Genomic DNA, 108,685 nt, shown 5'->3' on the forward strand with positions numbered 1-108,685 from the left:
TTTTATTTTTTTCTCCCCTGCCCCTAAGACATCCTGAGTCCACCACTGTGGTATTAGTGCTTTTGCTTAGTAAAGGATCTGAAAAGAGTACTTCCTCCACCTCTGGATTGTGATCAGGTCTTAGTTCTCTGGACTGCTGCTGACTTCTCTCAGATTTTACTTACTTTTAGCACTGAAGTGTTTTATAAATTACTTTTAGAACAAAAGGTTTGGGATGTTTTTTGAATACGTTCCCTGTAGTCCATGAATGTATACTGGGACCTTTGACCTTCATTCTGACCTGTCTAGTCTCCTCTTCATGCTGTGGTGAGTTTACGTTACTAGGTCAGTCGGTGCTGTGCTGGGACAGCTGTGCTGCCACTTCGCCCATCGTCCATTTTAGATGACATCACCTGAGTGGACGCAGCTGGAGAGGCTGTCTTCATGCATCACGGAGAGGGTGGAGCAAAGGGCTCATCATCTGTTTTCTATATATAACCCTGACCTACACCCTCCTCCTCCTCCTCCTCCCCCTCCTCGCCATCAAGCCGCCTCGTTCCCTCGCAGCGTCCTGAGCGTCCGAGGCAGCAGCATCCATCACGGGCCGGAGAGGAGCTTCCTGTCGGATTCATCCATCTCTGCTCTCCACCTCTCGGGGGAGGAGAGGACGACTGCTGGCTGTGTGACCTGAAACTGAGAGGTCACAGGGTCAAACTTCAAAATAAAAGTCTTTAACACATGAAAGCACAGTGGTGAACTTTGTATTTCTGTCGCAGTGATGATTTTATTTTATCTTTATTCATTTATTCATTACATTAAACTTGTTAAATTATTTAGTGAACTTTTACTTGTAGAGGCGTATTTTCACTGTGTAGTGTTGATACTTTTACATACAGGATCACGTCTTCCTGATCAGCTTCAGCGTCCATCAGAGATTCAACGGATTCATTAGGACAGTGACAGACAGACTGAATGTCAAGAGTTTTATTTTTTCTCATCGAAGACAGAAAATTACATTTCTAACAATGCAGGGACACAGAGAGTCTAAATTAAAGGGGTTAAAGAGGTTAAATTAATCTCATTCAGAGAAAATCTTAATAATCTGCTGCTGATGCCAAAATAATAATCAACAGCAGATTTAAAATAAAAATATCCAGCTGCTTTTGTGCTGCATTCAATGTTTCTCTGCCTCCTGGACTTGAACGTACGGTGGCTTAAATCACAACAAATATTAATTAAATGTAACATGAGTGAAAACTAAGATGCAGCCTGAGTGCACTTTGTAATATCACTACAACAAGGTTTTCAACAGGTGTGCAGGTAAATCAGGAATTTAAAATCAATATGATTTTATTGAGTTGTTCAGTTCCGATTCAGCTGAAAGTTTAAACAGTTTGAGTTGAGATTAACGACAGCTTGAAATCTTATTGGTTCAAATTAAACTCATCATATTAAAGAAAAATGACTGAAATCTGAAACAGAACAGCTTCTCAGAGAAACTCCACACACAGAGAGAGAGAGAGAGCAGTGAGTGCAGCAGCAGCGCCCCCTGCTGTCTCTGAATAACACAACACATCCTGGAAAACCTGGAACTATCTTTCCAATCATGGAAAAATCCTGGAAAAATGTCCAAATAACCGGAAATGTCTTTGAGATTGTCTTGTGTGGTCCGTGCATCTGAGAGGTTTCTCGTGATCATCACAAAAATGTCACATCAATTATTTTGTTTCCATCAAAACCTTAAACCTCTCCGATCGTTTCATTTAAATAAAACTTTGAGGCCTAAACCTGTAAAATCATCCAATATTTCACAAAAAAAAAAAGGTTACAGAAACATTTCAAAATGTTCTGCTCTCTCCCTTTAATTATCTCACGACCCCTCAGATTTATCTGGTGACCCTTCGGAGGGGCCCTACCCCTAGGTTGGGAACCTCTGGACTAAACTAGCTAACTGTATATAAAGTAGTTAAAAGTAGCTCCACATGGAGCAGCTACAACAGCGACATGCTGCTCTAACACTGATGCGTCAGAATTAATAATCTAATAATAAAATATTTGATAACATATCAGTCATTTTACTGCAGAACAAGTACTTTTACTTTTGATGCTCACAAGTACATTTTGCAGGTAATACTTCTGTACTTTTACTGTGACAGGAATTTGAATGCAGGACTTGTAAAAGAGTATTTTCAGATTGCTGAACAGCTGCTGCCTTCAACACTTTAACATCCTGACAGGAAACACAAACACTTCCATAAACAGTGAAGAAGAGAGTCAGCTGATCCTGAACAGGTGACTAAACAATCTCCCACTCAAGGTCCACTTACTCGCTTGCTCTGGATCTTTTGACTGTATACATATCTGAGTTTGTTCAGTTGTCATGGACCTGTAGATGTTTCCATTATTATTATCAGTGGTGGAGGAAGTATTCAGAATCTTTAAGTGCAATAGTAATTATAGGTAAAAGTATGTAGTAATAATCAGGAAAATGTACTTAGTATTCAGAGTAAAAGTACTTAATGAAGAAAAAAATGTCCCCTGTGACTGTTATACTATTACAGATTAAATAATTAGTTAGTATTACTCATGCATTAATGTAAAATCATGATTTTACTCTTCTATTTGGTTGAGGTGGAGCTCATTTTGAACTTTTTTTTAAAAACTCCAGCAGAGAGGAGCTTTGTTCCTCCTCCAGAATCAATCAGAGGACGTGATGACGTACGTGACGACAGACGCAACAGATTTCTGGTGCTTTCAAGTGCTGGATGAAATGTTGGAATTATGAAAGTTTTTACATTTACACAAACAACCAATCAGTGAGCAGGTTGGAGAATAATTTGATGACTTTATAGGAATCTAAATCAGTTTGATTATGTTATGTTTAGGAATGAATAAATGGTAAACCCTTCCTTAATTTTTGCCTGCACTTGACCAACACCTTGGTTTTATTCGCATGTACTTTGCTTTGTTTGACAGCTTTATAGAAGTTGTGTAAAGTTTCCAAGAAAGTTTAGGGTCCATTATGACACCAAAACGTTTGATCTCAAACACTCAGGTGACTTGATCAGCCTTTTTTTCCCCCCAATTCCCAGTAATCATAAATTTGGTTTTGTACAAATGTATTGATAATTTATTCACATCAAACCACCTTTTGAGTAAACCAATTTTATTTTCAACATCATCGATAAATATGTCACGTAAGAGACTTTGAATTTTTTGGGATGTTTTATTTACAAAATAGAACTGACAACAGGTTTTACATGTTTGTACACTTGGGGTGGTAATAAAAATAAAAAAGTAAAAATTCATGATGAACAGTTTTTCTGCAAAAATCTCATCAGTATAGTGGCCAAAATATATCCAAATATTACACAATTTTTAATTTAAGTTTAGTATCAACTTTTCTGTTAATAACGTCACACAAACAGACTTGAATAACAGTTTAATCCCAAAATAGACACGCATTTTTGTAGGTCAACCAGGAAGTTAGCATCGCCCTGGTTCCCTCTACAAAAAGCCAATGGGATTTTTCCATTGGGTCTTGGATTATTGCGGAAAATAAGCTCTGTGGCAAACAACTGTTTATGAGACTTACACGTTTTGTTCAGCAATTTTCTCCACAAATGAACACCACTTTAATGATTTTTTAAGCGTTAATGCAATCGACAGAAGTAAAAAAAAAAGCTAACTTTAGGCTATGAACGAACTACACCACAGTCGCATGAACGCGAGTATACACAACGAGGCTGTAAAGGAGGACGAGACTGCCACTTGTTAGCAACCGCCTTTTCAAGACACGTAAAAGTGGGATATTTACTGACGCATTTTATATCATAGAACAAAATGTTAAAATCTCTTAAAGGGACTGTTTGTAACTTCTTACACGTAGAAATCACCCGGGTCAATGTCCCATGCGCGCTCGCATATGCGCGCTCGCTTGTGGCTACGCTGTTCAGCCTCAGGCTCCAACACAAACTACACGGAAGCACCAAAACCGCAAAGTTATATCTAGTGAAGCCCGTCTTGCAAAACACTGTTGGCCGCAGTCGGAGGACGCGGGGGAGACCGTAGCTTTGGTCTCCAGGGCCGGAGTCTCTGCTGTACTCTGCTCCTCTGCCTGCCTGCCTTCACTCAGCTCGCTCCACTCTCACGTGTATGCGCGTACACTACACACTGCAGAAGATTTCGTAGCTCTGAGAATGAGAATATCTAGTGAATGTACAGTGGACGTTTGTGCAGAAATAAATGCTGCAGCTCCTCCAGACCAACAGAGGTTTACCGTGTCTTGTGAAGTGACGGAGCTCCGCAGCGAGAAATGTTATCGTCTCCGACCGGGTGCCGATGTCTCCTTCTGACCGCGGTCGGGAGGCTGAAGCAGGAAAAGCCAACACTAAGATCAGCAGTGATTCATGGAGAGATCTTCGTCTGGTCAGCTAACATTACTGCCAAGCAGCTGAAATATAGAGTGATATTGTGGTTCAGCCTCACTGTGTTGAGCGATGCTCGTTCATGTCTATTTAGAGCGAGCAAGCGTGAGCCAGACACTGACTTTCGTTGACTTAACGGCCACAGGTGTCGCTGTTAACAAGCATTTCTGAAAGTTACAAATAGTCCCTTTAATTAAAAATAAAGTGAAACTTAATGGTTGTCACTGTCTACTCATATTAAACATGAATCCCAATTAGTGTATGAAAATAATATGCAAGATAAGCATATTGTTTGTTATCATGAACAGCCGAATGATGCGTTGCTTTAAATGCTGAGGCCGCAAGGAATTGTGGGATGCTATTCTCTCGTTTCCTTTGGTAAAGGATGCTCCAGTGTATCCTCTGCTAAAGGAGATAACAAAGGAAGCATTGAAGCTCCTTTCCTTAACATTTGGTGAATTCGAAAAGCTGTTGTCATGGCTGCTACTGAGGTACTTCCGGATCATTTCACTCCATTAGGAACCTTCCTGAGCAAAAAGGACTATTCGAACGCAACAAAGGACTATTCGAACGTATCCTATATTTCAGAGTTTTCTGGCAGCACCTGAACGCACCAGCACCATGCCCCTCCTACCTCCGGTAAGAAACCGTTAATCCTTCAGAGAGAAACATCCCGAGCAGAGATCCGCTACTCGGACACGCAGCTACCGACACCGACACCGACACCGCCGCTGTTTGACTACTTATATATACCTCCGAACACACAGAGAGATTATGCCCGGACAGAGGTAACCGTCCCCGGGCTGCTGCCGCCTCCTCAGCCGGCTGAAGGACACCAGGAGCAGGACGGAGAGCAGATGGAGAGGCCGGGCAGGCTGCTGCTGCTGTCCGAGCTCCGCGTCAGGAACGCGGCGTGCGATGTGAGCCTGAGCCGGTCCCTGCTCACCTGGAAGAGGAGGATCTCCAGCCCGGTGTACCACCCGTTCAGACCCAGTAAGACCCGGATCATATGTCTGTCTAATGTCCCTGAATCTTTACCTCTGTGTGTCTGTCGGCCTTTAACACACTCCTCATCCTGTGTGATAAACAAAAGGACATTAAAGGACAAACACTGTGTTTGTTACCTGGAGATAAACACTCAGGTTAATGTAGTGAACACAACATGATGTAGTTCAGCCTGTAACAATGAGTGAGATGTGATAATATCCGGTTACATAACACACAACATCCAGGGTGACACACACACAATACGTGGAGGAGGTCACAGTGAGGCTGCAGGCTGCAGGGGGGGAACAATACACACCAAACCTCAGGCTTTTTATACTGTTTTACATTCAGGGAAATATGGAAGAAATAGAGGAGTAACAATGTTGTTTGAAGGACTAAACAACATTGTTTATGTTTATGTATTTTTGCACAATTTAAGACTATATACAACATAACAAAAACAATAAATTAATAATATACACTGGGCTTATGTGAAGCCTCCACCTAAAGACAAGATTAATATAAAGCAATAATATGACTACATAATAGTGATAACAAACAATTAGGACAAGATATATATATATAATAACAACAATAACAATAATTTAAATTAAATATCTACAAAGACTTCAGGGCAATCGTAACCAAACAACATTGTGAGACACCAAACCTCAGGCATTTTGTACAATATTATAAATACAATAATTTAAATTCAGGGAAATATGGAGCATAGAGGAGTTAAAATGTGGTTTTTGAAGGACTAAACTACATTGTTTATGTTTAATTATTTTGCACAATTTAAGACTATACAACATAACAAGATATATATATATATATATATATATAACAACAATAACAATACAGTAAATATATCAAAAAAGACAAGTATGTGTGTGCGTGTTGCATGGAAGTTTATGGTTAGTGTTTGTGAGGAGGATATTGATTTAAATATCTACAAAGACTTCTGGGCAATCGTAACTAAACAACATTGTGAGTGGGAAAAAAAATAATAAAAAAGAGAAAACATAAAAACAGATAAATGGACAACATGGGAAAAACAATTAAAAGACAGCAATGAAATGACCATTTGAGTGACTTTTGAAACATTTGACAGATGAACAGTTTTTTGATAGATGTGAAAAGCTACTCCATAATTTGGTTCCCTTAAATCTTATCGAAAATTGACCTCTACTAGTGAGGAATTTAGGAGGATGAAGATCTAGAGATTGACGGGTGGAGTGAGAATGGACCTGAGAATTTGTTTTAAAGTAGGTCTTGAACTGCTCAGGAATATTCCCACCAGAAAGTATCGTATAAATAAAAACATAATTTCATAGTTCTCACAGTAGGGGTGGAAGCAGTACTGTAGTTAAGTACAATTTTGAGGTATTTTTACTTGAATATTTCCATTTTATAGTATTTTACTTTATACTTCTAGTGGCCGACAAAAAGGCAGATCTTGTACTTTTTACTCCTCTACATTCATTAGACATTCATGTGAGACGATGAGAGAAATATCAGTATCTCTGGTGAATACTATGTTTCCTCGTGGCTCGTAAACCAGTAAGTTGAGAAGAAATGGTGATCTTCACCTTGTTTTTCTTTATCTCGAGGGTCACCTATGTGAGTGACCCCATAGATATAATAATAATAATATATGTTTTTATGTCTATACGGGTGGTTCAACCTGTCATCCATGTGCTCACCTGCTAACTTCTGTTTCCACAGAAACTAGACTTGTTTGGCTTGGTATTTGTTCAGTGTCTCGGTCAGGACTCAGAAGTGTGGGACAGTCGCATTTAGATGGAAAAAAAATCAAATAAATGATCTGTAAAAACATACATTTAATATGGTGTAAAGTAATATGTATACAATGAAACAATTTCATTTGAAATAATGTCATATTATAATTGAATTAGCTAATTTTATGTATCTCAACCTTGAGACCTCAGTTGTGGGACATGAAGAAAAGTGATGTTTGGACCCATAAAATGCTTCATAAATTTGATTAAATCATATTATTTAAATTTTATTTTTTAAGTCAAGATGGATGATAACACTGTGTATATATTAATCAAATATTGCACTGCAAATTTTAACAAAAATGCTGGGACTTTAAGATGCCCGTAGTTGCTGAAACACCCATCAACAGAAGAGGTTAAATAGACACAGATAGTGTATGATACATAAAGGCAACAAGACATGACAAAATTTGTTATGCATTGTTGCAAGAACAGTTTGTGATTAAAACCTCCTGCTGTGTGACACGTGAATGTACGACGCAGATGTGATCGACAGGTAACTGAAGGCCTCAGGTTGTTCGTTAGATTTGAACGGCAGATAGGATGTGTGTTTTCTGAGTCAGTGAGAGAAAATGTAAATGTTTACTTGTAAACCAGTTCACAGTGTAGTTTTATATATTTTATCGCTACTAGTCTGAAGTAGATTGTGTGGAGACACTTTAGTTTTTATTAGGCTAGTATTTTAAAGTATGTGATGTTAATTTGTATTAAATATATTAACATAACACTGTTTTTTGAGAATTAAAAGCCTGTAAATATTTGTGTAGTCTATTTTTGAGTAAATTATGTTCTTTAGCAGATGGTAAAGTAACCTGGTGAATTAATTTTTAAAAACAAAATTATACCATTTGCTGACTTACAAAATGTTTTATAAAAGGCATAAAGCGAAGCGAGATCAGTGTGAAATAAAATCTGAATTAAAAAGAAAAAATACAATAAAATTAAAAGAAACAAAATTTTAAAAACACAAAGATAAAGTCTGTTAGTACCAGGGCTGTCAATCGATTAAAATATTGAATCGCGATAAATCACATGATTGTCTGTAGTTAATCGCAATTAATTAAGATTAATCACACATTTTTTATCTGTTCAAAATGCACCTTAAAAGGAGATTTGTCAAGTATTTAATACTCCTATCAACATGGGAGTGGAAAAATATGCTGCTTTATGCAAGTGTATGTATATAGTTATCACTGGAAATCAATTAACAACACAAAACAATTACAAATATTGTCCAGAAACCCTCACAGGTACTGCATTTAGCATAAAAAATATGCTCAAATCATAACATGGCAAACTGCAGCCCAACAGGCAACAACAGCCGTCAGTGTGCTGACTTGACTATGACTTGCCCCAAAACTGCATGTGATTATCATAAAGTGGGCATGTCTGTAAAGGGGAGACTCGTGGGAACCCATAGAACCCATTTTCATTCACATATCTTGAGGTCAGAGGTCAAGGGACCCCTTTGAAAATGGCCACACCAGTTTTTCCTTGCCAAAATTTAGCGTAAGTTTGGAGCGTTATTTAGCCTCTTTACCGACAAGCTAGTATGACATGGATTTCTAGTTTCATATGATGCCAGTATCGTCACTCTTTTCTCTGAAATTGAGCCTGGTACAACCTCCGAAATATCGATTTTGTTAATGTCTTAAAGAAATTAGTAGAGTTAAAACAAATTTGTATTAACACGTTATTATCGCGGTAACTCTGACAGCCCTAGTTATTACAAATGTCAGTGTGATTTCGGGGGGTCATTACTTCTGAAACAGAACCTGGAAGTTCTGGTTTCACTTCACCTCTCTGTAACACCCAAGGTTACAGTTTAGACATTCAAAACCAAAAACAAGTTTGAGTCAATCTACCCTGTTCTAGTTCAGGTTTCAGTTCATTTCTTTAAATAATCATGTGGAACTTGAAACTTGTTCATGTCCTGCAGAGAGGCTCCGAAATATCCGATGTACAAATGACTAACAAACTGTGTGTCTGTGTGTGTCTGTGTCTGTGTCTGTGTCTGTGTCTGTGTCTGTGTCTTTGTGTGTGTGTGTGTGTGTGTGTGTGTGTGTGTGTGTGTGTGTGTGTGTGTGCAGGTGTGTGCCACAGCGTGTCAGTGTCAGAGATCATCTCTGTCAGAGAGGAAGAGGAGGAGAACAGCAGCAGACGAACAGACGATGGCAGCTGGAAAAAGATCAAAGAGAGAGAAGGAAAGGACTGCAGGCAGGCCTTCACAGGTAAACACACCTGGAAACACTGTAACAAAACATCTGGAAACATGCCTGTACATGCACCTGGAAACATGTTAAACACAGCTGGAAATACAGGAAACACACCTTGAAACACAGTAAAAAACAAAACATCTGGAAACACACCTGGAAACACGGAAGCACAATAAACATATGTTGAAACAGATGTTGAAACAGATGTTGAAACAGTTAAAACACCAGGAAACAGCTGGAAATACAGTAAAAAACTAAAACATCTGGAAACACCTGTAAATACAGTAAACACCTTGAAACACAGTAAAAAAAAAAAAAGAATCTGGACACGCAGCTGGAAACAGGTGAAAACACACTTTGAAACACAGTAAAAAAAACATCTGCATACCCTCCTACACATGCACCTGAAAACACCTTAAACACATCTGGAAATACAGTAAACAAACCATCTGGAAACACACCTGGAAATACAGTAAACACCTTTAAACCAAAAAACATCAGACATGCACCTGGATACGTGAAAACACATGTTGAAACACAGTAAAAAACATCTGGAAACATACCTGGAAACCTGGAAGCACAATAAACAGATGTTGAAGCACAGTTTAAAACACCAGGAAACATCTGAAAACACATAAAATACATCTGAAAGAACAACAAATAAAGGAAACACACCTGGAAAATACCCGAATACATAACTAGCAACACATCTAGAAAAACACTGAGAAACTCAGTAAACATCCCTGTTCAATTGTGAAATGAGGAGTTTTGACTTGTGTCTGTTGTGTGTCAGTGTTGTATGTGGAGAGGTGTCAGCAGCACCACTGGCGGTGTGCTGAGGTCACCTTCACCTGTCCAGAGGGCACGCTGTGTCAACACTGGGTCAGCAGCATCAGAGAGCAGCTCGCAGCTATCAGTACGACTTCACACCAACACACACTGAATAACTCACATATGATTGTTGCCAGAAACTGTCGGTAACATCGTTGTTGTTGTTGTTGTTGTCTACAGCCAGCAGACCCAAACACCTGCTGGTCTACATCAACCCATACAGCGGGAAGCGACAGGGAAAACGCATCTACGAGCAGAAGGTCGCCCCGCTGTTCGCCCAGGCAGGCGTCTCCACGCACGTCATCGGTGCGTCCATTATCAATCACTTCCTGTTCTCGGGCTTCCCGTGTCAGGGATTATACATCTAACGCATATTGTGTATGTTTGTTGTCACAGTGACGGAGTACGCCAATTATGCAAGAGACCACCTGAGGACGGGGGCGGAGCTGAAGAAGTTTGACGGGTGAGAGCTTAGTTCTTTCACATAACAAAGTTTAGATCACAAAAGACCTGCGAGACAGCTAAAATATCTGAACCGCCAAAATAAATCACTCCAGAGAACACATCTGTCAGGCTGCTGTTTTTATTTGCGTTTTACTGCAGACTTTTTTACACTTTGAGTGATAGTAAACATACTGTTTACGCAGAGAAATTATGAAATAAAAAGCCATTGTACCCTGTAACATCTCACTTTGACCCCGGCTCAGGGTGGTGTGTGTCGGAGGGGACGGCATGTTCAGTGAGGTCATCCATGGGCTGATCTGGAGGACGCAGATCGACGGCGGCGTAGATCAAAATTGTCCGGATGAAGCACTGCTTCCCTGCTCGCTTCGCATTGGAATCATTCCTGCAGGTCAGAAACACTGATGTGACAATGTTGTTTTTTGGTTGATTAAAATGATTGCAACGATGAAGAGGTCCTTGAGGAAGTTGTAGGGATCCTTGAGTGAATTAATAAAGCATGCAGCATCAGTCAAGTTACTATGGTTACCTGCAGTTTAAATGTCTGGGGTCCAGGTTCACTTTGGTCCATTTTTACAGATTTTCTATGCATTCAAATTGTCCCCACATGCATGGTATTCTTTTTTTGAGACTCAGCTACTCTAGAAGGCTGACTTTCCCATTTTTTGATTAACCAAAGTGTTAAAGCTGCCAGGAACCCAAAATACAAGAAAAACGACAACACAGGCACCTATGAAAATATACAAATCTTTAATGATAATCACTCAAAATATTGTTATAGAACAGTTCAAGGTTGTAAATAATATAGTTTGACTATTTATACACACAAACAGCGGGAAAAAATGTAAGAAATAGAACTATGATACAGTATATTTGCATCTAAAGTGTAAATGGGCTTGTTTTTTTTTGGCCTTTTTATTGAGGCTATGGATGCCTGTAAATTTAATAGATACAATTTTAATAATTCACAATTTTTAAAAGTTCTATGAACATGTTTTTTATGGTTTGCAGACATAAATGAGATACTGTGTGAAAGCCCCACATCAGCACTTTCAACTGGTTTTCTCATGTTGTCTGTACAAAAAAAAAAATTCAGTTGCGGGGACAAATGTGTTAATAAAACATGCTCACTGTATTAGCTGATGAATAGACTCCAGAGGGTTGATATAGCTTGAGCTCTGATTTAGAACGGAGGTTAAACTGTTTGAGGTGAGCACTGATGTGATTTTAATAGACAGCTGACAGCCAATCAGAGAGCAGGAGTCTCTGTTACCGGGTATAAACTTACTGACTTTGGCCTCGTTTCTCAGTTTGTTCTGTTTCTGTTTGTGTCCTTTAGTGTTTTCTGTTGTTCTGCTTAAGTGCTCTATAAATACACTCACACACTCGGAGTCATGAGGGAGACATTAATTCTCTCTGCAGCAGTAGAGAAGAAGCAAGCTCACCTGCTTAATTAATGGCTGCTGGTGCTCGGTGCAGCAGTGTTGTTGTTGTTGTAAAGTTTTTATTCAAACAGGCAACATTTATGAAAATAATCAGAATATTTGATGCTGTCAGAACCATCAGTCCTGCTCTTCACCTCACTGGAACATTAAACAATCTGTTTGTTTGTTTCAGGCTCAACAGACTGTATCTGCTTCGCCACTGTGGGCACCAACGACCCCGTGACCTCTGCACTGCACATCATCGTGGGTCAGTCACATGGTGTCACTACACATCAACTATAACACGAATCATTTCAGCACCACACAGGTTGTTTAACATGTTATACACATAGACTGTATGGACCATAGATATATATACATAGACACCGCATTGGCAGCTTTAGCCCGTTGCTGCGATACGTCATATTATCTCAAGATTATATTGTATGTTATACAAATATCACCATTTTTTTTTATCCATATCCAGTTTATCCGCCAACATAGTCACACCAAATGTAATAAAAATCCATTGAGGTACATTACTTCCATGGGCTCATGCTGCCATCTAGTATTCTTTCAGAAAATAGGCTCTGCCATATTGTACAGGACATATAGAGGATTCTGTCAGACCACGGTTTTGGTATATGCAAGTATTAAAAAACAAACAAAGAGGGTTTAAAGATACAAGGATAAAAACACATAAAAGCACGAGAACAAATATAGTGCAAACAGATGAAAAAGATATGGAAGTAATATGACATCCACAGGATTAAATAACATTAATAATAAACTTTATTTATAAAGAACTTTTCAAAACCAAGTTAAAAAATGCTTTACATGGTAGAACCAGCATTAAAACATTTCAGGACTCAGTGAGGCAAATAAAATCAGTTGGGAGAATTAAAAATAATACCAAAATAAAAATGAATAATATACCCAACAATAATATAAGATAATAATACTAAAACAGATAAGACACGTTAGAAATAAAACAGTGTGCTAGAATTAATAAAAGGCTTTTTTTTTTTTAAGATGCATTTTAAAGTGTTACACACATGTTTCCCTGTTACCTGGTTTACCTGGTTGCAGGTCTAGCTTTTTAATTGAGTTTCTTAAAAACAGAGATTTGAGTGTAACGTGATAGGCGTAATTGATTGGGTGTTTTTATATTATGTGTGTTCAGGAGACTCTCAGCCGATGGACGTGTGCTCGGTTCACCACAACAACACCTTCCTGCGATACTCCGTGTCCCTGCTGGGATACGGTTTCTACGGCGATGTGCTAACTGACAGTGAGATGAAGAGATGGATGGGACCGGCCAGATACGACCTCTCAGGTAGAAATACAACATGTTTTTAGATTAGGGCTGTCAAAGTTAATGTGAAATAACTACATCACAAAGGAGGCTAAATAACGCTCCAAACTTAAAAGCCAGAAAAACTGTCATGGCCAGTTTTCAAAGGGGTCCCTTGACCTCTGACCTCAAGATATGTGAATGAAAATGGGTTCTATGGGTACCCACGAGTCTCCCCTTTACAGACATGCCCACTTTATGATGATCACATGCAGTTTGGGGCAAGTCATAGTCAAGTCAACACACTGACACACTGACAGCTGTTGTTGCCTGTTGGGCTATAGTTTGCCATGTTATGATTTGAGCATATTTCTTTATGTTAAATGCAGTACCTGTGAGGGTTTCTGGACAATATTTGTCATTGTTTTGTGTTATTAATTGATTTCCAGTAATAAATATATACATACATTTGCATAAAGCAGCATATTTGCCCACTCCCATGTTGATAAGAGTATTACATACTTGACAAATCTCCCTTTATGGTACATTTTGAACAGATAAAAAATGTGTGATCAATTTTAAATATTTGAATCGATTGACAGTCCTAGTTTAGATGTTTGACTTTACTTGAGTATTTCCATTTTATGCTACTTTATACTTCTACTCCACTACAATTCAGAGAGAAATATTGTACTTTTTACTTCGCTAAATTAACTTTTACGTTATTTATTTATTATTTATTTAATTTTACTTTTCAAATACTGATTTTACAAACAAAACACCAGTTTATATAATCTGATCCATTGTTACAGATTAAACTATCAAAAGTATACGATGTAGTTCAAATTAGCTCCTCTGTGATCGACCAACAACATTGAAGTATTGCTTACATAATACATCAATAATAATGATCCAATAATATAATAGTTTAATAAGGTCATAAGTTAAGAATATATATATATATATATATATGAACAGACTGTGTACTGATAATGAAGACGAGAGTAATCCTTGGTCGTCCCATTTATTTACCTTGATGACGCTCTGACTCCTGCAGGTGTGAAGATGTTCCTGACTCATCATTACTATGAAGGAACAGTGTCCTACCTGCCGGCCAAAGGCATCGTGGGAACGCCACGGGACGCCGCCAGGTGTCGATCTGGGTGAGAGAGATGCTATGTAACAAGCTAGCTAATTCCACCATGCTTTAATGCTACACTGGTTGCAGAAAATGAGCCGAACAAAGTCGTCACTCATCTGGCGATAGCACTGTGCTTTCCTCTGCCGTGACTAGAGTGTGTGGATGAAGCATTAAGCTGTTAAAAACTGCCCGCTACAATAGTCGCAATGGTACACATAAAAATGTCCACCACTCTGACAATCCGGCTACGTTGATTTGAATGGGAATGTCCATTCTACTCCTATTGTGTTTCTATGGTTACAACACGTCCAAACGAGGTGCGGGGATGCTGGGAAGACAGGAAGTAATCTTAAGTAATCATTATCTTTTGTTAGAGAGCATCTTTGGTTCAAGTTAGCTAATGTTTAATAGCTGAAATAGTTTGTTTCAGGTAAGCTAACAGTTTAATTTAACAACCATCACTATTTGGTTCACTTCGGGTAAGTTGATGGTTCAGTTTAGTTGCCAGACAGTTCAAGAGGGTTAGCTAATGACTCGGTTCATCTGAGTTAACGGACAAGTTTAGTAGCTAAAACAGTTGTGTTCTGCTTACATGTTGTTTTATGCCTTATTTTTTAAATAACATCATTGTGTCTGTAAATTTCCAGCTGTGTGGTTTGTCAGCACAACGGGCAGCTACTTTCAGAGAAAGCTGACAGGTACGAAGCGGATGAAGGATCAGACAGCGGTGAGTCCAACAAATCCTCATTCTGAGCTTCTAAAACACAGTTAGTAAGAAAATTACTGTCTTTGGATTAAGATATCCTGGTTTCATCAAAAGAGATAAAAAAATACACCTTCCAACACGTCCAAAGTTGTTTGATATACTTGTGTCTTAGAATATATTAATACTGTGTTTGGAAATAAAAGTGGTCCATGAATGGAGCCCTGGGGCACGCCACGGAATAGTCCTGAAACTACAATTACCAGCGTTAACATGAAAAGCTCTATAATACCTTCTTAATGCGGACAAAACAATCAACCATCCATCCATTTAGTAGCTGTTCTGGAGCTGTCAATCATATCCCATGATCTTCATCAGCAGACAGAGTTGTCTTGGAATTGCAGATGTTCAAATATCTCTTTTTTTCTCTTACGTCTTTTCCATGTTGGCTTTAAATTGAGATACTAAGTTCACTCTTGACCTTGGAACCCACAATTGACAGAATAATCTCACCTCAAGGTACATTTAATTTAGTTGTTCTGGAGGTTGCAGCGTATGGCTTCGTCCGAAATCACATACTATGCACTACATACTCAATATTTGTACTATCGTTCAACATAGTATTGTGTGAATAAAATTGTAGTGTGCATTTTTTTTATATTCAGGCAGACAGTACGAGAAAAATTAAGTGTTTGTTCGACCATTACAGCATGTAAACATGTTCTAGTATAAACACAAAATACAAGTTTGAACCTGAAAATTAGCATGATCTGGGAGCTTTAAGGTTTAAGGTTTCTTGTCTCTCATTTTTTCCTCTCCATACTAGTATCTGATCGGCCTTGTAGCCATTTTAAATGACACTGAATGTCTTCATTGTTAACTGTGGTTGAACTCCTGAAAGTCTGCAGTCAATATTGTTTAAATATCAAAATTTTATATAATAATAAAAGCCAAACTACCTGAAGTGATGATGGTTTGGCAGCAGCAGCAGCAGCAGCAAGAAAGATCAAATCTGTCTTTTCGGGGGGTTTTGTTTTAGAAAGTGACACCGAGTGGAGGACAATCCGAGGGAAGTTCCTGGCTATAAACGCTGCCAGTATGAGCTGTGCTTGTCCTCGCAGCCCCAAAGGCCTCTCACCTGCCGCTCACCTGGCCGACGGCACCACCGACCTCATCCTGGTCCGAAAATGTTCCCGCTTCAACTTCCTCAGACACCTCTTACGACACACCAGCAAAGATGACCAGGTAATAAATCAGCATTCTGGTTTATGGTCTCTCTACATAATAATCACCTGTTGCACCTGCTGTCTCTCACTGTCTCGTTCTGTCTCGGCCAGTTTGACCTGACCTTTGTTGAGGTCCACCGGGTCCGACGTTTCCGCTTCACACCGCGTCACTGCCAGAGCGACTCCGACCTGGACCTGCGGGAGAACGGCAAACACCAGATCTTCAGTCAGATCTGCCGAGATCACCCGGCTTGCGGCTGTGCCCCCGCCTACAGCAGCTGGAACTGCGACGGCGAGATCCTGACCCACACAGCCATCGACGTCAGGTAACTCAACCCTCTGGGAGTCTCTTACTTTGCTACTGTCAAATATTGTAACTATGGCTGTCAAAGTTAATGTGATAATAACGCTTTAACGTAAATTTGTTTTAACGCGACTAATTTCTTTAACGCATTAATGCAACTTGTGATTTTTAGGTTGTAGTGGGCTCAGTTTTAAAGCTAGAATGAATACTACTTTCATATGAAACTATAAAAACCTAAGGCATCCATCGGTACCAACCATGTCATACTAGCTTGTCGGGAAGGAGACTAAATAACGCTCAAAACTTACGCTAAATTTTGGCAAGGAAAAACTGGCATGGCAATTTTCAAAGGGGTCCCTTGACCTCTGACCTCAAGTTATGTGAATGAAAATGGGTTCAATGGGTACCAACGAGTCTCCTCTTTACAGACATGCCCACTTTATGATAATCACATGCAGTTTTGGGGCAAGTCATAGTCAAGTCAGCACACTGACAACTTGGGCTTGAGTTTGCCATGTTATGATTTGATCATATTCTTTATGCTAAATGCAGTACCTGTGAGGGTTTCTGGACAATATCTGTCATTGTTTTGTGTTGTTAATTGATTTCCAATAATAAATATATACATACATTTGCATAAAGCAGCATATTTGCCCACTCCCATGTTGATAAGAGTATTGAATACTTGACAAATCTCCCTTTTAAGGTATATTTTGAACAGATAAAAAATGTGCGATAAATAAGCGATTAATCGCGATTAACTATTTTAATCAATTGACAGCCCTAATTTTAACCCTGGTTGAATTTCTCTTTCAAAAACACCTTCTCCTTTGTTGTTGTTCCCAGAGTGCAATGCCAGTTGATCAAGCTGTTTGCACGAGGTATCGAAGAACCGACGGTGTTTGAGGATCTCACCAACCCCTGTGCAATATAGGCCCACAACCCCCATTATTCCCTGTCAGACACTGGAGTCGTCGCTCTGTTTCCAGCCTCAGCCTACGTCACTGTCGCTGCGGCCATCATGTGACACTCGCCACATCCTTCACCAGGAGACTCGACAGGATTTACCGTTTGTGCTGTCACTCAACAAAGAGCAGGAGACAACACTTTACTTTCTTGGTCAGTCCAAAATGATGTGTGATTTAGTTTCCTTAAAACACCACCAGCTTTAATTTATTCTCTGGAAACTAGCCGCTGACTTAAAGAAATAATCGGGAAATTATTGACCTGGAGAGTAAAGCTTCACCCTCAGATTGTGCATGTGTTCTGGGTCACACTGTTGGTGTTGGATGGTTGCCGGGTGTCTGGCACCTGATTTCTTTTTAATATTGAACTCCAGTCTTCAAACTGAGCCCTGCTCTGTTTGATCATATTTGTTCCTATAATCGTCAGATCGTGACTTGATGATCTCGTTACCTTGAGGTTACAAATGTTGCCTGTAACGGTGACATAATGTGCAAACAAACAACATACTTGTTTTTGCGTTGCCCAAAACGTTGCTCTGTGTGTTACTGCCTGTAGAGCGGGCTGAAGCACTCAAATCTGGTTTTGATCTCAAGTCTGGCGTCTTTTTCTGTTAACTCAGACGTGTTGGGTCACATAGATGTTTTGCCTTGGACTCATCTCCGTCTCATGGCTGTTTTGACTTGTCTGTCTTGTGGGTGTTATGACATGGACTTGTCTTGACCCGCCTTGTGTCTGCCTCATGGGTGTTTTGATGTGGACTCGTCTTGACTCTGATTTGTCTGTTTTATGGGTGTTTTGACGTGGACTTGTGTCTGCCTCGTGGGTGTCTTGTGGATGTTTTGACTTGGACATGTTTTGACATGGACTTGTCTTGACTCTGATTTGTCTGTCTTGTGGTTGTTTTGACTTAGACTTCTCTTGACTCGGACTTGTGTCTGCCTCGTGGGTGTTTTGACATGGACTTGACTTGAACTTGTGGCTGTTTTGTCTCCGTCTTATGGGGGTTCTGTCTCTGACTTGTCAAGGGTGATCTGACTCGGATTTGTCTCGGTGTCGGCCACCACCTGTGACAGACTCGACGAGTCCAGATGTTTGTTTAGCAGACTGGAGTCAGCTGTTGCGGGACTTGACTCGGACTTGACCCCAATGGACTCGGCTTTGACTTGATCACAAAACTGCTCAGACTTGTCAAGGACTAGACAAGTGGCTTGTTGATTAATGTCTGTATTGCTGTTTGTGATTTTATTTTGCTGAAGTTCTCGAGTCCCATCTCAGTTTAGTTTTTTTCTTTTATCTCGGACTCGTCACGGTCTCTGTGATTGTTTCATTTTGGCCTTTTCTCGGTCTTGTAGGTGTTTTGATTCAGACATGAGTTGATCCTGTCCGCCTGTTATTCTCATCTGTTACTGCGATCCTGACGTGAGCTCGACCCCTGTTAGGACTTGAAACTGAAACTGCTTTGACTTGGACTTGTCTTGGACTTGACTCAAATAGTCTGTTGACTAACGTCTAGATTTTCATTTGTTATGTTTGTTATTGTATTTTTCCTTATTAGTGCTGTAGTGCTCAATCTGGTCTCAAGACGTTACTTCTGTTATCTCCAGACTTGTCTCTGTCTTGTGGATGATTTGACTCAGACTTGTCTCGAGTGCCGCCCTGCTGCCGATAAGAACAGACTGAGAGTATTTGTATTTATTCAGCTTATAAATAGATTAGAAATTGTTACAGAAATGTTAGCTTATTTGCACTTTTAAATAGTTTGAAATGATCCTGGATTTGGAATTATCTGTTACATGTTTTAAAGATGCCAGACACCTGCCAGTCATTCCTAGGGTAATGTAATCATTCGGGGTCGAGGGATGATTCACATTCACGAAAAGTAGAAAGTAAATCTCCTGCACTTGTAGGGAAAAATAATGCCGACAGGAGATTTATTTTCCACAACTTTCCTCTCACAGTCACCGTCTATGTTCTTCAGACGTGTGATGGTTTCTTTTACTTTCTGCTTCTCAAACTGGTCCATTAGAATTATATCCGGTCCTCCATGTTTCTGTCTTTTCTCAGGAAAACCTGAGCTCAATCGAAACTATGAAATTGTATTTTTCCCAGCATTTTAGAAGAAAAATGTCAAATTTTAATTTTAGTCAAGAAGATTTTGTGTCAGTAAAGCTGGTCGTGGCTGAGTAAGCTGAACCGCGCTAGCATGAATGTTTTTAATCTTCCATTTCTGCTCGATATGCAAATGAACTGAGCAAAACACAACACTCAAAAGTACATCATCATCTGATAAAGTACTGCTTTAACACCAATGTTTCACTCAAACTGCGCAGATATTCTGTCTTCAAAATCAGCTGAAGTTGTAGCTGTAACTCCAGTTTACTCTCAGTGTGACGTGATGTTTTAAACTCGTCTGTCGGGTTTATTTTGTTTTGTAAAACCTCAAGTTAATAATCCGAACCTTCCACAAATCAAACAAGATTCACACACATCAAAAGACCCGTGTTCCCCTCGGGATGAATTGTAATAACTTTGGTTTTGTCTAGGTCAAAATTTTGAATTTCAATCCGCCAATAATATCTGCAAAACTAATTAAATACCCATCAGCCTCAGCTGTAGCATGCTAACACACTCTTGGGGGTTCAACATTAGCGCGTTAGCTTTGCCGTTGTTAGCACTGAGCTCAAAGCACCACTGTGTGTAAATACAGCCTCACAGATTGGGAGTTGTTGGATACGTTTATGTCATAAGTAGACATAGACTTGAGTATGGGGTTTGTTTATTGTTTGTTTATTTATTTTGCACAAATTTAAGACGACACAAACTAAACAAAAATAAATAATAAAGTGCAGGAAGAGGCAAAAAAGTCTCCACATAAATAGTGTTAAAATTTTACAATGTTAAAGAGAACACAAGATTAATATACAGAAATAATATGACTACAGAATAGTCATGACAAAGAATTAGAACAATATTTTTATATGTATATATATATGTATATATATATATATATTTAATAACAATAAAATTAAGCCAAAAAGGTGTGACTCACTGCAACAAAGGGCATTGACAGGGCTCTCCAAGTACATTTGGCCATAGTTTTTAAATGTTTATTCACAAAAAACTACAAATTTTCTCCATCAAATTCAAAAAGAAAACTGTTTTTGTGTATAAATGAATCCATCTCAATGTGGAAAATGTAGATTATTTCACACAAAACCTGATTAGAATGAATTTTATTGTATTAGTGGAAGGTTCATATTATTGATTTTATTCTTTATGAATTCTTTTATGAGTTTTGTTGAAGGAAGCTGCACTGTAAAGTCCAGTGTTGATATTCAACCAACTGCTCACGCAAAACAACATGTTCACAGTGTCACAGGGTCTTGTTAATCTTTGGATCATTGTAGGTTTTGAATTTTAAAAAACGTTTACAGCTCTGAGCATGTCGTAGCCTGATGTAGCTGCTGCTCACTGTGTCCACAGAGTTATATACAATACAATCTACATGTAGCAGCACCATCTGTAATGTTATTTTTCCATACCCTTTAGTAATGTTATTCATAGTGAAGTTGCATTTCTTCACTAAGCCTCAGGATGGCGATGTCACCCACAGATCACAAATTGTCAGTTCTTGGCTCCACTAGAAGCTGTAAATCATCAGGATATTGTTTGCAAAACATTGCAGCTTCTAGGGGACATAAATTAAATAGAAATAATATGATTATTTTCCAAAACACTGACAGAGCTCCATTTGGATTAAATGGAAATAATTTGAACTTCGACCGGACAGGAAGTCGAGTATCAGCACTGGACTGTCAGACTGTAGATGCTTTTTCATTGCGTGTGGTTTGTTTGTTGACAAGCAATCCTGTTTCCTCTCTGCTGACGTCGAGCTGGACTCAAACTGACGGAGGAGGGAACCAGTAGCAGCTCACGGTGCTCCAAAAACACCAACCAATCAGCTTTGATTCAATCCTCTGACCAAATACCAGCCAGGGTTTTAATGATGTAGCTGTCTGTATGTCTTTGACAGTTGTAACTCAGCCTAGAGGTCCTCACAGGTTCAAAATCTTGGACACAATCAAAAAAGTACCCATGGAAAACCTACCAGAACCCTACGTGCATGCATTCATTTTCAAGGATGTGGTGGACACCAACACTGGCAGCAGCATCATGCTCCACTAACATGAATAGGCTACAACAGGAGCCTTAGAGATCTGATTATCTATAATGTTAGTAGGAACCAAGTGGACCTGTGAAGACCTTTATCTCAGCCGTCTGTTGATTTATCTCTTAACGTTGTATTGATACAATCATAGTCTGAATGTTTTTCTGTGAAACCTCCAAACAACAACAAACCAAAAGTGTTAATCATGTGCACACAGAGGTCGACTGATGACTGAGGTGGATTTTTAATTAGGAGAGGATGAAAATATTTATTTACATTTAGCGGTCTGTAATTATACATTAAATGTATTTGTTCTTTAGTAGGCTATATAGATTTAGTACCCGGTTAAACCAGAAAATGGCAAATTAATTTGCATGTTTTTGTGATGATAGTTGGTGCTGGAGGCTTGGTGATGTGATAAATACAGTATTTGGCCAACCAGGAAGCGAGCATCGCCCCGGTTCCCTCAACAAAAAGCCAATGGGATTTTTCCATTGGGTTTTGGATTATTGCAGAAAATAAGCTCTGTGGCAAACACACGTTTATGATACTTACACGTTTTATTCACCAAAATAATCTCCACAAATGAACACAACTTTTATGATTTTTGAAGCGTGAATGCAATCGCCAGAAGTAAAAAGCTAACGTTAGGCTATAAACGAACTACATCACGGTTACATGAGCGCTAGTAGGCCTATACACAACGAGGCTGTAAAGGCGAACGGGTCGCCGTGATGACGTTTAGTAGTCTTATTTAGCCACTTGTTAGCAACTACCTTTTATAAGACACATAAAGGCTTCAGAATTCACGAGTGGGATCTTTATTGATGTATTTTATATCATAGAACAAAACGTTAAAAATCTTAAGCTTGTGTTAACCACAGACCATATTTCAGACGTCTAACTAAAAACCCATTGACTACCAGACGAGGGAACCAGAAGTGCTAAAATGCGAACTCATTTCTGGGTTTTAGGACTCATTCCTGTAGCTCTCTATTGGTCAGTGGCATGAATTTGCATGTCAAAGTCCACCACATGTTGAACCGGACTGATCACTGCAATTCCACTTTAATTAATGGATTTCTCTTCATTTTAAATGTCGGTGCAGCCGGGCCTTATTTACCAGCAGCTAAGTGGGAAAACCGTTCATGTCAGCCAGTTCTAGTTAATTATGAGATTCCGGGAATCACAATACGACACTATGAAATCTCCCACTTGGTGAAAATATCTTCACCAGTTACCAAAAACATGAGGTTTTCTTGTTCACATTCTGCCAACATGCTTTCTAGTTAGAAGTTGGCAAGCTAGCTACGCTAACCGGACAATAACACACAGTTAATAGACAATGCTGCATGACATACAGCTGACATGATGGCCTCCTCCAGCTCTCCATTCCCTCAGAGGTCAACACTGTCAAGAGGGTTTGGATGTGATCAACAGCGCAGATTTGCATTGTTAAGTCTTACAAATTCAATTCACTCCCGTTAATCTACTGATTACAGAGGTCAACACTGCAATGAACAGATTTTGTCATTACATTTTGCATATAGGCCTACTGTATATGAATGCTTTAAGGACCTTAAAGCAGCCCAGGGTGAAATATGTAAAAACCTAGATTATGACTGAACAGGTATAGAGTTAACGATGTAATCATCTCTAGTGTTGTGTCAGGTGTTTTGCTAACAGCATGTAGAACTTGTAAAATGAACGATTAACCACGCAAATAATTTTTTTTTTTTTTTAGTAAATTATATTTCTGATTAGTTATTCCTAAAATCTCAAAATTATTTCAAATGTCCATTTTACATTCTGGGAGTCTAATTTTTCAAACTCTTGAAATGATGACATTATGTTCGGTGAAGTTTCTCCCATTTTAAACCTCTCCAACTAACGGAATATTTAAAACTAGTTAGATCTAGTGAGTCAGTCGACCTCGAGCTGTAATCTGAGCTGTAACTGATCTTTACCTTCTGCTGTAGCTGTTTCAATTATCAGGAATTAAAAACATATTCAACTCTTCCGTGTGCACAATTTATTAATCATCTCCACCAGATCATGCGTTCGGTCGTGTTACCATCAGCCTGATGTTTTCTGTGCTCATTTATGACTGTATGCTCAAGGGCTGTGGTTGCGGTGATACACACTTTTTGACTGTTTTATACTGTTATTGACTGCTGACTTCTTGCTCCTCTTAACCGGCCGGTAGGACAGCATCTATTTGCTGCAAGTGATCAACAGCTGCTCCTGTAGAAACAGGCATTTCCATCAATCGGCAAAGCTAAAAACAAGCCTTAGGCTAGTGTGTTGGAGGCCACGTTTGACCTTTGTCATGGCTCAGAAACTGACATCCGTAGAAGATTTCAACACAGTCTCACAGCTTTTTGTGAAATAGTCAAGAAATGTACTCTATTGATTCGTGTACATTAGGGGTGTAAGAAAATATTGAAAAAATCTAATATCACGATATGTTTTGTGATACTGTATCGATTCTCAGAAACACTGTATCGATTTATAATTAAATAGTTTACAGTTAAGTCAATACTTTATTTCATTTTCAAAAAGATATACCCTCTCAGTGTGTGCCGCGCTCTTAAAGTAGCGCTATGATGTTGGATTTTACAGGGACTGTGATAAATGCAAATGCAGATTCCACTGTTAAAAAAAAATGTTTTATGCATATGGTGGTGTGTTCTTTATACTATGACAGTTTTCCTAAAATTAGATAAGAAAATTGAAATATATCGCCTTTCTTAAAGTATCGCAATGTATTGAATCGTAACCCCTGTATCATGATACGTATCGTATCGCCAGATTTTTGCCAATATACAACCCTAATGAACATAGACACCCCTTCCCTTTATTTTCGTGACGCTCAGCACGACTTTCAACAAGGTGATGCATGTGTCAATTTCTGCTCCAGTCTTTAAAAAATGAACCTACTTAGCTAGGTTTAGGAAAAGATCGACTTGGTAAGGATTACGCAACAATAATTTGTTAGGTTAAGGAAAATATCGCGATTTGGGTTTAAATAACATCGGAAGTGCCGTAACTTAAGCACGGAAGTTACGTGACAAAAACTACTTGGATAGCTTTGGGAAAAGATCGACTTGGTAAGGGTTACGCAACAATAATTAGTTAGGTTTAGGAAAAGATCGCGATTTAGGTTTAAATAGCACCGAAAGTGCCGTAACTTACTGTAAGTACAGAAGTTACGTGACAAATAAATCAACTTTGACTAGAACAACTTGACACGCAGTGCTGAGCTGCATCTCAAATTAATCTTCAGGTTTCCAGCTTTCAGGTGATGTACACCACTTTTATGTGACATCTACTGTTGACCTGTTATCTCCCCCTAAAGACCTCCTGTACACCCCTAAAAAAAGACAAAAAATGGTCTATGAAAAAGGGGGAGTAGAAAAAGTAAAATAAAAGTCCAAACGTCTTAAGTAAAAGTACACATGATTGAATATTGTCCCCTGTGACTCACATATGACGTTATTAATTAGTGTCAGTCACCTCTGAACAGTTGTGAACAGAGCAATCAGAAGCATAAATCAGAGTACTAAAACGATAGAAACGTGTGTTTGTGGATCAATACTGTGTATTGATGTGAGGACGATTTCATGTGAACAAACAGCAGGCAGCTCTCACTGGTGATTAGAGCTCATTAAGGAAGTCAGATCCAATAATTTCATTTAGATTTCAGGAAGTGAACAAACTGGAAAATCTGGTTCTTAACTCGATGTGTTGACACGGTAAATAATCAGACCAATAAAATGAGAGGGAAGTCTGTCAGTAGGTCGATACCCGAGGGGGTACAAAAGGAGGCAGCTCGGACCCAACACCCAGTCTGCAGGTCTGATCCGGTTTGGTCTGGTCTCTGAGCAGGATCTGTCCAGGTGAGTCTCTTCATAACATCCACTGGAGACATTTTAGAGTTCTTTCGCTGATATAAGATTGTTTTGATCATCTTTTATTAGTTTACGATGTCATTTCTTCCCAGAAGCTCTCAGAAACAAAACCCTAACTTTTAGAAATGTTTAAAACTGGATGAATATAATAACATGGTTTTACTTTAGCTCACATGCTTTGTTTTATTTTATTTGATGCGGCAGAAGTATCAGGCTCAAAGGCACTTTGGAGGCTTTGGATCATTTTAATTAAACATCAGTTTAGGTCACAAACTGGTGGTATTATGTTCATATTGTTAATATCTGAAGGTTTTTTTTATTTTTGTGTAGACATGTTTTTAAATTTTGTATATTTTTGTAAACTTTAAGGTTGAAAATCAACCAGATCATTGTTAGAAATGTATTTTTTAAATTAAGAATTACTATTTTATATATACATATATACTGTATACAGTGTATATATGTTTTAAAGTATGGGGACAGATAAACAATGCAGCTATTGGTTACAGATCCAAAACCAGTGTCATCACTCTGCTGCTATATAACCGCCTCCATGTCCTCTGGGAAGGCTTTTCACCTCATTTAGAAATATTCTATCCATTAAAAACCGGTACTGAAAAATACACGTTTGTAGCAGTAATCTTAGTTTTGTAAACTTGTACATTAAAGTTTGTACCTTTTTGTTTTTTGCAAGTTTGTGCATTCACTCCCAAACTTATAAGCTTACTTCACAAGCTGCAGGGCAAAAAGTTCATGTCATATGAGATGGATGGAAGATTCCTGTGTTAATAACTTTTGGTTTAAAATACTGTGCAGTGACAATATAACACCATATCCATTCATTTTGGGTTTAATTACATTGAATGATGTTTTTTGGCTGATGTGATGCGTCCATATTTGTTTGGTTTTGAGGCACTTCACTATTATTAAGTGCCAGTGGGACACTTGTAATTTTTAAATGTACGAGCTCACAAAACTAAGATTGCAGGTACAAATCTTTATTTTCAAGCATATCTTTTTGAATGATTTAATATTCCAAAGCTGCAGGGATTTGCTCCCATTCAGCCACAAAAGCTCCAGCACTGATGTTGAGTGATCAGGTCTGGCTCACAGTCGACGTTCCAGTTCATCCTAAAGGTGTTGGATTGGGGACTTTGTGCAGACCAGTCAAGTTCTTCCACACCAAACTGGGAAAAACATTTCTTTATGGAGCTGGCCTTTATGCACGTAGGATTGTCATGTAGAAACAGGAAAGAGTAGGCAAACACAAACTGTTGCAACAAAGATGGAAGCAAACTGTTGTCTAAAATTAAATGTTATGCTGCAGGATTTCCAGGACAAATAGACCCAGAACAAAAGGACATTAAAGGATGCATTTGTCTCCTCAGGAAACCATCATCCTCATCTTCTTCATCCTCATGATGCCGTCCATCAGTGTGACTCAGGTGTTCCTGCTGTTGGCCCTCCTCCACCTCACCACATCACTTCCTGTCAGGTACCATCACCTGTAGCTATAATCTTCACAGAAACCGCTGAAAAACATCAAACCAGTTAACATCTGCCAAAGAAATCCCTCCCTGATTCCTCTAAATATGATAACGCACTCTACTTCCACAGTCATATGTGATTTGTATAAAACAATAACAGCCATATATAACCCACTTCGACTTGGTTTGGGATGATACTTAATATGGCGAACGCACAAACGGAGTGGAAGTGGGTAGGGAGACGGTGGTTTGGAATTGGGCCTTTGTGTGAGATTTCTGCTTTATATGTTCTACAGAGATACTCCCCTCATTCTCCATTGATATTTCATTTGTATTTACTTTAAATGTTGTCTTCCTGTCATGTGACCTCAGGGATGAAGATGAAGTGGAGAGTTTCCTGACTCAGATCAGACACCTGAACGGACCGTGGTCTCTGTCGGGGATGAACTCTGCAGATGCTCTGCTGGAAGCCAGACTCAGGTGAGTTTACACCAAAAGAGAAAAAGAAAAAAACTTTTAAAGTTTTTAGTGAAGAAAATGAATCTGCACTTCCCTGTGGAGCTCTTATGTACAAATGCTACAGAGTCTAGGTTTAAATTGTCACTTAAGGCAGCTATAATCAATATTTTTATAATAACAATGTTAAAGAGGTGATTCGTAAGGATGAACATACAGAGAATCACCATCTGAATCTGCAGCTCACTTCAGCTTTTTACGGAGCTTCATAGTGAGTTTCAGCTCATTGTTTATCTGTCCGGCCCACAACTTTACTGTTCTGGTTCACTGTCACCTCTCTCATAACCTCGTTTTCAGAGAAAAAGCTGTAAAAAGAGTGGCCAAAAAATCTGTGACTGCAGGTTTAACTTTATTTAAATTTAGGAGAAAACATTTCTCCACTTTGTCTTTCAGTGTTCAAAATCATGTTGTTGCAGCTCTTCATTTTAAACTCTATGATGTAATATTCTGTACATGGTTAGTGCAAGTCTAGTAGAAACCCTACTGTATATTGTCTTGTAAAAAAATACATAAAAAGCAACAAAACGTAAAGCATGATGTCAAAACCATGAAAAACATCTAAATTGTGACGGCGCATCAAAAACAGTACAATTATTGATGTGATTGTGTTTCAGGCAGCTGTTGTCTGCAGGTCTGGACCGCAGGAGGCAGCTGGGAGACCTCGAGTTCTCCAACAGATACGCAGAGTTCCTGCGATCTAAAGCCAAACACAGCTCCATCTGCGCCTTCCTGCGCCGCATGCAGGGCGTCAAGAAGAGGTGTGACACTTCAGAGACATTATAACAACAGTCGAACCATGAGCTGCTCAGCTTTTATTGATGTTAGAGGATTGAAAAAACGGCAGAGTAGAAACTACTGAAAATAATCAGTGAATGAAAAACAGAGAAAGTGTTTTCAGCAGAGTGTATGATATCAATCAGAGAGGTTTGACATTACTGTTGTTGTACTGATGATATTAATGCAGTGGAAATGTACATTATACAAGACAACAGGTAAACATGGAGGACGTTGTGGAGTTTGCATCAACAGCAAATTAAACAGGAGCCGATCAGAAAACAGGGAGGCTTCTCACTAAAATATGAAGAAAAGTCATTTCAAATCAGGAGAATATAAGTTTGAAACAAAGGCCTGGTTCTCCCTGCAGGTGGGGTTAACCCTCTGAGACCCACAATAGACCTGTTTTTGTCTTTTTTAGGAGGGTACAGGGTTTTTTTAGGGGGAGATAGCAGGTCAACAGTAGATGTCACATAGGAGTGGTGTACATCATCTGAAAGCTGGGAACCTGAAGATTAATTTAAGATGCAGCTCAGCTCTGCGTGTCAAGTTGTTCTAGTCATAAATCAGAAATAAACATGAATAAATAAATAATTAATCAATTAAAATAAATTGAGTGTATAAGGGCTAAGAACGTTATGATAGAAGTATATGATGGTCATCCTCATGCTCTATTATGTCTCATAAGATGTTGCAGCAATTTTGGGGTTGATACCATTTGTTACACAGATTTGGTGCTAAATTTAACCATTTTTTTACTACTCTAGAATTGATAAAAAATTACTAATAATCCCTCCAATATACCACATTAAGACACCAAGACCTTGAGGAACACCATAGAAAAAGCCATGCTGTGATTTGGTTTCAAAAACTTCTGACATTTGGAGATTTCTGCAAGAATTGCAAATTTCTGCGATTAGATGGCAAACACTTCTGTTCTGGAAACTGCTCAGAAACCCCGTTATTGTCAATCTACCTAGGAAAGACATCATTCTCTGAATGCTCTAGGTCTCTAGTTTGTGGCTGTAAAGTTTCATGAGGCTGTGATTATCCTAGAGGTCAACACAGGTCATTTTATACAGTGACGTCAAGTTTCAAAATACGGTCTCACTATTATGAAATGGCTATTATGGGGACTAACATCATCACACATGAAAACAACTGGGCTCATTGGATCCACAAGAGTCTCAGCTTTACAGTGTTACCCAATTCATGTAATTCCAAGACTGTTTAGGGACCCCAGTGTGCAGAAATATTCAAACACACCACTTTAGTATAGGCGAAAATAACACATTTATACTGTATGCAAATGTTTTTTTTATGCCTAAAACTGCATGTGATTATCATAAAGTGGGCATGTCTGTAAAGGAGAGACTCGTGGGTACCCATAGAACCCATTTTCATTCACATATCTTGAGGTCAGAGGTCAAGGGACCCCTTTGAAAATGGCCATGCCAGTTTTTCCTTGCCAAAATTAAGCCCAAATTTGGAGCGTTATTTAGCCTCCTACATATGATATCTCTATCTTCATTCTGGCTCTGAAACTGCCTCTGAAAGACAGTAAAACGGGTCTCAGAGGGTTAAAGAAAGCGCCCAAATCCGACACTATTTGATAATTGACGTTATAAAGAAGTTCTGTGGTCAGTTTCTCCAAAACTGAAACAGAAGCTGATAACGCCAAATTAGTTTTCTAACCACATATTAACGTTTCCTGTTACAACAAGAAAGGCTTCTTCTTACTATATGACAAGATCAGTTGGTAAGTTGTAATAAGAGAAACATGTTGAAAAATATTATGGAAGTACAATTTTAATGTTGTGATATCGAGAACTCGAGTTTCCCCTCCAGCAGAGTTTAACAGTCAATGTGTTTTTGTCCACAGCACGGTGGGAGGAGACACGGAGAGGGTGAACCTGCTGCTGAGACAGTACATGTGTCCGTCCGTCTACAACAACTGGCCGACCGACCTGTAGAAGACCAAACAAAAAAAAGCCGATGTTAGAAGGACAAACATGTTACTGATGTTCTTTATATGCGTCTGTAATCTTATTTAATATGGAAACACAGATATCTTTGTTATTAAAATAAGTTTTATGAAGTACTTTATGTGTTCAGTGTGTTTGGTAACTGTGTGGAGCGTTTTACATTTCAGTCATCCAGGTCTTCGTATCTAGAAGTGCTGAGTCAAGAGAAACTGGACTTGCTCAAGCAAGTTCTTTGTAAGATCCATAATTGTTACCCCCTTATTCCCTAAATTCACATCTTGTTCCCCAGTACCGACATATATGTATTGTACGACGGAGTATAAGGGCCACATTGAGGTAAAAAGAAATCTGAGATTTTGAGAAAGAAGTCATAACTTTATGAGAAAAAAAGTTATTTCCTCCTCCTCAAAAGAGGCAATTCCCCCATCAGGTCCGTGTGGTTTTCTTTCTTCGGAATAAACGCAGTTTCTTGCACAATCATTTCAAGATCCTGATACTGATGATAATGTGGTGCTGATGTGTAAAAAGATTAAGCATTTTGTTATTTGTGAAACCTAAACTAAAGTATAACTTCACAAGATGCTCCACGTTGCTCATTTTCCCATCTAAAATAACACATACAATTACTACTTTATAATATTATGACTTTATTCTCATAATACTACGACTTTTTTCTCTTAAACATCTGATTTTATTCTCGTAATAATACAACTTTTTTTCTCGTAAATTTCTGACTTTATTCTCATAATATTATGACTTTATTCTCGAAATCTCAGATATTTTTTTTTCCCTCAATGTGACCCTAATACTCCGTCGTAGTATTGGTACATCCTAGGGCTGTCAAAGTTAACACGATAACAATGCGTTAATGCAAATTTGTTTTAACGGCACTAATTTCATTAACGCAAGCTATCATTTGGAGGTTGTCGTGGCCATTTTCAAAGGGGTCCCTTGACCTCTGACCTCAAGATATCTGAATATTTTATCCCCGATTTGAAGAATTTTATATACCTGGGAAGATTTTTCATCACAGGATGAAGTTAGAATTAGGGCTGTCAGTTGATTAAAATATTTAATCGCTGTTAATCGCAAATTAATCAAAAATTGTATCTGTTCAAAATGTACTTTAAAGGGAGATTTGTCAAGTATTTAATACTCTTATCAACATGGGAGTGGACAAATATGCTGCTTTATGCAAATGTATGTATATATTTATCATTGGAAATCATTTAACAACACAAAACAATGACAAATATTGTCCAGAAACCCTCACAGGTACTGCATTTAGCATAAGAAATATGCTCAAATCATAACATGGCAAACTGCAGCCCAACAGGCAACAACAGCTGTCAGTGTGTCAGTGTGCTGACTTGACTATGACTTGCCCCAAACTGCATGTGATTATCATAAAGTGGGCATGTCTGTAAAGGGGAGACTCGTGGGTACCCATAGAACCCATTTTCATTCACATATCTTGAGGTCAGAGGTCAAGGGACCCCTTTGAAAATGGCCATGATATTCCTCGCCAAAATTTAGCGTAATTTTGGGGCGTTATTTAGCCTCCTTCACAACAAGCTAGTATGACATGGTTGGTAACAATGGATTCCTTAGGTTTTAGTAACTATGACACATGAACCGTAGATGAAGGGAGAGTGGAGAAGAGCATCATGCTTATATGTAGATATTAGTTGATAGAAAACTGAATCAAGTAATCATTAATTCTTTGCGTGATTCTTTACCGTGATGTGCCTCATGTCAAACCAATCAAGTAAAAGTCAATTTGTCACAAAAGATTTTATGACTTCCCAGCACAAACAGACGTGTTGTATGTTTTTATTACGGGGAAAAGTCCACTGCAGCCATAAAGCCGAGCAGATAAGCCGAGAACAGAGTATCAGTTCAGACAAGACGGACGGAGACATGGACGGGATTCATCCACACTTCACTGCGAGGACATTCTTCAGCTTTCTATTTCTGATTCTGCTTCAAACGACCACCGCAAACAGTGAGTACTGACAATAACAGCGTGCTGACATGTTACATGTAGTACAGACAGACCAGTTCTAACTGGACTCACAATGTGTGAATTTAGAGACATAATATACGTGGAGTAAACCCAGAAGGACCTCAGGTGACTGAAACAAACGGAAGTTTGACATTGAAACAGCGAGGTGGAAAGTATGCGTGTGTCGGCCAGAGAAGTGAAGGGTGGAGACATTTACAATAAGTGCTGACGTTCAATTTAGGATTTCAAAGTATGTTTATCAATTTTATCAGCCTGTTGCAAAACTTCAGCTGCACATTATATCACGTTCCAACACAGTCTCACTGCAGTTTGTGAAATAGTCACGAAATTGAATCTATTTTATTTGTACATAGAAATGAGTTTCCCTTTTTTTTCATGACGCTTAGAAAAGACTTTCAACAACGTATTGTTTGTGCTTTTTCCTACGAATGTCCATCAACACATGACCCGCGTGTCAATTTCCACTCCAGTCTTTTCAAAATATGACTACCTAGTTAGTTTAAGGAAAAGTTTGACTTTGTTAGGCTTAGGCAACAAAAATGCTTAGTTAGGTTTAGGAAAAGATCGTGGTTGTGGCTTAAAATAACATTGAAAGTGCCAAAACTTGAGTACAGAAGTTATGTGATAAATAAATCAACTTTGACTTTGGGTTTCACAGGAGACACAAACGGCGGTCTCCTGGGTGAAAGTCCTGTGTTTTTTGAGAGAAAACTTCCATTTTGGAGAAATCAACACCTGAACAGTTACAAGTCTCTGTTACAAACAAACAGGTTTTGTCAGCAGTAATTCCCATTTCAAGTGAACGCAGCATTAAATCACGAATGTGCCAACTCTACTGTGAAGGGTAGAAGTAACAAAAAAATAATGAGGTGATAAAAATGGATGTGATATGAAAAATGGTGTGATAAATTATCAATTGATTTGATTTAATTTAAAGCTGATAACAGAGCCATGTTTCATCATTTTCACGATCTTATATTCATCACTCACAAAACAAAATTGACATTTATCGTTTTGGGAAAGTGGCCTCAAGGGTGGAAGTAACAAAACATAACTGAAGAAAAGGGAAGTGATGAAAATGCGTTTGAATTGAAAAATAGAGCGATAAATTCTCAATTGATTTGATAAACTTGATTTTATTTGAAACAGTGTTGATCTGATAATCAAGTGTCGACCATTCGTCATTCACCACATCCAGCTGATATTTATCGTTTACAGCACGCAATTTGTGTTACTTCCACCCTATCAAAGAAAAAAAGAAAAAATGCCACGCCCACTCAGCGAACCGCTATACTCTCGTCTTTGTGCAGACATTCGCCTGCTCTGTCATCAGTGAGCGTGGGTTTTGATTGACATTTTGGGAGGATGTAACAAATATTGCGTGCAGTAAACGATAAATGTCAATTGGGTGTTGTGAATGATTGTCGACAGCTGATTATCAGATTAACACTGTTTCAAACAAGACAAAAGTGAGCATGGCTCACAAACCTCCGCTCACTGCTTGACCCCCTTCTGGAAATAATAGAACGAGTTCTATGGATGAAATTAAATTAAAGTGGAAAAAATCACAGTTTTTGGCCGAAATTTTGGGCACCCTGGACTTCTAACCTCCAAAAGGCACAACTAGACCACACTATCAACCATCAGACCAAATGTGAAGTTCCTGAGTGAAATATTTTTCGAGTTGTTCTCCGGAAACAAAATTGAAGTTGAAAAAATCGATTTTTTTTGGTTTCTGAGTTCTGCTCCGGAAACGAAAGTGTGACACGCGAACGGACGGACGGACGGACACGCGGAGCGCTATATACCCCCCGACTACGTTATCGCGGGGGTATCATAAAATGTCAATCAAGTCTATCAAATCAACTGAAAATGTATCACTCTTTTTTAATTCACATTAATTTTCATCACTGCCATTATTAATTCATAAGCATTTTCAACACTTCCCTTTTCTTCAGTTATTTTTTGTTACTTCCACCCTTGAGGCCATAAATGGCAGTTTTGTGTTGTGAATGACGAATGGTGAATGTAAAATGGGTAAAATGATGAAACATGGGTCTATTTTTATCATAATCACTTGATAATTTATGGCTCCATTTTTCAATTCACATGCATCTTCATCACCTCCATTTTTATCAATTCATTTTTGCTACTTCCACCCCTCATACTCTACAACTTAGTTGTAATGTTACTGTATAAGGTGCGACCAGTTTTTACTAAGTTATAGTGTTAGTCCTCCACTCGGTCAAACTAACACTACGTTTGAACTTAGACAAGTATTTATGATGATATTTTAGTACATGCTGGGTCTGGACCTCTACATGTATACAACTTTTAAGTTTTTCATGTTTTCCAGCTAGCACTCCGATCCTTTGTACTGGACACACAGAGATGAAACTGATATCCATTTTCTTCTTCTCTCCCAACAGTATGTTCTGCTCCTCAAATTGTGAATTTTCAAGAAAACAACACGGTGGGTGATGTCGTGCAGACGATCACTGTCAAACCAGGGGTGACCCTCGAATTCAAACCTCCTCCTGCTAACCCCGACAACCCGTTCCGCCTCGATGGGAACAACCTGACAGCTGAGAGGGTGCTGGACAGTGAGGTATGTGGGTCATGACTAATGGTATCAACCAGATCCAAACCTGTGTCTCAGTTTAGATACTAGTCTGTGCAAAATACCTGACTGTTGAGCATAAAGTTTGTTTTGTTTGCAGGCTGCAGAAACTCATACAGTCGATATCACCTGCACTGAAATAGCCACAGACCTTAAGGTAAAACTGTCTTCATCCACTAAACATGTTAAACTGACATGCATTTACACTATACTGATTTTAACTTTTTAATGTTTCACTTTATGGTGTATTCAAACTGTTAAAATGATGATTAATAATTCACTGGATGAATGAGTGTGATGTTGTCCCACAATGAAACACTCAACATAAATCAGGGAGAACGCACTTATGCACTCAAAGTAGTAAGTGTAAGTACAGAAGTTCGCGGATTGGAACACACTCTTTGTGTCTTTGATATATTTAATTTTCTTAATATCTTAGTCACATATTAGGCCTATTAGTTGTACTAAGCATGCAATAATAGTTGTAAACAATAATATAAAATCAATAACAACATAAGTAGTTTAAACAAGGTTTGTGTCTCTTTGTTTCCAGTTGGGCCTCTCCATTGTTGTGGTTGTGACCAATGTAAATGATAACCCTCCAGTCTTTGAGCTGAACCTCTACCGTGTCGATGTCAATGAGGTAAGAGTCTGATAAATACCTTTAAATACACAGGAACTATTGTTCATCACTGTACTTGTTTATTTATTTTTTTGCTTTACAGACCTGATCGGTTTAGTTAGGTCTATTGATGATGCAAGTGTCAGAGACTTTTCAGAATAAATCATTGTTGTGGCTGCTATACTATGTAAAACTGTGTTTCATGTTAATATTTCATCACACTGACTGATTTTTGTCCCAGATGTCTCCTGTTGACATGAGCCTGGGCCGCTTCCCTGCCACAGACTTGGACTCTCCAACACTCTACTACACACTGACGTCTGAATCTGTAAGACCTCGTATTTATTTTTCTTTTATCTCTCAGTAGGTCCAACATTTAGATAAAACCTCTTATTGTTTTCTTTCCCAGAGTCAGATGAGATATTAATTTAACCTCCAGTACAGAGATGGGACCAGGACGTGTTTAGCCTTGCCTAGCAGGGGGTAAACTGCTAGCTCAAGAGGCAGATCTAAAGAGTTTTTATTGTCCTGTTTGATTTCTGCAGGACGGCTTTAAACTGAGGTCACCTACCAACCCGGATCTCCTCGTCAAGACGCCTCTCGACTACGAGAGAATCAAAACTGTCCAACTGATATTATCCGTTCAGGTGAGTGCTGCTCAATGCTGGTTCTGAACACTGATTTCCCTTTTCGGACTCAATGAAATCAAAACAATTCAAATGAGCTCCACCTTTACCAGCTGCAAAATTAAGATGTTGAAGAAATGAAATATCCCAAAAATATTTGTAAAATATTAGTAAAATATACAAAAAATATTAGCAAAATTTGCCTAAAATATTAGTAAAATATCCCCAAAATATTAGTAAAATAGCAGAAAAATATTAGCAAAGCGCCAGACAAAGATTTGTAAAATATCCAAAATAATATCAGTTAGATATGTAAAAAAAAATCTGTAATATATCCAAAATAATATCAATAAATATATTAAAAAATCTGTAAAATATCCAAAATAATATCAGTAAAATATATTAAAATATCTGTAAAATATCCAAAATAATATCAGTAAAAAATTCCCAAAATATTAGTAAAATATTCAAAAAACATGATTAAAGTATCCGCAAAAATATTTGTAAAATATCCCAAAAATATTGATAAATTATCAGACAAACATTCATAAAATATCCAAAAATAAATTAAAATTAGCTCCATATTTACAAGTTACAACATTAAGATGATGAACCCATTAATGCATCACTAATTATAATATAATTATATTATATATATTATTTTGCATAGTAATTACTTCTACTTTTGGTACTTTAAGTTTATTTTGATGCTAATACTTTTGTACTTTTACTTAGGTAAGATTTTGAATGCAGGACTTTACTTGTAAGAGAGTATTTCTACATGTGGTATTGTTGCTTTTACTGAAGTACAAGACGTGAGTATTTTCAGACATCTGCCGACTGTAGCTACTTTGCACTGAAATAATCAGATTGTCATTTCTTGTTTTTTTTTTTAAAGGACACACCATTGACACCGGCCAATAGCAGGGTTACATTCAGTGCCACCACCACCATCGTGGTCACCATTTTAGACGTTGACAACAGGCCGCCGTGGTTCCAGCCCTGCAGCAAGCATGAGATCGGGGGGGCTGTGGTCTGCCAGAGCGCCGGCTACACCGGCAGGGTCGTCTTAAACGAACAAGAGGTGCGTCACTTTATCTGGAAAACCATGCAGCTTTTTGATTGCAATACAAATGTGTTATTTTCGCCTTTTCTAAAATAGTGTATCTGAATATTTCTGCATACTGAGGTCCCTAAACAGTCTTGAATTACATGCGTTGTATATCACTTTAAAGCTGAAACTCTTGTGACTCCAATGAGCCCAACTGTATTCATGTGTGAGGATGTTAGTCCCCATAGAAGCCATTTCACTGTAGTGAGACCATTTTTTAAAACTTGACCTCACTGTATAAAATGACCTGTGTTGACCTCTAGGATAATCACAGCCTCATGAAACTTTACAACCACAAACTAGAGGCCTAGAGCATTCAGAGGATGGATGGCTTTCCTAGCTAGATAGACAATAAGGGGGTTTCTGAGCCGTTTAAACAACAGAAGTGCTCACCATCCAATCCCCGCATGGCTTTTTCTATGATGTTCCTCAAGGTCTTAGTGTCTTAATGTGGTATTTTGCAGGGATTATTGATCATGTTTATCAGTTCTCGAGTGATAAAAAATTATTACATTTATCACTAAATCTGTGTAAAAAAATACTCAAACAACTTGACACACAGTGCTGAGCTGCATCTCAAATTAATCTTCAGGTTCCCAGCTTTCAGATGATGTACATCACTTCTTTGTGACATCTACTGCTGACCTGCTACCTTCCCCTAAAGACCCCCTGTACCCCCCTAAAAAAAAAAAAGCGGGTCTATTGTGGGTCTCAGAGAGTTAAAGCTGAAGTAGGCGAGATTGGAGCAAATATGACTAAAAAAAGTTATTTTTATAAAACAGTCAATATATTATGACAGTAGTGCATGAAACAGGTAACCTGAAAAAAAATCATGTTCCTCTGTGTCCTCCGATGCTCCTAACGGCATCTGCAAGATTTCATAGACCAGAGGAAAACAAGCAGTCAGAGCTGATCTGAGGTCTGCTGTCCATCTGCCGTCTATGAGAGCCGGCTGTCAATCACTCGCAAACTCCGACCAAACGGTCAAACTAGGCAGCGCTGATCAAATATGAATCAATATTATGTTACGTTAATGCCTATTTCTCACCTCAAATGTTTCCAGAAACATCTTGTAGTGTACTGTTTAGCTGTAAAATGAGAAAGTTCGTGACCCGGCAGCTATGTTGAGATCAGTTGGGGAAATACCAAGCACCGCCCACCAGCCGGAGCACAGCCAATAGGAACGCTCTCTCTCTCTGAAATGACCTGTGATTGGCCAAAGTAGATAGTAGATTTTTTAAAGCCTGAAAACTTAGCCATGAGGAGATGCAGAAGTCTAGTTGTCTCTCACAACACTTGAATCACAATATGCTGAAAGGTTATTATGGAGTTTTTGCCCAATGATGCCACAAATATACTGCCTATACTATGGGGCGGCTGTGGCTCAGAGGGTAGAGCAGGTTGTCCACCAATCGGTGGTTCGATCCCCGGCTGCTCCGGGTCACATGTCGATGTGTCCTTGAGCAAGACACTTAACCCGAAATTGCTCCCGGAGGCATAGCCATCGGTTTGTGAATGAGTATTTAGATTAAATCCTGATGGGCAAAGTTGGCACCTTAGTAGCCTCTGCCATCAGTGTATGAATGTGTGTGTGAATGGGTATATACTGACATGTAGTGTAAAGCGCTTTGAGTGGTCGGAAGACTAGAAAAGCGCTATAAGTCCAAGTCCATTTACCATTTACTATATCAGAGTGTTTTCTCCTCTGCAGATCGGAGTGTTACCTCTGGAACCAGGACCACTGCACGCCATCGACGGAGACTCAGGGATAGATGAGAAAATGACGTACTCGTTCCTAAGCGGTAAGTAACAGTGGTTTGTTCTTCAGTCTGGCGTCTACATTCACAGATATAAGTTGATGATGATTGGCAGCTCGAATCAGCTCAGTCTGTCTGTGTTTTAGGAAATGCTGACGGTCTGTTTGAGATCAACGCGAACACTGGGAACATCACCATGTTGAAGCCGGCCGATGTGCTCAGGACGATCAGTCTGACAGTTCTGGTAAAGACAAAACGTTCACTTGTTTTTTATCCAAATCGTTCAAATGAGGCTGTCTCCAAACTAAAAATTTAATTTAAACTCGACGCCTAGAAATTGTTATTTATTGAAAGATTTGCTGAGTTTGGTTGGTGGGTAGTCAGAATTGGTTGGGTGGAGTTGTACTGTTGTATTTCTAAAATCCTGGTTAACGTCCTGCTGTTTTTCTCTCCCAGGCTGCTCAGGAGATAAACAGTTATCAGTTTGCCACCACCACCGTCACAGTCAGTGTTCAGGTGAAGAGTCTCCACCGTCCACAGTTTCAGAAGCCTCAGTACGAAGGCGTCATCACCGCAGTGGGCATGATGGCGATGGACCCGAAGAACAAGGATGAGCCGCTGCAGATCCTTGCCACGGATGATGACTACGCTGCCACTGGGGTAAAACACTGATTCCAACACTAATACTGTGCACTTCTAGTGAATCAAAGTGTGTTTCCACCCACCTGTTTTATATGCATTTTCAATTTGTGCATTGTTACGGCCTCTCAAACAAACAAAGGCTCTGGAGAGACCGAAGCATATGAAAGGACGTCATGAGACAGTTATGTGAAAAGAAAACCATCAATTTATTATAAATCAGGACAAAAATAACTATCATTTCACTATTTATTTCTCAAATATTGAATACTCTTATCAACATGAGAGTGGACAAATATGCTGCTTTATGCAAATGTATGTATGTATTCATTATTGTAAATCAATTAACAACACAAAACTATGACAGATATTGTCCAGAAACCCTCACAGGTACTGCATTTAGCATAAAAAATATGCTCAAATCATAATCCTTCTAGACAAGCTAGTATGACATGGTTGGTACCAATCGATTCTTTAGGTTTTCTAGTTTCATATGATGCCAGTATCTTCACTCTAGCTTTACAACTGAGTCTGCCACATTCTAAAAATCGTAAGTTGCGTTTATGCGTTAAAGAAATTAGTGGCGTTAAGACAAATTTGCGTTTTGACAGCCCTAAAAAAGCACGTACCAGACTACTTTGCATTAACAGTGCAGTGTTTTTGGCAAACTCTCTTAACTTCAGCTAATTCTGCTGGCTAATGCAACTTCATTGTGAACTAAAAGTGGTGGGTTACTGTTTAACTGAATATTCCTCATATCAGTTTTGAGTGTTTGAGGACTGTGGATATCTTTTGGGAGTTTTCGGTCTACTTGATCTGCAGCACTAACCTTTTAATTTCTGTTTGAACAGGGTATAAATCCCCTCATCACTTACTACGTGAATGGGAGCAGTGATTTCTCCGTCGTTGGCGGCTATTTATTCATGACAAAGGATCTCCCAGAGGGCACATTATCTCTGCAAGTGAGTTTACAAATCTAGTAAAACCTAAAGTGACTGATTGATAGGTCATTTTCTATTAAGTAATTAACTTAAACTTCGTACTTCCAGGTGGTGGCAACAGACGAATCTAACGAAGAATCAGCTACGGCTCAGCTCTCCGTGGAGGTGGCTTCAGGTAGGAAGAAATCCTTCTCAGAGGGCTCTACTAAATGTTGAAAATTAGACAACAAAACCGCTCAGGCTCTGCTTCAGGCTCAATGCAGCGTTATGCTTCAATGTTGTGCATGACCGTCAAATACATGCATGAGTGCTAGATTCACAAGCTTGTAGCTTTGTAACATGCAAACTGCAATGTTCAAATTAGCTGCTGATCACTCCAGACCAAAAGATCCTTTCATTTTTAATACATTTTGTCCACAATTTGCCCGTTTCCACCACAGTACTTTTCCAGGAACCTTTTCATGAATTCAGCAAATTTACCGGCATTTCCACCAGAGGAACCAGGGTGTAAATTTAGTACCTGGGAAGCCTCATTCGGTCTGTCTCATCAATTGCTTGGGAAAAAGAGGTTGATTCTTCATTTCTACTGCGTTTAGTTCTGTTTTTGAATTGTGTCACGTATCCACTGTGGCACAGTCCTGTGGTTGGTCTGCTCTCATGTCACCAAAAAACACAACAGAGTTCACCTCGATGTGGTCAAAGACCTTTTCATGCAGTCTTAGTGCAGTTTTTTTGGAACACAGTGTTTGATTGGCAGTACTCTCGTCAGTTTAGTTTAGGTTTGGAAGCTCTTTTAGGGTTCAGACTGAACAGAAAGGGAATTTCAGAGGCGCCGCAGTCGTGTAAAGAAGCAAACGTATGTGACCCAAAGCTAGTTTGCAAGCAGACGTGGAGACGCATGAGTTAAACATCTTTCAAGAACTGAAGCTTTATGATTCCACTTCCTGAACATAAACGTGCAGACAAGACAAGAAAATAGAAAAACTGGGCCTCATTTATCAACCGTTTGGATACAAAGTTTTTGTGCTGAATGCTGACGTTTCCACATAGAGGATGTCATTTATCAGTCATGAGAATGTGCACTCCTGACCATGCATATGCAGAAACCCTGGTGGTAGAAAAGGAGCATGATAGGGCGCTATAGGATTGCTGAAGGGCCGTTGGATGAGGTGTACTTCCCTCATCCTGTGTCACTTATTTCTTTATTGTGGGCTGCAATTATTTTTTTGAGAATCGCTTTAAAGTTGAACCATATCCCTTTAATGTCTGCTACAGTTCTAACTTCCGATGAAACGGCATTTATTTCATTCAATACATGCAGCCAAGCCATATCCTTTCTTCTCTGTGAGAGTCCTTCCATTTTCTACACAGTTTGATAAACAAAGCCTGAGCTTCCACCAAACAAAACACAAACACAGGAACTCTGTTGGCTAGAACACATGTTGGTACCGTTAGGTTGATTGGCTGTTTGTGGCTAATAAAAAAAAAAAATCAAGTCAAGTTTGTGCAAATAGACAAAGGTGAAAATTCCCTTTGCAACCAGTCTGAAGCACCTTTTAGGTTCGTAGAAAACCTGGACACGAGGTGAAACCATTAAGCTTCAAAGTGTGCTCTCCTCCCAGGTCTCACCACCACCAGTTTGCCTCTGAGCACTACAGGCAGTATAGACACAACACCCTTAGGGGAATCCACCACCAACGGCAAGACCACAGAAGATATTGTGTCTACCACCAACCCCACTACATCAACTGACAGCAGCCTCTCAACTACCACCCCTGGCATGACCACTGAAAGCATCATTTCCACCACTAATCCCAGTATGACCAGTGAAGGCAGCGTTTCCACTACTAAACCCAGTATGACCAGTGAAGGCAGCATTTCCACTACTAAACCCAGTTTGACCAGTGAAGGCAGCATTTCCACCACTAATCCCAGTTTGACCAGTGATGGAAGCGTCTCCACAGCCAGCACAGCTCACACAGGTAGTCACATTTTTCTCTCAATACCTTCAGTCGTATCAAATATTTTCCCGTTGAGGGAAATTAAGCTGCATGTAAGGTGAGAGCGATTCTCACATGGTTAACAAAAAAAGTGGCAACCAAACCAGAAGACACAAGAGTCCACTTCTGAGTTCCTGTAATGGTAGGGTTCAAAATGTGTTCAAGAGCTGCCTATTTTGACAAGAAAAGGAGTCTTGTTGTTAACATGCAAAGCGACCAACCACAGAGCTCTGCTTTGTTGTGCAATGACAGCAGTCAGGTCTGAAAAAGTGCTATCAGGTTTAAACAGAATTACCTGAAACTCATCCTCCAGCTCAATGCTAAACTAGTGATAATGAACATTACAAAAGAACAAGAACTCCAACATACACCGATCAGCCATAACATTAGGACAGCATGGACAGCAGGTTGTCCACCAATCGGAAGGTCGGTGGTTCGATCCCCGGCTGCTCCGGGTCACATGTCGATGTGTCCTTGAGCTAGACACTTAACCCAAAATTTCTCCCGAAGGCATAGCCATCGGTGTGTGAATGAGTATTTAGATTAGATCCTGATGGGCAAAGTTGGCACCTTAGCAGCCTCAGTGTGTGAATGGGTGAATACTGACATGTAGTGTAAAGCGCTTTGAGTGGTTGGAAGACTAGAAAAGCACTATATAAATGCAAGTCCATTTACCATTTACACCCTGACCGGTCTGCGGCTAAGAAGCCCCATACGCAACAAACTGCGATGCACTGTGTGTTCTGACACCTTTCTATCCGAACCAGCATTAACTTTTTCAGCAATTTGTGCTACAGTAGCTCTTCCATTATGCTCTGACCCAGTCGTCTAGCCATCACAATTTGGCCCTCGTCAAAGTCGCTCACATCCTTACATTTACCCATTTTTTCTACTTCCAACACAAAGTTCAAAGTTCAAAATGTTCACTTGCTGTCTAATATATCCCTCCCACTGCCAGATGCCATTGTAACGAGATAATCAATGTTATCCTGTCAGTGGTCTTAATGTTATGGCTGATCGGTGTATTTGGAGACTTTGCAGCAAGTCTGTTGTAGACTTCCACTATTTTTTGTCGAATGTCTCTGATTTGAAGTTTAGCCATTGGACCACTATGTGTAACCAAGTTTAGCATTACAAAACAACTCTAAATCTCTGTGTTGGTGCTTTTCTCATAGTATAGTATGTCGAAAGATTTCACTAAAGAAGTCATAGTATAGCATGTCGAAACATTTCAGGAAAAAAAGTCATAGTATAGCATGTCGAAAAATTTCATGAAAGAAAGTCATAGTTAGTATGTTTTAAATTTTCATGAAAAAAGTCATAGTATAGCATGTCGAAAATTGAATGAAAAAAAGTCATAGTATGTCGAAAAATGTCACAAAAAAATCATAGTAGAGTATGTCTAAAAATGTAATGAAAAAACATTCATGGTATAGCATGTCGAAAAATTTCATGAAAAAATCTCATAGTATAGTTTGTCGAAAAATTTAAACAGAAAAAGTCATAGTATGTTTTAAATTTTCATGAAAAAAGTCATAGTATAGCATGTCGAAAAATTTCATGAAAAAATCTCATAGTATAGTTTGTCGAAAAATTTAAACAGAAAAAGTCATAGTATAGTATGTTTTAAATTTTCATGAAAAAAAGTCATATTATAGCATGTGGAAGAATTTCATGAAAGAAAGTCATAGTAAAGTATGTTTTAAATTTTCTTGAAAAAAAGGCATAGAATAGTATATCGAAAAATGTCATGAAAAAAAGTCATAGTATAGTATGTTTTAAATTTTCATGGAAAAAAAACATATTATAGCATGTTGAAAAATTTCAACAAAAAAAATTATAGTATTGCATGTAAAACATTTTAACAAAAAAAGTCATAGTATAGTATGTCGAAAAAAGTAAAAAAAAAAAAAAAGTCATAGTACATGATGTCGAAAAAAGTCGTAGTATAGTACTTCGAAAAAAGTCATAGTATGTTGACGAAAAGTCAAAAAAAGGTCAGAGTATACTATTTCAAAAAAAGTTGTAGTATAGTTTATCGAAAACAGTTGTAGTATAGTATGTCCAAAAAAGTCGTAAAAAAAACATTGTATAGTACGTCGTAAAAAGGCATAGTATAGAATGTTGAAAGATTCATAGTGTAGTGTGTCAAAAAAAGTCATAGTCCATTGGAAAAAGTCATAGTATAGTATGGCAAAAAGAGTCCGAAAAAAATCTTAGTAAAGTGCATCGAAAATAATCCTAAAAAAGTCATAACACAGTATGTCAAAAAAAAGTCATGGTATACTGCGTCAAAAAGAGTCGCAGCATAGTATGTCGAAAAAAGTCATAGTATAGTCTGTCAAAAAAAAAAATCATATGTATGTTAAACAAAAAGTCATAATACAGTATGTTGAAAAAAGTAGTAAAAAAGTCGTAATATAGTGAGTTGAAAAAATGTCATAGTATAGTATGTAAAATAAAAGTCATTAAAAATGGCTCAAGGCTGGCAACAGATATATCAATCAGAAAGTAATTTATTTAACTCAAATCAACCAACATATGAACAAACTGGTGGGGTGTGTAAGTAGGAGAGAGATCAGTCATGTTAGTAGTGTGTGCATGAGTGAAAATATGGTGTAATGCGTGTTGGCTGGTGTGACAAACCAAACAAAGAAAGAATGGTGAGGTAGATGCAGCAGGCCCAGCTGAGAGAGAGTGAGACTGTCAGGAGGCAATCCTTTTATGGCTTCTCAGCAGCTCAGCCCAGATGGGCAGGTCCAACAGACGACCTTACACCAACCAGCTACTCCCTGGATCTGCAAAGGCTGCAGCAAAGCACTCAGTCAATAGAGTGAGAGAGAGGTCATCACATATGTCGAAAAAAGTATAGTATGTCAAAGAAAAATCATTTAAAGGTCATAGTATAGTATGTCCAAAAAAGTCGTAAAAAAAACATTGTATAATACGTCGTAAAAAGTCATAGTATAGTATGTTGAAAAAAGTTATGGTGTAGTGTATCGGAAAAAAAAGTCACAATATAGCTTGTCGAAAAAAGTAAAAAAGGTCATAGTATATTAGGTCTTAAGTATTTAGACGGCAGTCACGTTTAAGACTGACCATCATGTTGGTTTCAGAGTTAGCTGTTTTTTGGTGACACCTGTATTTACTGACCTTTTTTTCTTTAGTGATCGTACCGTCAGGTGGCTATGGGCTGGTGGACATGGCAGTGCTCGGTGCAACCCTGGGTGTCCTGCTGTTAATCTGTCTGGTGGTCATCGGGGTGCTCGCCTTTTGCATTCGGAAGGGGAACGCCGACTGGAGAAAGATCTACGAAGCCAGCATGTTCCAAAGCTCCGTGAGTTCAAAATTGGTTCTTAAAGTGCAGAGTAAGGGCAAGTACACGGAGTAGAGAAACGTTTTCCAACCATCCAGACTCATCCCTGTCTCTGATTTAAGATTACTGTATACCACTTCACTAAAGTGACAAACATGCAGTCATGTTAACACATCTAGCTTTTTAGAAACTGTCCGTCCATCCAACACTTTGACTCAGAGACAGATATCCCTAAAACTACCGGTCAGATTTCCATTAGAGTTGTGGTGGATATTCATGGCTCCCAGAGAATGAGTCCTGCTTTTGGTCATCAGCCTTTCCTCCAGGACCATCTTTAGGACACAATTTCCATTTGTGCTGATAATTGAATGTGTTGTCCTTCCACAGCTGGCTCAAGGCGGTCAGAAGGAGGGCATCCAGTACACCAATGAGGCCTTTCAAAACGATGACGATGGAGGCAGCACTGGCTCCGGTGGTCCAGTGGGGGGAAGCGTAATGGCTGGCAGAGCGGCAGGGGACTTGCCGCTCAATAAGGCCATCGCTCAGTCTTTGGGGCCGCTGCATGCCCTCCTGCATGACGACACCAGCTTGGCGGGGTCAGACAAGGCCGACAACGAGAAGGAGGTGAAACCCATCCTGACCAAGGAGAGACGCATGGACGAGGGGTACAAGTCAGTCTGGTTTAAAGAGGACATCGACCCCGACGCAAAGGAGGAGGTGGTCATTATCCCAGACAGCAGAGAGGACGACAGCGAGGAGGAAGACGAGGAACCGTCATCCAGCGGCAGAGAGGATGACGAAGACGACAACCTGCGGATAAAAACCCAGAAGGTCGTCTTTAATGATGCAGATCTGGACAGTGGACTCGGGGTGAAAATGGAGGATCCAGCTGAGGACTCAGAGGGTGACGAAGTGTTGACCGTTGATCTGTGAAAGGCGTCAACGGGTAAGACGAGTACATAGCGGGAACCACCCCTAATAAAATCTAATGGCAATGCATCAGCAGTCTTGTAACACTCTGCCTTATCAGTCCATTACAGAGGCCCAGTGGCACAGAACCAGCACTGAACACACCTCATGGAACGATTTAAAAAAAATGTCAAGTAATAATGAATCTAATTCATTAGCCTCGCCCTGTGTGTGAAGTTAATTGAACCTTTTACAGCTTTTATTCTTGATGTAAATTAGGGATGCTCATTTTGAAAAATGTTCTTAACCGACCCTCGTTAACCGATTATTAACCGTTAACCAACAAGATTTGTGCCTCCTACCAGCTGCAGGAGCACAACAGATATTCGTTGATATCTATATTAGGCTCCGCCTCTTAAGGTGGGCTGTTAAGATGGGTCGGCTTTTCTCCTTAAAGTGACGAGCTTCTCCTCTGAGCCGCTCAGCTTTTGAGTTCATTGTTAACATTTCTTTTAACCGTTTTAACCGATAGCGTTAATCGGTTAAAATGCTTAATGTTGGTTAACGGTTAAACGGTTAATTATGGACATCCCTAATGTAAATGCTTCATGTGTTATAATTAATGTAATGTAACTTGATTAAAGATACTATGTTCATGTATAAAGAGAGTTTGAGGCTGTTGAGATCAGTGTAGTAGAAATACAGGAATATGGACACCAATGTTTCTGTGAACCCCTAGTGGTCCTTGCTTGTATTGCAGTTATGGTCCATCGAAGATTTTTGAACTAAACATGTGTATTTATTAGGGCTGTCAAAGTTAACGCGTTAACGCAAATTCATTTTAACGCTACAAATGTATTTTACGCATTAACGCAAATTAAGAATAATTAATAATAAATATATACATACATTTGCATAAAACAGCATATTTGTCCACTCCCATGTTGATAAGAGTATTAAATACTTGACAAATCTCCCTTTAAGGTACATTTAAACAGATAAAAAATGTGCGAATAATTTGCAATTAATCATGATTAACTGTGAACAATCCGCGATTAAATATTTTAATCGATTGACAGCCCTAATATTTATTGATTTATGCTCACTAAAATCAGTCACGTATTTTAAACTTGCTTACTTGTGTGTTAAGGCGTGCATACATACATTTATAATTAATTATGAAGATATAATTGAAGGAGGAATCAGCTCTCACTGTAGTTAAAGTTTTGCAACACTTCTGTTTTGCACTCGAGTTACTGGTATTTTGAGTTGATTATTTACTGGTTATGTTGGATGTTCAGTGCTGACAGATGAATACATGTTTTTTAAAACTAGAAATGCACTGAGAGAGACAGCAGGTGATAAAAACAGAAACATGTCTGTTACAGTCTGTGATAATAAAACCCACCCTGCTGATACTGAAGGTTGTAAAACATTATGACAGAAACAAACTGAACTTCCATTAAATGACACACATCCGTGATCAGAAACATGTCAGCAGATGAACTGAAAGAATTAACACTCATGTTGAACTTGGAGCAGAGAGCTGACATAAAATGAAATGATTGAATGAATGATGAATAAAAAACATATTGTATAATAATAAAACTTTAAACTGTAGAATAAGGTGTCTTATAATTTCTTTAAACATTTATGAGTCAGATAAAAAAACAAACAAACAAATACGTTTGTATTTGTGTATGCTTTAACTAATATTTGACATTAATTAAAGTAAATTATTGTAAATATTAATTTAATGCTTATAGTGAATCGGGGTTCATATAGTCTCCTTATTTAATCATCAAAAAGAGAAACTTTCCTACTGAAACCACAGAGGAAGAATTCAACCTGCAGATGATTCTCTACTGACACCAGCAGGCTGGAGCAACAACCGGAGATTGTTAGTTTTTGTTCATTGTTATTGTTATGAAAAGGTTATAGTACAGTATGTCATAAAAAGTAAAAAAAAAAAAAAAACTTGTTATGAAAGTTATAAAACAAGTCATAGAAAATGTAGTGATATATGTAAAAAAAAAAAAGTCTAAAGAATGTAAAATAAATAAATCATAAGTCATTGTATAGTATACCATGAACATTTATAATAAAAGGTTTATAAATGTTCAGAAGAGTCAAAAGTCAAAAAAGATATAAAAATGTAAAAAATAAGTCATAGTATAGTATACCATAAAAAATAAAAATGTCTTTAAAGATTCCAAAGGAAGTCAAAGAAATGTCATCGTATAATATGAAACAAAAAAGTCACAAAGAAATGTCAACGTATAGTATCGTATAGTATAGTAGGCTGAAGCAGGCTCTGCACAGAAACAACAGGAGATTGTCAGTGTTTGACGTTTGATTGATTTACTTAAATTAAAAAAAATGTACATCACATTTTAACAACAGAAATCATTTCATTTAAAAAAATTACACCTATTTGTACAATGACACCATTTTATAAAAAACATTAAATCCCAAAGACACAACAGGCCAACAGAAAAAAAAATGCACAGCGTTGACGGAAACGAGGCGGAAACGAAACCTGAGAAAACCACAAAACAAACCGAGGAAGATTAGGAGTTGAAGCGAAAGAGAGTCAGGACGCGTGTAAAACAAAAAGTCTGAATGAGGCAACATGGCGTTAACAACTGGCATCAATATTGCAAGAATTAAAAACTACAAAAGACAAACTATTTGGCAACGAAAGAGCTTCGTGAGGCCCGATCACACCAGTTAGAAAGATTTATCAAAAGCGTATTTGAACAAACATTGATATACGTTACTGACTCGAGGAGAAAACAAACCGCTTTCATTAATGCTGGACGTTACGTGTGAAATTTAGAAACAATCATCAACAGTAATTTTACCTTTACTCCCTTTACTCTTTGGATAGTTTGTTTTTTGGTCAAATTAGTTTTCATTGAAATGGAGTGAATTTGACGTGACATAAAAGTATTAAATGCTGGTGTAACAGCCTTCAGACTGACAGTTAATACACACCGGTGGTGATCGCCAGGAACAGACACACTACTTAAAAAGGTACATAGCTGCAATTTAAGCTGGCTAACAAACACTTTATCAGGCTGCAAAAAAGAGTTGTTCCCTCATTTAGTGTCAGACTTAAAACGCCTGACAGGTGCGGAGAAAAAAAACAACTAACATACATGTTTATGAATGTTCGGATGTCATCTACTTATCTTGGTTCAATTAAAAACTAAAAGTTTAATATCATTTTGATCCAATTGATAGAAATTTGAGAGCAACAATTATCCATTTAGGCTCCATGCAAAGTAAAAAAAAAGAGAAGCTAAACTGAAAAGAAAACATTTCATTGTGTTGTTTTAACTTGTTTAGCTTTAGCCGATTAGCTAGGGTTAGAAAAAAGACTTAAAATGGCAATAGACAAGTTTTCAACTTTTCCCCTTCTAGCGTTTCCAAGTGGTGTTATTGTTGACGCCACTGTTGTTGCAAAATCACCGGATCGCTTTACATTTTCCTCAGACGCTACTACTAGTGAGAAAAGCAGGAACTATATTCAAATATATTGTATTGTAATTCATTCCCAATGCTGCTCAGAGTAAATCACAGTCCACGGCTCTTCTGCCAACGAGCACGGAGTCTCTCCCAACTAACAAATGAATGCATGATGACGCCATCAATATGCAAATGAGCGTATGACGTCATCTGCCGACTTTTGGTGCTAGTGCTAGCTTCTTCATTGGAAAAAACAGTTTGCAACACTGCCCGGCACTGCGTTTTGTTTTCCAAAGTTACTTCGGTTGTTCCGTCAGCCGCTATTTCCGCTACTGGAGATATTAACCGCAGAGAACTTACATTAGCCGCATTTCCATTCACATATATTTTCACATTAGAAAAGCATGGCAAGATTTGATAAAATGTTCTCATGTTGGAAACTCCCTGGATTATGGAAACGCCTTTGCAAAATAAATTCTTAACATTTAACTCACATGACTGATCAGCTGTTTCCGCTATCAGTGTCTTCTGGGCTATTCCCATAACGTAACTGTCTCCAGAGAGCTTTAAACTTTACTGTTTACTGGAGGATTAAAGCCACGTGTAGCCCATAGCGCCAACTTCTGACCAAACTGCACTGTAGCCGAGTTTATTTGCGCCGAATCAATTGATGGAAACGCGCCTAATTCGCATTTCTTTTTTGGGATATTTCAATAGTTTGCTTAAAATTTGCTTGACAATTGAATGGAAACACGACTATTGATACTCTTTTCTAACTGGGGATAGCTACCGGTGAAAAGCGATATCCTCTTCCTGTTTTGGTTGCGCAATGGTTGATGCACTTCCTTTGTGCCGTAAATCGAGCCTTAATTTTCCCGGGAGATTGTACAGTAGAGTAGGGAACCAATCTAAACGCTGATGGTGTCATTATCTTATAGCCAATACGTTGTGCAATCAGCAGCATAGTGATAAGTTAAAGAAAAAAAAAAAAATGTTTATTGCCACTTTACACAAGAGCTAAACAGATTCTTTTAAAAGTCAATACTTAGCTCTTTTTATCCTCTTAGCTTATTGGCTATGAAAGAAAGTTAAACCTAAAAGACAACTGAACCGATTAAAAAATATTTCATGTTATTGTGTTTTAAATTCAATCTAGGAGAAAAAGCTAAAGTTGAAACAAATTGGACGAAAAGTCAGTATTTGACATCAGGCTTCTGTTTTTTTGTTGTTTTTTTTAGTTTTTTAACTTTAGCGTCTTAGCTTATTAATTGTGAAAGAAAGCTAAAGCATAAGCTGAATTAACAATGATTGGACAAAGCTTCAGTATTACAGGTTGTATCTGTGTTGCTAACTTTAGCTTTTAGCTAAGACAAAAACAAAAGCTACGCTGAGGTTAAATGTTCGCGAACATTCATATAGAATACAAACAGTCTGTTACCACCACATAAAAAAACAACATACTATAATATTAACTGCCTGTATTTAGCTGCTAAGTACATACAGAGTCATATAATGAAGTTTTTACAAATCCCTGAAGACACTAATGTAAATTAATGAGGTTTAAACATGTTTATCTGCTAATACTGTAAAACAACGGATTTAAATTGTTATTAAGCCCAATCGTCTTTTTTTCTTTCAGAAATTGGTGGAATATATTCAGAAAATTGTTTTGTATTTTTTTTTGTTTTGTAGTAAACCTCCTGGTGATATAGGTATCAGTGTAAAGGCCTTTACACACCGGGGGGGCGTGACGAATAAATGACACGAAAATGCGAAATACTCGCCTGCGAATATTATACAGTATGTCTAGGGCTTTTATTGTGAAAGGTAAGAACGGAAGGAGAAGATCTGGTATGCGCTGTTTTTGCCACGGTTGAAAGAAGTAATAAAGTTTACCGTCTTTGTTCGGACTACGGAGCCTCTGTGCAAACGCGATTGGTTGATGCCTTTATTCACGGTGCGACAGCTCAGAAAAATCAACCTTGTTACGATTTTTCGCCACGTTATATTCGCGTTCAGTGTGAAAGTACTCATGACAAACAGTTCGAAAAAATATATTGACGTGCAAATTAATCGCACGGAAAAAAACGCTGCCGCGTGTAAAGGCCTTTACGCTGCAGTAATGAAAATAACTTTTTTATTATTCTGAACTGAATATTTGGGGGTTTTGAACTATTCATCATACAAAAGAAAAAATATTGATGGCGTTGCCTTGTGACAGATCTTTCACTACTTTCTCACTTCTTTTTTTTTTTTTAGACAAAATTATTAATTGAGAAAAATATTAGCCTTATTAGATTGAAAATAATTGTTAGTTGCAGCTCCACTTTAAAGGGACTGTATGGAACTTTTTACACGTATAAAATCTCTTTTTATTACCAATGTGTGAACAGGTTGTAACCTAACCTAAAAACTGAGACCTTCCGCGACTTTCTGGGTTTCCTCTATCAGCCTGTAGACTGCTTTTAATGTGAAGAATTCATTAAAGGGGCCCATTTTGCTGGGAAAATCCAGGGGATGTGACGTCATACGCGCTCGCGAGGGCCTTTAGAAATGGAGTCCGCTAACGCCAACAAACGACCAGCCCCCACCACAAACTCCACGGAAGCACAAAAAAAAAAAACTTTGAGAATATCAAGTGAATGTTCAGTGGAAGTTGCAGTTTGTGCAGAAATGTGTCTTGTTTCCCTGCGGATGAATGAAGTGACGGGGGTTAACTCCGGAGCGAGTAGCGTTATCGACTCCAACCCAGGAGACCAAAACTACGGTGTCTCCCCTGTGTCTTCTGACCGCGGTCTGGAGGCTGAAGCAGGAAAAGTTAACACTAGGATCAACATCGATTCCATGGAGGGACCTTCGTTTGGTCAGCTAACATTACTGCCAAGCATGTGAAATATAGAGTGGTATTGTGCTTTTAGCTGCTAATGTTGCTAACGATAATCAACATGATGCCTGTCAATCATGTCTTGTGTGTCACCTCACTGTTTTGACCGATGCTCTCTCACGTCTACGTAGTGCGAGCAACAGGACGCTGACTGTCGTCGACTTAACGGCCACAGGTGTCACCGTTAACAAACAATTTATGACTCTTACAGAGAGACCCTTTAAAGTTCACTTTTGGGGTTATTGTTGACTCATATCATTTTTGGTATTACCACTGGTTGTCGCCAAAGCCAGACATTTTCAAGTCCTTCACATAAAATCTTTATTATTAAAAAGGACGATGTCCTATTATTGTTTGATACAAATGTTCTTTCATCTGTTTCTTTTATATTTTTGTTTAGTATTAACAAATTCCAAGGTCTTCAAATGTCCTGTTTTGTCCGACCAACAGTGATATATAAAACAGAAAAAGCACAGCAGAAAATCCTCACATTGGAGAAGCTTCAACCAAAGAATGATTAATAAGTGACTTAAATGATTAATCTGTTATCAAAACTGCTAAAATCATCACTAACACATTAGTGTCTTTCCGTAAACTTTCCGGTGTAATATATAGAAGTGTAATATACCTCCAAGGAAGTAAACTGAAATTACACAAACCTGCAGCCAGTCACATGACACAGCTGACTGATGAGCTGCAGGTGCGTCGGTTCAGCTGACCGGCATGAACAAACTGTGACGATCGTATTCGAAATGTAGAATTGTTTCCTTTTAGATCGTGAATTTTAATGGTGTCCCTGCAGGTGTTTCGCATTAAAAGCCGTCCAAGTAAAGGAGGGATTGTGCCCTTGGAAGGCTTTTAATGTGAAGCATCTGTGCAGGAAGTGTTGAGCTTCATTGACTGCAGCTTAACAGGGATAAAATATATTTTTTAAAAACAGCAAAGTAGAGGCAACTGGAAACAATCAGTGAATGGGAATGTTTTTAGCAGAGTGGTGAGTATGACAAAACTGTTATTGTGTGGAAATGTACTAAATTTATCAAGTGAGAGACGTTATAGCACAGGTAACAGCAACGTCCTCAATGTTTTCACCCGGTCTCTAATTGTTTATATGCAGGCGATTATTTGAGACGCCAGCCATTGACATATGAATTTGCGGTATTAGCACTCAGGATTGACGTTCATTTGTCTGTTTTGTGGGAACTTTCTGTAACACAGTTTAAGAGCAGTGATTGGCGTTGGTTGTCGGCTGATTCTGACATGAAATCAGGGATTTGTTGGAATCGATTCAACATCAAAGTCACCGGATCATTTAGTTTGATGACCGAAGAGGTGACCCCTTAATCACACGAGGGCAGCTCAAACTGAAGTCAGCAGCTGTTTGAAGACGTCACAGAGTGAATACAGTTACAGTGCGTGTGTGTGTGTGTGTGTGTGTGTGTGTGTGTGAGATGGCAGCCATCCTGTGAAGGTGTTACAATGTCTCCGACTCGGTGGCTGTAACCGTGGTAACGATCTTCATGTACTGGGTGAAGATGGCGTCGAAGGCCTCGTCTCTGTGGATCATCGCGCCGAACACCATCGGCTGCAACAGTACAGAAGGTAACTTTACTCATCTATAATTTCAAGGTATTTAATTTTAGAAGTACTTAATTTAATTTTATTCAACTTGTATACTTCACTACAGTTCAGAGGCAAACATTGTACTTTTTTACTCAACTACATGTATTATACAGATGTAGTTACTCTGCACACGCACCCAGGTGTTTTCAACCACTCAACTCTTTGGGTGTTTTTATATTAGGTATGCTGGGAACTACGTTATGTCACCAAACTCTATATAGGTGCATTTCCAGACACCTGTTTTTATGTGCATTTTCATTTTATATACTGTATATATACACACATTTAGGGTACTTATATTTTGAATGCAGCACTTTTACTTGTAACAGGGTATTTTTAGACTGTTGTATTGCTACTTCTAGTTAGTTACGTCTTTTTTTTCTATTAATTTAACCCGTATTAACTATAACATAATATCAAGTCATAGCACCCTTTGTCTGAGCTCTTACCTTTTGGGTGGATGGCGTCGCGATGGAGATGCCCATCCCAGATCCAGGCAGCACGGACAAAACTTTGTACTGTGAGTGACAGAGAAGAAAACACCTTTAAATAAACTTTATTGTCAAGAATCAGCATCAGCTACTGCTGCAATAAAGTTTATGATACCACATTAAAAACAACAATAAGAAACCAAAACAAAAGGACAAACATAAATCAAACTCTAATTAACCCAATGATGAATAAATGATTGACAACAGGAACAAGTCATAAGTAATTTGCAGCATAAGGCAGCCATGTGTTCCTGCAGCAGACAGAGAGGCCCCTGGCGATTCGATATTACGATTTATTAATTTTTGTTAACTTTTTAACAGTAGACCATGGGGAAAAAGTTAATTCATACACTTCTAGGGACTTTTACTTTGGAAAATATCTAAATTAATACAATAAAAATGTTTGATTTTCAGCATGTGTGTAGAGATGTCCTGAAGTCAAATATATCAGTCATAATTTATTAAATTTTTTCCAGCAATTCAAAAATCAAAGAATAAAGACATTTCCCTAACAAATTAGTCTTATTTTCTTTAAATTTATAAGGGACATGTAATGTTATATACTTCTGGTGAATCTAATCCAATCAATCATATTTCCATATAGTATTTTTAATATACAGTTCCCTTTGTTAACACCTTATTTTGAAAAACAGACGTAGTCACACATGTATACTTCAAGGTCGTCTCTAGCTCTCCCATCAGCTCCGTTCTCTTTATCCATCCATGGTCAGCTCTATCAGGGCCATTTGAATGCATTTAACATAAATGTCAGTATATGAGTGCTCAACAGTTGGCCGATTTGACCACAGAGATGAGAGTGACGGCCGGCTTGAGTGCACGTTATTGCAATACCATAACGTTTCCTGTCCATGACAAAGTTAGCATGCAGTTTTAGCCGTGATGTCTAGCTCTGCTTTTCCTGCAACGTGTGAAACCCAAAGTGTTTCCATACTTTACTGTATGTGTAGTGTTGAACACGTTGGATTAAACATGCGAGTATGCAGGTCGTATCCACGCAGACCCTCCGCCGTTTTCTACTTTCTCGCTGCAGTTTGTTTTGTTTGAAGGATACGGAACGGATATGACGTCATGTTACTCAGACTACAACAATAAAAGCGGTAACTACCTCCACATAGACTCAAATGAAGCAAATATATCGATTCTGGTATTAAAAAATATATTTCAAAATCGTAAAAAAAAAATCTCGATACATAGGTGGATCAATTTTTTTCCCACCCCTAGTGATGACACAGGTGACGTTGATTACCTTCTGGATGTCGATGATGTCGATTAGTTTGATGACTTTGTTCCTCTTGGAGGATCCAGATCTGGAGCTGGAGCTCTCGAAACACAGATGACTGAAGAAGACAGAGGAGAAAGAGGTCAGAGCTCCAGGTTTACATTATACATCAAGTTGATAAATCATTTACTATGATAACCTTTTCCCACTGAAATCATAATTTTTTTTCAAGATTGTTTTCATATATGCAATTTACAGTTCATAATTACAAAAGTTTATAAACAAACTTTTAAGTAATGATTTTTTATAAACTTATTCAGTATCTCTTTCAAACCAGAGTTGGTGATTGTTGAAACAGTGGAACGATTAAAAAAAAGACGGTTTTGATGAGTTTTATTTTGTTTCTGTCGAGTTTGAATGAAGTCTGTTTTTCGATGATCAGTGAGGTCAAATGACTGTTGTCTGACTGGAATCTGCCAGCTTTGAAGAGAGCATATTAATTGTATATTTTGTACGTTGATAAATTATAATAAATTGTGCAAATCCCTGTTGATTTTATTTATTATATATTCACTTCGAATCACGGCGTAAAAGGGGCAAAAATTAGCACCCAGGTGTCATGTTTCCATCACTGCTGATCGGAGCTGGAGCCGATAAATACCTGTGACTACTGCAGACTGATTTGTCCCGGAAATGTATGCTGATTGCAACCTTTCCCACTGAAGACAAAAGCCAGATGTAAGTGTTTTTTTGTCCAGTAGGAAAGGGGCTTTACTGTATTTTGAAACGCGACAATAAAGTTGCTCTTTATTGTACAAGTGTGGCGAGAGTTTTCACCTCTTCAGACTGTTTCCCTTCCACATGAACCTTGGAAGTAGAGGTTGTCCCTACTACTCAAAATACTACTTCTACAGCCTCTCAGAAGGTAGATTGATCTCAGAACATCAATTATTTCTCTCATCTCCCTCTAGTCTCTCTCCTTCTTCCCCTCGTCTCTGTACATTTATGAAATGGATTCATAAGGCCTCAGGTTATTCACACATTTTTCGTTCAAGTTGACATATTTTAAACTCGCGCAGACACGTCTTTGCCTCACTTCACATCCAACCGCGCCCGCTCACATCGCTGTGTTGTGTCTGAAAACCCCTTTAGAAAGAGTAAAGAAGTTTACTCATTTCAATTAAATGAGTAACACCTGTAAACTAACTCCAAACCACAACATTTAAATATACAACGCTTGGATCCCACTCAGATCTTGATCTGTTTCCTCTGTTGTGCAGCAACAAAAATAAAACTTTAGGACTTACTTCTCAGTGACGTAGAGGATTCCGTTGCGGATGTAGTCTGTCGGTGTCTTCTTGTCTCTGTTGATGAGGCAGCAGCGCCAGCCGTTCTCACACACTGAGACAACAACACAAAGAATCACACAACAGTTCACGGCACCTGCTGCAGATAAGGTCAGGTACCTTAGTCTGGAAATTTGGGGGTTAAGCAGCCACATCACACATGGTGGTTAGTTGACTGATTAGTATATTGAATTTTGACTTTTTATATCAGAATCAGTTTTATTTATTTACACAGAAATAAAATAACAGCTAGGGACAACAAAAGACAACAAAGCTGGAGAAATAAAATAATATATATATACAATATATATATATACACAATATATATATATATATACACAATATATATATATATATATACACAATATATATATATACTTTTATTATTGTTGGCAATGACCAACAATAGAATAATAAAATTTAAAAAATGTCTATGTGCAAGTCAAGTGCTCTTTAAGTGTTAACAATACAAAGAAATAAATACTGAATGGATGTACATGTACACATGTCTGTAAACTGTATGTACAGCATGTAGGATTTATATTTATAGTGACAGATGATACGTACATATTTAAATAAAGTCTGTGCATTAAAGACTGGAAGAATTATAATTATAAGAGCAGCAGTGGATATTGTTGGTGTTAGAGGGTTATTGACAGTGTATGACTGAGGGTCATAAATGAATAAGAAGGTTCAGTATTTCCCATCAGAGTTCAATTCCTGACACTGAAGACTTTGAAAAAGCATTCAGTCCTTCATGTTTGGAGATAAAACTCATAATAGAGCATTTGACTGAATAAATACTACGTTGGGGGACTTAATTTGACAATTCCTGGCTACGGTCCTGCAAAACAAATTTTTAAAAATATATAAAATACTTTTTTTCCAGTTTGAAGTCTGAAATCTGAAGCTGAGCTGAATAAGTTTTGATTCACCCCCTTCCCTCCTGCAGTTCCTCCCTCACCTGTCAGAGGGCGCTCACTCTCCAGCAGGTTGAAGACTTCGTGAAAAGCTCCTTTCTTGGTGCTGTGGTATCGTCCTCCGTCCTCGTCCCGGCTGAAACCAAGAGGAGCTGCAGCGGCGGCGTTGCCTCGGCCGGCCGTCATGGTTACCTGGACAGGTGGACAGAGGTGGGGGGCGGGAGGGGGCAGGTACTGGATTAGCAAATCAGCAGCAGGCGAGGTACTGCAGTGGCATCCTGAGCATCACAGTCAGAGAATAAAGCTGCAGTCGACAAGAACAACTCACCTGTCCAGGTGTGTTCACAGCTGTTTGACAGATTGACAATTTGCAAAAACACTTGTGACATTTCACTTTCACTGTTTCTGTATTGTTGTTGTTCTTAAAATGTGGCTAAAATCTCGACAATATCCTGATGATTTAGTGATTCTTAGAGTTTAGCCAGTAGTGGAACTAAAAAAGTAAAAATTGTCCTGAAGGTGGCGCTAGAAGAGAAGAACCAACATAAAGATTCATGGAAAAAATACTCAAAGTGGTGGTAAAAATCCGACCCAAAACTTCACGTAAAAACAAAGGAAATGTTGCTACAAACCTTCAAATTTGGGTAAAAATATAAACATTTAAAAGCAAGAGTGAAGATAACGGCATCATATGAAACTAGAAAACCTAAGGAATCCATTGGTGCCAACCATGTCATACTAGCTTGTCGAGAAGGAGAATAAATGAGGCTTCAAACTTGCGCTATATTTTGATGATGAAAAATTGGCATGGCCATTTTCAAAGGGGTCCCTTGACCTCTGATCTCAAGATATGTGAATGTAAATGGGTTCTATGGGTACCCATGAGTCTCCCCTTTACAGACATGCCCACTTTATGATAATCACATGCAGTTTGGGTCAAGTCATAGTCAAGTCAGCACACTGACACACTGACAGCTGTTGTTGCCTGTTGGGCTGCAGTTTGCCATGTTATGATTTGAGCATATGTTTTATGCTAAATGCAGTACCTGTGAGGGTTTCTGGACAATATCTGTCATTGATTTGTATTGTTAATGATTTCCAATAATAAATATATACATACATTTGCATAAAGCAGCATATTTGTCCACTCCCATGTTAAATACTTGACAAATCTCCCTTTAAAGGTACATTTTCAACAGATAAAAAATGTGCGATTGATTTGCGATTAAACACGATTAACGATGGACAATCATGCGATTAATCGCGATTAAATATTTTAATCGCGATCAATCTTCATGAAACAGCAGAAATGCACAAATTCGGATAAGATCCAACTTGAAAATTGAGTTCAAAAATTTTAAAAAACAAATGTAAGACCAAAGCTTCAGTGACAGAAAACAAAACTCGGGTTAAGACAACAAAGATTTGGATTCAACGCAGTTCAGGTAAAAACATTAAATGTTGGGTAAAACACTAAAAATTCAAGTATGATCTGATCCGAAGTTTGTCCTGAAGGGGGCGCTAGAGGAAAGGTCAGTACAATCTAAAGGGTTCGTTCTCTGGAGAGCAGGAATGAGACGTTCACTGACAATCTGACCAGTGGGTTTTGAGACAGACCATCACCTTGATTAATAGCTGATTGGTTACGTTCAGTATTGATAAAAACTACCGACGTCTACACTGCGACTGTAAATACACACAAAACACACACACATCAGGATCCTACCTGTTCACACTCAGACAGCTGAGAGAGAAAAAACAACAACAGAGCACTGAAACCAACACAGACCAGAGATCACCTACTGGGACCAGTGAATAACCAGTTTGTACCAGGACGTATCTGAACCGGTGGCTGACTTCAGACCAGCGCTGCAGTCTGTGAACTGTATTTTTGGGGATATTTTCAAAGAGTTTGGACTGACCCGTCTGCTCAGCCCGGTGTTGCTGCGCTCCTTCAGCTGCAGGTCGGTGGGTAAGTTGGTCCAGATGATGAAGGGGGTGTCAAAGCGCTGCCTCAGCTTGGGACAACTCTTAAAGATGAAGTCGATGATGAAGAACTTTATACCTGCGTACACACCTGAGGAGGAGGAGGAGGACACTAATCAGAGACACTCAGCAGTACTCAGTCTGTTATTCAATTTAAAGGGTAACCTCTGTATTTTTCAAACTGCACCCTATTTTATCATGTTTTTGTGTCTAACTGACTAATAGCAGCAATTTCTGAAACTGGTCCAGTACTGAGGGAGAGCGCTGTAGACAGCAGCTGCTCACAGGCTGCAATATATTGCTATTGGGGCAAGCTGGCACCGTCATTTACGTCAACTAAAAGTGCTTGTTTTTGCCATGACAGGCTCTGATTGTTACTATAAGTGTCTGATATTATGGAAAGAGTCTCGCTCAAGGAAAAGTCTTGTTCTGAAATCTGGTGAGGTGACGTGTTGCCGGAAGACAACGGTGGAATGGTGGAATACATCCATGGAGGAAACGTGAGTGTCGGGCGGGCAGAGAACAGAAAGTGTAGCTTAGTGTTCTTGAAGACTTGAAACTAGCAATTGAGACCATAAACTCATGTTTACAATGTTTACTGAGGTAATAAATCAAGTGAGAAGTAGGCTCATTTTCTCATAGACTTCTATACAATCAGACTTCTTTTTGCAACCAGAGGAGTCGCCCCCTGCTGGCTATTAGAAAGAATGCATTGGCTTCACTTCTCAGAACTGGAGGTAGCCCACTGCATACAATAGATGAATTTGGAGGGCCAAAAGGAAGTTACCGGTGTGCTGCTGAGTTTTGCTAAGAGTATTAAATACTTGACAAATCTCCCTTTAAAAGGTACATTTTGAACAGTTAAAAAATGTGTGATTAATTTGCGATTAACTATGGACAATCATGCGATTAAATATTTTAATCGATTGACAGCCCTAGTTATTATATTTTTCAGGAATTGGGAAATAGTTTGAATGTGTATTCCCCGGAATCCCGTTTCCAGAGATTAAACCCCAGTGATCAGTGAAGTGACTATAATAAATGTATAATGATGACAGTATGTAAGTGTATATAATACATATATATATATATATATATGTGTTGTACCTATGATGAATCCCAGCAGTTTGAACGGCAGCAAGCAGGATGAGATGAAGGCCAACCACAGACCAACGTACAGCTTCTGAGTCAACTCTGGCTGAACCCACAAGAACAGACTGCACACACACAAACACACACACACACAGTATTAAAGATCAGTGTATGATCCATCAGTTCACTGTAACCTGGAATAAAGTGTGTGCAGACAAACTCACTTCTTTATTTTCTCCAGGATGTTTGCCATCTTCCCAAACAGATTCTGTGAAGACGAAACAAACAAACAAGTTGTTGTGAAATCTGTCGTCAGGTGTCTCACGATGACGTAGAGCCTCTGACTTCTCTGTCAACGTCTCACCTGAGCTTTCTGAGCAACATCAAGAACCAGCGTGAACTTCTCCGACACCGTCAGATCTTCTTTAGGAGGCTCCTGTTAAAAACGGAGGAGACAGTAGAGTCATAAACACCGACACTTGTCAATCACCTGTCAATCACCTGCGAACCATTGTGCTGTGGTGGAGGAAGTATTCAGATTTCTTATTTAAAAAGGGACTGTATGTAACTTTTTACACCTACATATAAACGTGGTTTAATCATTTTTTATTGCCAATGTGTGAACAGGTTGCAACTGAACCTAAAAAAATGACACCTTTTACGACTTTCACGTGTCTTCTGACCAAAAAGATCAATATTTGCTTCTGAAATGTGGTGAAGTATAAAGTTGCATGACATAGTACCTACAAATTTTACTCAAGTACAGTACTTGAGTAACTTTCCACCCCTGCCATCATTAACACCTGATATTAAAAGGCACAATTTGTGATTCAAATGTTAATTATTCATCAATCACGTCAAGCCTCTATTTTACAGTATGTGTAATGACATCACATGTCCATCAGGTAGAGCTGTTTAACTGTCAGATTAGTTCTTCCGTCCAGGCAGGACAACAAACAAACACAGGTGTGAAGAGAGATGTCTCACCACGGGCTCCGAGACTTCAGGTACGATGCTCCACTGGATCCTCCAGCCTCTGAGAGCAGTGCATTATGGGGAACACACAGGTAAATAGGTAGATCATTTCACACGCACTACATATCTGTGTGTCAAAGACTTAAATTCAAACTGCTCAGAATCATCAGGTGGATTTAAAACACAGTGAAGGCTTCCTGTGAGTGTGCGTGGGTGTGTGTGTGTGTGTGTGTGTGTGTGTGTGTGTGTGTGTGTGTGTGTGTGTGTGTGTAAAAAGCCGTCTGTGTGTCAGGACTGAAATAAAAAAACATTTATCAATAAAACCTAGGAACCTGAAGATTAATTTGAGATGCAGCTCAGCACTGTGTGTCAAGTTCTTCTACTCATAAATCAGAAATAAACATGAATTAATTCAAATCAAATGTAAAAGTGTATTTACTCAAATTTAAAAAAAATGGTCTCACACTACAATGAAATGGCTACTAGGGGGACTAACATCATCACACATGAATACAGTTGGTCTTATTGGATCCACAAGAGTCTCAGCTTTACAGTGATACACAATTAATGTGATTCAAGACTGTTTAGGGACCCCAGTATGCAGAAATACTCAAACACACCATTTTAGAATAGGCGAAAATAACACTTTTATACTGCATTCAAAAAACTGGATGTTTTTTGCCCCAAACTGCATGTGATTATCATAAAGTGGGCATGTGTGTAAAGGGGAGACTCATGGGTACCCATAGAACCCATTTTCATTCACATATCTTGAGGTCAGAGGTCAAGAGACCCCTTTGAAAATGGCCATGCCAGTTTTTCCTCGCCAAAATTTAGCGCAAGTTTGGAGCGTCATTTAACCTCCTTCCCAACAAGCTAGTGGAACATGGTTGATACCAATGGATTCCTAGTTTCATACGACAGTATCTTCACTCTAGCTTTAAGACTGACCTGCTACAACCTCTGAAAGACTGAATGGCGGCACATTTCCCTTTTAATAGCTTTAAAAATAGAACTAAACTTGCAGGTACGTATACCGGGGTCAAAGTATCCTAACGCAACCCAGAATCAAAGGCTCATTGATGAGGCGTCCGTTGGCCTGTAGTAGTTAAGACTCATACCATGCAACCAAAGCGTCGTTTCCATCGTTAATTTGTGCATTTCCTGCTGTGAAAAGTCAAAATGTCTGCTATGAAAAAGTTCTATTCTCAGTTGTATCAGTCACTTTATGAAGAGGGAATGGGCTATACCAGAAGATGCATGTCAATGTGTGGAGAGTGGGGATCTAAAGTGAGTGTGTGTGATGCACTGTTAGAGAGATGTGAAAACACTTATTCCATCGTAATAGCAAAGAATCTGTGCTGGACATGGTTTTTCTGATGCTGGCCGTGTGATTGGCTGACAGAGAGGGGGGAGGAGCGGGGCTTTCACTGACCTGGCGATGAGGCAATTCAAGGACAGGCGGAGGATGGCGAGGAACAGGAACATGGGTACGGCCCAGCCGTGCCACGCTGCATACATGTAGACCTGTGGAGAACACACGCGAAGTGAAGTGAGTTTTTGAAGCCGTGTGTCTTTATAAAGATGATAAAAACATGTGAATGGACACAAACAGATGAAGGTGACTTCATTTAAGGTGGCTTTTTTTTCTCACCCCTAATTTCTGATTGTATGAACAATCATAAGATTTATGTTTTATTGTTTCTTCATCACATTTGTTATCATCATAAATTCTCGCGTTTGTGTTCGTCACAGAGCTGTTTCTGGTTTGTTCATTAACATCCATCATCAGTAACCAGCTGGCTGTCTGTGTGGACTCACAATGAAGGCGATGGCCGACGTGTAGACGGAGTACCAGCTGGATAAGGCAGTAAGGTTCCTCTTGAAGTTGGTCACAGGTTTGAATCCTCGCTCTGGAAACACAACAACGGACCAGCCGACCAATCACAGACTGAGAATTTATCATGACAGAGAAACTTCTTCCGTGTTGTTTTAAATAAACTGTTATATAAAGCATCTAAAGTACAGAAAGTGACCAAAAGTATGTTCTGTACTTTCAGAAAGAAATACTCACTGAGCCGTCTCATGTTTTCCGTCAGCCTGTGGATCAGAAACCAGATATTTATGTTAGATTTTAATACAAATACAGCTCTAGCACAATGAAAAAAGTCATTGTGTTAATAAACACATCCATCTTCCTCACCTCTTGGCACTCAGCGGCTCGTCCGGCTCCACCGTGTGCTCCTCCGGTTGGAAGCGGAAGTCCTCGATATAAACGCCAAAACGATCATAAAGCCACTTCAGGAAACTGCCGGACAAAGTGTCCTTCTGTTTGTCTGAGGACGGGAACAGAAAAGAGTCCGTTGGAGGTAACCAACATGTCCATTAACATTTTACCACTTTTATCAAAGTTTATACTCTGAGGTTTGTACCAGACTTAGATGAGGCGGATGAAATATTAGGAGACACATTTCAATGTAATGCAGCCCAGTACAACACCAACAACAACTACGACCTCAGTAATAAACACCTCTCAGAAAGTTTTAACCAAAACTTGAACATTATAAGCTTTATAAAAGGGAGAATGTGTGGCAGAGCTATTGTACTGGATTGGATTACATTGTGTGCCTAAGAAAGAGGCCATTAAGTGTTTAAAGAAAAGCTCACCTGTACTGCTGACTGCAGGTGGAGCAGGGGGCGGGGCTCTAGGTGTCTGAGAAGGGGAGTCTTCAGGTCTGTGAAGTGACAGAAACGACCAGTCAGTGTAGGTACTAAACCACAGTAAGCTGCTCCATCTGATGTCTCAAACCATCTCCTTAAATAAAGTTTTTTTTTTTAAATATATCCACCTGGGTTTCACAACGTCGTTGATCTTCTGCTCCAGCTCGATGCACCTGCTGCGCTCCCTCTCCAGCTCCTGTCTCAGTGAATCCACGTTGAACTCCTCTTTAAGTTTCCTCAGCTCCTCCTCTGAAACAGACGATGACGGAGACAAACCGAGTACACTTTTATCGGCCGTTGAGAGTCGCTCAGATGACATCTTTTGCCCTCAACTTGGTGATGTCTACCTCTGGCATACCTGTCCTTTACTGACTGCAGAGCTCATGGATCTAAAATGAAACTTCTGCTGGATCACGAGCCTCTCCCGGTGAATCTACTGATACATTTTAGTTTCCTCACTTCTTAGAGAACTTCCTGTTTTATAACGTCTAACAGTGACCGAGCAGTGTGTGTGTGTGTGTGTGTGTGTGTGTCAGATGAGGTCAGCAGGGTTATTAATAGCTGTGTGTGTTACATAAAGCTGACGGACAGATATTGACGGATTACCCAGCATGCTGCTGTGCTGTTGGACGTTTGACTCCAAACTGATGGGAGAAGCCGCAACGACCCAACAGCCAATCAACACACAACTCTTCCTGCTACAGATTTAAAAGGGACACTTAACTTTTACTACTTTATTTGTTTGAACGTGAAAGACAATAGTCTGACAAAATTATCTTAAAGGTGCTCAATACGTAATGGAGCGCTGCAGGGATGGCGTATTGTTGTAGGCCAACCAGGAAGTTAGCATCGCTCTGGTTCACTCCACAAAAAGCCAATGGGATTGTTCCATTGGGTTTTGGATTATTGCAGAAAATAAACTCTGTGGCAAACATGCGATTACAATATTTACACGTTTTGTTCAATAAGACATTAACAAGACTACAACTAACCATGCCTGGAAGAACCTTGTAATACGATTTCAGACACCACTAAAGTGGACCATACCATTTCTTAACCTTGACGTTAGTTCAACGTCTCGTCTGCCTGCCTGAGTTGCGTCGTGCAAACCAGTGGAGACGCTAATATAGGTAGCTAGCTGCTGTCTAGATAGTTTAATAAACTTTATTTTCTTACCATCAGATTATACTCTGAATTAGATTGTGTCAAGTGTCTACTCCACTGTAACGTGTTTGATTTATTATCTTCTACAGACTGCAGACATTACGTTAAAGAAGCAAGATCCTGTGGGATTGTAAGAATTCGATTCACTGAAGCACGTGCCTTTTGAGTGCAAGACAGACAGATTTCCATCAAAAGTTAATTATTTGTTGGATAGTTAAAATAAATATTATATTATTATTAAATTTATTATATATAATGTTCATAGTAAGAATCATAGTAGCATGCTTTTTGAAGGTAAAATGTATTATTTTATACTTTTCATGAATACATTGTTGCCTTTGCCAGAGATAAAAATTCATGGCCAGAAGGCACCAAATTGCTCCATTTATCACCCACTTACTTTGTTTGTAAGACACAAACACGTATGAATTGTATTTAATTTCTCTTCTTAGGTTCATATCATTTACTTTATGTTTAATGAAACCAAAGACAAACCCCCACACAGAGGGCAGTTCAGGTCAGAATACTCACGTAAGAAATGTTTCTCTAACAAGGCGATTTCTAGGTGACCTTTGACCTCGTTGAGGTCCGTTCTCGAGTCGTCTTGGAGAGCTGCAGAAAATGTTCCTGGACCAGCCTGAGAGACAAACACATGGACAGAAATGTGAAATCGTTTTTAAACAACCTTTTTGGTTTGTGACCTGTTAGAATAAAGCAGCGTCATGTTTCAGATGTCTTTGAGTTGTTTAATCAAAGAGACATTTTGCCTCTAAACTTCACACATGGTTTCATTTAAATAACTGTTTGAGGCCCAAAGAGGTGAGATTATTTAATATTTCACAATATTGTGTTTTATTTTTTCTTCTTTCCTGTCCCATTTATAATTTCACGACCCTTCAGATTTATCTTCTGACCCTCTGGAGGGGCCCAACATCAGTCACATATTATTGCAGAATGCGTACTTTAACTTTTGACACTTTAAGTACATTTAGCTGATGAAATTAGTGTACTTTAACTTAAGAAGGTTTATAAATGCAGGTGTTGTAATGGAGTATTTGTGTATTGTTCATAACTAGGGGTGTCATAGTTAACGCGATAATAACACGTTAATGCAAATTCATTTTAACGCCACTAATGTCTTTAACGCATTAACGCAACTTGCGATTTTTCATTTGTAGCAGGCTCAGTTTTAAAACTAGAGTGAAGATCCTGGCATCATATGAAACTAGAAAACCTAAGGAATCCATTGGTCCCAACCATTTTGAACAGATAAAAAATGTGCGATTAACTATGAACAATCATGCAATTAATCTCATATAAATATTTTAATCGATTGACAGCCCTGTTCACAACAGAGTCCTGCAGCAGCACGAGTCTTGAGACAACCAGCAGGTTGGTAACAAACCTGCAGTTTTAACTCAATTATGAATTACAATTATTAGAACAGGAAAAAGTGAACACACTGAAAGAATCTGTTGAAATCTTAGCAGTGTTGATGCTCGGTCAAAGCGGTCAAAACAGCATTTATAACAGAATTTTGTTGATTTTAAAGATCAGGATCAGGAAAACATGTTTCTTTTTGGTTGATATGTTTTCTCAGGTGTGTTCGTGTACCTGAGCGTCACTCTGCTGCTCTCCCTCGGCCTCCCTCTCCTCCGAATCTCTGGTGGAGAGTCGCGGTCTAATCACGACCTCCTCTGTGCATTCTGTGTCGGACGTGTTGGGCGAATCGGCCAGATCCAGGAACTCGTCCCGTCTCTGGCCCCGGAACCGGATCCTGTCCAGATGCTTCCGCATGGTGGGCGCCGTGGAGCCGGTCTCTACCTGGACATGGCTGCCGGCGGCGCTGCAGACTCTGGAAGAAGAGAGGAACCACAAAACAGTTAATAATAAACCTGATTTCAATAAACTTCCTCTTGTGACTGAATAGACTTTAGTTCCCCGTCGGAAAGACCTATCTCACAGCAGGTGGGCTTTTCCTTTAGGTGGCTAAAATAAATTGTTCTGCTGCCCCACGTCCACAGCAGTACATTGCTTTGCTCCCGTGTTGGTACTTGTCTGTTTCTCCAAACCTGGGGCGTGCCGACCATCATCTACTGTAGGTAATACACTGACTATGGATAAGTACCTCAAACAACCCCACTTCAAAACACTCAAATTATCCCAGGATACATTTTGACATACTTGCAATATGTAAATTCAATTTACAAGAATTCAATTGAACAGAATCAACGTTAAAGCTGCTGTTCATTTACATCCTGTGAGATAATTCAACACATTAACCGACAGCAGAAATCTCCACTGAACCTGAAACTACAGTTGGATAAAAAGCAGAAACAATATAGAAAACAAAAACTTCGTCTCCTAACGCGTCTTCTGACTGACCTGAATGTGAGGCTCCTTCAAGTGATTATAAAGCTTTATTTACACAGGGAGAGTCGCCAATCAACAGCCTCATACAAACAGCTGAAGCAGCCAATGAGACACTCCACTCATCATCCTGTTTGTTCAGGGAGGTGGATGTGGTTCATACTCTGCTTAATGTTCCCCTGTTAATGGTTCATCCTCTGCTTTCAAACAGGGGCCATAAAACATGACTGTAGGAGTCTGTGTGGTCTCCAAACCAGCTCACCTAAAACCTGGTTTATCACTGATCACCATGTCTGTCAGATACTAGTTCTTATTTGGTCAAAGAGGCTGAGGTGGGACAAGTGAGCTGCAACCAAAACAGCACTGTGTGATTGATCGAGACACCTGTCAATCAACACAAACACGCCCACAAACAGCTCCTTCTATAAAAGGAAGAGTTCGACATTTTTTGGCAATACTCTTATTCACTTTCTGGCGGAGAGTTAGATGTAAAGAAGGTTGATACCACCCACATCTGTCTGTTAAGAAGCCAACAGCTGGTTAGTGTAGCTTAGCATAAAGACTAGAAACAGGGGGAAACAGCTAGCCTGGCTCCGTCCAAACGTAATAAAATCGACCTACCAGCCCCTCTAAAGCTCACCAATTTACACGCTGCATCTTGTTTGTTTAATTTATACAAAAAAACAACAACTTGCCATTTTACGTGGTTTATGAGACGGACTATTTCTTGCCTGGAACCAGTAACTTCCTGGAGTCTCCGCTGGTTGCCTGGCAACTGCTAGTCAGGCACATAAACACTGTAAAATGTGAAATTGGCATTTTTAGTTTATTTTTAGTATGGATTAAACAAAGGATATACTGTACTGTGTTAATTCGTGATTTTTAGAGCTGGATTTTGTTATCTTTACGCCTCTTCCTGACATACAGCGACCGAGCAAACTCTGGCGAATGGAGCGCGTAAAATTGTCAAGATATACTACGAGCGATGTCACTCTCTATTACATAGTGATGGTGGTATTGATTAACTGTCAGTTACTGTCAGCGTTGATGTTGATCAGTGAAAATACATTGGAGGTGCATAAAACTTTGCATAAATAGAGCCAGGGCGAGCGTTTTTTTCAAACAAACAACGAAGCAGGATATCTTCATTGGGAAAAACTGAAACAATCTGATGTTTGCTTGTTCGCATCGCGTCCAGGAAGAGGTGTTAGACAGAGCCAGGCTAGTTGCTTTCCCCTGTTTCCAGTCTTTATGCCGAGCTAACAGTGGCGAACTCAGCCTGTCTGAGGGGCAGGGGCGAGGAAAAAAAGGGGCACCAGCAAGCAGAAAGTTTTCTAGTATGTAGGGTAGCCTATATGGCACTGCATTATGGTTTCTAAAGTTTGTATGCTAAGCTAAGATAAACGGCTGCTGGCTTTAGCCTGCAAGACTGTGTGTTCAGTTTGAGGATGGGTGAGCTGCATGTCTGACTGGTCTGACTAATCCTCATGATTACTGTCTAATAATATATCTGCACGAGCTCAACACCTGTAATACCTGTACATGTAGGACTGGCTGACTAATGACATTATGTTTAAACACACACTATGTACTGACTGACTGACAGAGAGACAAAGAGACTGACTTGTCTGACTGCTTCTAATGATTACAATCTCATCTTTTACCTGGATCACACTTCAGCACTGTACAGGTGAGACTGACTGACTGCTAATGATTTAACAACTGAGTATATACACTGACTGAATTGATTTAAAGTGACTGAGAGAGTGGTTGAAGAGGTATTCTGATCCTTTACTTAAGTAAAAGTACTGATACTACACTGTAAAAATACTCCACTACAAGTAAAAGTCCTGCATTCAAAACAAAATGTATGAAAAGTAAAAGTACTCATTGTGCAGTAAAATGTTCCCCATCAGTGTTTTACTATTATATGTGATGTTTCTGGATAAACTTGCACTTGCGCACAGAGCAGCAAATGCATGACGAAATGTAAAAACAAATGTATGAATAAATGTGTAAAGAAAAGAATACAGAGATAAATACGTTTGGGGAAATATATAGGGGGTGAAATGCAAAGGGAAAGTCATGCATAAATAACAAAATAAATAAATGCTTAAACACATAAAGAAAATACATAGATTTAAAAATAAATATTAAATAAATAATACAATTTAAAAATGCAAAAATAAATGAATTTAAAAATTCATATAAATACATAAATAAATAAAAGCGGTAATTAAACAGGGGACTAAATAAATTAATACAAAAGTAAATAAGGTAAATAGGGGGTGAAAAGCGAAGGGAAAGTCACGAATAAATAAATAAATGCTTAAACACATAAAAAAACACATAGATTTCAAAAATAAATATTAAATAATACAATTTAAAAAGTAAAAATAAATGCAAAAATACATACATTTTTAAATTCATATAAATATATAAATAAATAAATAAAAGCGGCAATTAAACAGGAGACTAAATAAATAAGGGAATTAATACAAAAGGTAAATAAATAAAAACAAAAATATAAATTTATTTTGTTGGCATGTATTCAAAACTGTAATTTGTGAAGTAACTAAAGCTGTCAGACAAATGTAGTGGAGTAAAATGTATGAATAAATGTGTAAAGAAAAGAATACAGAGATAAATACGTTTGAGGAAATATGTAGGGGGTGAAATGCGAAGGGAAAGTCATGCATATATATCTAAATAAATAAATGCTTAAACACATAAATAAATACATAGATTTAAAAATAAATATTAAATAAATAATATCAATTTATGTCATGTATTCAAAACTGTAATTTGTGAAGTAACTAAAGCAGTCAGACAAATGTAGTGGAGTAAAATGTACAATATTTACCTCTGAGGTGTAGTGGAGAAGTTGCATGCCCATGTTGTCCATATATCTGTTTTTATGTTTTTTTATTTTTTCCCACTCATGTTATTTAAATCAATATCCTCCTCACAAACACTAACCATACACTTCCATGCAACACACCCACACACACACACTTGTCTTTTTTTTTATATATTTACTGTATTGTTATTGTTGTTATTATATATATATATAATATATATATATATATATCTTGTCCTAATTGTTTGTTATCACTATTATGTAGTCATATTATTGCTTTATATTAATCTTGTCTCTAGGTGGAGGCTTCAGATAAGCCAAGTGGGTTTGTTGCCTCTTCCTGCACTGTATATTATTCATTTATTTTTGTTGTGTTATGTTGTATAGTCTTAAATTGTGCAAAACAAATAAACAATGAACAAGTAAAGTACAAGTTGAATGTGTACTTGTGTTCTTGTACAGTAGGCCTACTTGAGTGAAAGTACTTAGTTTTATTCCACCACTGCTTACAGACAGACTGAATGAAGGACCATCATTCACCTGTAAGTGACTGACTGACAGTTAACAGACTGTTTGACAGATCTGAGTCTCAATCTGAGTCCGTTCACCACCTGAACACAGTCAGCTATTCACCTGCTGCTCACCTGCCGACCTCACAAGAGGCTCAACAGAGAAGCCGAACCAGTGCCCAGTGGTCTGGACACACCTGGACACCCAAGAGGACCCTAGGTGACGAGAGTAGGAGGTGAGGAAGTAAGGAAAAGAGGGGAACAAATGAAGGTTTTCTCACCGTGAACCGAAGCAAACTTTCCCTCCTTCTCTCTCTTAAAACCCTCCAGAAACCGGCTAAGAAACCGGGTCAAATCCGCTCCAAACCGAACCACGCTCCTCTCAGACCCGCTCCAGATCACCCTCCCTCATCTGCCCCAAACAGTTAGTCCAGATGTGGGTGTTTTTAGGGGGTAAAGACAGGTAAACCGGGCCGAGCTCTCTCTCTACCTGGCAACAATAATCACTGCTGTGGGCGGGGTGGCCAGCGGCAGACAAACACGGAAGTGACGCCATCACGCTGCGCTCTTAAAGCGAACGTCAGGCGGAAGTAGGTGGAACCTGGGTTCCTGCACACATGTAGGGGTGGAAGGAAATGAGCATGCAGATATAATGGCCAGACAATCATTAAAACGACACTTAATTAACATACAAATACCGTTAAGTAAAGCAGAGGTTAAAACTATCATTAAGGACTACATGCACAAAACCTGGCAAGAATACTGGGACTTAAGTTTCAAGACATTTAGACATTTTCAAAAAACACCTCAAACCCCACCTGTTTATCAAGGCCTATGATCTCAGCTGACTCTTCCTACACATCACTCTTTTAATTACTTAGTGTGACGACCCCTCCCCACCACTAGGTGTGTGTTGGCTCGCTGGTCTCTTTTGTTTCTTGCAGGCTCTGGTTGAGGCGGGGACATGAGGACATGATGGGTTGATGAGCTACACCTGGGCCCGGTGTAGCGCTGACTATAAAACCCTCTTCGCCATTCAGAACGCGCTCTCTCTCCATGCACGCACATCATTCCATTCCTGTGGACATCGCGGCGCGGCATTCCTCTTTTTCTATATGCTCTCACACACACGCATCCATGCACTCCTACACCACTGATTACTGATAATGATCTAAACATTTATTGATGAATTTAGTGTTTTGTAAATAAACTGATACTTTTTGCATTTACCTCGTCTCCACTCCCATTTTTGTTGCAACCTAAGAGCCGGGTTGTAACAAATGGGGGCTCGTCTATTTTGGTGGACCTAGTTTCTCAGGTAGTAAGAGGTCTGTTGGGCGGAGTTAGTGAGAAGGACCGTTTGTAGTGTGACGTCGACACACAGCTGTTGCCAATTTCAGGAGCGTTTTTTGTCAATGAGCGCTCAGCTAAATGTTTGGGAGTAGCGTTGACGAGGGTAAGTGCTGTTTGTGTTCATTTCAGTGAAGCCGCTGGTTGTTTCTTAGTGTCGCCAGGTTTGATGTGCTGGTGATGTTTGGCAGTGAGTTCAGCAGTCAGGTCCAGCTACTGTAAGTTACCGGTGTTTCTGTCCCTGTTAGGCTTCAGTGCGGACTCCCTTTGGAGTTCGTAGGGGGGTGTTAGTGTGGTGTGAACGCGGTTAGAGCTGCTGTCAGCTCGGGAGCACGGCCGAGGCTGCGGGGGGAGTCGCCGGTTGCCGGTTGCTTCGCCGGGCTTTGCGGTAGATAGTGCATAAATACCCACCGCAACTAGCACCTGAAGACTAGGGGGGAGTTTACCTAGTTCTCTGTCAGGCAGTTAGAGGGACGGTGCACGGTGACGTCACGGCTGTGCGGGCTGTGTGAGCTCAGCGTGCCAGGTATGTTTTTGTCGCGTCAGTAGAGGATTGTGCGTGTAGGTAAGTGAGTTATGGCGAGTGTAGAGGAGTTTTTGAGAGCGCCATCGGAGGAGCTGCTGGAGAGCTGCTCACGTGAACAGCTAATCCGTATTGCCGAACATTTTAATTTAGATGTTGGTGATAAGAGGATGAAGGAAAACATTAAAGGTATTGTTAAAGCAAATCTCAGTGATAGGGGTATTTTCAGAGGTAAAATGTATACTGTTGGTCCTGAGGTGGACAGTGTTGATGTGTCTGGCTGCAGAGATACAGGTCTGACTTTTGAGCAGAGGAGAGAGCTGTTGCTACTGCAGACAGAGATGGAGAAGCTGGCAGTGGAGAAACTGAGGAGAGAGGCAGAACTTAAAAGGCTGGAGATAGAGCACAGGTTGAGTTTACCTGCTGGAGGTGCTAGCCGTGCCTCTGACTTATCTGGTAGATCGACTTCGTCATTTGATGTTGCCAGTAATCTGCGGTTAGTTCCTCAGTTTAGTGAGCGAGACCCAGACACTTTTTTCTCACTGTTTGAGCGTGTAGCTGAGAGCAGAGAGTGGTCTGATGCTGATCGTACATTATTATTACAGTGTGTTTTAATAGGTAAGGCTCAGGAGGCCTACTCTGCTCTGACAGTGGCAGAAAGTAAAATCTATTTAACTGTTAAATCTGCTGTATTAAAGGCCTATGAGTTAGTCCCAGAGGCGTATCGCCAGAAGTTCAGGACCTGGGAGAAGTCTGGTAAACAGAGTCATGTGGAGTTTGCCAGAGATCTGGTCACTTTTTTCAGTCGTTGGTGCAATGCCGTAAAGGTAGACACTTATAATGCTTTATGTGATCTGGTTGTTTTAGAACAATTTAAAAATTCCATCCCCAGCCACATCGCTGTTTACATCGGTGAGCATAAGGTGAAGACTGCTGCTGAGGCCGCCACCCTGGCTGATGACTACGTGCTGACGCACAGAGGTGACCGCAACTTCAGGGTCCCAGACGGAGGTGGTATGTATCGTGCCTCGGGTAGACGAGAGGAGAAACCTCATCCACGCCTTGGTAGGTTGGAACACTGTACACGAGGTCAGATGCATTTTGACTCTTCAAGAGTATGTAACTTTTGCAGGGGTAGAGGGCACTGGAAAGCTGACTGTCCCAGAGCTAATGCTGGAAGAGGGTATAGCGGGGGTCGGTTGAACTCTGGTGCTTGTGCTGTATCTGTGGAACCTGTCCCTGTTGTCTCTCCCTTTCGACAGGTTAACATTGGAGAGCCATGCAGGTTGGAGGAACCTGACTTCTCTGCCTTTGTGTCTGACGGCTGTGTGTCACTGGTGGGAGGTAACAGTGTGCCGGTAAAAATCTTGAGAGATACCGCAGCATATGACTCGTACATTTTGAGCTCTGTTCTGCCATTTTGTGATGATTCTGACACTGGGGACTTTGTCCTGATGCGGGGTATGGGTTTGAACGTTGTGCCTGTTCCTTTGCATTCTGTTGAAATTAACTGTGGTTTGGTGCAGGGTAAGGTCGCCATGGGAGTCCGTCCTGCACTGCCGATCGAAGGTGTGGACATCATTCTTGGTAACGGCCTGGCTGGCAGCCGGGTGTGGGCCGAGCGTCCACCACCTCCTATAGTGTCATATTCACCCACTGTGACTGGTAACCCAGATGAGAACGCTCTGTGTTTCCCAGAAGTGTTTACCGCTTGCGCTGTGACACGGGCTATGAGCCGTGCACAGGGGGAACCTGAGCAGGGTGAAGAGGAGTTGAGTGAGGGGGATCTTGTTGTTGTTCCTGACTCATTGTTGTCTGTATCTCGCAGTGACCTAGTGGCGGAGCAGAGAGCTGATCCCTCCCTGAGTCAGCTGTTTGAGGCTGTTCTCTCCACTGAGGATGGAAACAGCGCCGCCAGTGGTTATCTGTTGCAAGGAGAGCTTTTGGTGAGAAAATGGCTGTCGCATGGGGAAGACTTTGTCGGTAAGCCAGTGTTTCAGATTGTGGTTCCTGTAAAGTTTCGTGACGAGGTCCTTCAAACATCACATAACCAGTCAGGACATCTGGGCGTCCGTAAGACGTATAATTACATTTTACGGTATTTTTTTTGGCCTCGTTTAAAGAGAGATGTGTCTCGTTATATTAAATCATGTCACACGTGCCAAATGACAGGTAAACTCAATCAGAGCATTAAACCTGCTCCACTGTGCCCCATCCCAGCGACTGCACAGGCATTTGAATATTTGATCATTGATTGTGTCGGTCCTTTACCTCGTTCCAAAGCAGGCTGTAACTACTTGCTTACTGTGATGTGTCAGAGCACGAGGTACCCAGCCGCATATCCACTGCGTTCTATCACCACGAAGTCGGTAGTGAAAGCACTGACACAATTTATCTCTATCTTCGGAATCCCGAAAGTGATACAGAGTGATCAGGGTTCAAATTTCTCATCCAACCGTTTTGCACAAGTGTGGAAACAGTTGAAGGTCCAACATAACCAATCTTCCGCATATCACGCACAGAGTCAGGGAGCACTTGAGAGGTTCCACCAGACTCTGAAGTCTCTTTTGCGTAGTTATTGTGTTGAGCTGAATCAGGACTGGGAGGAAGGGCTGCCATGGCTTCTGTTGGCTGCTAGAGAAGTTGTGCAGGAAAGCACCGGTTTTAGCCCTAACGAACTTGTTTTTGGCCATACAGTGCGTGGGCCGCTCACGCTGCTGCATGACACTGTCACGCCATCAGAACCGCCTAGTAATCTGATAGAGTATGTAAATGGGTTCCGGCATCGTTTGTACTCCGCTGGGGAGATGGCTAAAGAGAAGTTGTCGTCTGCCCAGGAAAAAATGAAGCGTTTGTATGATCGGAAAACCGAGCAGCGCGGGTTTAGTCCTGGAGATCAGGTCCTTGCTTTGTTTCCAATAGTTAAGTCGCCATTTCAAGCTAAATTTACTGGCCCTTTTACTGTACTGCGGCAGGTGTCTGACCAAAATTATATCCTTTCCACGCCGAAGCGTAGGAAAGCAACTCAACTTTGCCATGTCAACATGTTGAAACCGTACTATGCTCGCGAGTCTAGACCTCTCTCAGCAGCGGCGGCTGTTGGGAGTCAGTTCCCTGCAGGGGAGGATGATGGGGTTACCGCACCAGATGAAAGCTTGTTGCGTGGGCGACTGAAGAACGCTGAAACGTTGCGTAATCTTGATTCTTTGTTTGTTCATTTGTCTGCGGAAAGAAGTGCTGAGTTGTCTGCTCTTATTCACAGCTATCCATGCTTGTTTGGTGATACACCAAGCCAAACTCATCTGGTCGAGCATGACATAGATGTAGGCGACGCACAGCCCATCCGTCAGCGTTTTTACCGTGTGTCTGAAGAGAAGCGCAAGGTAATGGACACAGAAATTAAATACATGCTCGAAAATGGCATTGCAGAACCCTCATATTCGAGCTGGGCGTCACCTTGTTTGCTTGTTGAAAAGTCTGACAAAAGTCCTAGGTTTTGTACAGATTATCGAAAAGTAAATACAGTTACCAAACCTGATGCCTATCCACTGCCTCGGATCGAAGATTGCATTGATCAGGTTGGTTCTGCGAAATTTGTAAGTAAATTTTATCTACTGAAGGGTTACTGGCAGGTTCCACTGTCTCAGAGGGCAAAAGAAATCTCTGCCTTTATCACACCCAACGGTTTGTTCACTTATAATGTCATGAGTTTTGGACTGCGGAATGCACCCTCAACATTCCAGCGCCTCATGAACATGGTGGTGTCAGGGCTGGAAGGTTGTGCTGTGTATTTGGATGACGTTGTAATTTACAGCATTTTGAGGTTTATGTAGGCTCTAGTGTTCCTCTGGTTGCGTACACAGATCATAATCCCATAACTTTTTTGCACTCAGTACATTGCCCAAATCGCAGGTTGATGCGATGGATGTTGTATTTGCAAGCTTATTGTTTGGACATTCGCCACATCAAAGGCTCTGATAATGTTGTGGCCGATGCCTTATCTAGAGCTCCTAGCTCTTAAATATGTGTCTGACTGAAATGTTAACCCCTCTGGTCTGCTATGTACCTGTTCTGTCACCTTAAATGCTTCTTCAGGCGCCGGAGTTGCTGAGTGGGCGGGATGGGGATTGGTTGGCTGCTGGGGAATAAACTACAAATGGTCAGTAAGGATTTTGATATAGTTGTAAGTAAAGTGTTACAACTAAAGTTTAGATATTATATTACAAATGAAGAACATCAATCGTAGGTAAAGTAAATTGTTTTGTTGTTGATTTAGTGAATAGCGGTTGCAGTGTTCTTATTGGAACTCCTTTTTTGATGGGGGGGTGTGTGACGACCCCTCCCCACCACTAGGTGTGTGTTGGCTCGCTGGTCTCTTTTGTTTCTTGCAGGCTCTGGTTGAGGCGGGGACATGAGGACATGATGGGTTGATGAGCTACACCTGGGCCCGGTGTAGCGCTGACTATAAAACCCTCTTCGCCATTCAGAACGCGCTCTCTCTCCATGCACGCACATCATTCCATTCCTGTGGACATCGCGGCGCGGCATTCCTCTTTTTCTATATGCTCTCACACACACGCATCCATGCACTCCTACACCACTGATTACTGATAATGATCTAAACATTTATTGATGAATTTAGTGTTTTGTAAATAAACTGATACTTTTTGCATTTACCTCGTCTCCACTCCCATTTTTGTTGCAACCTAAGAGCCGGGTTGTAACACTTAGCTATAGTTTCTCCTCTGTGTTATTTATTAGTATGATTTTGTGTGCCCCTTTGTAAAGCGTCCTTGGGTTTCTGAAAGGCGCTATATAAGTCAAATTTATTATTATTATTAAGTGACATAGAGAGACATCTGTACAGTATTCAGAAACATGTAGGAGCTGGTGGAATACGGAGCGGGAGCCCCAGGGAAGAGATGGTTATTACCCGTCTGAAAATAGGACATGCAGGATTAAACCAAACACCCTAGAGAATAGGCAAGCACCCAACTGGACTATGCACTATGCACGCACTGCAATAAACCGGAAACTCTCAAGCATGTTCTTATAGAGTGCAACAAATATGACAAAGAAACTGGTTGCTATGATTACAGTGACAAAGACAGTAATGCATTTTTTCTTATTAATATAACTTTAATTCTCACGAAGTTCCACATTTACAGGTATAAATTTACAAAAAAAAGCCTAATTTCTTTGTATTTATGAAAGAAATGGAATTATATCTGTCAACAATTCCTTCCTCACAAAACAAAAAAAAGCAATGAAAACAATGAATGTATGCAATATCTTTAAAGTTTTTAAGTGAAATTATTGTTATACGCTCCCGTGGTCTTTTATTATTATCATCTATTTATTTTTATTTTATTTTATTTTTTATTTTATGTTGGTTTTGTTTCATTTCTGTTGTCTTTTTATGTTTGGCACAGCTCTTTGTTTATTTTTTCGCTATGCTTCTTCTGTATGTAGATGTTTTTAATGTTTTCTGCTGTTACTATGTATACTGTCATTTTGAAATACTAATAAAAAAAATAAAAATTAAAAAAAAATATGACAAAGAAAGAAGGGAATTGCTATCAGGAGTAGATGATGGAAATATTACAATGGGGAATATGCTAGGAAAGACATCTAAGAAAGTACACAATATTCTAATTTATTACTTACGGGCAAAAGGAATAATATTATATTCCATTATAGTAATATTTACAATGGAATTAAACTTTGGGTACTTACATTCAAAATACATCATGCCATCTTTAACAAGTGTGTCCAACATTTCAAATTAAATTAGTCAAATAGATGAGTAAGTAATTATGTTAATTTACATAATTGACATCAATATTGGCATTCCATAAAATAAAAACATTAGTTGTGTATATGTTATGCAGGATTTTAAAATCTTAACAAATTTAATAGTAGCATTATTGGGTATGTTGAATTTGTAAAGTGCCAATTTCTAAATACCATAAATCTATTGTAGATATTTATTAATTGGTTCAAGTTTTCACTTTATCGGTACTGAAGTTGTTAGCAAAACATACTTCCGTGCCTAAGTCTTGAAAGATTCTTATTTTGAAAATAGGACATACAGGAAAGACATCTAAGAAAGTACACAATCTTCTAATTTATTACTTAAGGGCAACAGGAATAAGGGAGGGAATTTTATTATTATTAGTATTATTGTTATTGTTATAATAATAATTATAAGTATAATTATAATTATTATTATTATTATTAATATTATTAATATTATTTTATTTATTTATTTTTAGTTATTTATTTTGTTATTATTATTTTGTTTTTATTTTTATTTTTTTCCTGCCAATCTCCTGCTCCACACTCCAGTAGTCCAGTAGGTGGCGGTAATGCACCTATAAGCTAGTTTGCCAACCGCCAATAAACACCAAAGAAGAAGGAGAAGTATGCGGAACCCTTGACACAGACAGTTCTTCTGTTTCTGCAGGAACTTTGAAGTAAGTTCTAGTTTAGTGTTAGTTCCTGTGTTGTGACATGTGAACAGGTGTGTAGGTTCACCTGTTAAGACTCTTTATAACCTGCAGGGTTTCATCTGAGAGGCGGACATGATCTCCACGGTCCAGAACACCGACGTGAAGCAGGCAAGACTCACTGTATTTTATGCTATTTCTCCACCAGATTACATTAAAAAAATCAGTTATTTCAATATAATCTTCCTTATTTTCAAGGGAACATCTTTAAATCGTATAACTCGACATGTCAGTGTCTTCTGGCAAATTCGGCTCCTAAATAATTCACCATACAGCCCATTAGTGCCCTTTAACACGTCCGTCAGTGGTAGAAAATGTATTTTAAGAGTTAAAATTATATGGAAAAATGTGTGTATTAGTGTATGTTATGTATGCCGATTTGATGAGCGAGAACTAATGATTTAAAATACACCATGAGTATTTTTTTTAACTGTGTTATACCTTCACTAGTTAATAGCTCAATGCTAAAATTGCATATTTTGTAATGGGGATTCGGACCAGAGAATATGAGGCTGAAATTAGGGCAAATGCATGACGAAATGTAAAAACAAATGTATGAATAAGATGTGTAAAGAAAAGATTTGAGAGATAAATACGTTTGGGGAAATATATAGGGGGTGAAATGCGAAGGGAAAGTCATGCATAAATAAATAAATGCTTAAACACATAAATAGATGCATACATTTAAAAATAAATATTAAATAAATAATAAAATTTAAAAAGTGAAAATAAATGCAAAAATAAATCAATTTAAAAATTCATATGAATACATAAATAAATAAATAAAAGCGGTAATTAAACAGGAGACTAAATAAATAAGGGGAATTAATATGAAGGCAAATAAATAAAAACAGATATCAATTTATGTCATGTATTCAAAACTGTAATTTGTGAAGTAACTTAAGCTGTCAGGCAAATGTAGTGAGGTAAAATGTACAATAAAATTTATATGGGGGTGAAATGCGAAGGGAAAGTCATGCATAAATAACTAAATAAATAAATAAATGCTTAAACACATAAAAAAAATACATAGATTTAAAAATAAATATTAAATAAATAATACAATTTTAAAAAGTAAAAATAAACAAAGTAACTAAAGCCGTCAGACAAATGTAGTGGAGTTAAATGTATGAATAAATGTGTAAAGAAAATAATACAGAGATAAATATGTTTGGGGAAATATATAGGGGGTGAAATGCGAAGGGAAAGTCATGCATACATAAATAAATGCTTGAACACATAAATAAATACATAAATATTTTTTTTTTAAATAAATAATACAATTTAAAAATAAATGCAAAAATAAATACATTTAAAAATTAATATAAACACATAAATAAATAAAAGCGGTAATTAAACAGGAGACTAAATAAATAAGGGAATTAATACAAAGGTAAATAAATAAAAACAGAAATATCAATTTATGTTGTGTATTCAAAACTGTAATTTGTGAAGCAACTAAAGCCGTCAGACAAATGTAGTGGAGTAAAATGTACAATATTTACCTCTGAGATGTAGTGGAGTAGTTGCATGAAATGGAAATGCTCAAGTAAAGTACAAGTACCTTGAATGTGTACTTGTACAGTAGGCCTACTTGAGTAAAAGTACTTAGTTTTATTCCACCACTGCTTACAGACAGACTGAATGACGGACTAACATTTGCAAGAGATGCTTACTGCACAGAACAAGCAAAACTATTCTTTAAGACAGTGAGGAATTGTACAATAGCATAGTGTTTTCTGACATACAAAAAATATGTGTAAGAATACGTTAGTTAAATGTCTGTATGAGCTCATAGGCCAGGTTTCACTTCAAATTCTGTTATTTTGTTACTCACACTGTAAGTAGGGATCCATGTTGGTTCTGTGTCGGTTTTCTGCTGATTTCATATATATGCTATGTTGGTTCTGTGTGTGTTGAGTATTGTTAGTTGGATGAAGATGCAGGTTGTTTGTCTCCTCTGCAGAAGGATGCTGATCGTGCAGTGGTGGTCGCGGTGACGTCTCGTGCAGTGTTTGAATCTGGAGCTGGTGATGGTGACGAGGTGTACGAAAGGGGCGTGGCTTTCCCGCTGCTGCAGGTCAGAATTAAACAGCTGACATCAAATTTAAAACTTTTAACTGTTGTTTTTGTGTGCGTAGAGAAATTATTACCCATTTTAGATGCCCGTATGTAAGAATTGTATTATTTATTCTCTCATATACCTTCTTCCTCAGCTCTATATTTGTCCAAAAACTATTAAAACACCTCAATGAGCCTCACTATTGCACTGGGCGACATGTTCCTTCATTACCATAAACACAGACACTGTAGTTTTATTTTGACTCAGTCCCAGATACACCGTTCTGCTGCCCCAAATACTCACTAGAGCACCAAATTTGGATTAATATGCAGATGAAAACAGTCCCCATAAATGCTCTCCTCCTGTTTGAGTAACGTTTGATTAAAAACTACAGTGACCAGCTGGAAATTACTTTTTTATAAAACATATAGATATACTTGTGAGCTGTTTCTAAAGATAAAGTCTTCAGTAGGAACTAATGGGTTCGGGTTAAAAAGCATTGAGATATTAACTTTGTTGACAGTAACAAAAATATAGAATAATATTTTTTATTTGATTCATATTTCAGGCGCTGCAGAGAGTGAACGAACGTCTGCTGGAAGAAAATCCTGCTGAGTCTCTGTTGTTTGATGTCGTTCTGATCACCACCGACAGCCAGCAACAGCAGCAGAGCTCCCGCATCATCAACAGTACCAGACATTACGGTAATCTAACTTTAACCATCAACAGCAGCACCACACATTATGGTAATCTAACCATCATCTCTAGCACCAGACATTACGGTAAACTAACTTTAACCCTCAGCAGACAGATTACAGTCAGCAGCTGATCAGAGTTGTAGTTTTTGTAGTCTTGTTGGTGACTTCCTGTCATGACGTCATCGCCGCTCTGTTGCAGGTCTTGAAGTCAGCAGGTTCTGTTTTTCCAGCGAGGAGGATTTCATCGAGAGTTTGCTGAAAAATAATGTGCATCTCTTCCTGTCGACGGACAGAAATGAGGCGCCGCAGGCATCACAGAAAGGTCAGGAAGTTTCTTCTTCTCTGGTATTTATTACAGCTGATGTGTGAAGGATATGAGGAGGAGTTTTTACTGCTGATCACGGTCTCTGTCAGATCTTGGAGCCTGAAAATCCTGACTTGGTTAAAGGAACTGAGTAACATTTAGGGGGATCTATCGGCAGAAATGGAATATGAAATTAATAAGTATGTTTTCTTTAGTGTTTAATCGCCTGAAAATAAGAATCGTTGTGTTTTCGTTACGTTAGAATGAACCGTTTATATCTACATAGGGAGCGGGTCCTCTTCTCGGAGCCGACCACCATGTTTCAACAGTAGCCCAGAACAGACAAACCAAACTCTGTTAACTTTTCCTGCCTTGGCCGGAGTCGAAAACATTACTCGCTCCAGTCGCCGCCGCTCTCTCTCTCTTGCTTCACCATTCACTTCTCACGTACACACACACTCTACGTACTGGTACAGTTTAGGTGAGTGTGATGTGAGAAGGTGAATCATCCTCCTTTGTCATTGGTCCAGGTGTTCTCTCGGCGCTGCTGGACCGGCAGGTAGATCCGTCAGAGCAGCTCAGAGTATTGTTCTGCGGGGACGCCGTTGTCCGGCCTGACACTGGACCAATGCCGGCGAGCCGACAGGCCGCTCAGGTACTCGCAGCAACATCCTGCTGATACACAATCTTTATTTTTTAATTCATGCAGAAGTTTTTTTTTTTTCCAAAGCTGACTTAAAGATATTCGTTGTTTGAGCGATTTTTAAAGGATAATTAAAATCTTTGCTCCGCAGAGTTTCTCGGCTCAACTCGGCGAGATGCGCCAGAGGTTCGGCATGTTGGACAGCCCTCTCAGCATCGTCCTGGTGACGTCACGCGGCGGCAGGGAAAGCTGCAGCAGCGCCCTGAGGACGCTGCGATCCCGCGGAGTGAGCGTGGATGAGGCGTACTGTCTGGCCGGGGCCCCGCGGAGCCCCATCCTGTCCCTGCTCCGACCTCACTTCCTGCTCAGCGACGGCTTCAGTGGCCTGGAGGACTGATGACATCATGAGGGGGGGATGTACTGTTACATGACCTCACAAAAAACTCCACTGTGTCTTTGAAACAAGCTGCCAAACCCTCAGATTGAACTCAAAGTTAAACACCTGTTGGAACAAATCGTTTCAGCTCATTGAGCCTTAAAGAGCCAATCAGTGATCCTGATGTAAAGCTAAGCCCCGCCCACCACCAACACTCAAACAACAGGATTGGACACTGTCACACAGCAGTAAACCGATTTTATATATTTTGTTGACAAACATGTATTTTTTTATTTTAGTTCTGTAATTGGATGCTCTAAATAAACGTGAATGAAACAGCATGTGTGTAACTGTATTACAGTCCAGTAGAGAGCAGTCTAACTGCAAACAGTGAGATATTATGGAGACGCCGATGTGCTGAAAGATATTATTTTTTGTATCTTGTATCTTCTCGTGATTGGGTCTGCCCCGATGGTCTTGACAGATGGATATGGATGATATCCACATATGAAATATTAAAAAGAAAAAGGGAATTGCAGTCGTTGTGGTATGTTTTTGTTGCTGTGATGTTTAAAAATGACCAGCAGGTAGCAGCAGAGAACTTCACTAAAACTGAACTTTAGTCAGTAAAAACTGCAGAGTTTAAGACACAAAGAGGAAGTTAATATAAAACAATAGGCTGCTTCATTATATTTCTACCATCTGTATATTTAACTAGGGTTCCAATGTCCTTGAAGAGACAGCAGAGGTCCTTGATGAGGTACCAGGGGTTCTTAATTAGGTCCCCCAGTAGTGCTGAATGCTACAGCAGTCCTTGAGGGGGTTATGGAAGAGACTCCAGGAATCTCTGGGGAAGTTTCAGATGTCCTTGAAGAGGCTCCAGAGGTCCTTAGGGAGTTTCCAGTGGTACTGGGAAACACTCCAAGGTTCCTTGAAAAGGCACCAATGGTCCTTAGGGAGGCCCCTGTTGTCTTTGAGGAGTTTCCACCGGTTGTTCAGGAAGTTGTCGGGTTTCTGTTGTCCCATGTTGGTGAAACTGTTCGGGAAATTAATTTACTGATGACTAACAAAAAATAATAAATGTAACAAAACTACGGCTGTCAAAGTTAACGCGACAATAACACGTTAACACAAATTAGTTTTAACGCCACCAATTTCTTTAATGCATTAACGCAATCACTCTTTTGGAGGTTGTAGCGTTGGTTGTAACCTGTGAGGGTTTCTGGACAATATTTGTCATTGGTTTGTGTTAATTGATTTACAATAATACATTTATACATACATTTGCATAAAGCAGCATATTTGTCCACTCCCATGTTGATAAGAGTATTAAATACTTGACAAATCTCTCTTTAAGGTACATTTTGAACGGATAAAAAATGTGTGATTAATTTACGATTAATCCCGATTTGAATAGATTGACGGCCCTAAACAAAACACAATAAGTTCCTGTACTTAACAAACATATTTGTACCAAAATAAAAGTCCAGTTATTGATGTGAACAGGACCAGACTGGACAGGAAGTACTTGTTGTTTACTTCCTGTGTTGGGTGATGTGCAGCTGATTTAACATTTTTATTGTTTATTTCTTTCATTAAAGTCGCTGTGTTTAATTTTAAATTGTGTCTGTTTTAATGTTTTAATAATGACTAGTGGTCCAGGGGTGCTTGGGGTTTCTCCAGGGGTCCTTGAGGAGGTCTGAGATTTGTGAGGTCTTGGAGGATATTCCAGGACATCATATAGATCATAAATATAATCAGACCAACAGAGTTTATCCAGAGAATCCAGCAGGTTCATGTGATCACTTTCAGTCATCAGAGGATGTAAATCGGACGGAGGCTGAGCTGATTGCATTCAGGAGCCGCCGCCTCGTCTCCGCTGCCAAAAATGAAAACATGTTCAGTGAAATGAAACAGCCCGGTGTGGTCGTCTGTTTCTGACATCGTCTAAATGATCCGGAACAGAAAACGTGTTGTTTTCATTATCCTGAGTGAGGTTTCTGTAGATTGCTGCCATCATCAGCTCCTGTTCAGCTCCACCTCCTCAACACAAACACATATTGAATTTAAAACAATGAAACGCCAGGAAGCTTCATTACTGCTGCTGTAACAAAACCTCATGAACTCATTCAGTCCGTTAATGAACTCATGGTTTATTATTTAAGAAGTTTGTCTTATTTCTATCACTGTAACAGGATATCGGATAGTTTTCACCTCTTCCCTGACCTTGAATAGTTTTAGACGCCCTTCAGGAGTTTTCATCACTCATAAAGGAGGTTGTCGTGGTCCTTGAGATGGTCCCATGGCTCTTGAGGAAGGTTTGTGGTTCCAATGATCCCTGAAATGGTTCTAGTTATCTTTGAAAAGATTCCAGTGAATGTAGAAGAACTCCAGTGGTCCTTTCAAGAGGTTTTCCTATTTTTCCTAATTTCCCAGTGATCCTTGAAGTGGTTCCAGGGGTCTTCAATGTCCCTTGATAATGGTTACATGAGTCCTTGTTGTATAAGTGGTTCCAATGGTCCTTGTGGAGGTCCGAGTTATCTTTGAGAAGATTCCAGTGATCATTGAGAAACTTCAGTGGTCCTTGAAGTGGTTCCAGGGGTCCTCAGTGGTCCTTAAGAAGGGTTACAGGGGTCCTTGTTATATAAGTGGTTCCAGTGGTCCCTGAGGAGGTCATAGTTATCTTTGAGAAGATTCCAGTGATCATTGAGGAGTTCCAGTGGTCCTTGAATTGGATCCAGGGGTCTTCAATGTCCCAATGGTCCATGAGAAGGGTTACAGGGGTCATTGTTGTGTAAGTAGTTCCAGTGGTCCCTGATGAGGTTCTAGTTATATTTGAGAAGATTCCAGTGATCATTAAGGAGTTCCAGTGGTCCTTGAAGTGGTTCCAGGGGTCTTCAATGTCCCAATGGTCCTTGAGAAGGGTTACAGGGGTCCTTGTTGTATAAGTGGTTTCAATGGTCCTTTAGGAAGTCCTAATTATTCCTGAGAATGTTCCAGTGGTCCTTGAAGAGATCCCGGTGGTAACTGGCTCCCTGTAGGTTTTAGGGTCCTTCAGGAGGTTTTAGCGGTCCTAAAGGAGGTTGCAGTGGTTCTTGGGGTGGTTATGTGGGTCGTAGAGCAGGTCCCATTGTCCTCAAGGAAGTTTTGTGGCTCCGTAATGTGGTTCCAATGGTTTCTGAGATGGTTACAGTGAATGTTGAGGAACTCAAGTGGTCTTGAGGTGGTTCCAGGGGTCCTCAATGTCCCAATGAGAAGGCCTCAGTGGTCCTTGGAGAGATCCCAGCGGTAGAGGTCCAGGGCTCCTTGAGTGGGCTTCAGCAGTCCTCAAGGTTGTTCCACTGGTCCTAATCACTGAGATGTATCCAGTGGTCATTGAGGAGGGGGTCTGGGTCCTTCAGGGGATCCAATGACCTTAAAGAAAAATTCCGGTTTATTTCAACCTGGCGTGTTTTCCATAAATGTGTCTGTTGTGGCTCTTTGGGTCGTGCTAACTTTGCAAACATCACCTCCGTCGTAGAGATTAAGAGAAACGAGGACTCAACGCTAAACAACGTTTTTTACAAATCTGAGTTAAATGTCACCAGCAGCCAAAAAAACTGGTTGTCTGACACAGGGCATAATTGTGTTTCTGAAGTGTCTCCATAGACCGGCAGGAGGTGTGTCCAACGTCACTCTGCTGCCCCGGGAGGTTTGGACGACATCACTCACCGCCCAGCTGATCCATCATCACTGCAGACAACAAAGGCCTCAAATTAAAAAACACCTTGAGAAGAGAGTCCAGGCCCTCATCAGAGTCCCTGGAGGCTGTTCAGGATTAGTTAAATCACGGGTGTCAAACATACGTCCATGGGGGCCAGAACGGGTCCAATCACTGGACGAGTTTGTAAAGTGTAAAAATTGCAGAGAAGTCATTAATTCCAATTTTTCAATAAAATGCACTGCTATTCTTATTTGGGGGGTCGCGCTGTCCTGATGAGAGCAGCATGCCCAATGCTGGATGCACACACACGTGCTTACGTACAGACTACATGACACAACACTGTCAAGCTATACTGGTCATGAAGCGCCCGCCTGTGGAAAATGTCTTTGTCAAAAAGTGGAAACAGTGTCGGGTTTTCTAAGAAAAAAGGACGAGTTACTCATTCTTCAAAGAGGTAAATGGGTAGCCAGTGTGCTTGGCGTGTTCACAGCACCTTTCAGTGTTTCTTCACAGTGGTAAATGGGTAGCCAGTGTGCTTGGCGTGTTCACAGCACCTTTCAGTGTTTCTTCAAAGAGGTAAATGGGTAGCCAGTGTGCTTGGCGTGTTCACAGCACCTTTCAGTGCTCAAAGAATATAATATTTGGTGCCACTATCTGACTCCGAAAACACAAGAAGTTGCCAGGAAAAGTGAGAACAGGGAGGATAAATGAACTGTTGGAAGGTTTGAGGTTGTTTTTAGTCATAGCCCAGAGATCAGCGAGACATCTCAGGATGTTCATTATCTCTTTTGTAAATGGATATTTCATTAATTGTGAACATTTTCAGAATGCATTTGTACTTCTTTACACTAAAAGAAAGGACAAATATGGAGGTGTTGTTATTTATAGGTTACTATGCAATGGTTTTACTGGTCCGGCCCACTTGGGACAACAAATTGGACTGTATGTGGCCCATGAACTAAAATGACCCCTGAGTTAAATTAAATATGAAACAGATCAAACCACATTATAGAAAAATAAAGGATCACAATGCTACAGTGGAGCCGGTTTGCGTCGGCCGCATGGGGGAACCTCAGAGTCCAGATAGAAAATCAATAACAACATCAGGTCCACTTCTGCCAAACAACTTCTGACTGTCACTCTCCTTCAAAACAGAACAATCAAAAATGAAGTCCTACTGTCGTTTCTTTGTAACGACGCGTTTCTGAAACGTCCCGATTTGTAAAATAAAGTGGAAACACAAGACGAAAATCGTATTAAAGGTTCTTTAAAGTTCAGGTTCTGGGAAAAAGTGAACAATGACGCTCATGCTGCAGATGTTTACGTTGTTTAAAAGGAAAGCTTATCATGAGACTAACAGCAATGATCCTCCCTCCTCTTTTCCTTTCTCTGCTCCTTCTGCTCTCAGCCACAGGCAGGAGGGTCGGGATGGAGGGATGAAGAGGAGGAGGAGGAGGAAGAGGAGGATGTTGAAGCATCTGTTGGATCCTGAAGCAAACTGGAGGGCAGCGGCAGTATGAAAATGATGTGAAAATACTGTCTAACTGAGCAACCCTGTGAAGGAAACTGTAATTTAGTTGTTTTACGAACAGAAAACTGGCATTTACGACTATTTCATCAAATGTTTTATTCATAAAAAGAATAAAAAATTTAAATCACATCAAAGTTAGTTTCCTTCACAGCGCTGCTCTGATTTTAGAAACACTGACGTCATGAGTCTAAATATCGCCACCCCACTTGTATAACACATTTGTGACCAACCAGACTTTTACACATGGCACTAAATTATCTTTTTCTGGTCATGTTAAAGCATGATGAGTAAAGGTGGGGGGCCCATACAAAGAGTAGCCTATAGGGGCCCCTGCCACTTTAATCCGCCATGACAGTGTGTAATAATGTAATATTAAACAGGTTAAAGATGACCTCTGCACCAAGACGGTGTCACCTGGAAACAGGTGAGGTCATGTGACTGCATCACGTCGTTTGATCTCAGCTCGTGTTTCCTGAGAAGCGGACTGATGTTCAGTCTGAGCGGCGGCGGTGATTTCTGACTGACTGAGTTAAAACAGCAGCTGAGCTCTGACGTCCCGACAAGCACTCTGAATCTGGATCATATAGACTCGTTTACACCCGTTCATATGTCGGATTAACATAAACCACAGAGAGGAGGAGACCGGCAGCCCCGTCTGCCTGATCAGTACAGTTTCCCTCAGGGACTCGGCGTGACCTCCGTCACTCTGAGGACTATTTTTAGCCTCTTGATAGACAACTGGAAGAGACTCTTTTTTTGTAAACTGACAAATATGTGAACCCTCACATTGATTAAAGTTTTTAATATTTCTATTCGTAGTGAGCGAACCCCAAATGTGTCTGGAGCATTGCCACTGTTTTATTCTTTGATGCTAACGCTAGAAACACCACAGTAACCACATGCTAACGCCCAAGCAATCAGTTAGCAACCATCTGATAACAACGTTGCAACCATAGATATGTAGATACCACATTGGCCACTTCAGCCCGTATGTAGTGGCCATTTGTCGGAAAAATCAAAATCAAACTTAAATCAAAGGGCCACTGATGCACCATGGGTATGTGGTTTACGCAGGCAAAAGTATCCAATGTCCATGCAAAATGTATGTGTTTCTGATGATTAATTTATCCCAAAACAAGCAAACGAAGCAGAAAGAAAACATGGATGTCGCTCCCTCTCTTGTTCTGGTTAAAAACCATAAGCCTACTCAGGTGCATGCTGGTCCTACCTGCCTACCTACTTATATAACCGTGGGTGCCCACAGCGTTACCCAAAACAAGATGCTAATTACACAAAACCTAAATATGATAAACAAGAAAATGGTTAAACTAAACGAATAACTAGCAAAAGAGAACACTATAAACAATCTAAATAAAGTAAACATCTAGATCAAACAGAACTTATTTTCAGTAAAACAACAAGTAAATACTAACAACAAATAAATAGCTCCTAAACCGTTGCGATACGTCAGCATCGCCGCCATATTGGGGAGGTCGGGACTGGCCTGTAAACACATTCAAGTGACGGACACATTTCTCGACCGATTTCAATGAGTTGTTTTTATATTCAAGGATTTATGATCTACGAGGAGTAGAAAAAGAAAGTTTCGTCTACAGTTACTTAAAATCTTGATACTTAACGTTACATAAACTGACTTACATGGCAAAAAATGTAGTAAATGAACATCATGCTGTATTGAGGAAAGACTTGAAACTAGCGATTGAGACCATAAATTCATGTTTACAATGTTTACTGAGGTAATAAATCAAGTGAGAAGTAGGCTCATTTTCTCATAGACTTCTATACAATCAGACTTATTTTTGCAACCAGAGGAGTCGCCCCCTGCTGGCTGTTAGAAAGAATGCAAGTTTAACTCGCTTCAGCATTGGCTTCACTTTTCCGCCCCGGAGGTTGCCCACTAGTGTGATACCTTAGTGTTCTTATAAAATGTGTTCAGTATGAAGTTGTAACTGAAGAAAACAGTTTACAATTTCTCTCTGGTTGTAATCAGCCTCCACTGATGTGAGTCTGATCTCTTGATCTAAATAAATCCAGATGTTGAGACTAAACAGCAGCAGAGGATTCCTGCAGTTTGCTCTCTGAACGGGGGATCCTCCTGTCCGACCCTGCAGCTAGCTCTCTGCTCAGTTTAACCCACAGTCCTTCACTCTACACTGCAAAAAAATTTCAACGTGTTTTAGCCTCCAAATCTCCCAAAAGCTTTTATTCTGAAACTCTTCAATCCCACAGACGCTTTGGTTTAAAGATTACTAAACTTTATTTTAAAATCTAGTACTAAGTGGTCTCTTTAACCTGACTGCTGTGTCTTCAGTTTAAACAACAGAGATTATATTTTTATTATAAAACAAGAATATATCAAAATTAGGGCTGTCAAACTTTAGGCAATAATAACACAAAATCATTTTCACGCCACTTTTTTCTTAACGCAAACGATCTGTCGGAGGTTGTAGCAGGCTCAGTTTTAAAGCTAGAAGATCATATGAAACTAGAACACCTAATGAATCCATCGATACCAACTACCTCATACTAGCTTGTTGTGAAGGAGGTTAAATAACGCTCCAAATTTACACTAAATTTTGGCGAGGAAAAACCTGCATGGCCATTTTCAAAGTGGTCCCTTGACCTCTGACCTCCAGATATGTGAATGAAAATGGGTTCTATGGGTACCCACGAGTCTCCCCTTTACAGACATGCCCACTTTATGATAATCACATGCAGCTTGGGGCAAGTCATAGTCAAGTCACCACACTGACACACGACAGCTGTTGTTGCCTGTTGGGCTGCAGTTTGCCATGTTATGATTTGAGCATATTTGTTATGCTAAATGCAGTACCTGTGAGGGTTTCTGGACAATATTTGTCATTGTTTTGTGTTGTTAATTAATTTCCAGTAATAAATATATACACAAATTTGCATAAAGCAAGCATATTTGTCCACTCCCATGTTGATAAGAGTATTAAATACTTGACAAATCTCCTTTTAAGGTACATTTTGAACAGATAAAAAATGTGATTAATTTGTGAGTTATCATGATTAACTGTGGACAATCATACGATTAATCGCGATTAAATATTTTAATCGATTGACAGCCCTAATTATTATACATTAAGATACTCAGCAGTATATAAAGTACGTAAAAATGGCCCTACCTTTACCAACCAAAACATTAAAGTGATACTTTTGGTACTTTGAGTATATTTTTATACTTAATTAAAACTTTGCAGGACTTTTCCTTGCAGAGTCTTCTTCCAACACTGGTGAAAACTGTGGAGTGAAAAGATCTCTATTGTGAAGCATCCTTAATCTGTGTATAATCCTTTCATAATCCTAATCTAACTCATTCATTAATTAAAAAAAAATCCCATTAAAATGCCTTTAATTACATCTCTAACGTGATATATTTATTTAAGGGGAAACAACTAAGTTATTCTGGTTCATAATATTTGCATGTAAACACAAACTGTATATATGATATAGTGTAGGGCTATAATATCTATTTCGCTGCTGTTAAATAAAGTTGCGGATATTTTTTGCAGCGTCCACTCCTCTCCTCACAAACACACACACTCACACAAACACACACACATACACACACACACACACACACACACAAACACACACACACTCACACACAAACACACAAATACACGCACACAAACACACACACACACACGCACACACACACACACACAAACGCACACACACACACACACACACAAACACAAACACAAACAACACACACAAACACACACACACACAAACATACACACACAAACAACACACACAAACACAAACACACAACACAAACACACAACTACACACACACACACACACACACACAAACACACGCACACACACACAAACACACACACAAACACAAATATACACGCAAACACACACACACACACACACAAACACACACACACAAACACACGCACACACACACACACACACACACAAACACACCATACAGACAGACAGACAGATGGATAAACTGTCTCCTGCTGGAGCTCAAGGACTGAAGGACACCGTAAAGCGCAGCTGATAAGCGGCTTTGATCGGCTAATTTGTGCCCCGGTGGCCTTTCAGCAGGCTGCAGGTGAAACACACCGGACCTGCAAACAGCCGCAGTCCGACACACTCACCACGGGTTAAAACCGCAGACCCTCCGGCTGGTCGTCACTCTGCAACCTGAGCGTCCAACAGAGCAGAGACATGGATTTACTCCTCAACCTTCTAATGATTTAAGGGCTTTAATTAGCAAAATGTTCTTTCTCAAGACAAACTGGACTTTATAAGCACTTTGTTTAACAATTATGAGTTAGGGGGTTTAAATGTGTGTTTTATTTTGTAGAAATATACCAAACTCCAAGTTTTTTGTGCGTAAAAGTGCGCACTCTGGAGCTCTCCACTGCAGAGTCTGACTCGTCTCCGTGACAACCATGATGATGAGACGGCAGAGCGAGGACCGGAGTCCGATTCGGTCTTCATGAGAGAGAGAGCTGGCCGCGCTGCTGTGGCCTGGACTGGCGCGGAGGAGCGGAGGAGCCGCGCTGCTGTGGCCTGGACCGGGACGGAGGAGCGGAGGAGCCGCGGTGGAGATGGAGGCGGTCAACCTGAGCACTGCAGGGGCTGCAGAGGCTCCAGGGGCTCCACACAACGTGCCGGCTCTGTTGTTCGGGTTGCTGCTGATCGTGCTGATCATCTGCGGGAACCTGCTGGTGTGTCTGAGCGTGTTCACCGAGAAGGCGCTGAAGACCACCACCAACTACTTCATCGTCAGTCTCGCGGTGGCGGATCTGATGCTCGCGGTGCTCGTGCTGCCGCTCTTCGTCTACTCCGAGGTGAGATCACAGCTACTAGTTTAAACCTTACTTTCAATTAAGGTGATTTCAAGGGTCAATTAAAGTTTATTTGGGTATTTTAAAGTGTTTTTTTTGCTACATGGTGAATCCTGAATCCATTAAAACACCCTTAATTAATTAGAATGAGTTAATTGATTAATTGATAAATGGAGCTAGAACCACAAACAGATAACAGAGATAACATCAGTCTAATGTTATTGTCAGCAGCACACTGTCTGTGGAAATATTACACGTTAGTTTGCAGTACAGGTGAGGTACTTTTTTACTTTAAATGTTTCCCTCACAGCTGCATACATCCAGAGCTCTAACTGGATTGTAAAGAGGCACAATAAAAATATTACGCCTCAATTATCAAATTAAGTGCAATGACTTTTCCCTGCTGACAATGACTTTTGCTGCTGACAAGAACATTAGACTGATGTTATCCCTGTTATCTGTTTTAGGCTCTAGCTCCATTAATCAATTAATCAATTAACTCATTATAATTACTTAAGGATGTTTTAATGGATTCAGGATTTACCATGTAGCAAAAAAAAACTTAAAAATACCCAAATAAACCTTAATTTACCCTTGAAATCACACCAAACACCTTTACATTAAGGTGGTAACCAGATATCCCTTTATTTGTCCATTCATTTAGAAAAGCAATAACCAAGCCCCTTAAAACATCCATCTAAGGGTGCTTTCCCCTTAATGTACACATACATTTAAAGTATTAAACAAACCCATTATTTATAGAGTTTTTAAAGTATATAAGGGATTGTAAAGAGGCAAAAACTAAACCCCTAAAAACACCTTAATTATCAAATCAAGTAGCTTCTAAGGGGTGCATGAGTTTTCTCTTAATTAACACATTAATTAGCTGCTGCTGACAAGAACATTGGACTGATGTTATCTTTGTTATCTGTTTGTGGTTCTAGCTCCATTAATTAATGGATCAATTACTTTCTTATAATATATTAAGGGTGTTTTAATTGAGTATCTGCTTGGTTTGCAGTACAGTTGAGGTACTTTTTACTTTAAATGTTTCCCTCACAGCTGCATCCAGAGCTCCATGCAGGGGCCCCCTGACTGTTTCAGGGGCCCCACGGAGTCTTCAGAGTCCAGATGCAGGTGCAGATGCATAGCAAGACTAATGGATTCTGGATTTACTATCTAACAAAAAAAACCTTTAAAATACTCAAATAAGCCTCCATCTACCCATGAAAACACACCAAACACCTTAGTTTAAACCTTACTTTAAATTAAGGTGTTTGGTGTGATTTCAAGAGTCAATTAAGGTTTATTTGGGTATTTTAAGTTTTTCTTTGCTACATGGTGAATCCTGAATCCATTATACCCGCTAGAGAGACCCGACAGACCTCCATCTGGACTCTGAAGACTCTGTGGGGCCCCTGAAACAGTCGGGGGACCCCTGGAGCTCTGGATGCAGCTGTGAGGGAAACATTTAAAGTAAAAAGTACCTCACCTGTACTGTACACAGATACTCAATTAAAACACCCTTAATATATTATAATGAGTTAATTGATCCATTAATTAATGGACTGAGTTAGAGATAACATCGGTCTAATGCTCTTGTCAGCAGCAGCTAATTAATGTGTTAATTAAGGGTCATGCACCCCTTAGAATCTACTTAATTTGATAATTAAGGCGCTTTAAGGGGTTTAATTTTTGCCCCTTTACAGTCCATTATATACTTTAATAAGTATACTCCTTAATGGAAATGATAAGTAACGGCGAAAAGTAAGTCTTTTAAAAACACCTTAATTTCCAGAGCTATTAATTACGAAATTAATTTACCGCCTGAAAACACACCAAACACCTTTAAATTAAGGTGGTAGCCACAGACCCCTTAATTTTTCCATTAATTTAGAAAAGCAATAACTATGCCCCTTAAAACATCTATCTTAATTTATTTACACATGAATTTGAAATATTAAACAAACATTCATTACTTATTTCTATTTCTTATTTCCATTAAGATGATGCTAGAGTATATATAACGGATTTTAAAGAAGCAAAATGAAAACGTCTTAATTATCAAATTAAGTAGATTCTAAGGGGTGCATGACTTTCACCTCAATTAACACATTAATAAGCTGCTGCTGATAAGAACATTAGACTGATGTTATCTCTGCTATCTGTTTGTCTTCAAGCACAGTCCATTATTAATAGTTCAATTAATTCATTATATTATATTAAGGGTGTTTTAATGGGGTATCTGCTTGGTTTGCAGTTTTTTTTAAGGTTTAAAAACTGCTCAAAATTAAACAAAAAACACGAACGTCTTCACAATTTTTTTTTTATTTTAAGGCAATACTTAACCAACCCATGTCATTAAGATTTTATTAAAGTATGTAACGGATTGTAAAGAGGCAAAAACTAAATCCCTTAAAAGACACCTTAATTATAAATTTAAGTAGATTAAGGGGTGCATCACTTTCCCCTTAATTAACACATTAATTAACTGCTGCTGACAACAACATTAGACTGATTTTATCTCTGTTATCTGTTTGTTTTCTAACTCAGTCCATTCATTAACTGATCAATTCATTCATTATAATATATTGAGGGTGTTTTATATTAAAAGTTTTACGTTGTTAAGGGTTTAAAAACTCTCAAAATAAACCAAAAAGCACGAACGTCATCACAAAAAATGATATTGTAAGGTATAAACTAAAGGATTGCGGTCATAAGAGGTTTCTACACCTTAAAGATCATTTAAACGATGCAGGTAAACCATTAAAACCTCTCAATATAACACAATCCATCAATTTATCCATTAACCATCACATTACAAATACCTTAATTTCATCATTTTTGTATTGTATAGGTATTGTAAGGTTGAAAAAATAAAGATTTAGGGTGCTGCAAAGAGAGAAACAACAGGAACATTTTCATCTTGTGACCTTGTGACCAGTTCAGATCTGTATTGAGCGGACAAAATTAAAAACATGAAAACAATAAAAACACAAAGGAAGACATTAAAAGAGATGGAAAAACAATAAGAACAGGGAAAAGAGAAAGTGCTGAGCTGAGTATGAACAAAGAGAAAGTTTATTAAGAAGTCTTATTTCACATGGGATCAATAAAAACTTGAACCTGATGCACCTCATTTTCAGAAACCAAAAAGAGACGGTCTGCCTTAAAACTGTGACGGATTTGTGTTAATAAAAGTGTGATTAAACATTAAGAAACAAAAGTAAAGACAGGAGTATACAAATAAAATATATACTGTAGGTACAATAAATAACATCATGGTATCTTGATTAAAGGGAGCAATTCTACAGCGTACAAATATTATATTATTATTACATTATATTATAATAAAAGGCTTGTGAATTAACCCCCATGGATCAATAAAGTTTAATCTTAACTGATTTATTTATTTCAATAAAAAATAAAAAGTATTTGTTGATTATATTCTTAATAACTTAAGTTTTTAAAATTAATGTAGTGGAGGGAAAAGTACAATATTGCCTCTGAGATGTACTGCAGTAGAAGTATAAAATAGCAGTAAATGGAAATACTCAAATAAAGTACAAGTACCTTAAATCTGTACTTAAATTCAGTACTTGAATATTGTTATTCTCTCTGCTCTCTCTTCCTGACGCCCACACTCACTGTAGTTATAAGCGTATAGGGTGAGTTGCTGTATTTAATTATTCATAAATTTGTATGTTTATAGATTATTTATTATATATATATAAAATATATATATAATTTATTTATTTCATATTTTTGTATTTACATGTTTATTCATTCATTCATTCAATATTTGTGTGCATTTTTTATTTATTTATATATGTATATAAACAAATATAGTGTTATATATATATATATATATATATATATATATGTACATATGTATATATACATATGTACATATATATATGTATACATATAAATATATATGTATATATATATATATATATATATATATATCATACGCTTATAAAATAATTATAATAATAATTATTATTTTATAAACATATGGTTTGTATTTAGTCATATATATTTTATATTTATTAATGTCAAAACTATCTCTTTATTTGACCTCGGTGTTGAACTAACATGTTAATGAAGTCTGGGTTTTAAAATCAGTGAACTTTCCCTTTAACCGTCGGCTCTGAACTCCAACTCATCCTCAGGTCAAGCTCCGCCCCCTTCTGTGACATCACTGAGTAGAACTCGCGTCCGAAAACAGCAGAGTGACACAAAGATCTCATATTAAATATTATTTACTTTTCTATTTTATTTTATTCTCATTAATTAATGAATTTGTCTTTAAATCAGCGGATAAACAAAACTATTTTTCGCAGCGATCACAGACTGACTGATGGAGGCAGGAAACCCTCTTTTCATCCATAAACTTTAAATTAACATAAACAGTGAACACTTGTGCTGTTACAGCCAGTCTTTGTCTATCAGAGAAAAGTAAACACTGTACATTCCTGCTGAGGTCGGCTCAGCTCCAGGGGTCAAAGGTCAGCCAAGGGGCCCCACAAATAACAATGGATTTTAGGAAAACAATGAAAACAATGAAAACAATATAAACAAGTCCATGTTTTCAGTTATTTTTCCATCCTTTCGTCCTTTCTGTTTATTTTTCCATTCATCATGTTGCTTCCTCCTCACAGTTCATTTTTTGTTTGTTTTGAAATTTAAACAGTTTTTTGTTTTTATTGTCACAACAAACATTTGACCACAAAAACTAAACTAATTAAATTAATACGAATATATTATAGAATAAATAAGAAGTTTTATGAGTGACACCGCAATGTCAAAATACTCCAATACAAGTATATTAATGGAGCTATTAAAGGATTTATTGATTTAGATTAATGTGTCTGGGGTAAATTAAGAGATTTTAATGAACAGTAAGGAATAAATTCAGCATTAAAAAAGTTATTTTTAGAGGACATTTCATAGTTGTAGTTATATTTATTTATTTTTATAGTGTGTTTATATGCACATTAATGAATTTATTCATATTAGTGTCATTTGCATTAATGTATTTAGTACTTTTATATTTTTCAGATTTGTAATGTATTTTTATATTTTATTTTATTTATTTATGTAAGTATTTTATTTAATTTGTTTTTATTTGCATTTAATGTATTTATTTGTATGTATTTATTTATGTTTTATATAATTGCATGTTTATAGATTATTTATTAATATTTTTATGTACTGTATAATAAATTAATTCAGTCAATACACGTGTTCATTTTTTATTTTTATTATTTTTATTTACTTCTTAATATCTTATATTTGTAGGATTTTATTTATTTATGTGTTAATTCCCTTATTTCCACAACTCGGCTCAGTTAAGTTCAGTACTTGAGTAAATGTATTTAGTTACATGATGTATATATGTGTACATTATGTATATATATATATATCTATATATATATATATATGTGTGTACAGAATATACAGTTTGTATGTTAACGTTGAGTGTGAGTGAACATACTGAGCGTGTTTTTTTCAGTTCCAGGACGGCGTGTGGACCCTCAGCACCACCATCTGTGACGCCCTGATGACTATGGACGTGATGCTGTGCACCGCCTCCATCTTCAACCTCTGTGCCATCAGCATCGACAGGTCAGTGCTCACCTGTACAGGTACACGCAACATGTAAACAGCAGGTCAGTCTGTGAAGAAAGGATTTAAATGTTGATGTCAGTAGTCGTCCGTTAAAGCGGTTTGAACAGTAGTCACTGGTGGATGAAATACTCAGATCTTTTTCCTTGATAAATCGATCTTCCTTTGCAGTGTAGGCGGTTGTTGCCAATGCTGGAATAGCAACTTTTCCAGCAGGATATTCCGTCGTTGAATCAGGCTTTCACCAAAGGGATGTGCACGGACATCTGTATTTCTAGAACAGCCAACAACCAAGCCAGATTTTCTAAAGTCTGAAAAGAGAGCCACAAGGAGGAGCAGAAGTCTAGTTTTCTCTCAGAACACTTGAATTACAATATGCTGAAACGTTGTTATGGAACTTTTGCCCAATGATGCCAAAGATATTCTGCCTACCCCTGCTTTAATATTATACTCCATTTCTGCCAATAGATCCCCCTAAATGCTACACTCTGGTCCTTTAAGGCAATAAATTCATCCAGAAAACCTAAAAATGGTCCTCAGATCTGGCAGAATGTTTCACCAGAGCTGAATTTTCTTCAGCTGTAGCGAGTGCAGTGTATTAAAAGGAAGAGGTCAAATTTCAGCCGTAACTAACATAGCCGTCATAACCGGAGCTTTAAATCGGCCTTCTGGTCAGGGGTCAATCAGCTGATTAGTCAAGGTCATCAGGGTTAGACAGTCACGCCACGGTTCACTCTCATGTGGAAATATGAGGATGACCTTTTTGTCTTGTTTCCTGTAAAAGCACTAAAAGAAGAAAAATCAGAGGATGCGTCTACGGTGATGAACTACCGGCATCTCTCTGCGCTCGTTAGTTTGTCCCAATGAGATTATCCAAACTCACGGCTCATGTTGAAGGATGAAGCTCTGAGCTGAAAACCCGGAGCTGCTCCTCAAATCTAACGTCCCAACTCCAGATAAATATGATTAGATCAGAGACTGATGGGGGCAGTGGAGCTAACGTGGACTGATAGTGATGATCTGAAGCTTTTTGAATCAGCCGGCAGCAGTTAGAGGTTTAAGAGTCTGAATAATTCAACAGGCCGGAGCAGGAAACAGATCCTGAAGGTCTGCAGAGAGTCCAGCTGTCCACAGACTTCTGGTCCCTCTGCAGGTTTGATGGTTTTAACAGCAAACTGACTGATGACTTGCTGTCATTCAGAAGAGGACCAGGGGCCCCGAGGGCTGACGACGGGGCCTGAGGAGCCTCTGAATGATGTGACTGTTAATATTTCTTGTTCTTGAAAGTCAAAGAGGTCAGTCAGAAGTATTTTGTCCTCATCACGTGATTTTGCTCCTGATCAAGATCTGAGTTAAAGGAATAATATATCAGCCATTTAGCTTAGCTTAGCATAAAGACTGGAAACAGGGGGCAACAGCTAGCCTTGTCCAACGGTAACAAAATCCACCTACCAGCACCTCTAAAGTTCACTAATTAACACGTTATACGTTGTTTGTTTTAAAAATTTCAAAGGGCAGGTACATTATTTAGTTTTTTATATCATTTTCAGACCCCCGCGCCGGGACCCTTAAGTGTACTGCACGTTCATGCGTGCTCACAATTTGTTAGTGACTGCTGAAAAACGGGACATTTGAGTGTTAGTGTCAGATATTTGTCGGGACTTGGGACACCCAGCTTAAAATCGTGGACAGTCCCGGACAAACCGGGACGTCTGGTCACCGTACACCAACTAACTGATCGACGCAGCGGTAGACCAGCAACTCGTGTGTTCTGAGAGGTTAAATGACTGTTTTTGTGAATGGAGTTTGGTGGCTTTGAAGACAGCTATATAACGGCTTCAGCGTCCCCGTCTGATGGCGAGATAAAGCGGTGAAAATAGTCTAAAGATAGCATAAACTTAAACTGATACTGATTTTTTTAGGGAGCGAAAATGTGTTTTTCTGCTGATCTCATCCACAGCTGCTTTACCTCGCCGTCAGACAGCCCTTTCCGACAGGGAACTGAAGCCGTTATATAGTTATATTATATAATCACAAGGTAGCCACGCCCTAAAGCATCCCCTGCTTTATGGTCTATCTGACTCTAAATGGGACCATAATTTACTAAATGAACATCATGCTGTATTGAAGAAGGCTTGAAACTAGCGATTGAGACCATAATCTCATGTTTACAATGTTTACTGAGGGAATAAATCAAGTGAGAAGTAGGATAATTTCCTCGTAGACTTCTATACAATCAGACTTCTTTTTGCAACCAGAGGAGTCGCCCCCTGCTGGCCATTAGAAAGAATTTAAGTTTAAGGCACTTCAGCATTGGCTTCACTTTTCAGTCCCGGAGGTATCTCGCTAACTTGGACTCAAGGATGAACTGTTAAGAATTTGGTGGTCAAAGGTCAAGGTCACTGTGACCTCACGTCCGTATCATTCTCGTGAACAAGATAATTCTAGTTAATGAATATCATGAATAAAAACTTTTTCCACAGCTCAGGCTGTCAGTTTGTAATTTCAGGCGCAACAGATTGTAAAATGTCTCTCACTTGTTGCAGGTTCATCGCCGTGTTAATCCCTCTCAACTACAACAGGAAGCACGTGGACCTGCGACAGACGGTGCTGTTGTCGGCCACATGGATCGTGGCCCTGGCGGTGGCCTCGCCCATCATGTTCGGCATCAACAACGTGCCGGGCCGCGACCCCACCGAGTGTAAACTAGAGAACGACGACTACGTCCTGTACTCCTCCGTTTGCTCCTTCTTCATCCCGTGTCCCATCATGCTGCTGCTGTACTGCGGCATGTTCCGTGGCCTGCGGCGCTGGGAGGAGGCGCGTAAAGCCAAGTTGAAGAACAGCATCCAGGCCTGCCGCAAGCTGCAGGAGGCCGCTGCCTCGCTGCCGCCGCTGGCCTCACTGCCGCCGCCGCTGCCGCCCATCATAGAAAGGGAACTGACGGATATTCCAGAAGAGCCGTCCACCTTCCCGTCCGTAGACAAGCACTTCCACTCGTCAGAGTACAAAGACCGTCCTGTGCACACCGTCAGCTTCGCAGAGATCAAGTTCAACCCAGACCCTCGCAGGAGGAAGACGGCCAAGATCAACAGCCGGGAGAGGAAGGCCATGAAGGTGCTTCCTGTCGTTGTGGGTGAGTTCACTTCCTGTCTAGCAGTTATATCACTGCCACACAAAACTGGATTACCAACAAAGTGAGCAACTAGTCTGGGATTAAAGGGACAGTGCGTAGGATTTGGTGACATCTAGTGGTGTGGTTGTAGATTGCAACCAATTAAATACCCCTCCGCTCACTCCTCCCTTTCAAAGACTGCCATAACGTGAGCCGACAAGGGCAAAATAGTGGTAACTCCGTTCGCCTCGGTCAGAGGCCATCCTTACCATAATAACACTACTTTAAGAGCAACGAAAGTCAGACTGCGGCTGCCGGTACCACGGTTTTGCACTCTGCAGCTCATGTTACCGCAGTTTCACAAACGTGTTGGAGAACTACGGTGACTTTTAGGTCACGTAAAAACACGAAAGTCTCTCTCTAGAGTTTGGTTTGTCCGTTCTACTGTAGAAACATGGAAGAACAACATGGCAGACTTCGTGAAGAGGACCCGCTACCTATGTAGATATGAAGGACTCATTCTAAGCTAACGAAAACACAACGATTCTTGGTTTCAGGTGATTATACACTAATGAAAACATAGTATAATATGAATATTATGTTCCATTAATGCTATGAGATCCCGCTAAATGTTACATGCTGTTCCTTCAAAGGATCCAGAATCCAGCAACACTTGTGTGAGATGAAATTAATCAACCTCCCGATATAGTTGTGAGTTCTGGGCCTCGGGCCGCTGTAGAGTCATGGGTTTCAGGAACAGCTTCAGCTGCTTCTAAGGTGTATGGAAAAAGTTCTCAGAGGGTCAAAACTCCAGCAACACTTCTGGTATCAATATTTGATTGTGAGACCAACGGCAGCCTTTGATGCCCACAAATCTCACTATTGTCCCAGGAACCCAGAACTCCAGGTGCCCCCTAAGAGCTCCAGATTTACTGTCCAACAGCCAGATTGATTAATAAATCAGTCGTAATGACCTTCCTCAAACTGAACAATCAAACGACGGCCGATTTTAACATTAGTTGGGGGCTTAATCTGCACATTGTTTATCCGGCTTAAAACATCCTAGACAAGTTTGTTCACTGAACTCAAAGATATGAAACTGATATTAATAAACCCTCCTTCCAACTGCAGGTAAAACAGCGAACAAGGCGACCCCTCAAAAATGTCAAATTATCAAAAGACGTGTTAGTAAATAATGCGTTACGGTCCATCGCTGAGTGTGTCTCATCAGAGAAAACCTGAACCCTGACGAATCCCAAACGCCAAAATGTGTCGACCTCACAATAAAATAGTTGTAGTACTTTAGAGTTACAAAAGATTTAGTAAAAAGTTATCCAGATATAAAAGATATAACGGGAACTGCGGGTACCTGAACGCCTCACCTCCACCTCTGATTTCTGTTCAGAGGCTACAGGTACCTGAACGCCTCACCTCCACCTCTGATGCCTGGTCAGCGGCGCTAACACATCAGTTAGAAAAGGTCGTCCTATTAATAGCAGTCAGCGTTGGTTCTAATACGTAGATGTGCTTCCCTTTGGCACACTGCAGCTAATCCGGCAGCTCCTTAATCTGAAATCCAATTATTACGTAAAGCTTGGCCAGACACGATTTTCAGTGTGCAGGTAGTTCACATGAATCTCTGCTTCATCAGCTCACCTGACAGTTCAGGTGACGTCCAGAGAGCAAGACTTAACAATATACAGAAAATAATACATTTGCAAATTGTCTGACCAATAAAATATTTTGAAAATATTCTGCTGATGATAATGTAGGTGATCACCTACATTAGAAGGTCACCGCTCTGTTGGTTGGTAGGTAGATGTGGAGGCATGCAGGTAGGTAGGTTTGTAAAACAGTTGGCAGGCTGACAGGCAGAGAAATAGGTAGATTTGGAGGTAGGCAGGTGAATTGGTGCGTAGATAGCAAGTTGGTTGACTGGTAGAGAAGTTTGGCTGGTAGGACAGTTGGTAGTTTGGTAACAGAAGTAACTTGGCAGGTGAAGCTTTGTCTCATTAGCTAATCTGACTCAGCAACAAATTGGTAGCTTGGTAGATGGTGTACGATGGTAAGTAGGTTGGTGGGTAAGTAGGTTTGCTGGATGGGAGGGAGGTTAATTGGTAAATAGGCTAAACGGTAAGTTGGTAGACTGGTAGGTAAGTTTGTGAGTAGGCTAATTGGTAGGTTAGAAGATTAACTTTCCCCCGGAACTAGAAACCTTTTGAGGACCTCAATGCATTTTGACTACAGGGAACAGGATCTAAATTAAGTTACAGGGACATTTCCAGGTCCTGGTTGGGGGGTAGTACTTTATGAAAGTACAGTAACTTTCTGGGTGGAGTTTGCAGGGATGACTGTCGCTGATTGGTAAAACATAAACACAGCATTGCTGCATCAACGGCTTCAACTCGTGCTTACTGATTCATTCATAAACAAGGAAGAACTCTAGTACTGATTTAGGACCATTTTAGGACGAGGGGAGAGCATTTCTCTTTGTTTAATAACATTTTTTTTTTTTTTAAGATTATTTTTTGGGCATTTTTAAGCCTTCAATGATAGGATAGTGGATAGTCTAGAAAGGGGGAGAGAGAGAGGGGGCGACATGTGGAAATGGCTGCAGGCCGCCGCGGTTAGGACTCAGCCTTGTTATATGATAACATTGAAAGTAAAGTTAGGCTCTGCTGTCGGCTTCCCGACTCATCAAAACAGAAAAAGAGAGACAGATTGCGATGGTGAGTGGTAACGTTAGAATAGACAGACATCACAGTGCATGAGAGAAAGAAAAGTTATTTTCTGATTGTTTCACGGCGGTTATGTTCTAAAAACACAAATAAATAACCATCAAACCTTTTTAGTTCCTTGAAAAGTAGTTCCTGGGACTGAAACTTTTGGTGGAAGCCTGGTTTATATTAGTTTGGAGGTGAAGCTCTGCTTCTTTAGCTCATCTGAGTATTCAGGTGGCAACCCGAGGGTCATCTACCAGTGTTTGGTAGATTGGTAGGTTGGTTTTTAGGTAGTTAGGTAAGTCGGTAGGTTTGTGAAGTATGAAAGTTAATTTCATCTGATTATTCAAGAGTCAACCTGGTAGTAGCGCTGAGCGGTCAGTTGTTAGATTGGTAGGTTTGTAGGTAAACTTAGATTTGGCAGGTAGGTCAATAAAGAAATAATAAAGCGTTCAGCCCAACCTGAGAGCAACATTTTAGGGATTTTCTTCTGAAACATCTGACTCTGGATAGAAGAGGGTTTATCTAAATGTTCAGTGCAGTTCTTGGTGTTTCTGTCTTACCGTAGACAACCTCTTCTTCTTCTCCTCCTGCAGGTACCTTCCTGTTCTGCTGGACTCCCTTCTTTGTCCTCCACACGATGCGTGCTCGTTGTCAGGACTGCCACATCCCGCCGGCCCTGATGAGCGTGGTGACGTGGCTCGGCTACGTCAACAGCGCCCTCAACCCCGTCATCTACACCATCTTCAACACCGAGTTCAGGAAGTTTTTCAAAAAGTTCCTGCACCGCTGCTGCTCCAAGAATGCCTCATGAGGACGCCGCCCGACGCCGCTGTATGGACGATTTTTCAGCTGCAAGAGACGCTACCGACTGTTCATTTAGTGTCTGTTACCTGTTTACGTTGCCATTGTTTCCATCCTCCGTGAGGTTTTTATTTTTCTACGCGTGACGACAGCAAAGTTTGTTTGAGCTTCGTATATCCTGTGAAGAAGCTGCAGTCTGAGGAACAAACTGTTTCAGAGGATCAGCAACACGTCTACATCACACAACCAACAAGGACCGATTTTATATGTTGAAATTCATCTTTTCAGAATAAAAGTTTTCACACAAAAAAAAAAGCTGTGTGTTTGTGGTCTGGAGTTGATTTTCAAAGGTCAGAAACTTCTTAGTTTGGGGTCAAATCAACCAGATGATCAGATGTTTGGAAACTGGTGTATACTTCTAGACTAGTGCCTGCAGGATCTGGACCTCCACAAAAGTCCTCTGAAGGTCATTAAAGTTTGATGATCCAAAGTCTGAGAAAACAAGCCGACGTGAAGCTTTAAAAGCTTCTCAGCAGATTTCATCAGAGTCAAAAACCTCCCGAGGACAGACTGACAGCAACACACACAGAGTGCATCACTCCTAGATGCCTCTGGTGTTTCTTTCGGATAATTTTAAAACTTGCAACCTCCTACAGAGGTGGATGGAGCTTGTGGTTTTTCCTGTAAAAAAACAAACTCTTAAAGGTCTTAAATCTTGAAGGATAGGTTCACCATTTTTCTAGTCTGTCTTAAAGCTAGGGTTGGTAATCTTAAGAAACTAGCGCGAGTACTCTAGATTTAAAAAATAATCCAACCAAAAAACCCATCCCAATGTTGCCAACTCTTTTCTAATGGAAGTAGCTAGCAGCACTAGCTCCAAAAGCCCTAAATCTAGAGAGAAAGTCGCAAAGCCTGCAACATTGACAGTCCGTTACTTCAGGCCTCCCTCCAAAGCCCCTCCCCAACAACGAACATGGCTATTGTTAGTACTCACAGCCGTCAAGCTAGCAGCTTGTGGAAGACTCTGGTGAC

The 108,685-nt window shown here is 39.4% G+C and overlaps 5 protein-coding genes and 1 long non-coding RNA gene across 15 annotated transcripts; 5 read left to right on the plus strand and 1 right to left on the minus strand.

Moving 5' to 3' along the window:
• Positions 1–5,064: 5,064 nt before the first annotated feature.
• LOC141766631 (ceramide kinase-like) lies at positions 5,065–18,094 on the plus strand. The gene is made up of 13 exons (XM_074633604.1): positions 5,065–5,399; positions 9,286–9,426; positions 10,205–10,327; positions 10,423–10,548; positions 10,639–10,705; positions 10,950–11,095; positions 12,322–12,396; positions 13,312–13,464; positions 14,480–14,585; positions 15,211–15,290; positions 16,306–16,511; positions 16,604–16,818; positions 17,643–18,094. Exons 1-13 carry the CDS (start codon positions 5,264–5,266, stop codon positions 17,728–17,730), a joined length of 1,662 nt encoding a protein of 553 aa, XP_074489705.1. The 5' UTR covers positions 5,065–5,263; the 3' UTR covers positions 17,731–18,094.
• A 5,109-nt stretch (positions 18,095–23,203) lies between these two features.
• Positions 23,204–23,671, plus strand: LOC141766632 (uncharacterized). Its single transcript, XR_012593661.1, has 2 exons — positions 23,204–23,333; positions 23,435–23,671. It is a non-coding gene; the product is annotated as an uncharacterized LOC141766632 (long non-coding RNA).
• An 8,819-nt stretch (positions 23,672–32,490) lies between these two features.
• On the plus strand, positions 32,491–48,790 carry cdhr5b (cadherin-related family member 5b). Of its 9 annotated transcripts, none has more exons than XM_074633613.1 (16): positions 32,491–32,608; positions 35,059–35,241; positions 35,357–35,406; positions 35,803–35,892; positions 36,113–36,199; positions 36,417–36,518; positions 37,396–37,581; positions 39,320–39,410; positions 39,512–39,609; positions 39,822–40,025; positions 40,856–40,966; positions 41,054–41,120; positions 42,568–42,927; positions 46,113–46,282; positions 46,649–47,207; positions 47,292–48,790. In XM_074633613.1, the coding sequence occupies exons 5-15, from the start codon at positions 36,113–36,115 to the stop codon at positions 47,192–47,194; spliced, it is 2,022 nt and encodes a 673-aa protein (XP_074489714.1). In that variant the 5' UTR covers positions 32,491–32,608; positions 35,059–35,241; positions 35,357–35,406; positions 35,803–35,892; the 3' UTR covers positions 47,195–47,207; positions 47,292–48,790. The 9 variants fall into 9 exon arrangements, with proteins under 9 accessions (XP_074489714.1, XP_074489715.1, XP_074489713.1 ...); XM_074633614.1 differs by having other exon boundaries at positions 42,568–42,888; XM_074633607.1 differs by having other exon boundaries at positions 32,497–32,608; positions 35,059–35,237; positions 35,350–35,406.
• Positions 48,791–54,142: 5,352 nt separating this feature from the next.
• Positions 54,143–73,361, minus strand: LOC141766634 (GRAM domain-containing protein 4-like). Its single transcript, XM_074633615.1, has 19 exons — positions 73,104–73,361; positions 68,698–68,938; positions 67,615–67,720; positions 66,048–66,168; positions 65,866–65,933; positions 65,402–65,534; positions 65,273–65,298; positions 65,020–65,111; positions 64,634–64,725; positions 63,211–63,259; positions 62,588–62,659; positions 62,448–62,491; positions 62,239–62,348; positions 61,068–61,222; positions 59,190–59,337; positions 58,187–58,280; positions 56,907–56,997; positions 55,598–55,666; positions 54,143–55,110 (listed from the first exon to the last, which is right to left on the minus strand). The coding sequence occupies exons 2-19, from the start codon at positions 68,878–68,880 to the stop codon at positions 55,000–55,002; spliced, it is 1,764 nt and encodes a 587-aa protein (XP_074489716.1). The 5' UTR covers positions 68,881–68,938; positions 73,104–73,361; the 3' UTR covers positions 54,143–54,999.
• A 7,707-nt stretch (positions 73,362–81,068) lies between these two features.
• LOC141766635 (cytosolic 5'-nucleotidase 1A) lies at positions 81,069–85,622 on the plus strand. 2 transcript variants are annotated; one of them, XM_074633616.1, is made up of 7 exons: positions 81,069–81,171; positions 81,259–81,315; positions 83,171–83,284; positions 83,835–83,970; positions 84,164–84,286; positions 84,799–84,923; positions 85,063–85,622. In XM_074633616.1, exons 2-7 carry the CDS (start codon positions 81,280–81,282, stop codon positions 85,306–85,308), a joined length of 780 nt encoding a protein of 259 aa, XP_074489717.1. In that variant the 5' UTR covers positions 81,069–81,171; positions 81,259–81,279; the 3' UTR covers positions 85,309–85,622. The 2 variants fall into 2 exon arrangements, with proteins under 2 accessions (XP_074489717.1, XP_074489718.1); XM_074633617.1 differs by having other exon boundaries at positions 81,117–81,171; positions 81,241–81,315.
• An 8,776-nt stretch (positions 85,623–94,398) lies between these two features.
• Positions 94,399–107,949, plus strand: LOC141766636 (D(4) dopamine receptor-like). Its single transcript, XM_074633618.1, has 4 exons — positions 94,399–95,386; positions 100,902–101,014; positions 103,561–104,150; positions 107,446–107,949. The coding sequence occupies exons 1-4, from the start codon at positions 95,144–95,146 to the stop codon at positions 107,661–107,663; spliced, it is 1,164 nt and encodes a 387-aa protein (XP_074489719.1). The 5' UTR covers positions 94,399–95,143; the 3' UTR covers positions 107,664–107,949.
• Positions 107,950–108,685: the final 736 nt, after the last annotated feature.

This window comes from Sebastes fasciatus, chromosome 4 (assembly GCF_043250625.1).
Source record: "Sebastes fasciatus isolate fSebFas1 chromosome 4, fSebFas1.pri, whole genome shotgun sequence".
In the NCBI taxonomy this organism is placed as follows: domain Eukaryota; kingdom Metazoa; phylum Chordata; class Actinopteri; order Perciformes; family Sebastidae; genus Sebastes; species Sebastes fasciatus.

What these genes read in the sequence shown, in the direction of transcription:
- LOC141766636 (XM_074633618.1), top strand. Translation starts at nt 95,144, where the DNA reads ATGGAGGCGGTCAACCTGAGCACTGCAGGGGCTGCAGAGGCTCCAGGG. An exon ending in TGTGCCATCAGCATCGACAG is followed by an intron (nt 101,015 to 103,560) that starts GTCAGTGCTCAC and finishes CACTTGTTGCAG; the next exon opens with GTTCATCGCCGTGTTAATCC. An exon ending in GGTGCTTCCTGTCGTTGTGG is followed by an intron (nt 104,151 to 107,445) that starts GTGAGTTCACTT and finishes CTCCTCCTGCAG; the next exon opens with GTACCTTCCTGTTCTGCTGG.
- LOC141766635 (XM_074633616.1), top strand. Translation starts at nt 81,280, where the DNA reads ATGATCTCCACGGTCCAGAACACCGACGTGAAGCAG. An exon ending in GCCGCAGGCATCACAGAAAG is followed by an intron (nt 84,287 to 84,798) that starts GTCAGGAAGTTT and finishes TCATTGGTCCAG; the next exon opens with GTGTTCTCTCGGCGCTGCTG. An exon ending in CGAGCCGACAGGCCGCTCAG is followed by an intron (nt 84,924 to 85,062) that starts GTACTCGCAGCA and finishes TTTGCTCCGCAG; the next exon opens with AGTTTCTCGGCTCAACTCGG.
- LOC141766634 (XM_074633615.1), bottom strand. Translation starts at nt 68,880, where the DNA reads ATGCGGAAGCATCTGGACAGGATCCGGTTCCGGGGCCAGAGACGGGAC. An exon ending in AACGACGTTGTGAAACCCAG is followed by an intron (nt 65,934 to 66,047) that starts GTGGATATATTT and finishes GTCACTTCACAG; the next exon opens with ACCTGAAGACTCCCCTTCTC. An exon ending in ACCTGCAGTCAGCAGTACAG is followed by an intron (nt 65,535 to 65,865) that starts GTGAGCTTTTCT and finishes TCCCGTCCTCAG; the next exon opens with ACAAACAGAAGGACACTTTG.
- LOC141766631 (XM_074633604.1), top strand. Translation starts at nt 5,264, where the DNA reads ATGGAGAGGCCGGGCAGGCTGCTGCTGCTGTCCGAGCTCCGCGTCAGG. An exon ending in GAGCTGAAGAAGTTTGACGG is followed by an intron (nt 10,706 to 10,949) that starts GTGAGAGCTTAG and finishes ACCCCGGCTCAG; the next exon opens with GGTGGTGTGTGTCGGAGGGG. An exon ending in GGCCAGATACGACCTCTCAG is followed by an intron (nt 13,465 to 14,479) that starts GTAGAAATACAA and finishes TGACTCCTGCAG; the next exon opens with GTGTGAAGATGTTCCTGACT.
- cdhr5b (XM_074633606.1), top strand. Translation starts at nt 32,524, where the DNA reads ATGGACGGGATTCATCCACACTTCACTGCGAGGACATTCTTCAGCTTT. An exon ending in TCAAACGACCACCGCAAACA is followed by an intron (nt 32,609 to 35,058) that starts GTGAGTACTGAC and finishes CTCTCCCAACAG; the next exon opens with TATGTTCTGCTCCTCAAATT. An exon ending in ACCGTGTCGATGTCAATGAG is followed by an intron (nt 35,893 to 36,112) that starts GTAAGAGTCTGA and finishes TTTTTGTCCCAG; the next exon opens with ATGTCTCCTGTTGACATGAG.